Source organism: Crotalus tigris, unplaced genomic scaffold, assembly GCF_016545835.1.
Source record: "Crotalus tigris isolate CLP2741 ecotype Arizona unplaced genomic scaffold, ASM1654583v1 scf7180000017576.4783729, whole genome shotgun sequence".
Lineage (NCBI taxonomy): Eukaryota > Metazoa > Chordata > Lepidosauria > Squamata > Viperidae > Crotalus > Crotalus tigris.
Genome location: NW_024096487.1, coordinates 4283215 through 4427393, shown reverse-complemented (window position 1 = coordinate 4427393; position 144179 = coordinate 4283215). Strand labels below are relative to the sequence as shown.

The 144179-nt window shown below is 40.3% G+C and overlaps 3 protein-coding genes across 36 annotated transcripts; all 3 read right to left on the bottom strand.

The window, feature by feature from the left end:
• Window positions 1-14379: 14379 nt before the first annotated feature.
• Window positions 14380-49186, bottom strand: LOC120315267 (keratin, type II cytoskeletal 1-like). Of its 20 annotated transcripts, none has more exons than XM_039359434.1 (29): window positions 49080-49147; window positions 48900-48964; window positions 47778-47798; window positions 45438-45470; window positions 43349-43384; window positions 42321-42356; window positions 39199-39237; window positions 38106-38174; window positions 31730-31768; window positions 29829-29864; window positions 29026-29061; window positions 28412-28453; window positions 26680-26748; window positions 25119-25145; window positions 23816-23866; window positions 22153-22191; window positions 21389-21421; window positions 19542-19574; window positions 18310-18342; window positions 18004-18036; window positions 17747-17779; window positions 17099-17131; window positions 16912-16944; window positions 16663-16695; window positions 16012-16044; window positions 15826-15858; window positions 15585-15617; window positions 15466-15489; window positions 14380-14666 (listed from the first exon to the last, which is right to left on the bottom strand). In XM_039359434.1, exons 3-28 carry the CDS (start codon window positions 47778-47780, stop codon window positions 15466-15468), a joined length of 942 nt encoding a protein of 313 aa, XP_039215368.1. In that variant the 5' UTR covers window positions 47781-47798; window positions 48900-48964; window positions 49080-49147; the 3' UTR covers window positions 14380-14666. The 20 variants fall into 20 exon arrangements, with proteins under 20 accessions (XP_039215368.1, XP_039215402.1, XP_039215427.1 ...); XM_039359468.1 differs by lacking the exon at window positions 48900-48964 and adding an exon at window positions 42901-43048 and having other exon boundaries at window positions 49080-49131; XM_039359493.1 differs by lacking the exon at window positions 48900-48964 and adding an exon at window positions 42901-42959 and having other exon boundaries at window positions 49080-49123.
• Window positions 49187-60925: 11739 nt separating this feature from the next.
• On the bottom strand, window positions 60926-91121 carry LOC120315523 (acanthoscurrin-2-like). Of its 11 annotated transcripts, XM_039360002.1 has the most exons (21): window positions 90794-90874; window positions 89831-89878; window positions 87983-88027; window positions 85873-85920; window positions 83673-83717; window positions 81812-81856; window positions 79341-79388; window positions 75813-75857; window positions 74262-74294; window positions 73458-73490; window positions 72846-72878; window positions 71190-71222; window positions 68130-68159; window positions 67738-67761; window positions 66442-66474; window positions 65708-65737; window positions 64287-64319; window positions 63168-63200; window positions 62838-62864; window positions 61966-61998; window positions 60926-61210 (listed from the first exon to the last, which is right to left on the bottom strand). In XM_039360002.1, the coding sequence occupies exons 1-21, from the start codon at window positions 90857-90859 to the stop codon at window positions 61202-61204; spliced, it is 774 nt and encodes a 257-aa protein (XP_039215936.1). In that variant the 5' UTR covers window positions 90860-90874; the 3' UTR covers window positions 60926-61201. The 11 variants fall into 11 exon arrangements, with proteins under 11 accessions (XP_039215936.1, XP_039215961.1, XP_039215953.1 ...); XM_039360027.1 differs by lacking the exon at window positions 72846-72878 and having other exon boundaries at window positions 90794-91095; XM_039360019.1 differs by lacking the exon at window positions 63168-63200 and having other exon boundaries at window positions 90794-91087.
• An 85-nt stretch (window positions 91122-91206) lies between these two features.
• LOC120315366 (signal recognition particle 54 kDa protein-like) lies at window positions 91207-132228 on the bottom strand. 5 transcript variants are annotated; one of them, XM_039359637.1, is made up of 18 exons: window positions 132105-132211; window positions 129838-129870; window positions 128255-128293; window positions 124135-124167; window positions 120671-120706; window positions 116989-117024; window positions 115171-115209; window positions 113561-113629; window positions 112548-112586; window positions 111112-111147; window positions 109522-109557; window positions 108359-108394; window positions 107503-107559; window positions 100746-100784; window positions 100070-100099; window positions 99639-99651; window positions 98874-98896; window positions 91207-91326 (listed from the first exon to the last, which is right to left on the bottom strand). In XM_039359637.1, the coding sequence occupies exons 1-18, from the start codon at window positions 132162-132164 to the stop codon at window positions 91222-91224; spliced, it is 759 nt and encodes a 252-aa protein (XP_039215571.1). In that variant the 5' UTR covers window positions 132165-132211; the 3' UTR covers window positions 91207-91221. The 5 variants fall into 5 exon arrangements, with proteins under 5 accessions (XP_039215571.1, XP_039215535.1, XP_039215551.1 ...); XM_039359601.1 differs by lacking the exon at window positions 91207-91326 and adding an exon at window positions 93122-93262 and having other exon boundaries at window positions 98874-98915; window positions 99601-99651; window positions 132105-132212; XM_039359617.1 differs by lacking the exon at window positions 91207-91326 and adding an exon at window positions 93122-93262.
• Between the last annotated feature and the right edge of the window lie 11951 nt (window positions 132229-144179).

Below are 144179 nucleotides of genomic sequence, written 5' to 3'. Positions count from 1 at the left end.
CCTTTTTTCCCTGGGGCTGGAGCCATAAAGTGTGATCCCAGGTGAGAATTTGTCAAATATTTAGAGTCCTTTAAAGTTATATGAGTCTCTTGCAAACATATTAAATCATTGTTGTGCTGTTTCAAATAATGAAAAACTTTTTTTCCTTTTCTGCGGTGAATTCAAGCCATTAACATTCCAAGTCAGGAACTTTGCCATCTCCTCCGGCCTTAAGCCTTTGAAGCATACCCTGAAGATCCATTGTTGAAGATCTTTTGGGCCTTGCCCCTCCCACAGGCTCTGTGGCAACATTTTCTTCTATTTTTTCACTGATCTTCTGCTGCTGCTCTTTCTCTCTGTGCTTATACGCAGCTCGCGTGATCCTTTGTTCTTTGATCTCAAGATTCTGTACAGCAGGTTCAACTTGTTCTTTAACAATCAATGAAAAAGCACCTGTAGTTGCTAACTCTTCTTCCATTTTACTTGTTTGTGAAAATGAAGGTGAGCCGCCCTTCAGAACAGAGAAATAAAAATCTTTTGCCTTTGAAACTGTAGTTAATCTATAATGCGTTCCAGCATAATTCACTGCTATCCCAGTTGGAATTTCTCATCTAAACTGTATTTGGCGACATTTTAAATCATCAGACAGGAAAGTAAAGTCTTTTCTTCTTCTCAAAATTTTTGGGGGTATTTCTTTTAGAACTATAACATCTTGGGCTGCAATTTGAAACCTCTGTTTATAAAAAGCCTGTATGATTTCATTACAAATAAATCTTCTGGAAAAATAGATGACCACATCTCTAGGTAAATTTCTTTGTCTGGCAACCTGTGAATTAACTCTAAAAAATTTTTCTATCTCATTCCCAACTTCCTCCAATCTCCAGCCCAAATTAAAAGCAATAAGCCCCTTTAAATCTTCCTGTGAATTTTCTTTCAATCCCCTGATACGCAATGCAAACTCCATTTCTCTGTACTGTGAAACAGTTAATTCATCCTGTGTTGTTTCTAACTTATTTTCCACTTCTTCAACTCTTCTTTCCAGTCTTGCTGCATTTTCAGTCACTTCCTCCATTTTATCATCAATTCTCAAATATGCATAGCAAGACCTTGAAACGCGAACAATATATCTTCTCTTATTTCTCTATTTTTTTTCTCCAACAGTTCTTCCATAGCAGCTCTCTCTGAAGTCATCTTACAATCCAAAAGATCAGCTACCTCCTCTTTAATATCTAAAGCATTTTTTTTCAAAGCTTCTTGTAAGTCTTTAAGAGAAAGCCCATCTTCCCTTTCTAAGGAAGGTGGTAAAACAGCTGATTAATTGGCATCTCCAGAGGATCTTGGAGATTATCTAGATCCTTTCCAGTCAAGATTCAGGCTCAGGAAAAGAAACAGCAGATCTATGGTGAGAGCAGGATTGGGACAGTGCAACCATCCTTATTCTCCTTAACCTCTCGTCAGCCTTTAATAACATCAACCTTATTATCCTTTTGGGCCAGCCTCAGGGTTTAGGGCTCGGCAGCACAGTATTACACTGGCTTGGCTCCTTTCTCCAAGGCTGATCTGAATCAGTGCTGATAGGGAGTGAGAGGTCCAGCACACAACTGCTCCTTTGTGGCATGCCACAGAGCTCAGTACTCTCTCCACTCCTTTTAAACATCTATATAAAGCTGCTGGGGGAGGTTAGTTGCCACCATGGGTTGAGTGTTGATGGGTCATCAGTACGCTGATTATATTCAACTTTATATCTCCACACCGGGTGATCCAAGTGATGCTTGCACTGCCCTCTCACTGTGTCTTGAGGCTGTGGGGTCCTGGAGGGGGGAACAACTGGTTTTGGCTGAACCTTGGCATGACCAAATGGTTTTGGGTGCATGGAGCTTCAGTATCTGGGACTTCACTGGCTGCTGGTTACCTTCCTGTTGCAATGCAAGGAGTTGGTTATTACCTTTAAAACCCTGCATGGCATGGGTCCAGGTTACGACAATGCTGAACAACGTGACCTATGACCTATCCTCAAAGTTATAATAGTTGAACTGTGACTGGGATTTAGTTGCTTGGCAACTGGCTCACATTTCTCACGGCTGCCTAGCCAGCCTACAACAAGCAAAGTCAATGGGAGAAGCTTTGTTTAATGATTGTGATAAAAAAGTGAGTCACGAAACATATTGTGGTTGTGAGAATATGGAACGATATTGAAAAAGGAAAGAAAAAAAATCTCGCAAAAGATTTAATATATATGCATCTTTTTCGTCCCTATTTCTGCATATTGTATGAAAGAACAAATTCTATATCTGGACAATGAAGGAATTCATACATGTTACATTAAAGATGGTAGTGATGGTGTAGTTGGAGAAGTCATGAGTGATACGACAATAGTGATCTTTTGTTTCCTTTTTAGGGTGCTGGAGGTAGACTGGTAAGCAGCCTTTTTTTATTTTGTGCTATTCTGAATGCTCTTCCCTCTGAACAAGCACCCTTTTATCTTTCCCTACCTACACCAAAGTATATCTAAAGTACCCAGAGCATATTGTGGTTTTGAGAATATGGAACAATATTGAAAAGGGAAAGAAAAAAAATCTCTCAAAAGATTTAATGTATATGCATCTTTTTGGTCTCTATTACTGCATGCACGTTGTGTGAACAAACACATTCTATATCTGGACAGTGAAGGAATTCATACATGTTACACTAGTGATGGTGTGGTTAGAGAAGTCATGAATGTTATGAAAATAGTTATCTTTTTTCCCTTTTAGGACTTGGGCGGTGTTTTAAGTGCACTGGTAAGTAGCCTTTTTTTTATTTTGTGCTATTCTGAGTGCTCTTCCATCTGAACAAGCACCCCTTTTATCTTTTCCCACCTACACCAAAAGTATATCTAAAGTACCCAGAGCATGCTTCTACCTGAGGGACAAAGTTGCTAATATTCGTTCCCAGTTGGAAACACAAGCATGGTGCAGGTCCGTGTGAGATGCCCAGGGGAAGATCTTGCCCAGTTATCTGGGAGCAGTTTGATCCTGTTGGACCCAATGAAGTGGATAGGGTCTTTAATGCTACTAGTGCATCCACCTGTCAATTAGATCATTAACCCGCCTGGTTGTGAAAGCCGCCAAGATGATGACTGCCAGGTGGATTGAAGCAGAGATAAATTCTTCACTGCAGCAGGGGACATTTCTGGGGCCTTTTAAGGAGGCCCTGGTTCGCTCCCTTCTTAGAAAAACATCACTTGATCCCACCTGCCTGGATAATTTCCATCCAGTTTCCCATCTTCCCTTTCTAAGGAAGATGGTAAAAGAGCTGATTGATTGGCATCTCCAGAGGATCTTGGAGATTATCTAGATCCCTTCCAGTCAAGATTCAGGCCGAGGAAAAGAAATAGCAGATCTATGGAGAGAGCAGGATTGGGATAGTGCAACCATCCTTGTTCTCCTTAACCTCTCATCAGCCTTTAATAACATCAACCTTGGTATCCTTTTGGGCCAACCTCAGGGTTTGGGGCTGGGCAGCACAGTATTGCACTGGCTTGGCTCCTTTCTCCAAGGCTGATCCGAATCAGTGCTGATAGGGAGTGAGAGGTCCAGCACACAACTGCTCCTTTGTGGCATGCCACAGAGCTCAGTACTCTTTCCACTCCCTTTTAAGATCTACATAAAGCTGCTGGGTGAGGTCATTTGCCACCATGGGTTGAATGTTGATGGATCATCAGTACGCTGATTATATTCAACTTTATATCTCCACCCCTGGTGATCCAAGTGATGCTTCTGCTGCCCTCTCACTGTGCCTGGAGGTTGTGGGGTCCTGGAGGGGGGAACAACTGGTTTTGGCTGAACCTTCACATGACCAAATGGCTTTGGATGCATGGAGCTTCAATATCTGGGACTTCACTGGCTGCTGGTTTGCTTCCTGTTGAACAGTGCAAAAAGTTGGTTATTACCTTTAAAACCCTGCATGGCATGGGTCCAGGTTACGACAATGCTGAACAACGTGACCTATGACCTATCCTCAAAGTTATAATAGTTACACTGTGACTGGGATTTAGTTGCTTGGCAACTGGCTCACATTTATCACGGGTGCAGTGTCCCACAGTCGTGTGATCCTGACTTGCAATGTGCCCAGCCAGCATACAACAAGCAAAGCCAATGGGGAAGCTTTGCTTAATGATTGCGATAAAAAAGTGAGTAACAAAACATATTGTGGTTGTGAGAATATGGAACAATATTGGCCAAAGCCAAGTCCTGCAGCTGTTCTTCATATGTTTTAGTCTCCAGGCTTTTGACCATCTTAGTTGCTCTTCTCTGCATTTTTCCTAAAGTCTCAACATCTTTTTTGTAATGTAGAGACCAAAACTGGATGTAGTATTCCAGGAGTAGCAGAATCCAAATTTGGGGATTTATTTTGGAGTATTTCCTGCTTATTCGCGAGTGTGCTGGGTATGACTCAGATGTAGTGGCCATCCACTACAAAAAGCCCTGGATCACATACAATATTCAAATATACAATTGAAAGAACAGAAAGCATGAAATGAATCACAATAATAAGGTATGAGAGGGTCCACACAGAATAACAAAGTCAGGCAAAATCAGGATTTTATTTGTTATCTTTCTTGCAGAACTTACCTGAAGTACTTGGTAGCCTGACATCAGTAAGTCAATATTCATTTAACATCTCTAATTCCCTTGAAATCTTTTCGGTTATTCCTTTTGCATGTAAGCACAGCCACCCTCTTGAGACTCCCTCCTCTGAAGCATCGCCTGAAATTCCAGGAGTAATTCCAGTAGGGATGTGGTTATTGTTAGGAATATTTAAAGGATGCCCTGATGCCCCTTGTCTCCCCAGAGGACAGGATTGAACCTCATTTTCATACATCATAATTTCCATGCATCATACCATTTGACCATTTGCAATCATATCTCCTGTGGATTTCAAGACTCCTATTTGTTTTATAAAAGGCTGGATTTCACAAGGGCCTCATCCCCATTTCTTGGTATAATATACTAGCATTGATTACAGTAGCAATGTACAATAGCCTATTATTCTTGTTAATATTGCTCTATAGGCTTGTGGATAAGCTGATCTTCAAATAAACTCTCTCTTGAATTTTTAACCAAATTACCATAAAAACTGTGAAAATTGAATGATCAGCTGAAATGTTCTTAGTTTTCATTTTTACAATTCCCTATGGAGATTCTCAGTCATCCAGGACATGGTTGTCCCAAAGGTGCTTTTCCAAAAGGCAACTGACCTTTTTGTTTTTTTTCCTTGAAAACATTTCATTTCTCATCCAAGATGCTTATTCTGAACCGTATAGCTCTATGTAACCTCATATAGCTCTATGTAACCCTAACTAGAGAGCATGTATCAGTATGTTAGAATATCTGGCAGTTAATGGGTCAGTGGGAGGAGTTTCTAAGAGGCGTTGGGAGACTTCCTGGACACAAGCCAGAATGGAATGTCTTTGTCTGAAAGAAGCCTGGGCCATCAGATGTCACCCGATGAGCCTGAGCCGTTATAAAGATGGTATGGAAGAGAGCATCATCCCTTTACCTATGGACAAAAGTAGCAGAAGTAGCTAGCACAATATGAAGAAGTATTTTCCAGAAGTAGCGGCCACAGTATGTATGCAAGTGATCTTTCTGATTAAAATATATTTTTGTTATGAAACCATTTCTATTGAATTATCTATCTGACTTGATTTAAAAGAAGGCATTTTTAACTCAGAGCCTGAGCCATTATAAAGATGAAGACAGCATCATCCTTTTACTATTCTGACTCTGAGTTAAAAACACCTTCTTTTAAATCAAATCAAATAGATAACTCAATAGAAATGGTTTCAAAACAAAAAATATATTTTAATCAGAAAGATCACTTGCATACATACTGTGGCTGCTACTTCTGGAAAATACATCTTTTGTCCATTCCTATAGGTAAAGGGATGATGCTGTCTTCCAAACCATCTTTATAACGGCTCAGGCTCATCGGGTGACATCTGATGGCCCATGCTTCTTTCAGACAAAGGCATTCCAATCTGGCTTGTGTCCAGGAAGTTTCCCAATGCTCTTTAGAAACTCCTCCCACTGACCCATTAACTGCCAGATATTCTAACATACTGATACATGCTCTCTAGTTAGGGTTACATAGAGCTATACGAGGTTTCATAGAGCTATACGGTTCAGAATAAAGCTTTTTCAGTTCTAAGTGAGTGGTGGGAAATGGAAGGATTTATGTTCTTTGAGTCATCTAGTTATTAGCTCTCGGAGAATCATTGGGGTCACTTCGGGATTTACCTGTATCCCGAGAGCCACCTGAATCAGAGTGCAAATGGATGTGGAACTTTCTTGGGACTGATGAAAGAAGTGTGTTGTAAACAGGAAATAGTAGTGTCTAGCGGTTTGCTTCATGATTGTGATAAAAAACAATGCAGTCCACCATTTTTCCTCCCTTTTATTCTATTGGCTTTTGAAAGCCAATAGAATAGACTCTCTTGAATAGAGTCTAATACTATTGGCTTTCAAAAGCTAATAGGAATTGTCCAGGCTGTCTCTGCCCTGCTGAGCCCGCCAAAAGTCCCATTCTGCAAACGGTGCTGCACTATTTGAGTAGTCCTCGACTTAAGACCGGTAGGGGGTCGCGGCATTAAAAAGGTTGAGAACCACTGACTTAATTGGAAAGCTAATCAGGCAAAAGATTTTTATACTTCAGTTCTGGGGGCATGTTCATTTCCATCTATTAAGTTCAAGACTTTGGAAGAAATGAATGTAGAATTACAGTTTCAAGACTCTAAAATTGGGGAACCCCTGTCTAAGAGGTCTCAACACGTTCAGATTGAGGAGCAGGAGACAACTTGTGTAGCACAAAACTGCAAAGAAAAGCAGCAACAGAACAAGAGTAAGGAAAATTCACATCTAGTGGTTTCTGAATCTGTGGGAGAAGCAAGACTTATAAATCCTTTGGAGCAATCTTCAAGGATGGAATGGTTATCTGAGATGAAAAATGGAAAATTTCAGACTGAGGGGTTTCAAAGAGTTGAGAGGAAGGGGCAGAGGAAAATTTGTGCAACATATAATTGCAAAGAAAAAGACCAACAGAATAAGGATTTCAAGGAATCCCCACATGTACTGGCTTTTGAGTCGTTGGGAGACTCAGGAAATTTGGTACAGCTTTTGAGGGCAGATCCTAAAGCATTTGTTTCAAGATTTATAACGAAAATGGACAATCGAGACTGACAATAATAATATCAGTATGATAATGGATGGAAAATGAAAATGGACAATTGAGACTGACAAGGATTGGGTTTATTGTGGATGGAATTTGTTATTGTGTTTTTTGTGGGTGGAATTTGTTATTGGTGAAGATTTAAATGCTCACTGCTTATTGTGGATGGAATCTGTTACTGATAAGATTTAAATGAGTACAAAGGTGTTTTTTTTTAAGTTTTAGGTAATGATAAATTTGTGTTTTATGGGGAGCTTATAAAAATGATAATAATATCTATGACATTAGAAGGTTTGGAGTATATTACAATGTGTCCAGTGTTTGGGTGAGGATTCTAATGTTTAAAGTTTTAAGTAATGTTTAGATTTGTGTTTTTGATTGAGTATAACTTGTTTGTTTTAATGTTTTAAGTTTTAAGTATTGTTTAAATTTGTATTCTGGAGGGACTATAATTTGTTTAATTAAATGTATTTAGATTAGTTATAGATGCTCAAAGAAAGTAGTGCTTAAGATTGTGTTTTGGAAGGAATTTATATAGAATGATGGATAATATTACAAGTATGATTAGAAGAATTTTAGAGTATATTATAATGTGCTTAATGATTATTATCTTTTAGAAATAATCTATTTAATTTAAAGTACTTAGATTTGTTTAGGATTTATAGGTGTTAAGTTTCATATGTGCTTTAAGTTCTTTTTCTCTTTTTTTATTTTTGAAACATTCTGGACAAGCCTGTAATCAACTCTGGGAGGTTCAGGGGAGGGTTAGGGAGGTTTGGGGAGTTGGGGGAGGGTACAGGTGGGTGGGGGGGTTTGGGGAGGGGATTTATTCTGTAAAATGTTAAAAATTCTCAAAAAAAAAAGGGTGCCATTAAATGTCCAAAAGGGCTCCAATATGGCTAAAGCTTACAAAATGTCACAATCACAATGGATGATAAATAGGAGGTTGGAGTGAACCCTTTCAGAAGAATATAACTATGGGGATGTGACATCTTGCTTAAATTTGTTTTGCGTTATATTCCTTGCATGAGGACAGTCCTAGCATTACCAAAAACTAATGAACATAGACGTTCCATAAAAAAGCTCAGTAAATGAATTATCTAGGGCTTTTTAAAGCTACGATGATCATAAAAAAATCTCTAAGTAACAATAGGGTCATACCTATATTGGAAGTAGGATTAATTTTAGCCAAAGTGGTCATGGTCAAACCATGCCTTGGTGGCTATGAGATTCTCTAAAGTTGTATCACTTTACAGGGAGGCAGGATCTAGTAGTTCAGGCACCCCTCAGCAACTAACGGACCCAGACAGGTTTCAGAAGAAATGGGGGATTATAACTGTAAATCTGCATAGAGCTGCAGGCTTCTAGTTGCCACTTGGAAAAGGAAAGTGACTGGGGCTCTGGACAGGATTGCACCCATGTGACTCTCCTAATGCGTAGATCTCATTCTCAGCCCATGGTGAGTTAAGTGATGATGTGACCTCACTCTCAGAGCGCCTGCAGACTATTAAAGGTTGAATGGGGAGCAAGGGCCTGAACTGAAGCCCAACAGGACAGAATGGCGCTGGGCTGGTGTTCTTTGATCCATGCGGAATTCCCATGCCTGGTCTTAAATGCGATTGCACTGCCCCAAGCTGGTGCAATACATGTAGGTCTTTTAGTTTCTCTCACTCCATGTTGTATTACAAACATATTTTTATCTGAAGAATGAAGAAATTCTCATATAATATAATAATAATAATAATAATAATAATAAGTATAAGTATAAGCACCAATTCACTGCAAGAAACAAACCAACTAATGTACAGCACAGCTGCAGTTATAACTGAATACCTGGGATGCAAAATCAACAAAGAAGAAAAACAAACAAGCAGTGCACCATAAAAATGGAAGGTTAGACTAGAAAATAAGATCAGCAAGTTAAGATAACATGGAAGTAAGCTAGAACAGATGAAAGAAAAGAAGCTGAAGAACAAGAAGACCAAAGAATACCTAATCAAGAAATACCACTTAGAAACAAGGAAGATCAAGGAAGCACTGGAAATAATAAAGCAACAAATAACGGTTATTGCCAGGAAAATCAGTAGATATGAAGCTCGAATTGCAAACTATAGGCAGAACCTCCAATTTCAATCCAATCAGAAACATTTCTACCAATCCATCAATGGAGAAACTGCAATGAATCAGTCAGTACCTGACAAGGAAGAAACAGTGCAGTTCTGGAAGCAGATATGGGATAATCCAAAAAAATACAACAAGGATGCGGATTGGTTAAAAGAGGTGGATGCAAATAAAACAGAAGTTGAAATGAAAGAACTAGTAATAACAAGAAAAATGGTAGAAAAAAGAGCAAGGAAAATCAAAAATTGGTCAGCACCAGGTGAAGATGAACTGCATGGGTTTTGGTTGAAACATCTAACTGTTATACACCCACTCATTGCCAAGCAGTTCAACAATATACTACAAGGAGGAGAAATTGAAAAGTGGCTAACAACTGGGAAAACCTACCTAATAATGAAAAATCCAGCAAAAGGGGCAACATCAGGCAACTACAGGCCAATTACCTGCTTACCAACAACTTTCAAATTACTAACTGGTTTAGTAGCTGATGCAGTACAACAGCATCTAGCTGAAAACAATCTCTTTCGACCTGAGCAGAAAGGAAACCACCCCAATAGCAGAGGAACAAAAGATCAACTCCTAATAGAAAAAATGATCTTGGAAAACTGCAAGAAAAGGAAGACCAACCTGAATGTGGCATGGATTGACTACAAAAAGGCATTTGACTCTCTGCCACATGACTGGATAATCAAGTGCCTAGAAATAACAGAAGTCAGTAGAAACATCAGAAAATTTGTGCAAAGATCGATGGCACAATGGAAGACACAGTTGCAGATCAATGGTGAGAGACTGGGAGAGGTTAATATCAAGAGAGGAATATTTCAAGGAGATTCATTATCACCATTACTATTTGTTATTGCACTGTTTCCTCTGTCAACAATACTGAATAACTCAGGACATGGCTATCAAACATCAAAAACATCTGCCAGACTATCCCATCTCCTTTACATGGATGATCTGAAGCTGTATGGAAAAACATCATCTGAAATAGAATCGCTGCTCAACACTGTCCGTATATATAGCCAAGATATTGTAATGGAGTTTGGCTTGGACAAATGTGCCACACTTACTATCAAACAAGGAAAAATAGTGAAAACTGAAGGAATCTAGATGCCCCACGAAAATAACATTAAGAGTCTGGATGAGGAAGATTACTACAAATACTTGGGTATCCTTCAAGCTGACAACATCAAGCACACTGAAGTCAAGAAAAAGATTAGAAGTGAATACATCAAGAGAGTGAAGAAGATCTTAAAGTCCAAACTCAATGGAGGAAATACCATAAAGGCAATCAACACCTGGGCAATACCAGTCATTAGGTACACAACTGGAATAGTGGACTGGACTCAAGCAGAACTAAAAGCAATGGATAGGAAGACCAGAAAAATAATGACAATGAATCATGTCCTTCATCCACGCAGTGACATTGACAGACTTTATCTACCAAGGCAAATAGGTGGGCGTGGAATGCTACAAGTACATCAGATGGTTGAAGAAGAAAAAATGGCTTTGGAAGAATATCTGAAGAACAATGATGAAGATGAACTGAAATTAGTATATCAGGAAGGCTTACTGACTACTGGAGAGACCAAACTGGCCTACAAGAAAGACCAAATGAAGAACAGAATAGAGGTATGGGAAGAAAAAGTACTACATGGCCAATACATTAAAAAAAATAGCTGGGAAAGCAGATAATAACAAGACCTGGTAATGGCTAAGAGCAGGAAAATTGAAGAAAGAGACCGAGGGACTAATTCTGGCTGCACAAGACCAAACCTTAAGGACAAATGCATATAAAGTCAAAATTGAGAAGACAGCAACAGACAGTAAGTGTCGCCTATGCAAAGAAGCTGAAGAAACAGTGGATCACCTGATAGGCTGCTGCAAGAAGATCACCCAGACAGACTACAAGCAGTGGCATGACAAAGTAGCAACAATGGTGCATTGGAAGATCTGCAAAAAATATCATTTGCCTGTAAGCAAAAACTGGTGGGATCATAAAATAGAGAAAGTCATAGAAAATGATAAAATTAAACTGCTCTGGGACTTCAGAATTCAAACAGACAAGCACCTGCAACATAACACCCCAGACTTAACAATCGTCGATAAGAAAGACAAAAAAGTCTGGATAGTGGACGTGGCAGTGCCTGGAGACAGCAGAATAGACAAGAAAGAACTTGAGAAGATAACAAAATACAAAGACCTACAAATAGAAATAGAAAGACTGTGGTAAAAGCAAGCAAGGGTAGTACCAATAGTCATAGGCTTCTTGGGTGCAATCCCAAAACAACTGGAGCACCACTTGAACATGATTGGCATTGACAAATTCACTATTAGTCAATTGCAAAAGGTGGCCTTACTAGGAACTGCTTCCATCCTGCGACGATATCTGTAATACCATCAAACATCCACATCTGCCTATCCAGGTCCTGGGTAAGGATTCGATACGTAGACCAAATGCCAAATCCAGTGTGAACATCTGGCTGACTGTGAGATGATCCATAATAATAATAATAGTTGAAAGGGACCTTGGAGGTCATCTAGTCCAACCCCCTGCTCAGGCAGGAACCCTAGAGAATGATCAGTTGAGAATAGCTACATTGCCCACCAGCAGGCACTTCATCATCAGATTCATTTTATTTAGGATTCTTCAGAGATATCGTAGCTAGATATTATTCTTTTCTAGTCCCAGTTCATTCTGTTTCCTAAGGGGACATGGTCTAATCGAGTCTCCCTTGAAGAATATTTCTTCCAAAAGGAGAGGAATTTTATAGCTCCCTGATTGTTCTGTTTCTTATGCCCAAAGCCTGATATTTTTGATTCATCAGTTTTCTCCAAATGACTATGCAAGCATGATGTTCTTTCCATCAGATGCCTTTTCAAAGTTCTTTTTGGGGTTAAGTTACTTTGCAAACAAGAAGATAATTCCTTCAGAAACACTTCCAAGAGTAGCAAAGGTCCTTTTGATGCAAATCAATGTGGTGGCCTTAATTGATTGGGTCGATACGTGTGGTGGCCTTAATTGATTGAGTTGATAAGAGGCAACACAAAAGATTATATCTAATACTGACAACATCATCAAGATAAGGATGAGTGACCTACGAGTCCCATGGTGTGTATATAGCTGCTATAATCTTACCCAACAGAGCACATATAAAAGTTTCCAGAATGGCACTAAACCAGAATCTGAGAAAGTAGCAAAAGTTGCACATAGGTGTGGTGAAAAAAAAATGAGATAAACGGAAAGAAAATAACAGATATCAGGTCTTGCTGGACTCTAGTGGAGACATCTGATTAAGCACAAAGATGAATTTTAAAATGTATATTTTGGATAAAGTCTAACTTAGATGGTTAAAACATCTCCCTCCCCCCATTCTCCATCAGAATTGAGAAGTTTGTTTGTTTGTTTGTTTGTCATTTGGAGGCAAGCAAAGGCTCAGCCAATTTCACTGTATACATGTTATACTTTAATAACGAAGGTTTTATTATTAATTAACACTACCCCTACCCAGTGGTGGGATTCAAATATGTGAACAACTGGCTGTCTGTGTGGATGCCACTTCCAGAAGTCCATTCTGGTTCTGGGTAACAAAAAATTAGCCACTGGTTCTGCCAAAGTGGTGCAAACCGGCTGAATCCCACCACTGCCCTTCCCCCCCCCCCCCCCGGTGAGATCTGCTTCTACCTTCCTGCCTTTCTGAAAACCTGGTTCTGCCAGTTGGCCTGAGGCGCCAACGGGGAAATCCTACGTTGATGGTGGTTGATGGACTAATAACAGATCCCATCTCACTCCCTGCACACCTTGTTCCCTCCCTCCTTATCTTTTCACCATAACTTATAATTTTATTGCTATATGTATTTGTATTGTTTATTGCTTTCAATTTTGTAAGCTGCCCAGAGTTGCCTTGTGGCTAGATGGATGACAAATAAAGTGAACAAATCCCAAAGATGTTTTTTTCATAAGGCAACTGAACTTTCTTGTTTTTCTTTGATGATGTTTCGCTTTTCATCCAAGAAGCTTCTTCAGCTCTGACTGGACGGTTGGGGAATGGAAAGATGGAGACAAGGCCCCACACAACAATTTGTACTACTCAGGTGACCCTGAAGACACAGGTAAGCCTCCAAGTAGCTTTAACAATGTGCTAAAAGAATGCAAATGACCAGCTGTCTGCAAGAGTATAAATCACCAATCTGGCACTTTTTCTATCAATTACATGGACCAATATTTGAATTATATGGACAAGTATCCATATATTTTTACACGGTTGGCTGGCTCCCAATTCTGCAGGCTGATGTCCATAATCTGAAAGCTGCCAAGATTGAAAAACATAGGACTATATAGTATTATTATTGTTATTATTATTATTATTATTATTATTATTATTATTATTATTAATAATAATAATAATAATAATAATAATAATAGATCCTGGGTAAGGACTCGATAGGTAGACAAAATGCCAAATCCAGTCTGAACATCTGGCTGACTGTGTGATGATTAATAATAATAATAATAATAATAATAATAATAATAATAATAATAATAATAATAAAGTTGGAAGGGACCTTGGAGGTCATCAAGTCCAACCCCCTGCTCAGGCAGCTAACCCTATACTATTTTTGAAAAATGGCTGTCCAGTCTCTTCTTAAAAGCCTCCAGTGTTGGAGCATTCACAGCTTTTGGAGGCAGGTTGTTCCACTGATTAATTCTTCTAACTGTCAGGAAGTTTCTCCTTAGTTCTAGGTTGCTTCTCTCATTGATTAGTTTCCATCCGTTGCTTCTTGTCCTGCCTTCAGGTGCTTTGGAGAATAGCTTGACTCCCTCTTCTTTGTGGCAGCCCCTGAGATATTGGTACACTGCTATCATGTCCCCCTTCGTCCTTCTCTTCAATAAACTAGACATACCCAATTCCAGCAAGAATTGGGTATGTCTAGTTTAAGTAACAAGAGTGGAATTCATTCCAGACAGCACAGAAGTGGGAGACTTGTCATCTAACTTTAGCTATATTCTATGGCAGTATCTGCAACAACATCAGCATCAAAACTGTTCAGCAAATCAACCAAATGATGTTTGTGCAGTTGGAATTTTATTTGTTTTTATTTTCATAAAGTTTTTCCCGCACCAAGGAGAGCAACTATTCTTCTACAGGAAACAAATTAAAATCAAGCTGTATGCTATATCTACTGCCCCCATCACCACCAAGCACTGAGTAGGCTGGGTCATTGGATGTCCTTGAGCAGAACAATCTTGTTCATTTTGCAGAAATGGAAAATGCTGTTGGACCTTTCCAGCATATTCAGATACTTCTGCAATTTCCGTAATTTCCATCATTTTCCTTAATCAAGTTTCGGCCTCTCTTTTAGGTTGCAGGTCAAAATGAAGTGAGAGAAAGGAAAAGAATTAATCAATGAAACTTTTGAAAAAATAATTGCTGAGTAATTATAGGAATAGAGATGTATTGTGGTCACCAAGACTGATTAAAAAAAAAATCTGCCAGAACTTTTGAGACTAACAATTATGACTTAACTAGCACAATGCATTCATCTGTTAATTATTAAGTACTTATGATTCTTCTTTCAAGGAATTTGCATAATTAAGGAACTAATCTTTCCCTTCTCTTCCATATTTCATCTCAATGAATCTCATGATTCTCAAACCATTCCATTTATCTGATGATGTGAGTAATAGCTCATGAACATTTAAATAAAATTCTAGTTTCAGAAGCTGTTTCTGGAATGTTTCTTTGGACACCCTAGCTTCTTTGGGTTCCCCATGCTGGCTGGGGAATTCTGGGAGTTGAGGTCCACTCAGCTTAAGTTATCAAGTTTGAAAACATTGCAGCAGGTCAGGTGTGCTTTTCCAAGAAGTACTTTGTGAGATCAATAGGTGGTAGAAACAGAAATTATGTATACTGTGTGATGATGTCCTGACAGGCATGGCATCACATTCCCCATTATCCCTCTCCCCATGGACAGTCTTGCACCCACTTTGGAGGACACGCATGTCCCAAAGTCTCATGTTGGCTCTTAGAGTGATACTTTCTAATGGAGAAGAAAAGTGGGAAGGGTAGAGAATTTATGGTTTGGAATCTTCGAAATGATATCTTCATGTTAACCCTCCCCACAAACAACCCACTTTTTCTGTGCAGGGCTTACCTATCTTCTTGAGCTCTGTTTACCCTGGGAAAAAAGTACAAGAGGAAGAAGGATAAATGGGATACGTGTTTAAGAGGAAGAAGGATATTAAGCAATTGCAACAAATAAAAGCTACTTACCGAAATGCTACCTTCACCGGCACCATTCATACCCTAAAAAGAGAAACCAAAGGTAACCCTTCTACTCTGATATGATAACAGTTATTGGAAATGAGATTAAACATGGGCCAAAAGTTTTGGTCCTGCCTGCTAAGAATATGCTCTGGAGATTCTGCAGAGGCTTTTGGTGAAGGAGGTAAAAGGATAATTGTTCAGATGGAAGAAAAATATGAATGGCAGAAAATAAACAAGAACTACTTACTGGCATTGGACCTCCACCAGCACCATTCGTGCCCTAAAAAGGAAACCAAAGTGAAACAAAATGATAACACCCTGACTTCTACAACTGTGCCACCACATGACCTCTCATGACCTACAAATATTGCTCGTTCAGGTGGAGAAAGAATATAAGGAAAAGAGGAGCAGAAAATAAATAAAAGCTACTTACTGGCATTGGACCTCCACCAGTGCCATTCATACTCTAAAAGGGAATCAAAAATTAAATCTTGTACTTTGGTATGATAACATCCACAACTTCTGCAACTATGTCACCACTACATCCTCTGAATCTTGTACTTCCAGATTGCATGAGGGCAGTAGTGGGATTCAAATACCTTAACATCCGGTTCTCTGCATGGATGCAGGCCTGGAATGCCTCTGAAGCCTAGAACGGACTTCTGGAAGTGACAGCAATGCACTTCCTGTGGGCTGTTCTAGGCCTGGGAGGCGACCTCCAGGCCTCGGAGGCCTAGAACAGACTTCTGGAGGTGACATCAATGCACTTCCTGTGGGCTGTTCTAGGTCTGGGAGGCCTCCTCCAGGCCTCCCAAGCCTAGAACGGATTTCCAGAAGCAGCGTGGGTTCAGCCGGTTCTCTGAACTCAACACAATTTAGCTAACCGTTCTACTGAACGGGTGTGAACTGGCTGAATCCCACCACTGCATGAGGAACCACTTTTGCCTGAATATAACCAATGCATTTGGTTAGCTAAAGGATTTAACAAACAACGAGAACTGAGCAGTGAGCAAAGACTCCTCTCATTCAGATGGAAAACATATATGAAGAAAGGAATGATAAAATATAAGTAAAAGCTACTTACTGGCCTTGGACCTCCAGCAGGGTCATTATTGCCCTAAAAGGGAAACAGAAGGTAACCCTTCTACTCTGATATGATAAAAGTTATTGGAAATGAGGTTAACTATGGGCCAAATGCTTTGGTCCTGCCCGCTAGGAATCTGCTCTGGGGATTTGCAGAGGCTGTTGCTGAAGAAAGAAGAAGGCTTAAAAGGATAATTGTTCAGGTGAAAGGAAAAATATGAATGGCAGAAAATAAATAAGAACTACTTACCGGCATTGAACCTCCACCAGCGCCATTCATGCCCTAAAAGGGAAACAAAACAAAAGAAAATGATAATGCCATGTCTTCTCCAATTATGACATCACTTGGGTAGAAAGATAAAAAGCACACTTGTTGGGGTAGAAGGAGAATATGGCAAGAATTATGGAGTGGCGCAAAATAAACAGGAGATGCTTACCATCATTCCACCTCCAGCCGTGCCATTCATGGTCTGAAAGGGGAAGAAAAGGTAACCATTATAATCTGACAAGATATCATTCTGCCTAGAGAAGAAGCAGAAAAGGTGCTGATACTGAACACAAAATGAAGTTGGATTGTGCTAGGAGACACTCTTCTCTTATCAAAGCCGCTGAAGTTTGTTGGGTGCAACATTTGGCCAACCATGAGAACCCAGCAGTACTTCAGGACTTCCTTTACACATTGTACTTGTGGCATCTTCCTCACGATATACCACTATCTCATTCAGCTTCCCTTAACCCTCTATTTTGGCCACCTCCATCTCCTTCTACTCCATGTAAGTTAGAAGAATGAAAAGGTAGTCATGATTGTATACACAAATTTATTTGTGCATCAAGAACTTTACATTTCTTCCCATCCAAAGCAGAATCTTCACTCAGGATCTTCAGAAACTATTTTTAAGAGATCAGTTATTGGAAATGAGGTTAAACACAGGCTAAATATTTTGGCCCTGCCTCCTATGAATATGCTCTGACGACTCTGCAGAGGCTTTTGACGGAGGAGGAAAAAGGCCCTTAAAGGGATACTTGTTCAGCTGAACAAAATATATGAAGAAAGGAATGGTAAAATATAAATGAAAGATACTTACTGGCCTTGGACCTCCAGCAAGGCCATTATTGCCCTAAAATGGAAACAAAAGGTAACCCTTCTACTCTGATATGATAACAGGTATTGGAAATGAGGTTAACTGTGGGCCAAATGTTTTGGTCCTGCCTGCTATGAATATGCTCTGATGACTCTGCAGAGGCTTTTGGTCAGGGAGGAAGAAGGATAAAATGGGTGCTTGTTCAGGTGGAGAAAGAATATAAGGAAAAGAGGAGCAGAAAATAAATAAAAGCTACTTACTGGCATTGGACCTCCACCAGCACCATTCATGCCCTGAAAGGGAAACAAAAGGTAAATCTTATATTTTGGTATGATAACATCCATGACTTCTGCAACTATGTCACCACTACACCCTCTGCATCTTGTATTTCAATTCCAAATTGCATGCAGGACCACTTTTGTCTGAATGTAGCCAGTGCATTTGGTTGGCTAAAGGGTTTAACAAGCAATGACAGCTGAGCAGTGAGCAAAGACTTCCTTCTCTCATTCAGGTGTGAAAAAATATATGAAAAAATGAATGGTAAAATATAAATGAAAGATACTTACTGGCCTTCGACCCTCGGCAGGGCCATTATTGCCCTAAAAGGGAAACAGAAGGTAACCCTTCTACCCTGATATAACAATTATTGGAAATGAGGTTATTCTGTATGTGAATATTGGCCTCCTATTGACTGTTTAACCAAATCAAGGTCAACTTGCCAGCCGCAGTGACATATCAAGCTTAAACCTGGATAGTTTCATACATGTTGCATTGCTTTTAGTTGCTCTATGGATTACTATGTTGTGTGAATATGAGCTATTTAATCATATTTCATATATTATGAAAAGTCCAGAAAAATGGTTAGACCAGTACACAGAATAAGTATGTTGTATGTGCTCTGTAACACAGACTAGGTTACTAAAATAGACTTCTATTTTATTAAATATTTTGGATGTATTGAAAAATCTCCATTTCTGGATTCCACAAAAATCCAGGTGAAATAACTCTGAAGGAGTAGAAGAGGATATGTATCTATTGGGAAGAAGATCTGGATCCTGTACATCAGACACGACTATTAAGGAGATAAAAAATAAATCAGTAAAGGAAAAACTGTGGCGTTGCCATTCATCCATCTTTGAGAGGATTCTTGCTCATATTTACAACAAAATGAAGTCAGATTGTTTTAGGGACCATTTTTCTCTGAACAAAGCAATTGCATTTGCCTGGGTTCAAGAATCAGCAAGTAATAAGAATTCATCAGTGAGTAAGGAATTCCTTTGCACATTACACCTGGGAAATGCTCTTCATAGTAAGCTATTATCTGATTCAGCTTCATTTGAATCTCTCTCTTCCGTCACCTCCACTTTCTCTACATCCTTCTCCAAATAAATTAGATATTGAAAAGGTAGTTATAATTGTACATACAGATTTGTCTGTGCATTAAGATCTCCTCTATGTTATGTTCCATGCAGGGGATCAGTCCACAAGGGGTATCTTCACCCCAGCCTGGGTGCTGGATCTATTTTTAAGAGGTCGATATTCATTAAACCAGGCCAAATATTTTGGCCCAGCTTGCATGCTTATCCTCTGTGCACTGCACAGATGCTTTTGATCAAAAAGGAAGAAGGATAAATGGGTGTTTGTTTAGGTGGAAAAAGAATATGAAGAAAAGAGAAGGCAGAAAATAAATAGAAGCTACTGATCCCCTAAACTCCACTGAAGGTGATACCTAGCCTGGTAACGAAATGTTTGGAAACCAAGCTTTGAGAACGAACCTTCACCCTCAAAAGCTACTTACTTGCATTGGACCTCCACCGGCCCCATTGATGCCCTAAAAGGGAAACAAAAAGTAACCCTTCTCTTCTGATCTGATTACACCATGACTTCTATAACTATGCCATCACTGTCATCTTCCGAATCTCATATTTCAATTCCTTCAGTGTCCAGATTAAAAAAAAAATGTGTCTAATTTCACACAACAAAGCATGAAAGGAGACAAAAAAATTGTACACATGCATCATGTAGATCAGACATGACAGTTAAGGAGAGAAACAACCGCCAGACAAAAAGCTGTTCAGATACCTCTCCTCCATTCAAAATGAGTCCCTTGGGAAGATTAAGAAAACATCTTCCCGGCACATAACACAAAGTGAAGTGAAATTGCATAAGGGGCTTCTTTTCTCTGTAAAACAGATGCTGCATTGGGTTGGCTAAAGGATTTACCAAGCAATGAGATACCAGCAGTGAGTAAAAAGACTTCCATTGCTTACTCTGTCTTGGAAAGCTGCTTTCCAGTTCAGCTTCACCAGACCTTCTAGTAGCCAATTTTTTTCTTTCTATCATAATTTCTTCTACATGCTTTCCCATGGAGCTACTCAGTCAGGGAGAACCTTCATTCCAAGTTGGGTAATGGATCTATTGTTAACATGTCGGTTATTGGTAAGGAAGATAAAAACATGCCAAATGTTTTGGCCCGTCACTGCTGTAATTATTCACAGGACACTCTAGAGCTACTTTTGGTGTAGTGGGAAGAAAGATAGATAAACATAGATAGATAAAAAAGATAAAATACATGCTTGTTGAGCTGGAAGAAGAATATGGAAGAAAGAAATTGGGAAAAATAAACAAAAGCTACTTAGTGGCATTGCACCATACATGCCCTAAATAGGAAACAAAAACCATTTTCATCTGATACGATATCACCCATGATTTCTACAACTATGTCATTACTACCATCTTGTATATGAATTCTTCCATTCTCCAGATAAAAACAACTGTGTGCTCTTTCACAGAACCTGGAATGAAATGGTTCCAAAACACACAAATATATTAAAATATTCTGAGTGATTTTTTTCACTCCTGTTTTCTTCCACCTTCAAAAAAATCAAAATAGCCAGACAGAATTATCCTTGCATTGAATTTTTTTTGTTTAATATTTATTGATTAACACAAGAGTCCATTGCTAAGAAAACAGGACCTTTAACAGACAGAGAGTAAAAGGCTTTCCAAAATCTTGAACAACCTGATCACATTTCATATGTGAACTTGGGTACATGTCAGTTAAAATCCTACCAATTTTTGGTGAAGGAGGAAGAAGGATAAAATGGCTGCTTGTTCAGGAGGAGGAAGAATATGAAGAAGGGAGAAATAGAAAAGTAGTACTGCTAGCCAGTAGTACTGCTAGCCAGTATACTTGGCTAATAGGGCTGCGTACCACCTGCCACTCGTTAATGTACCACAAGTGGTATGCGTACCACTGGTTGAAAAGCCCTGAACTAGGTTACCAAACTATCATTTACTTTATTAAACATTTTAGGTCACTTCAAATATCTTACTTTTTGAGTTCCACAGATATAATAATGCACTTCTCATCACCTTTCATATTTCCCCACACGGATATCCAGAACTGATCTAATTCTCCCCCTTTGCGGCTCACTCCCCAGGGAGAATCTTCACTCCAACATTGCTGCTGAATCCATTTTTAGTCAATAGAAAAGAAGGTTAAAAACAGGCCAGATATTTTGACTCTCGCTCCTTTGAATGTTTCTGATGAAGTTTTTGGTAGGGAGACAAATGGAGTGCTAGCTCACATGGAAGAAGAATATGAAAGAAAAGAATGGTAGAAAAAAAATAAAAGTTACGTACTGTTATTCCACCTACATTAGCACCATTCGTGCCCTAAAAGGGAAGCAAAAGGAAACCATTTTAGTCTGTTTGATTGCATCCATGACTTCTCCAACCATGCCATCACTTCCATCTTCAGTATCTGGCAATAACAGAAGACATCAAGGAAATGGAAGGCATTAAATATATATTTAATGCTCCTGCCCTCTTGAACATCGTGCCCCACATGTTGAGAACTATATCCAGCCTTTTGCCCTTCTGAAAGAGCTTGAAAACCTGGCTGAGCTAATTAGCCTGGGGTGCCAATGAGGACATATCATACTGGAAGTGGATAGTGGACTGAGATAAGACTCCACTTCCATCTTCTTGCTCTGTTCCTAGACACCTTTGTTAATTAAAAGTCAATTTTAAGTTTAATATGTATTATTTTATTAAAAGCCATGGTGGCACAGTGGTTAGAATACAGTATTGCAGACTAACTCAGCATTCCGCTGCCAGGAATTCGATTCCGGCTGACTTAAGGTTGATTCAGCTTTCCATCCTTTCAAGGTGGTAAAATGATGAACCAGATTGTTGGGGGCAATATGCTGACTCTATAAACCGCTTAGAGAGAGCTTAAAAGCATTATGAAGTGGTATATAAGTCTAGGTGCTAATGCTATAATACTATTATTTTAATATTTAATGTTTTATCTTATTCTTTTTACTTGGTTTTAAGCTGCCTAGAGTCACCTCTTGGTGACATAGGTGGCATATAAGTTTAATACATAAATAATGTTGACTTACCCCCTGATTATTTGACCCTGTTCTGTGACCTCCTGAACTCTGCAAGAAGGAGGAAAAAAATCACCCTGGATAATGAATGTCTTTGTAATTATTTTGTCATATCTTCAGCACATGAGGAGGAGGTTATACAAATAAAATGCGAAGGGAGCTTTGACGGCTACAAAGGGTATATTTTCTTTTAATTTAATTGATTCCAATTAATTCACCATCCAAGCTCAATAATGAAACCAACAACTTTAAATGGAGTAGAAAAGAGAATAAAAGATGGGGAATTTACCCACATTCCATGAGCACCATTTATGCCCTTAAAGGGAAACAAAAGGGAACTGTTCTAATCTGATATGAAATCACTCCTGGTTTTTCCAACTGTGCCATATAGTATCTTATATATGATTTTTTTCAGATTAATTCTTCAGATAAAAATCCTATATTCTTTCTCACAACATGGATCTTTAAACCAATGCATTTCTGAGAGATCTTTTTTCAATATTCTTCCACATTCACAAAAAGACAATGTGTACAGAGAAAAAAAAACCTTGCACTGAATTCATGCCACAATACATAAATTTATTACTGAGGACAGGCAACATTTAATAGACAGAGCTCCGGGGTTAAATCTCTTTCCAGAACCTTCCACAATGCGATCACATTTCACACATGAATTTGAGTTCGCTTAGTTACTAACCAACTCAAGGGCAAGCCTACCAGCTGCACTGACACATCAGTCTTAAATGCGGATATTTTGCACTTGATTGGGTTTCTTCTAATTGCCCTATGGATTTTCTGTGACTGTGAATTATTTGATCTGGTTACAATTTAATATGTTGCATAAACTCCGGAGAGATGGTTAGACTAATAGCCAGAATAAGTGTCTTGCCTTGCTCTGTAAAATGAAAGAGGGTTCTTAAGGTAGACTTTTACTTTATTAAATATTTCAGATCATTTGAAAAAAAAATCCCTTTGGGGGGTTTTACAATACTTACAGGTGAAAGAAGCCCTGGAAAAGGAAGTGAGGGAATCTACTGCATCTGAATTCCATTGCATGCAAAAAGCACATCTTTGGGACCATATAGATCAGTCAAAAACATTAAGGACTGAAACAACAGTGGCTAAAAAAGAATCCTTTAAGAAGATTCAGAAACGTTTTCCTCTCACATGTCCCAAAATGTGTTCGGTTGCCTACAAGATTTAGCAGCCAATGAGAACCCAGCAGTCAGTAAGGACTTCCTTCACACATCATACCATGAAAAACTTCTGTCTGTTTAACTTTCATCAAGATCCTTTTCAATGTTATGTCAACTTCCACCTCCTTCTGCTTCATGTTAGAAAATTTTTTAAAAATAGGCATGGTTTTATGTACAAGTTCTCTGCCCATTGAGATCTCCTTTACATTATTTCTTAGCTTCCCTATCAAGCTTTCTCTCTTTCCAGGCCTTAAAATAGGTTTTTCCAATCACCCTAGCTTCCTACCTTCTCCAACATCATGTCTATGTTTCTCTACAAACATTACTAACTTTATCCGAATTCCTACTGGAATTCCTCCTGGAATATAGGGAGATGATTTGGGGGAGTGAGCCTCAAGAGGGTGGCTGTGGTTACATACACAAAAAATTTCAGAAAAGACTTCAAGGAAATAAGAGACATTAAATGCATACCGACTTACCCCTTGATTACTTGACTGTCTATTATTCCTTTTGCCAATCATTGAATTGTACTAAAAGGGGAATAACAAGTCAGCTTGGATTATGGATGCTTTTGAAACCTTGTTGTGATAGTTCATGTTTTGGGGGCTCTGTCTGGGCCTCTGCAGTTTGTTAAAATAAAATGGGGCCCCTTCTGAGAGCTAACTGTGGTTCAGAATGCAGTTGCATAAGAAGAAATTGGAACTTCTAATTATGTCACTGCTATGCAACCTGCATTCCAGCACTACTTGTATTATTAAAGAAAAACTAGGCGTTTTGAAATCCACAGTAGATATACAGAAATAGAGATTCAGTATAAAGAATTAGAAAGGACAACAGAAGCCTTCTTCTCCAACCCCCTGCTCAAGCAGGATATGCATAATTCTGTATTTATTTTTTTATTTTATTTTTGTCATGCTTATGTTGTGTATATTGGAGGTGGTGACCCTTTGAGAACTGTATGCGATGAAATTTCATTTTAAGGTAAGCCGATTGGTGTACATTCAAAGTGACAATAAAGTTATTATTCTATTCTGTTCAGATCCTGTATCATTCCAGACCAAATGTTTGTCCAATCACTTCTTGAAAACCTCCAGTGATGGAGCATCCACAACTTCTGGAGGCAAGTCATTTCTAATGACTAACTATTCTCACTGTCAGGAAATTTCTCCTTAAATCTAGGCTGGATCTATGTTTAATGATCTTCCACACATTACTTCTGGTCCTGCCTTCAGGATCTTTGAAGAATAGGTTGACCCCCCTCTACTCTGTGACAGCCCCTCAAATATAGGATGCCCTATGATTGCATATTAAATACTGTATGGTTGCATACGTTATGATATATTAAAATGAGATTCAGGTCTGTGTTCTGAGGAAACCTGAGAATACAAAAACAGTGACATGCATGTTGTGGTATCATCTCATAGATTGTGAAATTACTTCCTTGATAATTATGTATAACTCCCTTTCGGGGTCCCACAGACATTATAATGCACATCTCACCCTTTGTAATCTTCCCCACATGGATATTCACAGCTGAGATCTAATTTTCCCCCTTTGATACAGTCCACAGGGGGAATCTTCACCCCAATACAACTGCTGGATCTATTTTTAAGAGATCAGTTATTTGAAAGGAAAGTAAAAACATGTCAAATGCTTTGGCCTTGCCTGCTGTGATTATACTCTGTTGACTCTATGATATAAAAAGATCAAGAGAGATATTTGTTCAGATCAAAGAAGAATATGAAAGAAAGGAATAGCCAAAGTTGAACAAAAGCTACTTACCATTTGTTCAGCTTTTTTGAACACATTCTAAAATGGAAACAAAAGGATATCTTTATAATTATGTTGTGGCAATATATGCTATCAGCATTGTGAGGGTCAGGCCTGGGCCCTTGCAATTTCTTCTGGTCAATAGTGGACCCTCAAGGGTCACAAAGGGTGTTAATGTGAATGGAACAGACACAGCAGAACTATTGTCCAAAGAAATGGCTGCTTTCCAAATATTCTGCACATAAAACCACATAGCTCTCATCATGCCATAATTCCCATCTTCAATGTTATATATCCTTATCATATGGATGGAAGCAATGGATGGAAACTAATCAAAGAGAGAAGCAACCTAAAACTAAGGAGAAATTTCCTGACAGTTAGAACAATTAATCAGAGGAACAACCTGTCTCCGGAAGCAGTGAATGCTTTGTCTGAAATGGTATAGGGTTTCCTGCCTGAGTAGGGGTTAGACTAGATGACCTCCAAGGTCCCTTCCAACATTATTATTATTATTATTATTATTATTATTATTATTATTATTACTACTACTACTACTACTACTACTACTACTACTACTACTACTACTACTACTGATAATTATATTTCATTTCATTCCTTGGAGAGAAAATATGCCTTTCTTATCACAACAGAGAGTGATTGGGATCAAATAGACACACATTAATTAAGACTGTTCTGCAGGTCTATTACATAACTATTTTTTTCAAATCTGGCAACTTTTAAGAAGTACGGACTTCAAATTCCAGAACTCCCCAGCCAGCATGGTCTGAGTTGAGTTCTATGCATCTAAACCTAGTTTGAAGAACTAGTTTATCTAGTTTGAGAAACACTGCCCTAAATGGAAATCTTCATGGGAAGAGGACTTAAAGCATACCTACTTTATCCAGTCTGGCAGAATGGGCAGATATCTTTAAGAAAAGTCCAAATCTTTATAGAGCAGTGGTTCTCAACCTGTGGGTCGGGACCCCATTTGTGGTCAAATGACCATTTCACGGGAGTCGCCAAACAACACAGTCCGCCATTTTTTCCCCCCTTTTCCTTAGCTGTGCTACTCCCTTTTATTCTATTGGCTTTTGAAAGCCAATAGAATAGACTCTCTTGAATAGAGTTTAATTCTATTGGCTTTCAAAAGCCAATAGGAATTGTCCAGGCTGTCTCTGCCCTGCTGAGCCCGCCAAAAGTCCCATTCTGCAAACGGTGCTGCACCAGTTGAGTAGTCCTCGACTTACGACCGGTTGAGTAGTCCTCGACTTACGACCGGTTGGGGTCGCGGCATTAAAAAGGTTGAGAACCACTGTTATAGATTTTCTTGCCCTCTTCTTCTAAGCCCCAAAAGAGACCGGTGAAGCCAGAATCTTTCAAATTCTGACAATGGTCATAATGATGTCCTCCTAAAAAATATTCTCAAGAGCTTATAGTTTCCTGCTGAATTATTCCTGAAATGTCTGTAAATGCTTGGAGGGTTGAGAGTGAGTCTAAAGCGGATGACTTTGATTACATCTAAGAAGGATAACATAGAAAACAAAAGAAATGAGATAAGTGTGTATATACTTACAATAAGGTTAGTCACCCCTTTGCCAAATTCAGCATTCTGGATAATAGGTAACAATTTTTTTGCGAGGACCTGTAAGGAGCAAGAAAAACCATTATCCCCTTTATGAATTCCTGAATAACATCTATCATACCAATAGGAAATAATGCCTCTTGATTTTTCCAAGAGGAAAAAAAAACATTATCCTCTTTTATAGATTCCTTCATAACCATGTTGCACTATTCCTCTTCAAGGACAACAAAGTCAAGTTGGTTTTCCAAAACATATCCTGATAAAATAAATCCTTGGAAGGGAAATGAGGGAAGACACCTTACTAGCAAAACTAGTAAAGAGTATTTGAGCCAAGAATTTACCATTTTATAGAAGGAAAAAAAAAACACACACACAAGCAGGGAAAAGTAACTTTGGAGAAATCCTCCCCATCCAAAAAGTGTCCCTTGGGAAATCCAAAATACAGGTTTCTCCCTTTGCTACTCAGTACCCAGGAATACCACTACTCCAATTTGGGAGTTGGTGTTGTTGTAACATGTATAGAAGGTATTATAAGCTGCTTTAAAAAGGAAAATGAACAAGTGAAATGTCTATGGAGATTCTCAGTCATCCAGGCCATGGCTGCCCCAAAGGTGTTTTTTCACGAGGCAACTGGATTTTCTTGTTTTTCTTTGAAGACGTTTCACTTCTCATCCAAGAAGCTTCTTCAACTCTGACTGGATGCTCAGGAAGGATTTATATTCCTTGCAGACAGCTGGTCATTTGCATTCTTTTAGAGCAGGGGTCTTCAAACTCAGCCCTTTTATGACCCATGGACTTCAACTCCCAGAATTCCTCAGCCACCATGCCTGGCTGAGGAATTCTGGGAGTTGAAGTCCATGAGTCATCAAAGGTTCAAGTTTGAAGACCCATGTTTTAGAGAGTAGTTGTCAGAATCCAATTATATTTCATCTCTAGTTATCAATTATAAAAAACCCCATTTCTGCCTTCTATGGATTCTGCCATATGAGGAAGGGAAGGGGTGAACAAAGGGGTTTATGGCCCTCACTTCCTTTGGTATACTTCAAAGGAACTGGATGTGTGTATCACCAAAAGGACTAACCATAAGAATGGGGCTATTACTTTTCATGTAGTTCTCTTTGAAGTCTCCACCCAGCCGGCAGTAAGGAAAAGAGGGTGGGAGTGTAATGCCTGAGACTGTCATTGGAAGAGGGGGGTGATTGGGTGGGGCTACTGGGGAACCCCTTAAAACCTTGAATGGGAGAGCTTGGACCCCAAGTCCTGTCTAGAACGCCTGAAACCATTTTCTCTTAATAAAGGATGCCTGTTGGAAGAATTATTCCAAGAGTTCTGTCTTCTTAAGATGCAAAGTGGGGTGGGTCCTTACAGTAGTTGAGGCCACTTGGAGGCCACTCTGTGTTGAGGCCACTCTGTGTCCTCAGGATCACCTGGGTAGTGCAAATGGGTGTGAAGGCTTCTTGAACTGATCCAATCAAAACTGAAGAAACTTCTTGGATAAGAAGCAAAAAGTCTTGAAAGAAAAACAAGAAAATCCAGGTGCCTCTTGAAAAAGAACCTTTGGGACAAAAGGTGAAATGTTTTGGCCCAGCCTGCTCTCTTTCTGCTCTGGGGTCTCTGAAGATGCTTTCTGGGAGGTGTGGAATAACAAAAAGGATGTTTTATTGAATGCAGGAAGAATAGTACTAAAAGAAGGGGCAGAATATGAAAAAAAAAATCTACTTACCACTAGGTCACTAATCCTAGCTTTGCCTTGTTTACCCATATTCTACAAGGAAAACAAAAGTTATAATTTTTACTTTGAAATGATATCACATATGATTTTTGTAACTATACCATCTTTGATGTAAGTGCTATGGCAAATGACATGATGTCATAAAATGCATTGTAGTCTTCTCCATCAAGCTGGACCATGAGAGGTTTATAATGACACAAAAATGATATGCATGACATGATATCACCACAAACAAGTTGCAATTATCTACTTCATCTCTAGATGGGATCTCTAATCCCAACAACTGCTGGAAGACAGCACTGTGAATATGTCTTGGCTTGCCCCTATTTCTCATAGGCACACCCATGGCTGAGATCTGATCCCTGCCTCTGCTACTCATTCCTCAGGGGAAATATCACCACAATTTGGCAGTAGGAGTTTATTTAATGGATAAATTGTTTCTAAAAGGAAAGATGAAGCTGGTGAAATGTTTTTGCCTTGGCTGTATATTTATGCTCTGGGAAGATGCTTTCTGGCAGGGGTAGAATCACAAAAGGGATGTTTCATGCCGTGTAAGAACAATATCACTAAATGAAAAGGAAGAAGATGGAGAAAGAGCTACTTACAATCAATATCTGAATATCTTTTTCATTCAAAGCATTCTACAATGGAAAGAAGCACATCAAAGTCTATTCTGACATGAAGACATCCAGGACTTCTCTATCCATGCCATCACTATCACTTTGGGATATCATATACAAGAATTGCTACTTCCCTCCCCTTAGGAAACACACTTTTCTTATCTCAGCAGGGAGTGCTTAGTCTAAAAATCAAATCTGAATTAACAGTGTCCCAAGGCTTCTTTTTTTTCCTTTTTTTTTCTCTTTTCAGTTGTGTGAAATAGACTCGTGTATATTAACTATGCAAATTTGTGTCTCCACCTATATGTGCTCTACTTGATTTTGAATGTAGCCATGTCAAGAAAAAGGACTATTGAAAACCCACAATAGCATTTCATTTCCTCTTCCAACTGCTACAAGAATGTTAGCTCAGATTCAGAGCATCTGCTGGTCAGAAAAAGATCCCCCAAAGATTTAGACCATCCTGAACGCTAAAGCCCCCTTTTTAACACTTAACTCCCTCCCACCCATCTAAGTTTGGGGACTGTGGAAGACGGCCATACTTTTTAAAAATGAGACAACTATCATAGATTTGATCATCATACTTTTTAAAGAATGAGACAACTATCATAGCTTTCATCATATCATAACTATCCTCCTAAATATATAGCATGAGTATATCTCCCTGCTTTGTGTACAAATGCTAAATGTTGGTGCGGGTAGGGTAGAATCCAACAAGGGCTGTTTCATCAAATGCAAGAAAGATATTTCACATGGAAAAGAGAGAAGATGATCAAAAAGCTACTTACAATTACTTTTATCATGATTTCCTCCGACAGTTCCTTCTACAATGGAAACAAAGGGTATCATCTCTATTCTCTTATTAAAGTATATATGACTTTTCCAACCATGGTATCTCTACCATTTCATATATCATAAAAAATAATTCCTTCATTCTTCAGATGGTAAACATACATTATTCATTACAGCAGGAAATGATTTATAATCAAAAATACAAACATGAATTAATGGTATTCTGATGGTATAGCTTGCCCTTTTCTTTCTCTTTTCAATATTCTTCCATATGCAATGTCAACGTTGCTAACATTGGATGTTTTTGCTTTGACAACAGTTAGAGATGCAACCATTTTTTTCTTATGTTTTACTTTTAGAGTTAGATGATGCTAGGAGGGGGGAGGAATGTGCATGAGAGTTTAGATAGACATAATAATACTGGCCTTAGTGTGTGAACCAAGGTTAATGAAATAAGAGATGATAAGAATTGGCAGGCTGGAGAACTGGAGGCAAGGCCTGCATTTCAAACTAATTGGAGAATGTGATTTATGACTGTTAATTGGAGGAGGGAATTGGACTCATGGGAGGGGAATCCAGTTTTTGGCTTCGACTGTGTTAGTGCCGATGCTGTTACTCAAATAAAGATTCTTTAAGGTAAACAATGCCTCAAAGTTCTTTGAAAAGTTTCATTTGTCAGAACCATGACACGCACACAATAACAAGAAACACATAGAAACCTGAATCAAAAACAGTGGTGGGATTCAGCCTGTTCGCACCACTTCGGCAGAACCAGTAGCTAATTTTTTGTTGCCCAGGCCCAGCATCCACACAGAGAACCAGTTGTTCACCTATTTGAATCCCACCACTGATCAAAAAGCTTGCATTGGCTTTATGCATGAACACAAAAGAGGGTTTCAGAGAAAAGAGATAGCAATAGACTTATATACTTTTCCATAATGCTCTGCAGTACTCTCTAGGTGGTTTACAATCTCAGCATAATGCCTCCAACAATCTAGGTCCTCATTTTACCAACCTTGGAAGAATAAAAGGCTAAGTCAACCCTGAGCCCCATCAGGATTGAACTCCAGGCTATGGGCAGAGTTTGCCTGCAATACTGCATTCTAAGCACTGCACCATCAGAGCTCTTTAGATCCTTTAATAGATATGCCTCTTGAAGTTGAAGCTCTTCTAAGAATATGCACTACATGTCTTCATTTCATATGTGAACCTAGATTTATCCTAGTTATCTCACAACCATTAGGGACTGAAACTACCACTAGAGCAGTGTTTGTCAATTGCATCTATTTTTCTCATGCATATCTTATATTTATCTCATGCTGCTACCTTATATCAGTAAATGGTAGGAAATTCAATCTATTATAAAAAAATAGGGATGAGATTGCAAATGGCACACTGTAAGAAAATAAGGGTCCATCTTGTAATACATCATGAAGTAGGTGCCTCGACAACTTATGATGATACAAAAATGAAGATATATGTGCCGTGATGTCAACACACAAAGGTCGCAAGTAGCTACTTGCTGACACCACTCACAACAACTGCAGCCATGACATCATCTTGCACACATGATCACTTGTCCCTTTTCCACAGAGGGCTATCCATGTGAGAAATCAAAATCTTTTTCTTTAGCCGGGGAGGGGGGACATCTGTCCAATTTAGCTGGTGGGTTTTTGTTTCTGTTCTGAAGGGGTCAATTGGTTGCTTTAAGCTACTTAAAAAGCAAATGTAAAAATAAATCAAATGTTTTTATCCTATTTTCTGGGTTTGTATTTTCTGAGCTCTGGAGATGCTTTAAGTGTTGGGTGAAGAAAAAAAATAAAAACAGAGGTGCCTGTTCAAATGCAAGAATAATATTAAAGAAAGAAATGGAAGTAAATAAATCAAACTTACTTACTACCAAATCATTCAGAGGACCATCTTTGATGAAGGTTTTCTACAAAGGAAATGAAGGAGATCAGTTCTATTCAGACAAGATAAAAATCACTAAATATAACTATACCATAACAGATATCATCAATACCATATCAATTTCTTCTATATCTTTCACTCTCCAAATAGGAACTATGCCTTTCTAATCACAAATGGGAGCGATAAAGCCTAAAAGACCACATGAATTAATAGCATTCTAAGACTTTATTGTTGTTATTGTGAGCAAAGACTTTATATATATATATATATATATATATATATATATATATGAACATATATGTTTTCTGAGGTTTTCGCGGGTGTTTGTATATAGGTCTTTGGTTGTTCGGGTTTTCTCCCGCGTAAAATTGGAAGTGTCTTGGCAACGTTTCAACGAAGTCCCATTCGTCATCTTCAGGCTGGTGTTTTCAGCTTCGTGCTTTGAGCAGCAATGTGTGGTCTTAACTGTTTCTTCCTTTTAACTGCCAGTGGGGGTATGAACTGATTGGGTGGGAGCTTGGCTGTGTTCTGATTGGGTGGAGGTGTGTTCTGATTGGTTAGGGGCTTGGCTGTGCTCTGATTAGCTGGGGGGTTGGCTGTGCTCTGATTGGCTGGGGGGTTGGCTGTGCTCTGATTGGCTGGGGGAGTGTTCTGTTTGGTTATGCTCAGGTTAGTCTGAGTTGCAGGGAGGTTTAAGATTTTGGGCTGCCTTGCTATTTTTTGGCTTCGCGTTCGTGGTCGTGCCTCATCTTCATGGAGGGTGTCAGTTTGCTTCATGTATGGATTGGAGGGGTTTAAAGTGGCTAAGGATGCAACTGTAGTCTGGCTTCTGGTTTGTGGTCGTGCCTCATCATCGGTGTGGCTTTGGGTTTGCTTTTTGCGTGGATGTGTGGTGGTGACATCCTGTGTGGTTTTTGTGAGTGTGGGTCTGGTATCATTTTTTCTGTTAGGGAGTCGTTTGTCAATAAGGACGGGTTTCCAAATGGCTGGTAGGCGGGAGGTATCATCTCGCTTGTTCATGCTGTGTGGACATTTTTCTAACTCGATGGCTTCTCTGATTATTCTGTTATTAAAATGTTCACTTTTGGCAATGATTCTGGTATTTTTAAAGTCAATTTTATGTCCTGTGGGTTTAAGGTGTTGGACCAGGGAAGATTTTGGTTCCTCTTTTTTGACTGAGTTCTTATGTTCTTCAATGCGTGCACTTATTCTTCTGTTGGTTTGTCCGATGTATGTGTTGGGACAAGCAGTGCATGGGATTTCATATACTCCTTGATTTTCTAACTCAATTTTATCTTTGGGGTTTCTAAGGATGGTGGATATTTTTCTGTTTGTGCAGAATGCTGTTTTGATGTTGTGTTTATGGAGGATCTTACTGATTCTGTCTGTGGTGCCTTTTATGTATGGGAGGAGGGCTTTGCCATTTTCTTGTTCTTTGTCTTGGATTTTAGTGGGATTTTTTGGATTAGGTTTGTAATCTTATTTCTTTGGAATCCATTGGATGTTAGTACATTGGTAAGAGTGTGTAGTTCGGTTTTTAGGTGTTGTTCGTCAGCTAAGTGTTTTGTTCTGGAGATGAGTGTCTTGGCTACGGAGTTGATCTGTGCTGGGTGGTGGTGTGAGAGAGCGTGCAGATAGCGGTTTGTGTGTGTTTTCTTCTGGTAGATGGTGTGTCCTAGGGAGCCATTGGATTTCTTGTAGACTAAGACATCCAGGAAGGGAAGTTGGTTGTTAGCTTCTGTTTCCATGGTGAACTGTATTTTGGGGTGTAGGCTGTTGAGGTGTGTGAGGAAGTTGTCCAGTTTTTCTTTCCCATGTGGCCAGATTATGAAGGTGTCGTCTACGTATCTGAGCCAGAGTTTGGGTTTGTGATCCGATTTTTCTAGAGCTTGGGTTTCAAAGTGTTCCATGTAGAGGTTTGGCAATGACAGGTGAGAGGGGTGATCCCATGGGTGCTCCTTCTGTTTGTTTGTATTTTTGTCCATTATAGATGAAGTATGTGTTGGATAGGCAGTGGTTGGTCAGATCTAAGATGTGTTTGGGGGGGTTATATTTGTTTTGGATAGCTGTCAAGGCTTCTTTGATAGGCACTTGGGTGAAGAGGGATATGACATCGAAGCTCACGAGTAGGTCGCTGGGCTGTAAGTTTTGTTTCTTTATGATCTCTATAAACTGGAATGAGTTTTTTACGTGTGAGGTGATGGATTCTGCATAGGGCTGTAGTTGTTTGGCGAGAAATTTGGCTAGGTTTTGTAGAGGTGAGCCTATGGAGCTGACTATAGGTCTGAGTGGGGTTCCTTCTTTGTGTATCTTGGGGAGACCATAGAGTTTGGGGCATCTGGATGATTTCTCTCTGGGAATGATTCTTTGCTGGATCTCTTCGCTAATGGGGGAGGCTTTTATTTTGGATCTGGTGGTTTTTTCCAGGTAGGTGGTGGGATCTGTATTTAGGGGTTTGTATGTGGAGTCTTGGAGTAGGTTGGTTAATTTGGTTTGGTAGTCAGATGTGTTCATAACCACCGTGGCGTTGCCCTTGTCTGCTGGTAGGATTATTATGCTGGTGTCTTCTTTCAGGTTACGTAGTGCTGTCTGTTCCTCTTTGGGTAAGTTGTTTTTGGGTGGCTTGCTGGTGCAGAGGATGTTGGTGATTTTGAGTCTGATTCTGTTTCTGTTCGAAACAGAAACCTTCAGCTGGTGCTGAAATCTTCAGCACCAGCCTGAAGATGACGAATGAGACCTCGTCGAAATGTCGCCAAGACACTTCCAATTTTACATGGGAGAAAACCCGAATAACCAAAGACCTACATATATATATATATATATATATATATATATATATATATATATATATATATATATATTATATATATATTGTCCAAATAATAATGATCACCAAGAGAGTATCTATTAAAAATAGAATTTAATCCACCGAGCTTTCGTCAAACACATTTGACATCATCAGGGTTAAAAGGCAAACGCCGGGGAAAGGTCTTATATACAGTTGTTTAATGTCTGTTTCCGGCTCCTGGAGCGTGTCATAGGCCCCAGCTGATCGAGTTGAATCTCAAGCATATGCCCCACATCAGTATCTATCCTCTTTACATTGCTAGTTTGCGTTCTGTCATGCGTTACTCCGTCAGTTGTTTCAGGGTTGGGGATCAAGATCTTTTTGCCTTCCCTGCTCATAACCCCTCCACCATCCCACACACAACTTCCCTTTGGGAGCGGGGGTGGGCAATTATTTACACTGCTTTCAATATCTCTGCAAGCCCCAAGGCTGCTTTGATCTTGTTTATCTATCTCTCGGAGTTGTGACGCAGGCTCATAGTCCCCGCCCATACTATTCCTCCTCCCCTCCTTCTTCCCGTGGGTTCTCCTAAGCGGTCTGCTGTTCATTTCCACGCTCTCTCTCTTACGCACAGTCAGAATGTTTCCTGCTGTTGTCCCATTGTCATTGCCTCGTTGTTCCATCCATTGTCGATGAGCACCATTGCCGCTCATCCCCAATTCTCCGTTCCCACTCCGTACGGTGCTCTTCCCCTTTAATTGCAGTCTCTGTTTCATCCCATAACTTTGTGTTGAGAGTATCGGAAGGTGGTGCATTCTTCTGCTCGACTGCGACCGAGTTGTCATAATGTGCCTGGTAATATCCTCAAAGGGGGATTCGTCCTCGTTCTCATCGTCTTTGTTGGACCTAGTTGTGTTCCGTTTTTCTTCCGGTTCCTCAGGCTTCACTCCATCTCCATTCCGTCTCAACGGTAATCCGCTCCCTACGGATCGTGGCAAACTCAGCTGCAGTTGTCTGCTAGAGTTAGTCTGTTGTTGATCCGGGAGGGGGGAGCTGTCAATGGAGACTCCATTGATGTGATTACGTAGGGAGGGGGGCCGGGCGGTATTCTCTTGGTTATAAGTTTTTTGGTTGGGTCCCCTCCACACATTAGCACGGTTACCGGCACTCCATATTTTCAGAGCTTGGTGCGCTGTGCACAAATCTACATGCCGATTGATGGATTCCGTTCCTGAAAACCATGCCTCTTTCAATAGGCGACCTCTTTTTGTCATATCGTTGGCCAAGATTTGGGCATTCTCAAAATCAAAGCAGTGATCATGTTCTGCTAAGTGATCGTGTTCTGCTAAGCGGCACAGTATGGTATCAGGACCTCGAAATGGACAACAAAGAGAGGAACCCCGGACACGAACCGTACGAGTGTCGCTGCCGTACATTAGTAACGTGTCAGAAGCCACAGCCAGGCTCCTGGCACCCCACAACATACAGGTAGCTCATAAACCTACCCAGACCTTACGAGCTAAAGTGATGCGCCCCAAGGACCAGCTCCCCACCGCCGAGAGATCAGCCATAGTTTATAGAATCAATTGCACAGACTGCCAGAGGAATTATGTAGGCGAGACCTCGAAAAGACTTAAGACTCGTCTACATGAACACAGGTTAGCCATTAGACGAGGTGAACAACATTCGCAGATTTGGGCCCATGTAGCAGAACACGATCACTGCTTTGATTTTGAGAATGCCCAAATCTTGGCCAACGATATGACAAAAAGAGGTCGCCTATTGAAAGAGGCATGGTTTTCAGGAACGGAATCCATCAATCGGCGTGTAGATTTGTGCACAGCGCACCAAGCTCTGAAAATATGGAGTGCCGGTAACCGTGCTAATGTGTGGAGGGGACCCAACCAAAAAACTTATAACCAAGAGAATACCGCCCGGCCCCCCTCCCTACGTAATCACATCAATGGAGTCTCCATTGACAGCTCCCCCCTCCCGGATCAACAACAGACTAACTCTAGCAGACAACTGCAGCTGAGTTTGCCACGATCCGTAGGGAGCGGATTACCGTTGAGACGGAATGGAGATGGAGTGAAGCCTGAGGACCCGGAAGAAAAACGGAACACAACTAGGTCCAACAAAGACGATGAGAACGAGGACGAATCCCCCTTTGAGGATATTACCAGGCACATTATGACAACTCGGTCGCAGTCGAGCAGAAGAATGCACCACCTTCCGATACTCTCAACACAAAGTTATGGGATGAAACAGAGACTGCAATTAAAGGGGAAGAGCACCGTACGGAGTGGGAATGGAGAATTGGGGATGAGCGGCAATGGTGCTCATCGACAATGGATGGAACAACGAGGCAATGACAATGGGACAACAGCAGGAAGCATTCTGACTGTGCGTAAGAGAGAGAGCGTGGAAATGAACAGCAGACCGCTTAGGAGAACCCACGGGAAGAAGGAGGGGAGGAGGAATAGTATGGGCGGGGACTATGAGCCTGCGTCACAACTCCGAGAGATAGATAAACAAGATCAAAGCAGCCTTGGGGCTTGCAGAGATATTGAAAGCAGTGTAAATAATTGCCCACCCCCGCTCCCAAAGGGAAGTTGTGTGTGGGATGGTGGAGGGGTTATGAGCAGGGAAGGCAAAAAGATCTTGATCCCCAACCCTGAAACAACTGACGGAGTAACGCATGACAGAACGCAAACTAGCAATGTAAAGAGGATAGATGCTGATGTGGGGCGTATGCTAGAGATTCAACTCGATCAGCTGGGGCCTATGACACGCTCCAGGAGCCGGAAACAGACATTAAACAACTGTATATAAGACCTTTCCCCGGCGTTTGCCTTTTAACCCTGACGATGTCAAATGTGTTTGACGAAAGCTCGGTGGATTAAATTCTATTTTTAATAGATACTCTCTTGGTGATCATTATTATTTGGACAATATGAATATTCCCAGGAGTCGCATTTTTGTTTTTATTTCTAATATATATATATATATATATATATATATATATATATATATATATATATATATATATATATATATATATATAATAATATGTGATCACCAGGAGAGTTTAAGTAAGAAAAATCAGGGCTAAAAAGCCAGTTTAACAAGAATGACTTAAATAGGTTTGGCTGACACCTGCACCTGCACCTGCACCTGGCTCCTAGACACCCTCGTATCCCCTCCCCTTTGGTGATATTTACTCTCATCACATCCTTCTTTCTGCTACGGGTCTCAGGGGCGTTCAATTCAATGCTAATCCTCATTCCGTTAGGGCTCCAGAGGTCTTCTAAAGGATTCCTGACATCTTTTAAGCCTAAGCCACCAAGATCTGTGAAGCCAGACTGTTTCAAATTCTGGCAATAGTTAAATTGATGCCCTCCCTTAAATATTTAAATATTCCCAAGAATTTATAGCTTCCTGCTGGAATAGTTTCTGAAAGGTGCAGAAATCTTTTGGGAGAATGAGGCTCAAGAGGGCTGCTGTGATCACATCTAAACAGGATAACATAGAAGATATAGAGGAAATGAGTGAACTTAAGAGTGTATATACTCACAATCAGTGAACATCCTGCTTTGCCACCATTAATTCCCTTAATAATTTCTAATATGGCAGGTATTATTACCTATAAGAAAGGAGAAAAAAATCATCTTTTTTATAGATTTCTTCTTAACCATGTTGTTCCAATGCAAGATAAAAGCATCTACCTTGCCTGGGCCACTGTAGCCCATTAAAATAAACTGGTAAATCCTTGAGGACCACACAGGCTATTGATGTGAATGGCCTTACAACACCAGAGTAGGTAGGCAAAGCCATATGGATCATTTGAAACTAGAAAGGTAAAAAAAAAAAAAAGCCATGACAGGGATTCCAGGTATGCTACTATATTGTCAGATTTAGTAGCAGATTCTTGAAGCCTTCATTACTCCTTTTTAAGAAAACAAAGTGAAGACTCTCTTTCTCACCCATTCTACTTGCCCAGAGCTGAACAACCATTTTCTTCTCCTTCTTCCTTCTCAAGGCCAGAGCTGAATTTCTCTACAAGCTATATCACAACCTGAATACTAAAACTTTCTCTTTACTACTCAGGCTTCAATTTGAGTGCAATTTTTACCTAGCCTATTCTAGCACTGATCATGTTACCTAGTTAGGATAATGAAACATTTGCAAGAAAATAAGCAAGTTCATAGAGCACCAAGGACCTTTCATTTGTGTCAAGTGCTAGGGGAACCAGGAGATTTAGGCAGTTCAAAGGAGTATAAAGATTTATTGCAAGCTTAAGCTCTCTACAAAAATCTGACCAACTAACAGTAAAAGGAAATACACAGGAGATAACAGAGGCATTCAAGACAGACTGGATTTAGATGTCTTGCAGGCACACAGAGACTCACAACTTATGATGTGTTTGACCCCTCGCCTGGGCTCAGCCTGGTCATTTGGTCCTCATATTTGAGTTGAAACCATTTAGCATTTTGCAGAGAAAAAAAAAACATGGGACCCTTCTCATGGCAAACATTGTCCTGGAGATAGTTCCCAAAGGATCTTGACCACACATACAACAAAATGAAATGAGTTGGGGTTAGTGAGTGGAATTACATGCAAGAATATTTCACAAGGAAAGAAAAGAGAATGAACAAAGAGATACTTACTATGAATTCTTCATCTTTACACTCCTCTTCTATACAATCCTGCATATAAAACAAAAGGTATTACATCTATTCTAACATGATTTCATTTCTCTAACTTAAATTCTGCAGAATAAGATGTGCACCTATATAGACAGTTAGGCCACTATTACCATCTTTTTTTAAAATATACATTTTACTGTTTTTTTTTAATTTTAACATCAAAGTGCTCAGGAAAACACTGTGATGAAAGGGTAATCAATCATAACAAAACAAGTCATATATATATATATATATATATATATATATATATATATATATATATATATAACTAAAATTAATACCTTAAAAAAATTCCCCCCCTCTATTTCCTCACATGATATAACAAATTTAGTTTAATCTATTTCTTCTTGAAATTCAATCAATCCACAAAATCATCCCTACTATTACATCTACATAAATCACTCCTGCTTTTAAGCTCCACTAATTTCAATTAAAATATTCCAATTGATCTTAAACAAACATATTAATAAAATTTTGGGTATCCCTTCTACAACACACATAATATTCCAAGAATAACATTCTAATATTTTCACATATATTCCATCTCTTAATTTAATACATCATTAATTAATACCCTTTCTTCTCTTATCATAGATCTCTCTAATTCTTCTGCTATTACAAAATAGTTTTCTATATAAACAGAGTAAAAAAAAACAAAAAAAGAATTATTTTGACCTGTTAAGTAAAATTTAACTCTCAACCAAATTAACTATCATATCTAAGATAAACATATTATTACACCAATTATTATCTTACTGCTTTCATTTACTCAATTAGATTGTCCAATCAGTCCAAATTTCTAAAGCCTTTTTGACCCCATAATTAAAATTTTAAATCACATTTTTAAATCTAACTCTAGCTTTTTTTCTATACCAAGCTGATTTCCATAATGTCGCTTCTATGTCATCAAATCTCAGTATTTGAGTAGTAATGTTTATCAACAAATCGATCTGATCAAAATTCTCTTCCCTTTCTTCCAGTATGATATATGCAATATAGTCCATTTTATTCCATATTATAATTTCAGCTTGCTTATCCAGGTTGTCATAACTTTCAATCGATCGTGTCTGGCTGTCAATTCCTGTTAATTTTGGCAATGGGAGAACTTCACTTATAGTCATTTTTTGATCTTCAAAGTTTTCCATTTGTACATAGACTTGTGAAATATCCTTCTCTGTAGTAGTTAGTTGATTTATAGAGTAGTTATTTAAGGTCTCAATCTGGGATTTTGGGTCCAGAATTTTCTAAAGTTCAATTGATCAGTGAGTTCTTCCATCTCAGATTGTGTACACTGTTGCATATAAGCTTCTTCTTGGCCTGTAGATTGGTCTTTTGAAATTTGGGGCTCAGCTTGTGATTCTAGAAGATGGTCTTTAGTTTTTCTCCATAACTTCATCTCCTCTGTCATTTCCAATATCAGCTCATAATCCAGTCCAGAATTCAACTGATCAGTAACTTCTTCTTCCATCTCAGATTGTGTATACTGTTGCATATAGGCTTCTTCTTGGCCTTTAGGTTGATCTTTTAAAGTTTGAGGCTCAGCTTGTGGTTCTGCAAAATAACCTTTAGTTTTTCTCCATAACTTCATCTCCTCTGTCATTTCCAATATTTTTTCCAATATCAGCTCATAGTCAAGCTGTGGGTAAAAGTCTTCTATTTCCATAGTAAAAGATTATTTTAAAGTTTTTGTGGAAACTATATTTATTAAGAGTCCATATACATCTGCCTCCACAATTTGTAGATCACAAACACAACCCACAGCTGTTTCCAACCCTTTATCTTTTCTTCTTATTAATTCCTGAAATAGTGTTCTCCAAACACTATTTTTGCCACAAGATGTCCTCAGTAAGCTATAAAAAGCTTTTTCTTTGCATGTTAAAAGCCTTTATCTCATTAAGAATGACAACAAAAGAGACAGAAAAAAGCAAATATCTTCAGTAAAGTAAAATAATGCTCTAAATTAGGAATCTTTCCAGGGATGCCCAATATCCAAAAAGTTCAAAATATAATAAGTGCTATTTTATAGTTTTGTTTAAAGTATTATTATTATTATTTTTCCTCCAAACAGACAGAAGCTGCTTTCTTAAAACAGGGAAGTCATCCAAAAAGCAAGCTCTTTGCAGGAAAAATAGTTCATAATGGAGAGAGGGAGGAAAGGTCGCACCCGGATTCACCACAGTGGTTCTTTATGCTTAGATGATTTTCTGACTTCAGCTGGCACAGCGAAGTGATCGGCCATTTTACTACCGAACTTCTTCTCTATCAGCCCTACGGAGTTAGGGGGAGCCGCCGCTCCACTGTTGCCGCAAAAGCCTCCTCAACGGTGGTCGCTCCAACAAGGCGATTTAAGACACACATAAGGGTCTACCATACTACCATCTTTGATATCATATATGTCAATTGCTTCATTCTATAGGTGAGATGCACTCATTTCTTATTAGAATACATTCTGATTGGCTGTAAAAGATACCTATGAATGAACTGTGCTCAGAAACTCTTTGTGTCATTCTCTTTTCAATATTCTTTCATCTTCAAAGAATGGAAATCTGCACAGAGAATCAAGTGGAATAATGCTTGTATTGAATTTCTGTCTCAAAAATGCTTGTTGACAAAAGAAAGCAGTTAATAGAAAGTTCAAGTGGGGTCCAGGCTGTTTGGGAACCTGGCATTAAATCACTACCTTCCATATTTGTAGTCCTTGACTTATAACTGATCACTAAGCGACTATTGGAGGTTATGATGGACCTCACTGGGTGTATGTTTTCAATCGTTCCAAAAATCCCTCTTTCTGCCTGGTAAAACAAACTCTGGAAAAGGAGATGAGGAAATATACCATCTTACCAACAAAATTATGTTTGGACTACACAGATGACACCCCCCATTAAGGGACAGAAATTACAGGGAGAGAAAGAAATTGTTCAGGACACTCTTCCCCAGTGCAAAACTTTCTTATATCCAATTCTGAAAAAGTGTTGTCCACACATACAACCAAATAAAGTGGGTTTGGGTTTAGGGTCAATGACATAGGCATGTTTTATTGCAAGCAAGAAGTAACTGCACAAGATGAAGAAAGATCTACTTACCATTAATCTGTCAAGTTTCTTGACTTCCAAAGTATTCTATAAAGAAAACAAGCACATCAAATTGTATTCCAATAGAAGGTATCCAGGACCTTTCTATCCATGTCATCACTACCAGCTTAGATACCATACACATGAATTGCTGTTTTCTTCCACTTAGGAAACCCACATTTCTTATCCTAACAGGAGTGGTTACATTACAAAATAGAATTTAATTAACTATGTTCTGAGCCTTTCCCCCCTCATTCTCATTTCAAAGTTCTTTCATATTCATGGAAGTATAAAATGGATAGAGAAACCTAAGGGATCATAGTTGTATCCTATTCATCAACCTACAAAATGATTGCTTAGAAAAGATAAATTTTACCAGACATGGCACTTGGGAGATAATGCTCTTTTGAGAACACTGTCCATATTTTGTATAGAAATGTAGATTCACTTCAATTACACACCTATACACAAAAGACATCCCTATGATGGAATATTGTGGGGCTTTTTTTAATCTACTTCACCTAGCCCCTCACTCTTCTATCTCCTCAGCCTCTTCCTCCTCCAAGTAAGTTCCAATCTGAAATAGACTCACTGTTAAATATGCAGATTTGTGTTCCCAACTATATGTGCTCTACTTGATTTTGAATGTAGCTGTATGAAGAAAAGGGAATATTGAAATCCCACAATAGCAACTCATTTCCTCTTCCAACTGTTACAAGAATGTCAATTCAGAGCATTTTCTGGTCAGAAAAAAAAAAGATTCAAAATTTTTTTTAGGCCAACCTAAAATCCTTATTTAAGTATTCAATACACCCCACCCCTCAAAGTTTGGGAATTGGTGACGATGAGTAATATTTTCATAGGTTTAATCATAAAACAAGATAGCTCTCCTCATAAATATACAACCTGGGTATATCTCCATATATATAATTGCTAAATTGAAGGATGGGTTGGTTAGAATCTCATGCTTGCATGCTTCATGGCATGCAAGAAAGACATTTCACAAGGAAAAGAGGAAAGATGATCAAAGAGCTACTTACCATTAATTGTGCTAGACCTTCTTCACTAATTGCATTCTACAAGGGAAAGAGAAGGTATCATCTCTACAGTAGTGGCCAAACTTGTGGAAACCTTTTGGGAAAAGTCTATTTTTGAGGTTTGATGGCTAATAACACCACTTTTTTTTGGAGTAGTACCATAAAGTTATATATCAATGGAAAGATAATTTAACCAAGAATGTAATGCAACAAAGTTTGTTCAACTATTTGTACTGTAGTCTATGAAAAGTTATCGCCAAATAACCAGAAAAAGGAAGCACAGCTTGCTTAGGCTGATATCAGGTAGCTTTCCTTCATCTGATTGTAGCCAATGAGCATGAGTGTTTAGAGAGCCAATAGGTGCCATCTTGTTTTGGCAATGAGCCAATCAGATCACAGTAGGATTCAGTTATTGATGTCATGTATTGAAGCTGAACTCAAATACTTTGGCCACTTAATGAGAAGGAAGGACTCACTGGAGAAGGGCCTAACACTGGGAAAGATGGAGGGCAATAGAAGAAGGGGACGACAGAGAATGAGGTGGCTGGATGGAGTCACTGAAGCAGTAGGCGTGAGCTTAAATGGACTCCAGAAGATGGTTGAGGACAGGAAGGCCTGGAAGAACATTGTCCATGGGGTCGCGATGGGTCGGACATGACTTCGCAATTAACAACAACAACAATTGAAGCTGAGAGGAGGACATTTGTCAGTGTGTTGTGTGATCGCTATCAAGTTGGTTGGGTTTTTTTTGTGTGTTCTTTCATTTAGTGAGCTTGTAGGCATAATAAAATTAAAGTAATGGTGCAAAGAGTTGACAGGTCGCCCAGAAAGCGATGTAAAATAGTATTATTAAGTGAACAAGGCTACAGTTCTAAAGAAATTAGAAGAAAAAATGGTGGAAACTTAACCAAAGGTGGCATTTCTACTGTACACTTTTCCCATAAGGCCACTACTGTATTCTCATATGAGAACATGTGTCATGTCTCCAACCATGCCATCTCTGCCATTTTGTATATGATATAAATGAATTTCTTCCTTCTTCAGATAGGACCAGTCTTGTCTCTTGGGGATAAAACTCTTCTGTAAATATGCACAATGTGCCTTCATTTCATGTGTGAGCCAAGATTCATGCTATCCAAACTGTGCTTTTCCAAAAAGCATCTCCATTTTCTTGGTAAACGTTTTCAAGGAAAAAACCCCAAGAAAGTCCAGTTCCTTTTTGGAAAAGCATCTTTGAGGCAACCATGACCTGGATGTTAAGAATCTCCATAAACATTTAGATTCATGCTAGCTATCCCACCAGATCAATAAAAGTCCCGACAGCTGCACAACATCCCAACTTTGAATAGTTTTAATGTGGGTTAGATTTTTATACATTGCTTTGTGGTTTACTGAGTTGGGAGAGCACAGATTATTTCATCATTTTAGCATTTAATTATTACACAAACTACAGAAAGAAGATGGAATTAGTAGCCAGACCAAATGCTTTGTGTGATCTCAGTAGTACTAAGTAGCTAACTAAATAACCTTGAGAAAGACTTTGATATAATAAAATATTTTGGATCATCCAAAAAAATCTCTCCTGTCTTTGCAAATATATTCCAATAAAATAAACCTTGAAATAGGAGGTGAGGAAATCCATTTATCAGCAAAATTGCATCTGATGAAGGGAATATTAGATGGGTCACAACCATCAGGAACAGAAATTACCACTAGACCAATGTTTCTCAATCTCTCAACTTTAAAATATGTGGCCTTTAACTCCAGAATTCCCCAGGGTAGCATGCTTTAAGATGTATGAACACCAATAACTTCCCTTTGTTGGCTAGGGAATTCTGGGGATTGAAGACCACCCATCTTAAAGTTGCAGAGGTGAAGGGACACTTCATTAGAGAAAGGAAAATGCTCCATAGGCTCTCCATGAAAGAGCTAAAATTCATGGCAGAATCTACAAATTGCTGTTTTATGAGTATGTGTAAAAACAAGAATCCATGGATTTGATGATGGTTGCTTTTTACCCTTCAGGAAATTGAATAATCAAGGATTGAGATTATGCAAGGAAAGAGCATAAGATAAAAAAGGAATTACTTACCATAATTCTTTCCAACATTCTATCGTCGTCGTTCTATAAGGGAAATAAGAATGATCAGCTTTATCCTCACATGATAACATAATATGACTGCTCTAACTGTTCCATCACTAGTTAGTACACATGTGGATGGCTGCATTCTCCAAATAGAAAACACATATTTCTTACTACAAGAGGGAGTAACAGGGCTAAAAAAAACAAATATGATTTAATAGTGTTCTGATATCTTTTTATCTATTCTTTTTCCTTTCAATATTCTTCCACATTAGTACAACCTCAATATGCATAAGGATAGCTGAGGATTTAGGATACCTGAGACCTCTTTACTGTAACAGTTCTATCACTGCCAACCTAAATATTATATTCATGCATTGCTGCTTTCAGAAAATACATATTCATTGTCACAACAGGGAGTGTTAAGGCCCCCCCCAAAAATATTAACTGTTCTGAGACTTTTTCTTTTTTTCACTTATTTTTCTTTCTTCTTCTTTTTTATAGTTTTATCATATTGTAAAATTCTAATTAATACTTTCATTAGTTTAATTTAAATTAAATTATTAAATTTAAATTAAATTATGTTATTAGTTTAAAAAAGAGATGATATAGGAATTTAAATATCAGAAAGAAAGAAAGAAAGAAAGAAAGAAAGAAAGAAAGAAAGAAAGAAAGAAGGAAGGAAGGAAGGAAGGAAGGAAGGAAGGAAGGTTAAATTTTATTCTCTCCTATATCTTATATATTTTATTATTATTTATGTATATGTTGCCTTAATTATTTTTATGTATAACTCAAGGCAATGAACGTGTACAATGCTGCTTGTTCCTCCTATTTTCTCCACACAACAACCCTGTGAGGTAGATTAAGTTGAGAGAAGGTGACTGGCCCAAAGTCACCTAGAACTCACAGTCTCCTGGGTTCTAGCCTGGTGCCTTAACCCCAAGACCAAACTGGCCTTATACTCCATACCTCCCATCAGATTGCTCTTTAGGAAAACACAATCTGTTACAAAAGTCTGGGAATCTTCCACAGAGAATACAACAACTGCAGGATGACATTATCATGTACATATCATTATATGGTGGAAGGGCTGAGAAGGTACACAGAATTTGTCGAGATTTGGAAAACTTAAGAGAAAATGTACTTGTTGCAAAATTACCAATGGAGTTACAAGATATGCTAAAACTTCAAAGACAACAATTATCACAGTAATATCCTTGGTCTACTTTTTAGAGTCATAACTGAAGAATGATGAATTAGACTTCAGTGGAACTGAAGCACTATTTCAATGGCAACCCTATGACACACCTGTCAAAGGTGACATGTCATGTTGTTTTGAGTGACACGCCAGCATTCACCACTATGCAATCACAACAAAACAATGAAACAATAACAATGAAAGGACACCCCATTCTTGCAGGATATTTGGAGGCTGTGGTGGCCACGCAAGAATGGGGTGTACTCCCACATGACCACCGGGCCCACCAGAAATTATACAAGGGAGTTGTGTTATTGCGTGACCTTCAGCACCTCAAAAATTCACACGAGAACAAGGCCAGCTTTCCAGTGGTTTTCAGAGGCTTCAGGGGCTGAGGAAGAACATTCTATGAAACTGTTTTAAGAATGAAAGCTTCGTGTGACTTTTATGTCTGAGAGAGGATTAGAACTTACATTTTCACTCGATTTGGCAAAGTGAATTCCATCCCAACCCAAACTATTTCTCCGTCTCAGAATTCTGTTGAGCAACAATACCCTAGATCAATGGTGGTGAACCTATGGCACGGGTGCCAGAGGTGGCACTCGGAGCCCTCTCTGTGGGCACATGTGCCATTGCGCCAGCCTCACCTTCCCCTGTGACCCACTCCTCTCCAGCAGCCCCCCTGAAGGAGAGTCACCCCTGAGTGTGGCCCACACGGAGCAGCACAGTCAAAGACATGGCAGCCAGGCAGTATAGACAAGACTCTGCCCTCACACCCCATTGCACACAGTTGATGCTGCAGGGCGCAGGCAGAGGGCATCGCACCCTAGCACTATTGGGCTCCCTGGGCAATCTGTGGCAGGCCTTGGAGACAGTGAGTTACCCTTTGGGCAGGTGGGGTGGGGGATGGGGAGGCGGAGCGGGGGTGGGGCAGGGGATGGAGTGGGGGCAGGGCCAGTTTTGGGGCACTCGGTCTCTAAAAGGTTTGCCATCACTGCCCTAGACGAAGCCCTTGCTGACTCTTCTGCACTGGGTGATTTATACCTACTTTTTTTTTCTGAAACTAGATATACTGTAGCTCTGAGCTCTTTTTGGAGAAAAGGGGGCATATGCATTTTCCCCAAAGGGGGGGACAGTGTTATGCTACTTACCATATACTTTGCATTATTACCCTGAAAAGAAAACAAGAAAACATCCTTATTTTTGCCTCTCAGATGTGCAGTTTCTGATTACTGGTTTTCTTGTAGTCATTTGTAAAACAGAGAGAAATTACACCACCAGCAAGATGAGGAGAAGGAACATGCAGATACATGTGTACATTTTAGAAATACAGTCATTATTTTTGCTAAAAGAGAAAACGAAGTAGATTTGAATATAGGAGGAACGTTCTGGATTTACATGCTTGCTGTCTCTCAAACTGATATCTAGGGCAACTTCAAAGTTCCCTTCTTCCTTCTCAAAATATGCCTGCAACAGAAAACCCTTGTGATAGAAATCTTGTAAATACTAGATCTAAAGGAATGGAAATCAAACAAAGAGACAGTATATTGTATGCTCATAAGTCAGTATGACTTCATTCAGACATGGCTAGGTCCAAAAATGAAGACATTTAATCTGATGTGTCCCTTGTGATATACTATTGATGATAAGAGACATTTCTACCTCTGTTTCAATCCACTGGGATTGAGACACACCTCAGGAACCTGATTTGGAATTGGGTCCGGCATTGGGACTGAGTAAGCAATCACTAGTGCCTATAACCCAACAGAGGCGTCATCCAAGGTTTCTTTACCTCATTCCTTCTCTTTCTTCCTGTTTTCTCCAGTACAAATTGAGAAAATGCTACATCTTGTTCCTATTACCACCTATGTTAGTCAGAGTCCACTACATCTTCCAGTACTGCAGCCCTTCTTCCAAGTATTCCTTGTGTTGATATATCCAAGTAAAAAAAATAATTACTGTAAAGATTTTTGGGTAGCCAATAAGCCTTGACACAAATGTAAATTAATGATCAAATATTAAGGTTCCTTAGATGTTTATAGGTAATATAATATGATATGCAGCTTAGGTGCTAATGAATTTGTGAATTTTGCTCTCTCCCATACTCTACCCCAAACTCTTCCCATATCTTACACAGTTACTAATATATTTTCAACCAAAAGTATTTTCAGCCTTCTATATTGATCCAATTCAGAAGTTCAACAAAAGGTTATCTCTGATTCCAATACTAAGTTGAACAGTGAAAAAGCTAACGCAGAAAGCAGAATGCCAACCTGAATTCAGAACTACGGATACAGATGAATTTCTGATGATTAAAAGATGATTCGAAGCTCTCTGCCTGATTTTTGAATCCATTCATAAAGAAATGTGTAATTAAAGCATGTAGAGAAGCTCATTTCATCTGCAGGCACCCCAGCTGAAAGGCTCATTCAACCCACAAAATTTAGTCTTACATGTTGTGCAGAAAGCGTAAAAGTCAAAGCAAAGATTAAAAGAAGATGCATCTTGTTGCTCTTCAGCTCTTCTGGTCCTTGGTGTTCTTCTAAGTGACTTTACTCAGCTCCACTGCCAAATTTTAATATCTTAATCCCCAGGCCTCATTGCCCAAATCCAATGCCTCTATTGTTACTTGATTTACATGGAAATGTGAGGCTTCTGTTGCATCATGCACAATTGTTCCATCATCCGAGTTCAAATTGAAGCTAAAAGGCAGAGGTTGTGTAAAGTTCTAACATCACAGAAGAAGGACTCAAAGGGGCTTCTTTCTATAAGGACTATCAGACGTGAGTGGCATAAATCCAGAGGACCACTTAAATGGCAGCACAAATTTGGAATTGCTCCAGTGATTGTCCAAGCTTGAAGCCAGATTTAGTACTCTAATACTTTATAGCAGGCATACGTTTGGAATCTTTTTGCTGGTGGCAACTTAAACCATCCTAAGCATTCCAGTGCTTGGTATTGCAATAGAAGGTGTGAATGTCTTCAAATATTATCTGGCTCTCTATATCTGAAAAGTCCCAAATAGAATTAAGCTAATTGTATAGTCCTCCATCAGATGCCTTTTTTTATAATTCTTCAATAAAGATATTTCAAAGATAATCCCTTCTGAAACACTTCCAAGAGTAGCAAGGGTCCTTTTGATGGAAAACAACCTGGTGGCCTTAATTTATTGGTTTGATAAATTGCAAGGAAGCAAAAATATACTTACAACACCATCAAGATAAAGATGAGGAGCCTACAAATTCCATGATATATTATAACTGCTAACAGAGCACACACAGTTCCCCAAATGACACCAAACCAGAATCTGAGACAGTACCAAAAGTTGCATATAGGTCTGGCAAAGAAAAAACCTGGATTAAAAGGAAGGAAAAGAACAGTCTTGCACACCTCTTTATTACACTGGAACTGACAAGATGTAGTTATTGCACTCAAACTTGTGCCCTCTCTTTCTGACACCAGAAAATCCAAACCCATCAAAGCCCAAAGTTCCCACATCAGTATTATCAGCAACACCAGAATCCACTCACTCCTTAGATTTCATACTACAATGTAATTCAGATAAGGGGAGTGTGTAAATTTTGGAGGTCTAGAAGCTTTCTTGATAATTGAAAGGCTCTCTTATCTATCAGTGACCTGAACTCACATGATGGTGAGGGTGACCATATCTGATGGCCTTTACTTATCAAAAGTCTTTTATTCAACTGCTTCCTCTTTTGACAATAAGGCCATTGGTTTGGACTCACTGAAGCATGCTAGATGAAGTGGAAATGACTTACAAAAACAACATCATCAAGAGAACTAAGAGCAAAGAGTGGAAGAGAGACAAGTTGTTCTGCCCATTGCTTGCTTGTTTTTTTTTTTTTTTATGATGATAGTTGAACAACTCCTGCGAAGAGGGGATCTATTAGGGTGTTGAGGTACCTAAATGGAGAATATTTGTACCCAGGGTTGAAATGAGGAGTCCTTGATGCTCTCTGAGCTTGCTTGTTTTCTTGCAGACATTTCATTAGCCTAACTAGGTAACATCTTCAGGGCTAGTGATGACTAGCTCTGATGATGTTACCTAGTTAGGGCAATAAAACATCTGCAAGAAAACAAGCAAGCTCAGAGAGCACCAAGGACCTCTAAGGGTTTTGAGCTGTTGAGCTTAGGTTATTTAGTAGGATTGTGCCAAACCTTTAAGAAGTGGCCCATTTTGAGGCAGATTCACATGAGGAAGTCCTTCAAAGGTTCTTCAGAAAGCAATGGGCATAGCCTTCTCTGATTCTAAAAAAAATGGCGTGTGCCTCGTAGTATAAATAACCAAATGAGGCATCTACCTGTGTGCAGAAACCACTCCTGGCCATTAATTATTGGAAGAATCAAGAAGTGCTTCTCTGCTAGAACTGGTGGATGAAATCCCAGGATGGCTGGAACTGCCTTCAAGAGACAAATTGCAAATTGACAATTGCAACAAGTATTGCAATCCCAAAAAGGGAATCCATTAGCCACTTTGTTTTCATATAATAGAAGCATAAGCCACTAATCCTTATCTGTCATGCAATTATTCTCCCAGATAATAATAATAATAATAATAATAATAATAATAATAATAATCAGTGAGGCACTACCTTGACGTGGTTGTGGGGCTTGTGTACTCTGAGGAAGATGAGAGCTATGCCAGAGGTTCAACCATACTGGACAGGTCTCATCAGAGGAGTCAGACAAAGAGTGTCTCTCCCATAAAAAATATGGTGAGACGTAAATTTCAGAATGCCATACCGGCTCGGACGTCGCCCGGGTTAACAAGGTCCGCGCTAGATATTGGAGTTCCTGGATATCTGGTGAAAAATGGGTTACAGGACTCAGGACTGTTGGCTGAGCAACCAGGGCCAGCAGCTGCAGAACTACTGGAAGAAAAGGTGTTTACCCGTCGCAGATACACAGTGATGGAAAACAAAGAAATAATGATCTGTTACTACAGATCAAGTCCAACAAGAAGAGGATATCTAAAACGAATGCACCAGTTCTGGAAAGAACAACATCCAGAATCAGAAATAACAGAACAGAGACTAGCAGATCAACGCCGATTTATAACACGAAATAAAGTATTTACAGAAACAGAATTGGATGAACTGCAAAGGTTTACCCAGGGCAAAGAAATCAAAGCCTTACAAGAAGTAATTCAGAATGTAGAGGCAAACCAGGGGGAGTTGGCCGTGAAAGAATCCAGTAGAGATATACAACTGTTCTCATTTGGAAACCAGGCACCTCTTCCTCAGGAAGAACAAAACCCTCTAACTAAAGAAATAAAAGAATTGAAACAAAGAATAACTGAGCATCTAGAACAGCACAAAAACAACAGAATAAGGCTACCTGCATTGAAGCTTGTTCCAAAGAAACAGCTAGCACAAGCATTAAAAGATGCAAATACTGCAATAGCAAGTATAAGCACCAATTCACTGCAAGAAACAAACCAACTAATGTACAGCACAGCTGCAGTTATAACTGAATACCTGGGATGCAAAATCAACAAAGAAGAAAAACAAACAAACAGTGCACCAGAAAAATGGAAGGTTAGACTAGAAAATAAGATCAGCAAGTTAAGATCACATGCAAGCAAGCTAGAACAGATGAAAGAAAAGAAGCTGAAGAACAAGAAGACCAAAGAATACCTAATCAAGAAATACCACTTAGAAACAAGGAAGATCAAGGAAGCACTGGAAATAATAAAGCAACAAATAACAGCTATAGCCAGGAAAATCAGTAGATATGAAGCTCGAATTGCAAACTATAGGCAGAACCTCCAATTTCAATCCAATCAGAAACGTTTCTACCAATCCATCAATGGAGAAACTGCAAGGAATCAGTCAGTACCTGACAAGGAAGAAACAGTGCAGTTCTGGAAGCAGATATGGGATAACCCAAAGAAATACAACAAGGATGCGGCTTGGTTAAAAGAGGTGGATGCAAATAAAACAGAAGTTGAAATGAAAGAACTAGTAATAACAACAAAAATGGTAGAAAAAAGAGCAAAGAAAATCAAAAATTGGTCAGCACCAGGTGAAGATGAACTGCATGGGTTTTGGTTGAAACATCTAACTGTTATACACCCACTCATTGCCAAACAGTTCAACAATATACTACAAGGAGGAGAAATTGAAAAGTGGCTAACAACTGGGAAAACCTACCTAATAATGAAAAATCCAGCAAAAGGGGCAACACCAGGTAACTACAGGCCAATTACCTGCTTACCAACAACTTTCAAATTACTAACTGGTGTGGTAGCTGATGCAGTACAACAGCATCTAGTTGAAAACAATCTCTTTCCACCTGAGCAGAAAGGAAACCGCCCCAATAGCAGAGGAACAAAAGATCAACTCCTAATAGACAAAATGATCTTGGAAAACTGCAAGAGAAGGAAGACCAACCTGAATGTGGCATGGATTGACTACAAAAAGGCATTTGACTCTCTGCCACATGATTGGATAATAAAGTGCCTAGAAATAACAGGAGTCAGTAGAAACATCAGAAAATTTGTGCAAAGATCGATGGCACAATGGAAGACACAGTTGCAGATCAATGGTGAGAGCTGGGAGAGGTTAATATCAAGAGAGGAATATTTCAAGGAGATTCATTATCACCATTACTATTTGTTATTGCACTGTTTCCTCTGTCAACAATACTGAATAACTCAGGACATGGCTATCAAACATCAAAAACATCTGCTAGACTATCCCACCTCCTTTACATGGATGATCTGAAGCTGTATGGAAAAACATCATCTGAAATAGAATCGCTGCTCAACACTGTCCGTATATATAGCCAAGATATTGTAATGGAGTTTGGCTTGGACAAATGTGCCACACTTACTATCAAACAAGGAAAAATAGTGAAAACTGAAGGAATCAAGATGCCCCACGAAAATAACATTAAGAGTCTGGATGAGGAAGAATACTACAAATACTTGGGTATCCTTCAAGCTGACAACATCAAGCACACTGAAGTCAAGAAAAAGATTAGAGGTGAATACATCAAGAGAGTGAAGAAGATCTTAAAGTCCAAACTCAATGGAGGAAATACCATAAAGGCAATCAACACCTGGGCAATCCCAGTCATTAGGTACACAGCTGGAATAGTGGACTGGACTCAAGCAGAACTAAAAGCAATGGATAGGCAGACCAGAAAAATAATGACAATGAATCATGCCCTTCATCCACGCAGTGACATTGATAGACTTTATCTACCAAGGCAAATAGGTGGGCGTGGAATGCTACAAGTACATCAGATGGTTGAAGAAGAAAAAATGGCTTTGGAAGAATATCTGAAGAACAATGATGAAGATGCACTGAAATTAGTATATCAGGAAGGCTTACTAACTACTGGAGAGACCAAACTGGCCTACAAGAAAGACCAAATGAAGAACAGAATAGAGGCATGGGAAGACAAAGCACTACATGGCCAATATTAAAAAAATAGCTGGGAAAGCAGATAATAATAAAACCTGGCAATGGCTAAGAGCAGGAAAATTGAAGAAAGAGACCGAGGGACTAATTCTGGCTGCACAAGACCAAGCCTTAAGGACAAATGCATACAAAGTCAAAATTGAGAAGACAGCAACAGACAGTAAGTGCCGCCTATGCAAAGAAGCTGAAGAAACAGTGGACCACTTGGTAAGCTGTTGCAAGAAGATTGCACAGACTGATTACAAGCAGCGGCATGACAAAGTAGCAACAATGGTGCATTGGAAGATCTGCAAAAAATATCATTTGCCTGTAAGCAAAAACTGGTGGGATCATAAAATAGAGAAAGTCATAGAAAATGATAAAATTAAACTGCTCTGGGACTTCAGAATTCAAACAGACAAGCACCTGCAACATAACACCCCAGACTTAACAATTGTCGATAAGAAAGACAAAAAAGTCTGGATAGTGGACGTGGCAGTGCCTGGAGACAGCAGAATAGAAGAGAAAGAACTGGAGAAGATAACAAAATACAAAGACCTACAAATAGAAATAGAAAGACTGTGGCAAAAGCAAGCAAGGGTAGTACCAATAGTCATAGGCTCCTTGGGTGCAATCCCAAAACAACTGGAGCACCACTTGAACACCATTGGCATTGACAAATTCGCTATTAGTCAATTGCAAAAGGCGGCCTTATTAGGAACTGCTTCCATCCTGCGACGATATCTGTAATACCATCAAACATCCACATCTGCCTATCCCAGGTCCTGGGTAAGGACTCGATAGGTAGACAAAATGCCAAATCCAGTCTGAACATCTGGCTGACTGTGCGATGATCCATAATAATAATAAATAATAATAATAATAATAAAAATAAATAATAATCATAATAAAATAATAAAAAATAAAAAAGTTGGAAGGGATCTTGGAGGTTATCAAGTCCAAACCCCTGCTCAGGCATGAAACCCTATACCATTTCAGACAAATGGCTGTCCAATCTCTTCTTAAAGACTTCCAGTGTTGGAGCATTCGCAGCTTCCGGAGGCAAGTTGTTCCACTGGTTAATTGTCGTCGCTTTCAGGAAATTTCTCCTTAGTTCTAGATCAGGGGTGTCAATCTGCCGGCCCATGGGCCAGACGTGTCACATGGAAGCTGCGCCCACCCCATTGCTGGCAATGGCAAAACCAGCCCGATATGTTGCGCGATGTCACGTGACATCGTGAGTTTGACATGCCAGTTCTAGGTTTCTTCTCTCTTTGGTTAGTTTCCATCCTTTGCTTCTTGTCCTGTCTTCAGGTGCTGTGGAGAATAGCTTGATTCTGATCTTATTAGGATGATGTTTCTGGGGGATTTCAATATTAATCTCCTATCTCTCCTCTTCCTCCCATGTTTCCCTCCTCCCTTTTTTAAAAACGAGAGGACTAGTAGTTCCTCCTACCAGATTAAGTTTTAACTATGCTTTAAAACTAAGTGCTTTTCTCTATAATAAAAGGTGTTCACTGCAGCTTTAAACAGAATTACAGTTTACTTCTTTTCAGTGTCCAGACTATAAATTCTTCTCAATTCCCTGTCTATCTCCTTGTCGGAATTAATGGGATCAGATTTGATCAGGGCAGTGATGTGTTCAGAGTCCTAATAATTTTGGGATTGTAGCATTTATTGCAAACCTCTTTCTGGACATTTTCAAATGCATAATGTCATTCCATCCAGTTCTACCTGTGTGGGGTGGGGTGTGCCTTGAGATTGGTTTTTCCTTCCTCTCTCCTGCTTTCTTTCTCTTTTTGTCTGAGGGAATGGCTTCCTTTACTATTTTCATGTTATTTTTGCTGCCTACAATTACACAGAATGCGCTTGGCCGGGGCACGGTTGACAGTTCCTTTCCCAAGAGGGGTCCTTCACATTTATCATGCCTCTTCCTTGGGGGCTTTGTTATGAAATTGTGGCTGAAATTGGTCATTCCAGAGTGTTTCATCTCAGGTTCCTTTTCTTCTTTATAAGTTGTCTCTATTTTCAGCACTCGGGTATGATGCAAAGTTTTTTGACATAGTCTTCGGAACGCAGGAAGTCTGATCCTGAAACTGAAAAAAGAGCCGAGGGGGCGCAGCAGTTAGAGTGCAGTACTGCAGGCCACTTTAGCTGACTGTGTTCAGCAGGTCAGCGGTTCAAATCTCACCGGCTCAAGGTTGACTCAGCCTTCCATCCTTCCGGGGTAGGTAAAATGAGGACCCAGATTGTTGGGGGCAATGTATATATATATATATACATTGCTTACTGGTGTATACCGCTTAGAGAGTGCTTGCACTTAAAGCGGTATATAAGTCTCATAAATAAATAAATAAATAAATAAATAAAACAAATTCCTGATTTCTGGAGATGCTTGGAAGGACTCTTGTTATTAGCCAATCTCCATCTTTCAAAAGCACCACGAATCTCCGCCCCCCACCCTCTGCCTTGCCACGAATCTATGGTGTCCCACCAAGGGGCTCCCTGCAAGAGTGTGGAATATCTGGAAGGCAGCAGCTTGCCGGGACCCACTGAATCGCTCCTCTGGTTTGCTTTCTCTGGTCCTGAGTGCTGCCCTCATCCCAGCCACCCCACTCCCATTGACCAGAATAGAAGTGGCAGCGACACTGGCCACTGCCCCACCCAGTTCATAGTGTTGTTGGTATGGTTGCCACCATTTTCCTATCACTTGTAGCCCACTCTTAGCTCACATTTTGTGGGCGAGTCATTCCTCCTTGCCAGTGGTGGGATTCAGCCAGTTTGCACCACTTTGGCAGAACCGGTAGCTAATTTTTCGTTGCCCAGGTCCAGAATGGACTTTCAGAAGCGGCATCCACACAGAGAACCAGTTGTTCACATCTTTGAATCCCACCACTCCTTCCTCCCTCCCTCCCTCCCTCCCTCCCTCCTTCTTTCCTTCCTTCCTTCCTTCCTTCCTTCCTTCCTTCCTTCCTTCCTTCCTTCCTTCCTTCCTTCCTTCCTTCCTTCCTATGGTGGGATTCAGCCAGTTCACACCACTTCTGCAGAACTGTTTGGTAATTTTTTGTTGCCCGGGTCCAGAATGAACTTCCAGAAGCGGCATCTACACAGAGAACCAGTTGTTCACATATTTGAATCCCACCACTGCCCCTTGCAGGCACACAAAGCGCAGCAGGTCATATCATTCTGCTTCTTGCCAGGGGAAAAAAACAGGTTTGCACACACACACACACACACACACACACACACAAAACCTTTACTGTTTTCCCCCTTCAGGAAGCTGAGCCAGCAGGACTGCATCCAACAGAAAAGTAGAGTCTCACACTTCAGTGCATGGATTGGCTGCTGGGACGTGTGGCTACTTGTCCCACACTGCAAATTGGCTGGGGACAAGTTTCCCTCAGCAAATTACCTGGGACAAGGGAGCAGGATATGAGTGCTGGTGGACCATTGGCAGGGGCCAGCTGAGCATGAATATGCCTAGTGGGTTGGCTGCAGCGGGGGGGGGGGGGAGTCATGGGGTAAAGAGGGCATTGTCATGTGGCCAGGGCTAATTGTCCTAGACCTAGGGGTTAGACTAGAAGACCTCCGAGATCACTTCCATGATCTCTGTGTTGAATGTTGCAGGTTTTTATCACATTGTAAATGAATGAAAGGAACAGCGTTTAAATTTGCTTCAATGTTTCCAAAATACATGGTCTGCTTCCAACACAAGACGTAAAGACTACCCATGACCAAAAATAAACCATGGGACTTTTTGTGTGTGTGTAATATCCTTTTATGTCTATGGAGATTCTCAGCCATCCAGGTCTTAGTTATCCCAAAGATGCTTTTTCAAACAGCAACTGGATTTGTTTGTTTTTCTTTGAAGCTTCTTGGATATAAATCCTTCCATCCCCCACCATCCAGTCAGAGCTGAAGAAGCTTCTTGGATGAGAAGCGAAACATCTTCAAAGAAAAGCAAGAAAGTCCAGATGCCTTGTGAAAAAGTATATTTGGGATATCCTTTTATGATCAAGGTGCTGGAGGTTGAGACATTTTGTGTTTGCATTTCTGAATGTGGGAATTTGATCTGAGCAATGACTGTTTTATAGCTCTAGTGGAAATTTATTTGCAGAAAATATATGTTGTGAGCAACTAACTAGATACATCTTTTATTGAAAATTTTTAAGTTTTACAAAACAATTCCCTTCCCCAAACCCTCCCAACCCTCCTCTACCCTCCCCCGACCTTCCCAGAGCTGAATACAGGCTTAATTAAAAAAAAATTAAAAAAAAATCTTAAAACACATATAAACCATAAGCAAATCTAAATACATTAATTAAACAAATTATAAAATTAACAACAATATATAAAAAGAAAATACAAGAAGGAAGGAAAAAATAAACAGAAAAAGAAAAAATAAAAAAAATAAAAAAAATTAAAAAATGTCTATAAAATATCTTCAATTTTAAATATAAGTTATTCAAAAACTAAATAATATTTTTTTATATCCAACTTATATTGTATAAAATCTATCCATTTTTTCCATACCAGGAAATACTTCTCTTGCGGTTGATCTTTCAAGAAAGCCGAAATCTTTGCCATTTCCGCCAAATAAGAAACTTTAAGAAACCACTCTTGCAAAGTAGGCAAAGATTCCTTCTTCCAACATTGCCCTACTAACAACCTAGCCGTAGATACATCTTATCAGGAGGAGTATGCAAGTGTCCATGCTCTGTGCACGTCTGCTAGTGAACAAAAGCAGAGGGAAATGACCCAGATGAACAATATCTAGACTAAGAGTAGGCAAGGTGATGAAGAAAGGGGTGCAAAGTTAAATCCTTATTTGGTATCTTTACCTTACTTAACCCTTGTGGTCAGAAGGTCATGAGGTCTTAAAGAATCACCTCCATGGGATGTGGATGTCTAACACAGTGTTTTTCAGCCTTAGCAACTTTAAGACATGTGGACTTCAACTCCCAGAATTCCCTAGCCACCATCCTGGCTGCGGAATTCTGGGAATTGAAGTCCAGAGGTCTTAAAATTGCTGAGGTTGAGAAACATTGGTGTAATATAACCATAATATATGCTCACCTTATACAGTACCTGTTCACCATATTCTTTAGTGTTAGCAACCCAATTTCTAAACAGCAGGAACTCCTTATGGATTTTTGGGTAAGTCTTCAGATGCTGAAAAGTGCATCTTATGAAAAGAGTAGCTTAGTGTTACTACTGTATGCAAAGATGGAAAATCTGACGGCAACATCTTATTAATTACAAAGGTGAATTTTAAAATGTACAATTTAAATGGTTTCCCCTTAGAACTGACTGAGAGATGTTTTTTGTTTTAAAAAAAGATGAGACATAACTGTTCATCTCTATTTTTAATTACTTATTTCAGAATAGACTGTTATTTTGTTGAGAACATCTGAATGAGGAAAAATGACTTCATTTGCTTACAGAATTTAATCACAATATATCCATTTCTTTCCCCACTTTTTAATAATTCAATTTTTGCCATTTTTAAAAATCAATATGTTTGTTTTATTTGTTCATGGTTTGCTTAGTTTGCAGCTACTCAGAAGTGATTTGGCCTGTGTTCAGTAGCACTTAAATGTCTATAGAATAGAATAGAATAGAATAGAATAGAATAGAATAGAATAGGAGCTGGAATGGAATGGAAATGGAACAGAACAGAATAGAATAGAATGTAGAATAGATTGGAATATAGAATAGAATGCAGAATAGAATGGAACAGAACAGAACAGAACAGAACAGAACAGAAAGGAATAGGAATAGGAATAGAATGGAATAGAACAAAGAATAAAATGGAATCAAATGGAATAGGAATGGAATGGAAGAATAGAATAGAATAGAATAGAATAGAATAGAATAGAATAGAATAGAATAGGAGCTGGAATGGAATGGAATGGAATGGAAACGGAACAGAACAGAATAGAATAGAATGTAGAATAGATTGGAATATAGAATAGAATGCAGAATAGAATGGAACAGAACAGAAAGGAATAGGAATAGAATGGAATAGAACAAAGAATAAAATAGAATCAAATGGAATAGGAATGGAATGGAATGGAAGAATAGAATAGAATAGAATAGAATAGAATAGAATAGAATAGAATAGAATAGAAAATATGGAATGGAATGGAATGGAATGGAATGGAATAGAATAGAATAGAATAGAATAGAATAGAATAGAATAGAATAGAATAGAATAGAATAGAATAGAACTGGAAGGGACCTTGGAGGTCTTCTAGTCCAACCTCCTGCTCAGCCAGGAAACCTTATACCATTCCACACAAATGATATATACATTAAAGTACATATCACCATATATCGTATTATAAAGGATCCATTGGGCACAACACCATTCATTATAGTTTCTTTATGCTTGGGTTAACTAATGGATTATTCCCTGCAGTTTTCTTGGAAACATTTTAGGAAGAGGCTAGCTGTTGTCTTTTTCTAGGGCTGAGAAGAGTGACTAGCCCAAGTTTACTCAGCTGCCTTCATGATCAGACAAGAGTAGAATTCATAATCTTCTGGTTTCTAGTCTACTATCCTAAACAACTATACCAATCTGATAATTTTTCTTTCATAGGGACAAATATCTGAACTATATTGACAACTATCTTCAAATATTTAAGTATTGCTGGTTGGGGAATTCTATGAGTCCATGCATCTCGAAGCTGCCAAGGTTGAGAAACATGAACTATATAGTTGTGCAGGTAACAAGAGTGAATCCATCCCAAATCAAAAGTGGGAGACTTTTCATCTAACTTTAGTTGTATTCTAAGGCAGTATTTAGGATCACAATCTGCAACAACACCAGCATCACAACTGTTCTTCATAAATACACATCAAACAAGTGATGTTTGTGCAATTGGGATTTATTTCTTTTTATTTTCACAAAGGTTTTTTTCCACACCAAGGACAACAAACTATTCTATTACAGGAAACAAATTAAAATCAAGCTATATCTAGTGCCCCCATCACCATCAAGCGCTGAGTAGGCTGGATCATTGGATGTCCTTGAGCAGAACAGTCTGGTTCATTTTGCAGGTACATGGAAAGCTGTTGGACCTTTGCCAGCATATTCATTTATTTCCATAATTTCTGTAATTTCCGTCATTTTCCTTATTTGAGTATCAGCCTCTCTTTTGTGTTTCAGGTAGAAATGAAATGAGAGAAGGGGAAAGAATTATTAAATGAAACTTTGGAAAAGACCATTGTCTTATAGGAGAACTGTGCTGTGGTCACCAATGTAGGAAGACAGCAACCCTCCCCCCCCCAAGTTAAACATTTCTTTGTTTGGCAATTGCTGCTTAACAAATTTGGCTGGTCAAATTATTATATGCAGGTTTTGTTTTTAAAATTTATTCAGTTTTCTGACAATTTTTTTAGGAGTTGGCTTAAAGAATGTGAGCTCACCAGAAAACAGGTGGACAACTGGTGGCCTTCCAGATATGGAACGCTCATCAACCTCTAAGAATATGGCCAGTAAGCAGGAAGAGAGATTGCATCTAAGATATTTGGAAAGTATTTTTATTACACTAATGGTCCCATTCTGGGAGGACAAGAAAAGCCAGGTTGGGGAAAGATTATCCTGAAGAAATTTCATTGATGTGGTTGCCAAGAGTTGATATAAATTTTATGGCACATATGAATGAATGAATGAATGAATGAATGAATGAATGAATCTGCTTATTTTTAATGGTGGCAGAAGATCTATTGTGAAGATTTAAAAGCCATGTTATTTAGACCTGCTCAGGGGTTCAGAACCCAAGAGACCTGAGCAAAAGGTGGCCCACAGATGCTTTTGGTGAAGGAGCAAGAAGGATAAAATGGGTGCATGTTCAGGTGGAAGAAGGATAGAGAAAGGAATGGCAGAAAATAAATAAAAGCTATTTACCATCTCTCCTTCTCCATCGGCGTCATTCATGCCCTAAAAGGGAAACAATTTTTTTTCTTTCTAATCTGATATGATAACACCTGTGACTTCTCCAGCTATGCCATCACTATTACCACCTTCCATATACCATATATCAGTTCCTTCAGTGTCCAGATTAAAAAAATATGTCTAAATTTGCACAACATGGAGTGAAACGAGCCAAAACGCTGCACATATAAATCAGTCATGATCATTAAAGAAAGAAACAACTAGAGAAAAAGCTGCTGTATGCAAATGGCTCCCTTCCTTGAGAGGATTCAGAAAAGGCCTTCCGAGCACATGTCAGAAAATGAAGTGGGATTGCAGCAGGAACCACTTTTCTCTGAATACAGCCGCTAGCTGCATTTTGTTGGCTAAAGGATTTTCAAAACAATGAGAACCGAGCAGTGACTAAAGACTTCCTTTCCCTGGTATACCTGGGATGTCTTCATTATGGAAAACTGCTTTGCAATTCAGCTTCACTAGACCCTCTCTCTCACACAACCTCCTCCACATCCTTGTACTCCAAGTTAGAAAATGAAAAGATAGTCACGGTTGAATTTGTGAATATGCTCTGGGATCTCTGGAGATAGTTTGGGGCAGGGGTAGGCAACCTTGGCTCTTTTATGACTCGTGGACTTCAACTCCCAGAATTCCTGAGCCAGCCATGCTGAGGGGAAAGGGAGAGGTTGCCATGCTGGCTCAGGAATTCTGGGAGTTGAAGTCCATGAGTCATAAAAGAACCAAAGTTGTCTACCCCTGGTTTGGGGGAAGGAAGAAGAAGAATACATCTTCAGGTGGAAAAAGAATAGGATGAAAGGAATGGAAGAAAATTAAAAAAAAAAGAATCTTACCTGCATTCCACCACCGCCATGCATGCCCTAAAAGGAAAACAAAATGTAACTATTCTACTCTGATATGATAAAACCATGACTTCTCCATGCAATTGGCTCAGTCCACAAGAAAAACCTTCACCCCACCTTTGCTGATGGATCTATTTCAAGAGGTCAGTTATTGGAAATAAAGAGTAAAAATGGGTCAGTATTTTGACCCTGCCTGCTGTGAATACGTTCTATGCACAACGAAGATCCTTTCTGTGAGGGAGGAAGAAGGATGAAAGGGATACTTGTTCAGGTGGAAGAAGAATATTCAGGAATGGCAGCAAATAAATAGAAGCTACTTACCCACGTTCCGCTTCCACCACCGCCATGCATGCCCTAAAAGGAAAGCAAACATTAACCCTTCTACTCTGATATGAGAACAACCACGGCTTCTCCGATTAAGCCATCACTACCATCTTCCATATCTTGTATATAAATTCCTTCAGTTCCAGATTAAAAAAAATATGTCTAATTTCAGAAATATGGAGTGAAAGGATCCAAAAGATACACGTGTACATAAGTCATGATCTTTCAGGAGAAAAACAACCATAGAGAAAAACTGTGATTGTCCCCTCCTCTGTGTAAAAGTAATCACTTAAGAGGATTCAGAAAAGGCCTTCCGAGTACATACAACAAAATTGTATTTACTAGTTTGTCTTTCTATCAAGATGTAAAAAAGAGGTTGAGACTCTAGAAAGAGTACAGAGAAGAGCAACAAAGATGATTAGGGGACTGGAGGCTAAAACATAAGGAACGGTTGCTGTAATTGGGTATGTCTAGTTTAAGGAAGAGAAGGACGAGGGGGGACATGACAGCAGAGTATCAATATCTCAGGGGTTGCCACAAAGAAGAGGCAGTCAAGCTATTATCCAAAGCACATACCACAAAATTTAAAGACCACTTTTCTCTGAATACACCAGCTGCATTTGGTTGGGTAAAAGCTGCCTTTGACTACAGGAGATAGCCAGGGATGAGAAAGTGGGAGTGAAGACTTCCTTTCTCTAGTATACCTGGGACATCCTCATTTTGGAAAGATGCTTTCTGAGTCATCTTCACTAAGCTCCTCTCTCTTCTGCCCCTCCCTCTCCTCCCCCTCCTTCTTCTCCAAGTCAGTTAGAAAATGAAAAGATTGTCACCATTGTATATACAGATTTTTCTGTCCATCAGGGTCTCCAATATATGATTTTCCATGCAGCTCCTCAGTCTCCAGATGGAATAGTAGTTTGGGGATCTATTTTTAACACTCAGTTATTAGAAAGGAAGGTTAAAAAAAAAAAAGACCGAACGTTTTGGCTCCTCCTGTTGTGAATATGCTCTGGGGTCTCTGGAGATGTTTGGGGGGAAGAAGGATATAGAGGTAGATCTTCAGAGGAAAAAGAATATGACAAAAGAATTAGAAGAAAATAAACTAAAGCTACTTACCGGCATTCCATCTCCACCACCGCCATTCGCGGCCTAAAAGGAAATCAAAAGGTAGATGTTCTACTCTGATATAAGAACGCTATGACTTCTCCAAACATGCCATCATACCATCATTAGTGTCTCATATATGAATTCCTTCAGGCAAAATATTATGCGTTGTTTGACACAACATGGAGTGAAAGGGCCCAAAAAGTTGTATGTGTACTTTTTTTTTAGATTTATAGATTAGTACTTAAATTGATTACTGAAAAAACAGGACAATTAATATACATAGATTTTGGTATTAAAGTTTTCCCAGGAACCTTGCACAATGTGATTACTTTGAATATATGAACTTGTGTAAACATCAGTTATCTAATCAAGTCAAGGACAAGATTACCCGCTGCTTTGACACAACACCCTAAATGTGAATAGGTCATTATTGTTATTCCATGGGTTGTTAACTTGTGTGAATGTGAGCTACTTCTTCTGCTTAGCGTTTAATATATTAAGGAACTTGCAGAAAGACAGTTAGACTAATAGCCAGAATAATTGTGTTTTATGTGTTCTGTAACGTGAAATAACTCACTAGGTTACAAAGATAGACATTTATTTTATTAAATATTTTGGCTGTCTTGAAAAACCAGCCTTTCTGGATTGTGCAAAATTTCTAGGCGAAATAAACTCTGAAAAAGGAAGTGAGGAAATCCATTTTACAAGCAAAACTGTTTTGGATGGGAAGAACATTTAGATCATGGAGATGAGTCATGAGCATTAAGGAGAAAAACCACCAATTGGAACAAAACTGTGCATTGGACCTTCTTTTAGGTATAAGGGTCCCTTGGGGCAGGGGTCTCTCAGCCAGCTTTGCTGAGAATTCTGGGACTCGAAGTCCCAAGTCTTAAAGTTGCCAAGGTTGAGGACCCCTGCCTTTGGGGATTCAGAAGAGGTCTTCCTCACACTTAGAAACAAAGGAAGTCAGATTGTGTTAGGGCTATATTTCTATGAATAAAGCCAAACTATTTCATTGGGTATAAGGTTTAGCAACCAACAAGAACCCAGTAGTGAGTAAGGGCTTGCTTTGCCTATTATACACGGGACATTCTGATCATGGGAGGCAACTTATCGTCATTCCACCTCCTGGCATGGTCTAAAAGGGGAACAAAAGGTAAGTGTTCAGCTCTGATATAATAACACCCCTGACTTCTTCAACTACGCCATCAGTACAATCTTTGGTGTCTCTATATGAATTCCTTTATTCTACAGATAAAACATAAATGTACTTTAATACAACCTTGCACATTCAGACAATGAAAATATCAATTCCTGCTGAGATTACCTTCTGAGAATTGAAGTAAGCACAACAACAAAGCGGGGTACTTGTTTAGCTGGAAGAAGAATATGAAGAAAGGGATGGCCGAAAATAAATAAAAGCTACTTACCATCCCTCCACGTCCGTTCCCCTGCGTGCCCTAAAAGGGAAACAAATGGGAACCGTTCCAAATGGATATAATAACACCCACGTCTTGTCCGACCGTGTCTTGTCCAATCAGGCCTTCAATGCCACCTTCCATATCTTGTCTATGAATTCATGCAGTGTCGTGATTAAAAAGAAATACATCTCATTTCACATAATGTGGAGTGAAAGGAGCTAAGAAGACGCATATATTCATTCTGTTGTTCAGCCATGCCATAAAGGAAGAAAGTTCCACTAGAGAAAGAGCTATGCTTTGCTCCTTGCTGCAGAAAGAAGAATTCCTTGAGATGATTCAGAAAAGGTTTTCTGAGTTCATAGCACAAAATGAATTGGGATGGCTTTATGGCTCTCTTTTCTCTGAACAAGACAGCTGCATTTGTCTGGCTAAAGGATTTAGCAAGCAATGTGAATCCAACAGAGAGAAGAGATTTCTTTTGCCTGGTATATCTGGGACAGCCTTAGTATCTCTCTCCCTGTCCCTCTCTCTCTCTCTTTCCTCCCCCCTCCCTCTCCCCCCCTCTCTCTTTCCTCTGCCCCCCCTCTCTTTTTCTCTCTCTCTCTCCCCTCCTGCTGTGATTATTCCCCTGGCACTCTTGAAATGCTTTTGTTGAAAGAGGGGAAAGGATATAAGAGACACTTCTTCAGATGGAAGAAGAATATGAAGAAAGGAACGGCAGCAAATAAATAGAAGCTACTTACCCATGTTCCGCTTCCACCACCGCCATGCATGCCCTAAAAGGAAAGCAAACATTAACCCTTCTACTCTGATATGAGAACAACCACGGCTTCTCCGATTAAGCCATCACTACCATCTTCCATATCTTGTATATAAATTCCTTCAGTTCCAGATTAAAAACGATGTCTAATTTCAGAAATATGGAGTGAAAGGACCCAAAAGACACACGTGTACATAAGTCATGATCTTTCAGGAGAAAAACAACCATAGAGAAAAACTGTGCATTGTCCCCTCCTCTGTGTAAAAAAGATCACTTAAGAGGGTTCAGAAAAAGCTTTCCGAGCACATACAACAAAATTGTATATACTAGTTTGTCTCTCCATCAAGATGTAAAAAAGATGTTGAGACTCTAGAAAGAGTACAGAGAAGAGCAAGAAAGATGATTAGGGGACTGGAGGCTAAAGCATATAAGGAATGGCTGCTGGAATTGGGTATGTCTAGTCTGATGAAGAGAAGGACAAGGGGAGACATGATAGCAGTGTTCCAATATCTCAGGGGCTGCCCCAAAGAAGAGGGAGTCAAGCTATTCTCCAAAGTGCCAGAAGGCAGGACAAGAAGCAACAGATGGAAACTAACCAAGGAGAGAAGCAACCTAGAACTAAGGAGAAACTTCCTGACAGAACAATTAACCAGTGGAACAACCTGCCTCCAGAAGCGGTGAATGCTCCAACACTGGAAGTTTTTAAGAAGAGACTGGACAGCCATTTGTCCAAAATGGTATAGGGTTTCCTGCCTGAGCAGGGGGTTGGACTAGATGACCTCCAAGGTCCCTTCCAACTTTATTATTATTATTATTATTATTATTATTATTATTATTACTACTACTACTACTACTACTACTACTACTACTACTACTACTATTATTATTATTATTATTATTATTATCTCCTCTACATGTTGTCTCATGCAGCTGCTCGGTCTACAGAGGGAGCCTTCTCTCTCTCTCTCTCTCTCTCTCTCTCTCTCTCTCTCACACACACACACACACACACACACACTCATGCACACACACACACACACACACACACACACACACACACACACACACCACTTGCATGAGGGATTTATTTTTAATTGCCATATATTGGAAAGGGAGGTACAAGCAAGCCAAGTGTTTTTGCTCCGCCTACTGTGATTATTCTCCTGACACTCTTGAGATGCTTTTGTTGAAGGAGGGGAAAGGATATAAGAGACACTTCTTCAGATGGAAGAAGAATATGAAAGAAAGGAACGGCAGCAAATAAATAGAAGCTACTTACTGTCATTCCACCTCCGGGCATGGGCTAAAAGGGGAACAAGAGGTATATGTTCAACTCTGATATAATTACACCTTGACTTCTTCAACTACGCCATCATCACAATCTTTGGTGTCTCCTATAGGAATTCCTTTATTCTACAGATAAAAAATATATGTACTTTCACACAACCCAGAGTGAAAGCAGCGAAAAATGCAAAGATATGTTAAACTGCTCTGAGAGATATTTTCTTTCCTCTTTTCACTATTCTTACACATTCACACAATGAAAATATCAATTCTTGCTGAGATTATCCTGGAGAATTGAAGTAAGCACAACAACAAAGTGGGGTACTTGTTTAGGTTGAAGAAGAATATGAAGAAAGGTATGGCCAAAAATAAATAAAAGCTACTTACCATCATTCCACCTCCCTGCCCCTGTGTGCCCTAAACGGGAAACAAATGAGTGAAAGCAGACAAAAAGGCAGAGATATGTTAAACTGCTCTGAGAGATATTTTCCTTCCTCTTTTCAATATTCTTTCACATTCACATAATGAAAATATCAACACAGAAACATGTTTGCATTGAATTTTTGTTTGTATTAGATTTATAGACTAACAGAGAAGTTGGTTGTCAAGAAAATAGAATCTTTAATAGGCATAATTGTTCAGTTTAAAGCTCTTCCAGAAAACTTCCAGAATGTAATCACATCTTACATATGAACCTGTGATCATGTTAGCTGTCTAACCAGGTCAAGGACAAGCCTACCCGCTTTTTTGACACAACACCCTAAATGTGCATAGTGTACATTTTCCTTATTCTTCTTTTGTAAATTGTCCTATGGAGAAGTATGCCAAAGATGTTGAGACTCTAGAAAGAGTACAGAGAAGAGCAAGAAAGATGATTAGGGGACTGGAGGCTAAAACATATAAGGAACGGTTGCTAGAATTGGGTATGTCTAGTTTAACGAAGAGAAGGACAAGGGGGGACATGATAGCAGTATTCCAATATCTCAGGGGCTGCCATAAAGAAGAGGGAATTAAGCTATTTTCCAAAGCACCTGAAGGCAGGACAAGAAGCAACGGGTGGAAATTAATCAAGGAGAGAAGCAACCTAGAACTAAGGAGAAATTTCCTGAAAGTGAGGACAATTAATCAGTGGAACAGCCTGCCTCCAGAAGCAGTAAATGCTCCAACACTGGAAGTTTTTAAGAAGAGACTGGACAGCCATTTGTCCGAAATGGTGTAGGGTTTCCTGCCTGAGCAGGGGGTTGGACTAGATGACTTCCAAGGTCTCTTCCAACTTTACTACTATTATTAATACTATTTGAACGTGTGCTGTCTGCTTACCATTTAATATATTACAAAACCTACAGAAAGATGGTTAGGCTAACAGCCAGAAAAGCTTTGTTACATATGCTTTCTAACACTACATAGTAGACTAGGTTACCATGATTTTTTACCTTATTAAATACCTATTGAAAAAAATATTGCTTTCTGAATTCCACAAAATTTACAGTTGCAATAAATTGCCAGAAAAGGAAATCCATCTTAAAAGCAAAATTAAGTGTTAGGAAGAACATTTCAATCCTGTAGATCAGTCAACGCCAGTAGAGAGAAAAATAAATGCATTTGCCACTCATCTGTGAGAAAATGGTGGCTTGAGAGGATTCAGAAAAGGCTTTCCTCACGTTTACCAAAAAATGAAGTTGGATTGTTAGGGGGCCGCTTTTTTCCTGAACACAGAAACTGTATTTGATTGGGTAAAAGATTTAGCAAGCTAAGAGAACTGAAGAGTGAGTGAAGATTTCTTTTACACATTATACCTTGGACATCTTCATCATGGAGAGATGCTTTCCAATTCATCTTCACTAGACCATTTCTTTCATCTGACCTCTACTTCCACTTACTTCGTATAATTCAGAAGGAAAGGAAGGTAAAAGTGGGCCAAACGTTTTGGCCTTTCCTGCTGAGATTATACTATGGAGAATTGAAGTAAGCACAACAATCAAATGAATGCTTGTTTAGGTGGAAGAAGAGTATGAAGAAAGGGATGGCCAAAAATAAATCAAAGCTATTTGCCACCATTCCATCTTCAGAGTTGCCCTAAAAGGGAAACAAACGGGAACCGTTCTAACTGAATATGATAACACCCATGTCTTCTTCAGCTGTGCCATCACTATCACCTTCCATATTTCGAAAATGAATTCATTCAGTGTCCAGATTAAAAAAAAAAAAACCTAATTTCACATAACATGGAGTGAAAGGATCAAAAAAGATACATATATTCATTGTGTTGATCAACCATGCCATAAAGAAAGAAACCACTAGAGAAAAAGTTGTGCATTGTCCTCTCGGGCATGAAAAAATAATAATACTTTGAGAAGATTCGAAAAAGGTCTTCCATGCACATAACACAAAATCAAGTTGGGTTGCTTTATGGGTCTCTTTTCTCTGAACAAGACAGCTACATTTGGCTGGCTAAAGAGTTTAGCAGGCAATGAGAAACCAGGAGACTTCCTTTGACTAGTATATATCCTCAACCTGGAAAGGTATTTCCCATTTCAGCTTTACTACAGCCTCTCTCTTATGCCACCTCCATATCCACCACTTCCTTCTATTCCAGGTAAGTTAGGAAATGAAAAGATGGTCATGGTTGTAGATATCAGTTTGTCTCTTCATCAAGATCTCCTCTGCATCTCCTCAGCAGAGGAGATCTTGATGAAGAGACAAACTGATATGTACAACCAGGACCATCTTTCTCATGCAATTTTTCAGGGAGTCTCCACCCCCACTTGGCTGAGGGATCTATTTTCAATTGTCAGATATTGGAAAGGAAGGTAGAAACAGACCAAATATTTTGTGATTATTCTCTGGGCACTGTTGAGATGCTTTTGGTGAAGGGGAGAAATGTATAGAAGTACTTCTTCACAGGGGAGAAGAATGTGAAGAAAGGAATGGCAGAGAATAAATAAAAGCTACTTATCGCCATTCCACCACTGGGCATGCCCTAAAAGGGAAACAAAAGATAACTATTTTATTCTTCTATAATGTCACCCATGATTTTTTCCAACTATGCTATCACTAACATCTTTAGTGTCCCACATAGGCCAAATGTTTTGGCTCTGCCTTCTGTGATTTTTCTCCAGGCACCCTTGAGACGTGTTTCATGAAGGAGAGAAAAAGATATGAGAAGGACTTTTTCAGATGAAAGAAAAATATGAAAAAAAAACAATGGCAGAAAATAAACAAAAGTTATTTACTGTCATTCCACCTCCTTGCATGCCCTAAAAGGGAAACAAAATGTAATTGTTCTACTCTAATAAGACCCATGACTTTGGCGCTATTTGTTGTAGTTATTCTCTGGGAATCTGGAGATGCTTTAACGTGTGAGGAATAAGGATAGAAGGGGTGCAGGTTCAGCTGGAAAAAGAATATGAAGAAAGGAATAGCAAGTAATAAACAAAAGCTACTAACCATGCTTCCATGTCTATCACCTCCATACGTGCCCTACAAAGGAAACAAAATGTAACCATTTTAATTTGATATGTTATCCCCCATGAATTCTCCAATTATGCCATCATTATGATCTTTGGTGTCTTGTACATGAATTCCGCCATTCTCCAGATAAAAAAAATATGGGTCTTTTAACACAACATGAAAGAATCCAAAATGACACACCTGTGGTAAACCGTTCTGAGAGACTTTTTCTTTTCCTAATTTCAGTATTCTTCCACATTCACACAGTCAAAACATCCACACCAAAATATGCTTGAATTGAATTTTTGCTTGTATTAGAATTGTAGTTTAAGGCATGAGTTGATTACTGGGTTGACTAATAAACATAGCTCTAAGGATTAAAGATCCATGTGAGTGGAGATGCACACATGCCCCGGCCCACCACTTGCATGGCTTGGTTCCAAGTAGGCCACAGCCCATTATTGGGCCACGGACCAGGGATTGGGAACCCCTGCTATAAACCAGCTGTGACCATTAGGAATTGAAACCAACAATAGAGACAAAATTGTGTATTTGCCAGACATCTATATATAAAGGATTACTTGAGAGGATTCAAAAAAGATTTTCCTCATGCTTACTAAAAAATTATGCCAGTTTGTGTTAGGGCCCACTTTTGTCTGAACAAAGCAGTTGCTTTTGGTTGGGTACACGAGTAAGGAAACAATGAGAACCCAGCAGTGAGTAAGGGCATCCTTTGTGTTTTATATTTGGGACATCTTCATAATGGTAAGCTTCACTAGAGGCTTGATCTTCTGCCACCTCAATCTCTTCCGCCTCCTTCTACTCCAAGTTGGAAAATGAAATGATAGTCAGAGCTCTATATACAGATTTGCCGGTCCATCTAGATCTGCTCAACATAGAACTGCTCTGTACACAGGGAAATAGTAACTCAACCTGACTGTTGGATCTATTTTAAAGGGGTCAGTTATTGGAAATGGGATTGCTTTATGGACCTCATCTCTTAACAAAGCAGCTGCATTTGTTTGGCTACAGGATTTAGCAAGCTATGAGAAACCATAGTGAGTAAAGACTTACTTTGCCTAGTATAACTGGAACATTCTCATCCTGCAAAGCTATGTGGGAAGTCAGCCCCCCAGAGAAGGAACTATTAAAAGGGCAGGAAAATATATTTCCTCAAAGGATCTTAAGGAGGCAGAAAGGCATGCCCAGTTTTTCTTGATAGCCCCAGGTCTCCCTCCCCCAAGCAGAAACCAGCTCTGTAGAAATGCAGATGGAGGCCCCAGCTAGAAGATCAAGATGACAAAGACACCTAAAATCTACATACCCCACCCAAACTCTAAGACAGGACATAATAGGATTCACACAGAGATACCAAAGGGCACACTCAGATTCAGGTCAAAGTTCACGCACAGGAAGCAAATCCAAACAAAAGGCTCCAGAGGGTATAAAAACCCACTCCCCACATGTGCTCAGCCCCTTTTCTCTCTCTCTCTCTTTTCTGCCAGAGCCATCTTTCTGTCTGGTTCTCCTCTTCAATAAACTACAACCTTCTTTCTAAAGCAGTCGCCATGTTGTTTATCCCCAGCTTGGACTGAACCATGATGAAGACTTTTCTTCCAACAGAATAGCAAATAATAAACAAAAGCTACTAACCATACTTCCATGTCTACCACCTCCATACGTGCCCTACAAGGGAAACAAAATGTAACCATTTTAATTTGATATGCTATCCCCCATGAATTCTCCAATTATGCCATCATTACGATCTTTGGCATCTTGTACATGAATTCCGCCATTCTCCAGATAAAAAATATGGGTTTTTTAACACAACATGCAATGAAAGAATCCAAAATGACACTTGTGGTAAACCATTCTGAGAGACTTTTTCTTTTCCTAATTTCAGTATTCTTCCACATTCACACAATCAAAACATCCACACCAAAATATGCTTGAATTGAATTTTTGCTTGTATTAGAATTGTAGTTTAAGGCATGAGTTGACTAATAAACATAGTTGATTAGTTTATTAGTCAACATGAGTTGACTAATAAACATAGCTCTAAGGATTAAAGATCCATGTGAGTGGAGATGATCACATGCCCTGGCCCACCACTTGCATGGCTTGGTTCCAAGTAGGCCACAGCCCATTATTGGGCCACGGACCAGGGATTGGGAACCCCTGCTATAAACAAGCTGTGACCATTAGGGATTGAAACCAACAATGGAGACAAAACAAAATAGCAAATAATAAACAAAAGCTACTAACCATACTTCCATGTCTATCACCTCCATACGTGCCCTACAAGGGAAACAAAATGTAACCATTTTAATTTGGTATTAGAATTATAGTTCAAGGCATGAGTTGATTACTGGGTTGACTAATAAACATAGCTCTAAGGATTAAAGATCCACGTGAGTGGAGCTGCACACATGCCCCGGCTCACCACTTGCATGGCTTGATTCCAAGTAGGCACCTTTTTTGGATGGAACCTTGTAGGTTAGGCAAGGCGGGTTGTATGACGTGTGTGAGTTCCAGCACCTTTTTTCTTTCTTTACAAAAAAAGCACTGATCTTGTAGATCACTAATGAACATTGAGAAAAGTGACAACTAGAGAAAAAAAAATGACAACCCAGTAGTAAGGACTTCCTTTGGGTATTATACCTGGTCATGGAAAGCTGCTATCCAATTCAGCTTCACTAGACTCTCTCTTTTCCCACTTCTACCTCCTCCACCATCTTCTATTCCAGGTAAGTTACAAAATGAAAAGATGGTCATGTTTGTATATACAGATTGTCTGTCCATAAAGATGTCCTCTACATTGATTCCCAGGCAGCTCTTTAGTCCACAAGGGGGATATTCCTCCACCTTGCCTGCTGGAATTATTTGTTTAAGAGATCAGTTATTGTAAATGAGGATAAAAATGGGCCAAATATTTTGGCCCTACCTTCTATGATTATACTCTGGGTACTCTGGAGCTTCTTTTGGTGAAGCAGGATAAGGGAGGCATTTGTTTAGATGGGTGACAGATATGAAGAAGAGAATGGCAGAAAATTAATAAAAGCAACTTGCCATATTTCCATTTCCAGCACCATTATTCATATACTAAAACAGAAGCAAAAGATAATTGTTTTATTCTGATATAATAACCTCTAGCAGTGCCATGCATACCCTAAAAGGGGAATACAAATTTTTAATCTGATATGATACCATCCTTGACTTCTGTTACTAAGCCATCACTACAATTATTTGTATCTCATATATCCGTTCCTTCAGGGTCCAGATTAAGAAATAGTGTCACAGTTCTGGGACACAGTAATTTGATATGTTATCCCCCATGAATTCTCCAATTATGCCATCATTACGATCTTTGATGTCTTGAATATGAATTCCGTCATTCTCCAGACAAAAAATATGGGTTGTTTAACACAACATGAAATGAAAGAATCAAAAATGATTCACCTGTGGTAAAGTGTTCTAAGAGACTTTTTCTTTCTTCATTTTAGTATTCTTTCACATTCACACAATCCACATAGAAATATGCTTGCACTGAATTTTGCTTGTATTAAATTTATAGACTAAGGCATGAGTTGGTTACTGAGTTGATTAATATACATAGTTCTTGGTATTAAAGTCTTCCATGAATCATCCACAATGTGATCAAATTTGGACTTGGGGACATATTATCTAACTAAGTCAAGGAAAAGCTTGCCCATAGGTTTCACACAACCCCCCAAATCTGAATATTTTTCATTTTCCCTGGGTTTTTTTTAATTGTTCTATGGATCATCACCTTGTGTGAGTGTGAGCTATTTGATGTGCTTGCTATTCAATATATTATGGAAACTGCAGAAATGTGGTTAGATTAATAGCCAGAGTAGCTGTGTTGTGTGTACTGTGTAACATGGTGATAAACTAAGTTTGCAAGATAGACTTTTATTTTAAAGTACGGTAATAATGGTTGTATATACAGATTTATCTGTCCATCAGCATTTTCCAAACATGATTTTCCATGGAGGTATTTAACAAGCTGGTCTCTGAATCCCAGAGAAGAATCTCATCTAATTTCTAGTAGATTTTCATCTCAATTTCAGATCTGTAGTAATAAGAAAAAGACTCCAAAGGGACCTAGGCCATCTTATGTCCTAATGCATATCCTCATATAGACATCATACTATGGCAATTGTGGAATTCAAGAAAAAATATTATTTTGGAGAGTCACAAGAAATATTCAAACTGAAATGGGATGATGTCAAAAAATGAGTTGCAAGCATTGATATGCTGAATAGCTTGAAAACCTGATTGGGTTTACTCCTCCCTCTCTGTGATCATCTAATCAATGTGGGGGGGGGGGTCACTCTTACTTTTTTTTCCAAGCCCTCTGTTTCCAATGTTTAAAACATGATTTTCCAACCATCCTCAATGGCTAACTTCTCCAAGGTTATGTCTCTCTACAAACCCATCTTATACACCTTGCTCACAATATTGAAGATCCTATAGGAATTGCTCCTGGAATATGAGAAGATGCTTATGGGAAGTGTTAAAAGGGTAGCTGTGTTTATGTACACAGAGAATATCAGAGAAGATAAGGAAATGAAAGACATTAAATACATATCGACTTACCCTCGGTCTATTTGGCCTTCTACCTTGCTTTCTGTTCCTTGAATTCTTCAAGAAGAAGAAAAAAGACATCCTGGATTATAGATGTTTTTGAAATTCTGTTGTGACAATTACTGCTTCTATGGGTCATACCTGGTCTCTGCAGTTCATTCAGGTGAAATGAGGTTCTTTCAGGCCCACGGAGGGTATTAATTTGATTTGATCTGATTTGATTAATTATGTTACCAGCTAACTCCAACAATGAAACCAACAACATAAAACATTGTACAATATTTACAAGAGAGTAAAATATGTGAAACGTGAGACATGACCAAAGCAGTTAAAGCCATGCCAACCTCTAGGGGAAAAAAAACACAGACATCAGGGAGAAATATGTGTTATTTTACAGAAAATGGAGTGAAAGGAGCTAAAAAGATGCATATTTGCATAATGTAGATCAGTCATGACTATTTAAGAGAGAAATAACCAGTAGGAGAAAAGCTGTGAATTGGCCCCTCTTCTAGGCAATAAAGTTCACTCAGGGGGTTCTGAAAAGACCTTCCTCACACTTATCACAAAATGAAGTGGAATTGTGCCAGAGACCATTTTTCTCTGGACAAAGCAGCTGTGAGGGTGAAAGTTTGTTCTCCAAGCTTAAGGGTTGGTTTCCCAACACTTTGTTACTAGACTAGTGCAATGGTGGATTCAAATACCTGAACATCCGATTCTCTGTGTGGATGCAGGCCTGGGCCCCCAAGACCTACAATGGACTTCCAGAAATGACATCTCTGCATTTCCTATGGGCTGTTCTAGGCCTGGGAGGCCTCCTCCAGGCCTCTGAGGCCTAGAACAGACTTCCAGAAGTGACATCTGTGCCCTGTTCTAGGCCTGGGAGACCTCCACCAGGCCTAGAATAGACTTCTGGAAGTGACATCCACGCACTTCCGGTGGGCTGTTCTAGCCTGGGAGACCTCCTACAGGCCTCCGAGGCCTAGAATGGGCTTCCAGAATCAGCATGGGTTCAGCCGGTTCTCTGAACTCAACAAAATGTAGCTACCGGTTCTACCGAACCGATGCAAACCGGCTGAATCCTACCACTGGGCTAGTGTCAAGTGAGGGTCTTGTGATGGGCCAGGTGGGAGTCATCAGATAGAGGCTTGTGATGGGGAGGTACTTCAGGTGAGGGTTATTTGAGGGTGTGAATTATCAGTGGGTCAGGAGTGAGTCATCAGTCAGAGGCTGGTAATGGGTCTTGTGATGGGGAGATTATATTTATTTATTTATTTATTTATTTATTTATTTATGAGACTTATATACCGCTTTAAGTGCAAGCACGCTCTATTTATTTATTTATTTATTTATGGGACTTATATACCGCTTTAAATGCAAGCACTCTCTAAGCGATGTACACCACTAAGCAATGTATATATATTTACATTTCCCCCAACAATCTGGGTCCTCATTTTACCTACCTCGGAAGGATGGAAGGCTGAGTCAACCTTGAGCCGGTGAAATTTGAACCGCTGATCTGCTGAACAGAGTCAGCTAAAGTGGCCTGCAGTACTGCACTCTAACTGCTGCGCCACCTCGGCTCTATCAGGTTAGGGTCATTGGAAGTTGACTCACACCTAGTCCATCACAAGACCCTCACTTGACACTCCCACTCCTGATGCCCTTATATAAATAGATCGCTGCCACAGACATCCACTAAGCACTGCTGAAGATGTTACCTAGCCTGGTAACAAAATGTCTGGAAACCAAACATTCACACAGTCAAAATATCCATGCAGAATATTGACATACTGAATTTTGATTTTTTGCTTCTATTAGATTTATAAATTAACAAGTAAGTTAGCTGTTGAGAACAGAGGACTTTTAATAGGACTTTTAACAGGAACCTTGCACAATGTTATTGTATTTCATATATGAATGTGGGTGCATGTTAATTATCAAACCAAGTCAAGGACAAGCCTACAAGCTATATTGATACATTAACATTAAACCAGGATAGTTTTATATTGGGTGGGTTTCTTTTTTGGATTACTATTTTGTGTGAATGTGAGCTATTTGACTTCTTACCATTTAATACATTATGGAAAATGTCAAAATATGGTTAGACTAATAGCCAGAATAATTGTGTTGCATTGCTCTATAGCATGTCTAGATTACTATTTTCTTTACTAAATATTTCAGATCAATTTAAAAAATGCTTTCTTTAGGTTGGACAAAATGATCGAGTGAAATAAAGTCTTGAAAAGGAAGTTTCAAATCCATCGCATTAGAAAGCCATTGCATACAAAATCGAATCTGATGGGAAGATCTTTTGAGCCATGGACATTGGTGTTGACTATTAAGAATAGTAATCAGTAGAGAAAGGCTATGCATTGGCTCCTTCTTTAGGCAAAAATGTCCCTTGAACGAATTCAGAAAAACCATTCCTCCTATCTTTCCAAAATGAATTACGGGGCATATTTCCCTGAAGACAAAATCTTCATTTGGTTGGTTACATGATTTAGCAAGCAACGAGAACACAGCAGTCAGTAAAGGATAGCTTAGACATCCTTATTATGGAAAGCTGTTTTCCAATTCACTTTCTTCTTGTGCCTCTCTCCCATGCCTCCTCAAATTCTACCTCCTTCTACTCAAAGTAAGTTAGAAAATGGAAAGGGTTAGGGTTGCAGATATACAGTACATTTCTCTGTCCATCAAGAACTCCTTTACATGATTTTCTGTGCAATTATCGAAAGCAAACTGATCTTTGAAATACCAGAGAAGAGTCTTATGTCTTCCTCTGCTTGTTGTTTTTACAAATTTCTACTCAAATTCAGGACCCAGAAGTGACATAGGACGTCGTCTGTCCTAATGCAAGTCTTCATATTGAAATCATGCTGTGTTAATAATGGAATTCCTCTGAGGGAAACAGAGAAATCTGGAGATCCACGGGGGAAATTCACAGAGCCAATAGCAGGATGGGGGAAAATGAGCTACAATATTTGGTATTCTCCAAAGAGCTTGAAAACCTGACTGGGTTTTCCACTCCATCTCTGTGAAACTCTAGTGGATGCAGTAAAAATCTTAGCTTCTCTCTCCTGCTTTCTGTTTCCAGGACTTAAAACCTTTTCCCCTCTCTGCTTCAAGGTTGCCTCCATGATTCTCAACAAATTCATCCTTTAAGCCAAGGCTCTTCAAACTTGCCCCTTTTATGCAGTGGTGGGATTCAGCCAGATCGCACCACTTCGGCGACTAATTTTTTGTTGCCCAGGCCCAGAATGGACTTCCGGAAGCAGCATCAACACAGAGAACTGGTTGTTCACATATTTGAATCCCACCACTTCTTTTATGACTTGTGGGCTTCAACTCCCAGAATTCCTCAGCCAGCATGCCTGACTGCGGAATTCTGGGAGTTGCACAAGTCATAAAAGGGCCAAGTTTGAAGACCTCTGGTTTAAGCATCCCTAAGGTTTTTGAAATTTTTACTGGAATTTTTTCCTAGAAAACAGAAACAGAAAAGACTTCATGGAAATGGGAGACATTAAATGCATATTAACTTACCCCTTGTTTACTTGACCGTTTGCCACTTCTGTTGTCAGCACCCCCTCTCTACAAGAGAGCAAAAAAAAAAAAAAAAAGTCAAACTGGATTATAGATACCCGTATAAGTATTTTGTCATGTTTTTAGTTTGTGAGTTGGACATGCTTGAGCCACTGCAGTTTATAGAAATCAAAATGGGAATATTTAAAATTTGCAAAGGGTATTATTGTATTGTATTTTAATTTAATTTATTCAGTTTAGACATCACCCAACCCCAACAATGAAATGAACAACATTAAAAAAGAGTACAATAAGAGAATAAAAGATGAGGAAAACATGACATAGCCAAAATCAGTTAAGCTATGCCAGGGGTAGGCAACCTTGGCTCTTTTATGACTTGTGGACTTCAACTCCCAGAATTCCTGAGCCAGCATGGCTCAGCTTGGAAACCTCTCCTTTTCCCCTCAGCATGGCTGGCTCAGGAATTCTGGGAGTTGAAGTCCACTAGTTATAAAAGAGCCAAGGTTGCCTACCCCTGAGCCATGCCAAACGTTAGAAATATCCAACATCAAGGAAGCTTTAGGGCAAGTCTATTATCTAAGGTTGCTGCTGCTTTCCAAAAATTCACCACTGACAGTACCTGACAATCTATTCTAAAGGAGAAACAGAAGGAATCAGTTCCAATCAGTACCATATATGGTAATTATCACTAACTATAATTATACAGTCACTGCCATCTTCAATATTGTATACAAATGTCATATGTATCTTTCATTTCCCTTTCTTTTGACAACATAGACTGACAAGTCCCCCAAAGTGACATGTAAATAATATCATGTGTTTCAGGTGACAGTTGTGGCACAGATTCATTTTGTTCACCAACTGTGCCTTTTCCTCAACCACAATCTCCTTTAGACAGTCACTAAGTACCTGGTCACCCCAGGTCTTGAATACTTGAATGCTTATAACAGTTCATAGAGTGGCCGTCCAAATTTACAGTGGCACTGAAAAAACTGACACGATCATTTTTCACACTTAGGACCTTTGTGGCATCCCCATGGTCATGTGATCAAAATTCAGATGCTTGGCAACTGGGTTCATACTTATGACCGTTGCTGTGTCCTGAGGGTCATGTGATCACCTTTTGCACCTTTTTGGGGTTGAGCCTCCAAAGAATGGCTGTGGTTACATAAAGGAAATGAGAGACATTAAATCCATGTAGACTTCCTGCAAGCATACTAAAAAGTGCACCACCTGGTTGACCATTCTGCAAGCAGGAGAAAACAAGATCATCCTGGATTATGGATGCTTTTGAAGCTAGGTTGTCGCAGTTCATGTTTTTGACATGTGTGTGAACCTGAGCCTCTATATAATCCCCAAAAGGTCCTCTACTATAGTTTAATCAAATAAAATGGGGTGGTCCAAAATGCAGTGGCATAAGCAGAAATGGGAACTTCTAATTATATCCATGTGTCATCAATGCTCTGCAACCCATATCAAGAACTTCCTGAATTATTAAAAAAAAACATGAAATGCACAGAAGATATGATTACAAAGGGTACGATGTATGAAAATGGGTCAATTATTGGAAAGAGAGTTAAAAATAGGCCAGGTATTTTGGTTCTGCCCACTATGATTATGCCTTGGGGATTCTGGATTTGGTTTTGGTATTGGGTGATCCATATGATCACTACCATCTTCACATCTCGTATTTGACTTTCTTCATTCTCCTGTTAACTAACTTGTGTTCTTTAATACAACATTGGGGACCAAACAGATGCATGTGTATTAAGCTGTTTTGAGAGGGTTTTTTTCCTCGCTATAAATTCATCCTTTCAACATTCCTTACTTTCAAGAGAAGCTTTGGGGGGGCAGTGGTGGGATTCAGCCAGTTCGCACCAGTTCAGCAGAATTGGTAGCTATTTTTTTGTTGCCTGGGCCCAGAAAGGACTTCCGGAAGTGGCATCCACACAGAGAACTGGTTGTCCACATATCTGAATCCCACCACTTGGGGAGTGTTGCATTTCAAGAAGATGGCTGTGGTTGTGTACACAAGAAATAACAGAAAATGTAATGCAAATGAGAGGCATTAAATGCAGGGTGCATGGTGCAGGGCTTTGGTACACCAAGTAGCTAGAAAACCTAACTAGGTTTTGTCCTCCCTCCCTCCCTGTGATCATCTACTGAATGAGGCAAGAATACCTCTTACCTTCTCTATCATACTTTTTCTGCTTTCAGGTCTTAAAAACTGTTTTTGCAAAAATTCCTCTCTGCCTGATTTCTCCAAGGTCAGGTTCATGGCTCTCTACAAATTCATCCCTTCAACATTCCTTACAATATCCAAATGCCTATTAGAATTGATCCAGGATTTTCAGGAGATGCGGGGGGGGGGCGGGGGCGAGAGAGTTGAATCTCAAGAGGATGGCTGTGGTTTTGTACACAAGAAATAACAGAATATTTAATGCAAATGAGAGGCATGAGATGCGACTTACTCCAAGCATATTCATAAGTCCACCTCCTCCACCACCACCACCACCCTGCAAGAAGAAAAAAATAAGTCATGCTGGATTATGGATGCCAGATAAGGAGCATGGACATCCTGATCGTGTAAATACAAGGACATGCAAGCTGTGGTATCATTGCATAAATTGTGAAATTACTTCCTTGAGGATACATTTCACCATATCTCGGTAGATATCACCATCCACAATTGATCTCTTGCCCTCTTCCCCACATGGACATGTGTGGTGAGGTCCAACCCCTCCACTTTGCTGCTCAGTCCACAGAGGGAATCTTCACCCCAATTTGGCTGTGGCATCTATTATTAAGGGGTCAGTTATTTGAAAGAAAAATAAAAACCAAAAACTTTAGCGCATGCTCCTGTAATTATGCCCTTGTGACTCTGGAGATATTTTTGGTGTTAGGAGGAAGAAATATCAAAGAGGTGCTTGTTCAGACCAAGGAAGAACTTGAAAGAAACAAACGGCAGAATCTAAAAAAAAGCTACTTATGAACAATCCACCAGCACCACCAAAAAAGCTCTAAAAAGGAAACAAAAGGTAACTGTTCTACTCTGATAATACCCCAGATCTCAACATCCATGTGATCACTACCACCTTCCTATCTCGTATCGTCACAAAACGAGAACTCCCTGTATGCACTGAGGTATACTGTGGCATTGAATTCATGCTGATATTGGATGAATGTATTGACATATAAGTTTGTTGCTGAGATGGAGGACCTTCAATTGACTGTACCTGGGATTAAAGCCCTTTCAGGAATGTTATATGATGTGATCACATGTCATAGGTGAACATGAGTTCATGATAATTATTGAAGCAAGTGAAGGAAAAGCCTTCCTACCAAATTTGCACAACGTCCTATTCTTCAACAGTTTTCATCCAGGGGTTACTTTTCTCTGAACACAGCAGCTGCATTTGTTTAGCTACAGGATTTGACAGGCAATAAGAAACCAGCCATCGGCAAGGACTTTCTACACACATTATTCCTGGGACATCCTGATAACGGAGAGCTGCTTTCTAATCCATTTTCACATAGTCCCTCCCTCCTATGTCTCCTCCAGCTTCAGGTAGCTTAGAAAATTGAAAGGTAGTTATGGTTGCAGAAACAGATTCCTCTGTCCATCGAGATCTCTCTTACATGATTTCTTGTGCAGCTACAGGAAGAAACCCAATCTCTGAAATTCCAGAGAAGAATATCATGACCTCTTTTAATTTCTAATAAATGTTTAGCTCAAAGTCAGATTTTTACTGGTCAGAAAAAAAAACCCACCAAAACCACCTAGGCTTCCCTAATGCATATCTTCATAGAGACCTGCATAGTAGGGCAATAATGGAATCCCCTTGTGGGAAATGAGGAAGACATTATAAGTTTGCAGATCCATAGATAACTGTACATTCACCGGTCAAATGGCATGATGAGTGAAATATGGTGCAGGGCTTTGGTACACCAAGTAGCTAGAAAACCTGACTAGGTTTTCTCCTCCCTCCCTCCCTCCCTTCCTCCCTCCCTGTGGTCCTCTACTGAGTGAGGCAAGAATACCTCTTAGCTTCTCTCTCATGCTTTTTCTGCTTTCAGGTCTTAAAACTTGTTTCTGCAAAAATTCCTCTCTGCCTGATTTCTCCAAGGTGAGGTTCATGGCTCTCTACAAATTCATCCCTTCAACATTCCTTACAATATCCAAATTCCTAGTAGAATTAATCCAGGATTTTCAAGAGATGCACGGGGGGGGGGGGATGAGAGAGTTGACTCTCAAGAGGATGGCTGTGGTTTTGTACAGAAGTAACAGAAAATGTAATGCAAATGAGAGGCATTAGATGTGTGTTGACTTACTCCAAGCATATTCATAAGTCCACCTCCTCCACCACCACCACTACCCTGCAAGAAGAAAAAAATAAGTCATGCTGGATTATGGATGCCAGATAAGGAGCATGGACATCCTGATCATGTAAATTCAAGGACATGCAAGCTGTGGTATCATTGCATAAATTGTGAAATTACTTCCTGAGGACAATTCACCATATCTCAGTAGATATCACCATCCACATTTGATCTCTTCCCCTCTTCCCCACATGGACATATGTGGTGAGGTCCAACACCTCCACTTTGCTGCTCAGTCTACAGAGGGAATCTTCACCCCAATTAGGCTGTGGCATCTATTGTTAAGGGGTCAATTTGAAAGAAAAATAAAAACCAAAAACTTTAGCTTATGCTCCTGTAATTATGCCCTCCTGACTCTGGAGATACTTTTGGTGTTAGGAGGAAGAAGGATCAAAGAGGTGCTTGTTCAGACCAAGGAAGAACTTGAAAGAAACAAACGGCAGAATCTAAAAAAAAAGCTACTTATGAACAATCCACCAGCACCACCAAGAAAGCTCTAAAAGGGAAACAAAAGGTAACTGTTCTACTCTGATAATACCCCAGATTTCAGCATCCATGTGATCACTACCACCGTCCTATCTCGTATCATCACAAAATGAGAACTCCCTATATGCACTGAGATATACTGTGACATTGAATTTATGCTGATATTGGATGAATGTATTGACACATAAATTGATTGCTGAGATAGGAAGATCAAGGAAGAACAAGGAAGCACTGGAAATAATAAAGCAACAAATAACAGCTAGTCAATTGCAAAAGGCGGCCTTATTAGGAACTGCTTCCATCCTGCAACGATATCTGTAATACCATCAAATATCCACATCTGCCTATCCCAGGTCCTGGGTAAGGACTCGATAGGTAGACAAAATGCCAAATCCAGTCTGAACATCTGGCTGAATGTGCGATGATCCATAATAATAATGCAGTTATAACAGAATACCTGGGATGCAAAATCAACAAAGAAGAAAAACAAACAAACAGTGCACCAGAAAAATGGAAGGTTAGACTAGAAAATAAGATCAGCAAGTTAAGATCACATGTAAGCAAGCTAGAACAGATGAAAGAAAAGAAGCTGAAGAACAAGAAGACCAAAGAATACCTAATCAGGAAATACAACTTAGAAACAAGGAAGATCAAGGAAGCACTGGAAATAATAAAGCAACAAATAACAGCTAGTCAATTGCAAAAGGCGGCCTTACTAGGAACTCCTTCCACCCTGCAACGATATCTGTAATACCATCAAATATCCACATCTGCCTATCCCAGGTCCTGGGTAAAGACTTGATAGGTAGACAAAATGCCAAATCCATCTGGCTGACTGTGCGATGATCCATAATAATAATAATGATAAAGTTGGAAAGGATCTTGGAGGTCATCTAGTCCAGCCCCCTGCTCAGGCAGGAAACCCTATACCATTTCAGACAAATGGCTGTCCAGACTCTTCTTAAAAACTTCCAGTATTGGAGCATTCACCGCTTCTGGAGGCAGGTTGTTCCACTGGTTAATTGTTCTAACTATCAGGAAGTTTCTCCTTAGTTCTAGGTTGCTTCTATCTTTGGTTAGTTTCCATCCATTGCTTCTTGTCCTGCCTTCAGGTGTTTTGGAGAATAGCTTGGCTCCCTCTTCTTTTGGGTAGCCCCTGAGATATTGGAACACTGCTATCATGTCCCCCCTAGTCCTTCTCTTCCTTAAACTAGACATACCCAGTTCCAGCAACTTTTCCTTATATGTTTTAGCCTCCTGTCCCCTAATCATCTTTGTTGCTCTTCTCTGTACTCTTTTTAGAGTCTCAACATCTTTTTTACATTGTGGTGACAAAAGCTGGATGCAGTATTCCAAGTGTGGCCTTACCAAGGCATTGTAGAGTGGTAGTAATACATCACGTGATCTTGATTCTATCCCTCTGTTAATGCAACCTAGCACTTTGTTGGCTTTTTTGGCAGCTGCAGCACACGGCTGGCTCCTATTTAGGTGATTGTCTACTAGGATTCCGAGATCCCTCTCACAGTTACTACTATTGAGCAAGGTACCCCCTATACTATAACTGTGCATTTCATTTTTCTTGCCTAAATGTAGAACCTTACTTTTTTCACCATTGAATTTCATTTTGTTAGATAGTGTGTATTTTGTTAGATGCGTATTGACTTACTCCAAGCATACTCAGAAGTCCAGCACCTCCTCCTCCACCACCAGCACGCTGCAAGAAGAAGAAAATAAGTCATGCTGGATTATGGATGCCAGATAAGGACCACAAACATCCTGATCATGTAAATAAAAGGACATGCAGGCTGTGGTATTATTGCACAAATTGTGAAATTATATCCTTGATGGCACAATTCACCATATCTCAGTAGATATCACCATCCACATTTGATCTCTTGCCCTCTTCCCCATATGGATATCTGTGGTGAGGTCCAACCCCCCCCCCTTTTTGCTGCTCAGTCCACAGGGGGAATCTTCACCCCAATTTGAAGCAAGTGAAGGAAAAGCCTTCCTACCAAATTTACACAACGTCCTATTCTTCAACAATTTTCATCCAGGGGTTACATTTCTCTGAACACAGCAGCTGCATTCGGTTGGCTACACTAGGGCTTTTCAACCTTTTCACCCATTGTACCACTTTTAGGATAGGGCAATATCTGAGTATCACCAGTTGCCTAGCAAGGTGTCAAAAACATGATGACCCAAAAAAAAAACAGGGAAAAACTGATAAACTACAAGTAGTCCTCGACATACAACAGTTCGCTTAGTGACTGTTCAAAGTTACAATAGCACTGAAAAAAGGGCCCCCCAAGGTACAGCCAAGCAAGACACCTGCCTGTCCACCTGGTGGCCCTCTTCCTCCTGTCTGAGGTTTTCATTGTTGTGAGCATTTCTGTTGAGAATGGCAGCAGGGGTGGGGTGGAGGGGTGTTTGGTTTTTATTCCCCCCCATCTGCTGGGTGGTTGCAGCAGATTTTGGTCACTTAATTTAATTGTTCTCAGTGGAACAACCTGCCTTCAGAAGCAGTAAACGCTCCAACACTGGAAGTTTTTAAGAAGAGACTGGACAGCCATTTGTCCAAAATGGTGCAGGGTTTCCTGCCTGAGCAGGGGGTTGGACTAGATGACCTCCAAGGTCCCTTCCAACTTTACTACTATTATTATTACTTCACATGACCCTGGGACACTGTGACCTTCATAAATATGAATCAGTTGCCAAGCATCTGAATGTAAATCACAAGACCCTGGAGAGGCTACAACATTCCAGTTGATGGGTGCTTCTCCTGGCCTCAGCAGAGGCGCTAGGATCAGTGCTGAACTCCAGCTGGAGCCTGGCACTGATCCTGGCACTTCCACTGAGCCCTGACAGCCGTGCAGTTCCAGCCATCTCTCGCTCAGGCTTTTGCAGTGCTGCCACTGGTTCAGCTCATTCCACTCCCCTACTACCAGTTTTCTAGGATGGTTGCATACCACCTGCCAGGTGCCAATGTACAACAGGTGGTACCAATACCAGTGGTTGAAAAGCCCTGGCTTAGAAAATTAAAAGGTAGTTATGGTTGCAGAAACAGATGCCTCTGTCCATTGAGATCTCCCTTATATGATTTCCTGGGCAGCTACAGGAAGAAACCCAATCTCTGAAATCCCAGAGAAGAATGTCATGACATCTTTTAATTTCGAATAAATGTTTAGCTCAAAGTCAGATTTTTACTGGTCAGAAAAAAAAAACACCCAAACCACCTAGGCTTCACCAATGCATATCTTCATATAGACCTGCATAGTAGGGCAATAATGGAATCTCCTTGTGGGAAATGAGGAAGACATTATAGGTTTGCAGATCCATAGATAACTGTAAAATCACCGGTCAAACGGCATGATGAGTGAAATATGGTGCAGGACTTTGGTACACCAAGTAGCTCTAAAACCTGACTAGGTTTTCTCCTCCCTCCCTCCCTCCCTGTGGTCCTCTACTGAGTGAGGCAAGAATACCTCTTAGCTTCTCTCTCATGCTTTTTCTGCTTTCAGGTCTTAAAACCTGTTTCTGCAAAAATTCCTCTCTGCCTGATTTCTCCAAGGTCAGGTTCATGGCTCTCTATAAATTCAACCCTTCAACATTCCTTACAATATCCAAATTCCTAGTAGAATTGGTCCAGGATTTTCAAGAGATGCGGGGTGTGTGTGTGAGAGACGTGACTCTCAAGAGGATGGCTGTGGTTTTGTACACAAGAAATAACAGAAAATGTAATGCAAATGAGAGGCATTAGATGTGTGTTGACTTACTCCAAGCCTATTCATAAGTCCACCTCTTCCTCCACCACCACCACCCTGCAAGAAGAAAAAAATAAGTCATGCTGGATTATGGATGCCAGATAAGGAGCATGAACATCCTGATCATGTAAATGCAAGGGCATGCAACCTGTGGTATCATTGCATAAATTGTGAAATTACTTCCTCAAGGACACAATTCACCATATGTCAGTAGATATCACCATCCATATTTGATCTCTTGCCCTCTTCCCCAAATGGACATGTGTGGTGAGGTTCAACAACTCCACTTTGCTGCTCAGTCCACAGGGGGAATCTTCACCCCAATTTGGCTGCGGCACCTATTATTAAGGGGTCACTTATTTGAAAGAAAAATAAAAACGAAATGTTTTAGCGCAGGCTCCTGTAATTATGCCCTTGTGACTCTGGAGATACTTTTGGTGTTAGGAGGAAGAAGGATCAAAGAGGTGCTTCTTCAGACCAACAAAGAACTTGAAAGAAAGGAAGGGCAGAATCTAAAAAAAAAGCTACTTATGGACAATCTATGGGCACCAATGAAGCTCTAAAAAGGGAAACAAAAGGTAACTGTTCTACTCTGATAATGCCCCAGATCTCAGCATCCATGTGATCACTACCACCTCCATATCTCGTATCATCACAAAACGAGAACTCCCTGTATGCTCTGAGATATACTGTGGCATTGAATTTATTCTGATATTGGATGAATGTATTGACACATAAGTGGGTTGCTGAGATGGAGGACCTCCAATTGACTGTACCTGGGGTTAAAGCCCTTTCAGGGATGTTACATGATGTGATCACATATCATAGGTGAACATGAGTTCATGATAGTTATTGAAGCAAGTGAAGGAAAAACCTTCCTACCAAATTTACACAACGTCCTATTCTTCAACAGTTTTCATCCAGGGGTTACATTTCTCTGAACACAGCAGCTGCATTTGGTTGGCTACAGGATTTGACAGGCAATAAGAAACCAGCCATCGGCAAGGACTTTCTACACACATTATTCCTGGGACATCCTGATAACAGAGAGCTGCTTTCTAATCCATTTTCACATAGTCCCTCCCTCCTATGTCTCCTCCAGCTTCAGGTAGCTTAGAAAATTGAAAGGTAGTTATGGTTGCAGAAACAGATTCCTCTGTCCATCGAGATCTCTCTTACATGATTTCTTGTGCAGCTACAGGAAGAAACCCAATCTCTGAAATCCCAGAGAAGAATATCATGACCTCTTTTAATTTCTAATAAATGTTTAGCTCAAAGTCAGATTTTTACTGGTCAGAAAAAAAAACCCACCAAAACCACCTAGGCTTCCCTAATGCATATCTTCATAGAGACCTGCATAGTAGGGCAATAATGGAATCCCCTTGTGGGAAATGAGGAAGACATTATAAGTTTGCAGATCCATAGATAACTGTACATTCACCGGTCAAACGGCATGTTGAGTGAAATATGGTTCAGGGCTTTGGTACGCCAAGTAGCTCTAAAACCTGACTAGGTTTTCTCCTCCCTCCCTCCCTCCCTCCCTGTGGTCCTCTACTGAGTGAGGCAAGAATACCTCTTAGCTTCTCTCTCATACTTTTTCTGCTTTCAGGTCTTAAAACCTGTTTTTGCAAAAATTCCACTCTGCCTGATTTCTCACAGGTCAGGTTCATGGCTCTCTACAAATTCATCCCTTCAACATTCCTTAAATATTCAAATTCCTAGTAGAATTGATCTGGGATTTTCAGGAGATGTGGGGGGGGGGCAGAGAGTTTAATCTCAAGAGGATGGTTGTGATTTTGTACACAAGACGTAACAGAAAATATAATGCAAATGAGGGGCATTAGATACATGTTGACTTACTCCAAGCATATTCATAAGTCCACCTGCTCCACCACCACCACCACCACTCTGCAAGAAGAAGAAAAAAGTCATGCTGGATTATGGATGCCAGATAAGGAGCATGGACATCCTGATCATGTAAATACAAGGACATGCAAGCTGTGGAATCATTGCATAAATTGTGAAATTACTTCCTGAGGACAATTCACCATATCTCCATATTGAAAAGCTTTGGCTTAGAAAACTAAAAGGTAGTTATGGTTGCAGAAACAGATTCCTCTGTCCATTGAGATCTCCCTTATATGATTTCCTGGGCAGCTACAGGAAGAAACCCAATCTCTGAAATCCCAGAGAAGAATGGCATGACCTCTTTTAATTTCTAATAAATGTTTAGCTCAAAGTCAGATTTTTACTGGTCAGAAAAAAAAAACACCAAAACCACCTAGGCTTCACCAGTGCATATCTTCATATAGACCTGCATAGTAGGGCAATAATGGAATCCCCTTGTGGGAAATGAGGAAGACATTTTAAGTTTGCAGATTCATAGATAACTGTACATTCACCGGTCAAATGGCATGATGGGTAAAAATATAGTGCAGGGCTTTGGTACACCAAGTATCTAGAAAACCTGACTAGGTTTTCTCCTCCCTCCCTCCCTCCATCCCTGTGGTCCTCTACTGAGTGAGGCAAGAATACCTCTTAGCTTCTCTCTCATACTTTTTCTGCTTTCAGGTCTTAAAACCTGTTTTTGCAAAAATTCCTCTCTGCCTGATTTCTCCAAGGTCAAGTTCATGGCTCTCTACAAATTCATCCCTTCAACATTCCTTACAATATCCAAATTCCTAGTAGAATTGATCCGGGATTTCAGGAGATGTGGGGGGGGGGACAGAGAGTTGAATCTCAAGAGGATGGTTGTGGTTTTGTACACAAGAAATAACAGAAAATGTAATGCAAATGAGAGGTATTAGATACGTGTTGACTTACTCCAAGCATATTCATAAGTCCACCTGCTCCACCACCACCACCCTGCAAGAAGAAGAAAAAAGTCATGCTGGATTATGGATGCCAGATAAGGAGAATGATCATGTAAAGACAAGGACATGCAAGCTGTGGTATCATTGCATAAATTGTGAAATTACTTCCTGAGGACAATTCACCATGTCTCGGTAGATATCACCATCCACATTTGATCTCTTCCCCTCTTCCCCACATGGACATATGTGGTGAGGTCCAACACCTCCACTTTCCTGCTCAGTCCACAGGGGGAATCTTCACCCCAATTTGGATGCGGCATCTATTATTAAGGGGCCACTTATTTGAAAGAAAAATAAAAACCAAATGATTTAGCGCAGGCTCTTGTAATTATGCCCTTGTGACTCTGGAGATACTTTTGGTGTTAGGAGGAAGAAAGATCAAAGAGGTGCTTGTTCAGACCAAGGAAGAACTTGAAAGAAACAACCTGCAGAATCTAAAAAAAATCTACTTATGAACAATCCACCAGCACCACCAAGAAAGCTCTAACAGGGAAACAAAAGGTAACTGTTCTACTCTGATAATACCCCAGATTTCAGCATCCATGTGATCACTACCACCTTCCTATCTCGTATCGTCACAAAATGAAAACTCCCTGTATGCACTGAGATATACTGTGGCATTGAATTTATGCTGATATTGGATGAGTGTATTGACACATAAGTTTATTGATGAGATGGAGGACCTTCAATTGACTGTACCTGGAGTTAAAGCCCTTTCAGAAATGTTACATGATGTGATCACATGTTATAGGCGAATATGAGTTCATGTTAGTTTTTGAAGCAAGTGAAGGAAAAGCCTTCCTACCAAATTTATACAACATCCTATTCTTCAACAATTTTCATCCAGGGGTTACATTTCTCTGAACACAGCAGCTGCATTCGGTTGGCTACACTAGGGCTTTTCAACCTTTTCACCCATTGTACCACTTTTAGGATATGGCAATATCTGAGTATCACCAGTTGCCTAGCAAGGTGTCAAAAACATGATGACCAAAAGAAAAAAAACAAGGAAAAAAGTGATAAAGTACAGGTAGTCCTCGACTTACAACAGTTCGCTTAGTGAATGTTCAAAGTTACAATAGCACTGAAAAAAGGGCCCCCCAAGGTACAGCCAAGCAAGACACCTGCCTACCCACCTGGTGGCGCTCTTCCTCCTGTTTGAGGTTTTCATTGTTGTGAGCATTTCTGTTGAGAATGGTAGCAGGGATGGGGTGGAGGGGTGTTTGGTTTTTATTCCCCCCCCCATCTGCTGGGTGGTTGCAGCAGGTTTTGGTGACTTCACATGACCCTGGGATACTGTGACCATCATAAATATGAATCAGTTGCCAAGCATCTGAATGTAAATCACAAGACCCTGGAGATGCTACAACATTCCAGTTGATGGGTGCTTCTTCTGGACTCAGCAGAGGCGCTAGCATCAGCACTGAGCTCCAGCTGGAGCCTGGCACAGATCCTGGTGTTTCCACTGAGCCCTGACAGCCCTGCAGCTCCAGCCATCTCTTGCTCAAGCTTGTGCGGTGCTGCCACCGGTTCCCTCCGCTGCTACCACTTTTCTAGGATGATTGCATACCACCTGCCAGGTGCCAATGTACCACAGGTGGTACCTGTACCACTCGTTGAAAAGCTTTGGCTTAGAAAACTAAAAGGTAGTTATGGTTGCAGAAACAGATGCCTCTGTCCATTGAGATCTCCCTTATATGATTTCCTGGGCAGCTACAGGAAGAAACCCAATCTCTGAAATCTCAGAGAAGAATGGCATGACCTCTTTTAATTTCAAATAAATGTTTAGCTCAAAGTCAGATTTTTACTGGTCAGAAAAAAAAACACCAAAACCACCTAGGCTTCCCTAATGCATATCTTCATATAGACCTGCATAGTAAGGCAATAATGGAATCCCCTTGTGGGAAATGAGGAAGACATTTTAAGTTTGCAGATCCATAGATAACTGTACATTCACCGGTCAAACGGCATGATGGGTGAAAATATAGTGCAGGGCTTTGGTACACCAAGTAGCTAGAAAACCTGACTAGGTTTTCTCCTCCCTCCCTCCCTCCATCCCTGTGGTCCTCTACTGAGTGAGGCAAGAATACCTCTTAGCTTCTCTCTCATGCTTTTTCTGCTTTCAGGTCTTAAAACCTGTTTCTGCAAAAATTCCTCTCTGCCTGATTTCTCCAAGGTCAGGTTCATGGCTCTCTATAAATTCAACCCTTCAACATTCCTTACAATATCCAAATTCCTAGTAGAATTGATCCGGGATTTCAGGAGATGTGGGGGGGGGGCAGAGAGTTGAATCTCAAGAGGATGGTTGTGGTTTTGTACACAAGAAGTAACAGAAAATGTAATGCAAATGAGAGGTATTAGATACATGTTGACTTACTCCAAGCATATTCATAAGTCCACCTGCTCCACCACCACCACCCTGCAAGAAGAAGAAAAAAGTCATGCTGGATTATGGATGCCAGATAAGGAGAATGATCATGTAAAGACAAGGACATGCAAGCAGTGGTATCATTGCATAAATTGTGAAATTACTTCCTGAGGACAATTCACCATGTCTCGGTAGATATCACCATCCACATTTGATCTCTTCCCCTCTTCCCCACATGGACATATGTGGTGAGGTCCAACACCTCCACTTTCCTGCTCAGTCCATAGGGGGAATCTTCACCCCAATTTGGATGCGGCATCTATTATTAAGGGGTCACTTATTTGAAAGAAAAATAAAAACCAAATGCTTTAGCGCAGGCTCTTGTAATTATGCCCTTGTGACTCTGGAGATACTTTTGGTGTTAGGAGGAAGAAAGATCAAAGAGGTGCTTGTTCAGACCAAGGAAGAACTTGAAAGAAACAACCTGCAGAATCTAAAAAAAGCTACTTATGAACAATCCACCAGCACCACAAAGAAAGCTCTAAAAGGGAAACAAAAGGTAACTGTTCTACTCTGATAATACCCCAGATTTCAGCATCCATGTGATCACTACCACCTTCCTATCTCGTATCGTCACAAAATGAGAACTCCCTGTATGCACTGAGATATACTGTGGCATTGATTTTATGCTGATATTGGATGAGTGTATTGACACATAAGTTTATTGATGAGATGGAGGACCTTCAATTGACTGTACCTGGAGTTAAAGCCCTTTCAGAAATGTTACATGATGTGATCACATGTTATAGGCGAACATGAGTTCATGTTAGTTTTTGAAGCAAGTGAAAGGAAAACCTTCCTACCAAATTTACACAACATCCTATTCTTCAACAATTTTCATCCAGGGGTTACATTTCTCTGAACACAGCAGCTGCATTCGGTTGGCTACACTAGGGCTTTTCAACCTTTTCGCCCATTGTACCACTTTTGTTGTTGTTGTTAATTGCGAAATCGTGTCCGACCCATCACGACCCCATGGACAACGTTCCTCCAGGTCTTCCTGTCCTCTACCATCTTCTGGAGTCCATTTAAATTCACACCTACTGCCTCAGTGACTCCATCCAGCCATCTCATTCTCTGTCATCCCCTTCTTCTATTGCCCTCAATCTTTCCCAGCATTAGGCTCTTCTCCAGTGAATCCTTCCTTCTCATTAGGTGGCCAAAGTACTTGAGTTTCAACTTCAGGATCTGGCCTTCTAAAGAGCAGTCGGGGTTGATCTCTTCTAGGACTGACCGGTTTGAACGCCTTGCAGTCCAAGGGACTCGCAGGAGTCTTCTCCAGCACCATAGTTCAAAGGCCTCAATTCTTTTGCGCTCAGCCTTTCTTATGGTCCAACTTTCACAGCCATACATTGCAACTGGGAAAACCATGGCCTGGACTATGCGCACTTTTGTTGGCAGGGTGATGTCCTGCTTTTTAGAATGCTGTCTAGATTTGCCATAGCTTTCCTCCCCAGGAGCAAGCGTCTTTTAATTTCTTGGCTGCAGTCCCCATCTGAGGTGATCTTGGAGCCCAGAAAAATAAAATCTGTCACTACCTCCATTTCTTCCCCATCTATTTGCCAGGAATTGAGAGGGCCGGATGCCATGATTTTGGTTTTCTTAATGTTGAGTTTCAAGCCAACTTTTGCACTCTCCTTCTTCACCCGCATCAAGAGGCTCTTTAGTTCCTCTTCACTTTCTGCCATTAGAGTGGTATCATCTGCATATCTTAGGTTGTTGATATTTCTCCCGGCAATCTTAATTCCAACTTTTGATTCATCTAGCCCTGCCTTTCTCATGATGTGCTCTGCATATAAGTTAAATAGGCAGGGCGACAGTATACAGCCTTGCCGGACTCCTTTTCCAATTTTGAACCAATCAGTGGTTCCGTGTCCAGTTCTCACTGTTGCTTCTTGACCCGCATATAGGTTTCTCAAGAGACAAATGAGATGGTCTGGTACTCCCATCTCTTTAAGAACTTGCCACAATTTGTTGTGATCCACACAATCAAAGGTTTTTGCATAGTCAATGAAGCAGAAGTAGATGTTTTTCTGGAACTCCCTAGCTTTCTCCATGATCCAGCGTATGTTGGCAATTTGATCTCTAGTTCCTCTGCCTCTTCGAAATCCTGCCTGTACTTCTGGAAGTTCTCGATCCACATACTGCTGGAGTCTAGCTTGTAGGATTTTAAGCATAACTTTACTAGCATGTGAAATGAGTGCAATGGTGTGATAGTTTGAACATTCTTTGGCATTGCCTTTCTTTGGAATTGGAATGTAAACTGACCTTTTCCAATCCTGTGGCCACTGTTGAGTTTTCCAAATTTGCTGGCAAATTGAGTGTAGCACTTTTACTGCATGTCTTTTAAGATTTTGAATAGCTCAGCTGGAATACTGTCACCTCCACTAGCTTTGTTGTTGCTCAGATTTTCTAAGGCCCATTTCACTTCACATTCTAGGATGTCTGGTTCGAGGTCAATGACCATCTCATTGTGGTTATCTGGGATGTTAAGCTCATTCTTGTATAGTTCTTCTGTGTAGTTTTGCCATCTCTTCTTAATCTCTTCTGCCTCTGTTAGGTCTCTGCCATTTTGGTCCTTTATCATGCCCATCTTTGCATGAAACGTTCCCTTCATATCTCCAATTTTCTTGAAGAGATCTCTGGTCCTCCCTATTCTGTTGTTTTCTTCTATTTCTTTGCACTGTTCATTTAAGAAGGCATTCTTATCTCTTCTAGCTACTCTCTGGAATTCTGCATTCAATTGGGTGTATCTTTCTCTTTCTCCTTTGCCTTTCGCTTCCCTTCTTTCCTCAGCTATTTGCAAAGCTTCCTCAGACAGCCATTTTGCTTTCTTGCATTTCTTTTTCTTTGGGATGGTTTTAGTTGCTACCTCTTGTACAATGTTGCGAACTTCCATCCATAGTTCTTCAGGCACTCTGTCTATCAGATCCAGTTCCTTAAATCTATTTGTCACTGTATATTCATTAGGAATATGATTTAGTTCATACCTGAGTGGCCTAGTGCTTTTCCCTACTTTTTTCAATTTAAGCCTAAATTTTGCAACGAGAAGCTCATGATCTGAGCCACAGTCAGCTCCTGGTCTTGTTTTTACTGACTGTATAGAGCTTCTCCATCTTTGGCTGCAGAGCACATAGTCAATCTGATTTCTATGTTGACCGTCTGGTGATGTCCATGTGTAGAGCCGTCTCTTGGGTTGTTGGAAAAGAGTGTTTGTTATGACCATCGTATTCTCTTGACAAAATTCTATTAGCCTGTGCCCTGCTTCATTTTGTACTCCAAGGCCAAACTTGCCTGTTATTCCGGTTATCTTTTGGCTTCCTACCTTAGCATTCCAATCCCCCATGATGATAAGGACATCATTTTTTGGTGTTAATTCTATAAGGTGCTGTAGGGCTTCATAGAACCGGTCAATTTCATCCTCTTCAGCACCAGTGGTTGGGGCATAGATTTGGACTACTGTGATATTGAATGGTTTGCCTTGGACTCGAATTGAGATCATTCTGTCATTTTGAGGATTGTATCCCAGTATTGCTTTTCCTATTCTTTTAGTGACTATGAAGGCTACTCCATTTCTTCTGAGGGATTCTTGCCCACAGTAGTATACCTGATGGTCATCTGAGTTAAATTCACCCATTCCTGTCCATTTTAGTTCGCTGATTCCTAAGATGTCGATGTTCAGTCTTGTCATCTCTTTTTTGACTACGTCTAGCTTGCCTTGATTCATGGATCTTACATTCCAGGTTCCTATGGAGAAAAAATCTTTACAGCATCGGACTTTCCTTTCACCACCAGATATATCCACAGCTGAGCGTCCTTTCGGCTTTGGCCCAGTCGCTTCATTCTTTCTGGCGCTACTAGTACTAGCCCTCTGCTCTTCCCCAGTAGCATATTGGACACCTTCCGACCTGAGGGGCTCATCTTCCAGCGTCATATCTTTTTCCTTTTAGTACTGTCCATGGGGTTTTCATGGCAAAGATACTGGAGTGGTTTGCCATTTCCTTCTCCAGTGGATCACATTTTGTCAGAACTCTCTGCTATAACCTGTCCGTCTTGGGTGGCCCTGCACGGCATAGCTTATAGCTTCATTGAGTTACACAAGCCCAATCGCCACGACAAGGCAGTAATCCATAAAGGGGGTACCACTTTTAGGATATGGCAATATCTGAGTATCACCAGTTGCCTAGCAAGGTGTCAAAAACATGATGACCAAAAGAAAAAAAACAAGGAAAAAAGTGATAAAGTACAGGTAGTCCTCGACTTACAACAGTTCGTTTAGTGAATGTTCAAAGTTACAATAGCACTGAAAAAAGGCCCCCCCAAGGCACAGCCAAGCAATAGCCCTGCCTGCCCACCTGGTGGCGCTCTTCCTTCTGTTTGAGGTTTTCATTGTTGTGAGCATTTCTGTTGAGAATGGCAGCAGGGATGGGGTGGAGGGGTGTTTGGTTTTTATTCCCCCCCCATCTGCTGGGTGGTTGCAGCAGGTTTTGGTGACTTCACATGACCCTGGGATACTGTGACCATCATAAATATGAATCAGTTGCCAAGCATCTGAATGTAAATCACAAGACCCTGGAGATGCTACAACATTCCAGTTGATGGGTGCTTCTTCTGGACTCAGCAGAGGCGCTAGCATCAGCACTGAGCTCCAGCTGGAGTCTGGCACAGATCCTGGTGCTTCCGCTGAGCCCTGACAGCCCTGCAGCTCCAGCCATCTCTTGCTCAGGCTTGTGCGGTGCTGCCACCGGTTCCCTCCCCTGCTACCACTTTTCTAGGATGATTGCATACCATGTGCCAGGTGCCAATGTACCACAGGTGGTACCTGTACCACTGATTGAAAAGCTTTGGCTTAGAAAACTAAAAGGTAGTTATGGTTGCAGAAACAGATTCCTCTGTCCATCGAGATCTCCCTTATGTGATTTCCTGGGCAGCTACAGGAAGAAACCCAATCTCTGAAATCCCAGAGAAGAATGTCATGACCTCTTTTAATTTCTAATAAATGTTTAGCTCAAAGTCAGATTTTTACTGGTCAGAAAAAAAAACACCAAAACCACCTAGATTTCCCTAATGCATATCTTCATATAGACCTGCATAGTAGGTCAATAATGGAATCCCCTTGTAGGAAATGAGGAAGACATTATAGGTTTGCAGATCCATAGATAACTGTACATTCAGGTCAAACGGCATGATGAGTGAACATATGGTGCAGGGCTTTGGTACACCAAGTAGCTCTAAAACCTGACTAGGTTTTCTCCTCCCTCCCTCCCTCCCTCCCTCCCTCCCTGTGGTCCTCTACTGAGTGAGGCAAGAATACCTCTTAGCTTCTCTCTCATGCTTTTTCTGCTTTCAGGTCTTAAAACCTGTTTTTGCAAAAATTCCTCTCTGCCTGATTTCTCCAAGGTCAAGTTCATGGCTCTCTACAAATTCATCCCTTCAACATTCCTTACAATATCCAAATTCCTAGTAGAATTGATCCGAGATTTTCAGGAGATGTGGGGGGGGGGCAGAGAGTTGAATCTCAAGAGGATGGTTGTGGTTTTGTACACAAGTAGTAACAGAAAATGTAATGCAAATCAGAGGCATTAGATACGTGTTGACTTACTCCAAGCATATTCATAAGTCCACCTGCTCCACCACCACCACCCTGCAAGAAGAAGAAAAAAGTCATGCTGGATTATGGATGCCAGATAAGGAGCATGGACATCCTGATCATGTAAATACAAGGACATGCAAGCTGTGGTATCATTGCATAAATTGTGAAATTTCTTCCTGAGGACAATTCACCATGTCTCGGTAGATATCACCATCCACATTTGATCTCTTCCCCTCTTCCCCACATGGACATATGTGGTGAGGTCCAACACCTCCACTTTCCTGCTCAGTCCACAGGGAAAATCTTCACCCCAATTTGGCTGTGGTATCTATTATTAAGGGGTCACTTATTTGAAAGAAAAATAAAAACCAAATGCTTTAGCGCATGCTCCTGTAATTATGCCCTGGTGACTCTGGAGATACTTTTGGTGTTAGGAGGAAGAAAGATCAAAGAGGTGCTTGTTCAGACTAAGGAAGAACATGAAAGAAACATGTGATCACTACCACTTTACTCTGCCTGATTTCTCCAAGGTCAAGTTCATGGCTCTCTACGAATTCATCCCTTCAACATTCCTTACAATATCCAAATTCCTAGTAGAATTGATCCAGGATTTTCAGGAGATGCGGGGAGGCGGGGGTGAGAAAGTTGACTCTCAAGAGGATGGCTGTGGTTTTGTACACAAGAAGTAAAAGAAAATGTAATGCAAATGAGAGGCATTAGATGCGTGTTGACTTACTCCAAGCATACTGAGAAGTCCACCTCCTCCTCCTCCACCACCACCACTTTTCTGCAAGAAGAAGAAAACAAGTCATGCAGGATTATGGATGCCAGATAAGGATCAGGAACATCCTGATGATGTAAATACAAGAACACGCAGGCTGTGGAATCATTGCATAAATTGTTAAATTACTTCCTCGAGGAAACAATTCACCATATCTCAGTAGATATCAATATCCCCCCAACTTTGCTGCTCAATCCACAGGGGGAATCTTCACTCCAATACGGCTGCTACATCTATTACTAAGGGGTCACTTATTTGAAAGAAAAATAAAAACCAAATGCTTTATCTCAGGTCCTGTAATTATGCCCTTGTGACTCTGGAGATAGTTTTGGTGTTAGGAGGAAGAAAGACAAAGAGGTGCTTGTTGAGACCAAGGAAGAACATGAAAGAAACAAAAGGCAGAATCTAAAAAAATGCTACTTACAAACAATCCACCACCATCACCAAGAAAGCTCTAAAAGGGAAACAAAAGGTAACTGTTTACTCTGATAATACCCCAGATTTCTGCATCCATGTGATCACTACCACCTTCCTATCTCGTATTGTCACAAAACGAGAACTCTCTGTATGCACTGAGATATACTGTGGCATTGAATTTATGCTGATATTGGATGTGTGTATTGACACATAAGTTGATTGCTGAGATAGAAGACCTTTAATTGACTGTACTTGGGGTTAAAGCCCTTTCAGGAATGTTACATGATGTGATTACATGTCATAGGTGAACATGAGTTCATGTTAGTTATTGAAGCAAGTGAAGGAAAAGCCTTCCTACCAAATTTACACAACGTCCTATTCTTCAACAGTTTTCATCCAGGGGTTACTTTTCTCTGAACACAGCAGCTGCATTCGGTTGGCTACAGGATTTCATAAGCAATAAGAAACCAGCCATCAGCAAGGACTTTCTACACCACCACCAAATTCATCCCTTCAACATTCCTTACAATATCCAAATTCCTAGCAGAATTGATCCAGGATTTTCAGGAGATGGAGGGGGGGGGCGAGAGAGTTGAATCTCAAGAGGATGGTTGTGGTTTTGTACACAAGAAGTAACAGAAAATGTAATGCAAATGAGGGGCATTAGATACGTCTTGACTTACTCCAAGCATATTCATAAGTCCACCTGCTCCACCACCACCCTGCAAGAAGAAGAAAAAAGTCATGCTGGATTATGGATGCCAGATAAGGAGCATGGACATCCTGATCATGTAAATACAAGGACATGCAAGCTGTGGTATCATTGCATAAATTGTGAAATTTCTTCCTGAGGACAATTCACCATGTCTCGGTAGATATCACCATCCACATTTGATCTCTTGCCCTCTTTCCCACATGGACATGTGTGGTGAGGTCCAACCTCTCCATTTTGCTGCTCAGTCCATTTTGGGGAACCTTCACCCCAATTTGGCTGCGGCATCTATTATTAAGGGGTCAGTTATTTGAAAGAAAAATAAAAACCAAATGCTTTAGCACAGTGGTTCTCAACCTTTTTATACGGCGACCCCTGGTCACACGGTCACCCATGCGCAGTGCGCATGCGTGGTGCCACCCCATGCGTGGTGCGCATGCGTGGCACCGCCCCCATGCGCAGCGCGCATGAGCGGCGGCACCCCCTGAAGGGGAAAAATGGCGGATCACATTGTTTGGCGACCCCTGTAAAATGGTCACGACCCATAGGTTGAGAACCGCTGCTTTAGCGCAAGCTTCTGTAATTATGCCCTCGTGAATCTGGAGATACTTTTGGTGTTAGGAGGAAGAAAGATCAAAGAGATGCTTGTTCAGACCCATGAAGAACTTGAAAGAAACAAACAGCAGAATCTAAAAAAAAGCTACTTATGTGTTCTGTTCTCGATGAAAAGGCATTGAGATGAGGCAGTAGTAACAACAGTCTTCTCTTTATTCAATCTCCAACAGAACCGAAAACAAAATGGCGTGGATTCCTTTTATACCCCTTTGCAGGGACAGTGTCAGCCAATCAATGCAATGTATTTCTCCCACCTTACACATGTGCAATAGGCTGGAGACAGCCTGTCTGGTCCCGGGCATCCATGTGGTCTGCCCAGGCCTCTCTGCAGCTTCCTGCACCTGCTGAGTTATTCAGCAGGCCCAGGACATAACACCTCTCCCCTCTTATTTCAAAACATAGTACTTAATATTTTACAATACTACAATTCTAATACCTTGTCAATCCTTTATCCACAACACAGTAACACCTACTATTTCACATCTCTATAAATTGAGCACTTGTTCTTTTCAGCATGTTCTGATTTCTAAGTACCCTTAAACCTGCCCACCTCCTGACAGGAATCTTACATACTCCTGTAAGTGTTTGGGTGGACCTCTGGCTCGCTCTGACCTTCTTGGAGCGGTTCTGATTGCCTGGTCCGCAAGCTCGCCTTCCAGGCTCGTCAGACCAGGACTTTGATGCCCCCTAGATTCAGACGACCCTTCATCATGCTGACTGATCAGATCCTGTAAACCCAGACCAGAGTTCCTTAGTGGGGAGGAATTCCCCAAGTCCACAATGGACCCCTCTTGGGAGCACTGTAACGTGAGCCCAAGACCAGTAGATGGAATGGCCTGAGCAGCTGGTTGCAAGCAATGTCCCATGGAGCCGGTGCCGGTGCCAGAGTCAGGAGCCACCTCATTGGCAAAACCCCCTACTGGTGTATGTGAAGTTCCGCTTTTGCAGAGAGACTGCGGTCCATGATCATAATCGTGGTCCCCCTCCCCACCGAGGGCAGAGTCAGGAGCGGAAGTGTGGCTGGGAAGCCTCCAGCGCAGTTGGTCGATGTGTTGATGTAACACACGACCATCATCCAAGGTCACTTTGTATGACAGCGGCCCAGTGACTTTGCAGACCACTGCTGTCACCCAGAAATGTGCAGGTCCATAGTTCCTTGTCCAGACCAGATCGCTCACCTGTAGTCTCCTAGGTGCCCACAGCTGTGATACCTGTGAAGCTACCTGGTCTGGGTGCAACCTGTCCAGTTTTGTAATGACTCTACTACCCCAGCGGAGTTCACCTGTTTTTTTCCAGTGGCTATGCAAGGTGTGGTGCGGTGGCAAAGAAGAAAGTCAGCTAACCTGTGATGCCAGCTTCCGTGAGTGACCCTCTTTAATGCATCTTTGTTTTTGCGCACCATACACTCAGCTTGACCGTTGAACTCTGGATGCAATGGTGCAGATGTGGCATGATGGATCATGTTGGCCTGTAGAAAAGCCTGAAACTCAGAAGAAGTGAATTCAGGTCTGGTGTCGGAAACAAGGACATCTGGAAGCCCATGAGAGGTGAAGATCCCCCTCAACACCTGGATGGCAGCAGTTGTGGAGGAGACTGGAACGATCTCTCGCCACTTGGAATGGCTGTCCATGAGGAGAAGGAAGAATTGCCCCTGAAAGGGGCCAGCGTAGTCGATATGAACCCTCGACCAAGGGGCATGTGTCTCCTCCCACCTATGTACAGGAGCCTGAGGCATTTCAGGCCTGGACTGTTGGCAAATGGTGCACCCGTGGACCTGGGCCTCAATCTCTTTATCGAGCCCAGGCTACCAAAGATGGCTGTGCGCAAGCACCTTCATTCAGACTATTCCCGGATGTCCCTCATGCAGAGAGAGCAAGACTCTAGTCCTCAATGAGGCTGGGATCACTACCCTGCTACCCCATAGGATACACCCCTTGATGGTGGCAGCTTGAAAAGGAAGACACAGAGTACTATATAACATGGAACAAGTGGTATGACTGGTTTGAGACTAGAAATAATAGAGGAGAATAAATATGGAAAGGTCAAAAGTGAAAATATGTGTATAATAATGTATAATGATAATAATATGAATTATTCTTAGTAAGAAGTAGAATATGAAGGAAGAAAAATGTAAATAAGAAACAACGGGGCAATAAGGACAAATATTCTAAAGAAGAATAAGGGGGAAAATGTAAATAATAGAAGATTATCGTTACGTAATTGCTGTTAAAAAAAGGGGGAGGAGTATATACTGTGTGTGTATGTGTGTTATGTTTTGCTTTGTTTTGTTTTGTTGGTTAAAAATAAAATAAAATAAATAAATAAAAAAAGAAGGTGGCAGCTTGTGTTTCCTCTTCCAGAAACTCTGGAACTCTGTGCCAGGACACGTGTCAGGCCATCCTAACAGCACCCATGTTAACACACGTGTTACCGTGTGATCAGTGGCTGTTTCTGCAGACACATCCCTAGCATTGAGGGGAGACTCAGGCAAATCCTGAATGGACAGTATCTCGTTATTGGAGCAGGATGAGACTCTACTAGCTGTAGAGGTAGTCTGCTGAAGCCTTCTGCATGGCCCATTTCTTTGCCTGGTTTATGAACCAGTGAGTAGTCAAATGCAGAAAGGAAAATTGACCATCTCAGCATTCTAGGAGAGATTATGTATGGGATTTGCTTGTTGGTTGTAAACAACCCCAGCAATGGCTTATGATCTGTGAAGACCGTGAACTGGTGACCATATAAAAAGTCATGGAACTTGTTTATGCCCGCTACTATGGCCAAGGCTTCTCTGTCAATCTGCGCGTAATTATGCTCAGCAGATGAGAGAGTCCTAGAATAGTAGCTACTTGTGTCCCATCCGCCTTGAGGTGACTTAACACAGCCCCAGTTCCATAAGGGGATGCATCACAGGCTATGCACACAGGCAGTTGCTCATTGAAATGCGCTAGAACTGCATTTGAAGAAAGCAAGGCCTTGACCTCTGCAAAACTCCTTTCATGGACTTTTGTCCACAGCCATGGAGCCTGTTTGTCCAAGAGCTGGTGTAACGGCTCAGCCACTGCAGCCTTGTTAGGGAGGAATGAATGGTAAAAGTTTAATAGGCCCAGAAAAGCCTGTAATTCGCTCTTTGACTTGGGATTTGGGGCCTGCTGAATTGCCTTGAGCTTAGATTCAGCAGGATGGATGCCTTCAGTATCAATACAGAACCCCAGAAACTCTGTACAAGTTTACTCCAATTTTACATTTGTCTTGCTTTAGCTTCAGCCCTGCTTGGCGGAAATGCAGCAAGACGGCCCTAAGCCTCTCAGCAAGATTTTTGGATGATTCCCCAGCGATGAGGACATCATCAAAGTAAGGGCAAACTCCTAGAATATTGCGGAGCATTCGCTCCATCATGCTTTGGAAAATGCCAGGGGCTACGTTAACCCCAAACTGCAGCCTTTTAACCTTAAACACTGCCCGGTGCATTACAATTGTTTGGGCCTCTGCCTCATCAACTGGTAGTTGTTGATAGGCTTGAGCCAAGTCAAGCTTGGCAAAGACTTGGCCTCCTTTGAGGGATGCCAAAATGTGGCTCACCACAGAAACCGGATACGAATGCTGCTACAATGCTTTGTTAAGTGGACACTTGTAGTCTGCACAAATGTGGACTTCTCCATTGGCCTTCAGTGGCATAACTATGGGAGTTTCCCATGGACTACTGTCTACGGATTCAAGAATATCCTGCTGAAGCAGCTTGTCCAGCTCTGCATTGATCTTGCTCTTCAGTGTGAAGAGCACCTGATGGGGCTTAATCCTAATGGGGGTGGCGGATGGGTCTAACCGTAAAGCAATGGGAGACCCCTTGTACGATCCAAGTTCTGGACTGAACACATCAGCAAACTCCTTGCAAACTGCTGCAAGGCCTTTGTTTGCAAGCTGTGAAGTCCGGCCACTTGAATCCCAAGGGCCTCAAACCAATCGAGTCCAATAAGACTCGGGCGGTCAGCCCCAACCAGAACTACATCCAACAACCCCTCAAAGTTCCTATGCTGCACCTTGAGCGTGGCGTCCCCCTTCACGCTGACTCAGGAATTCTAGAAGTCAGTAAGAATTAAATTTGACGGCCTGAGTTTGACTCACTGGCCGCTTCTACAACAAATTTTCTTGAAAGTGTCCTGAGATATGATCGATAAAGCGGATCCTGAGTCCAACTCCATCGAAAGGGGAACCCCCTGCAACTTGACGTTAATGTGAAGCTTCTTTCTTAGCGGCCTATGGGCCCCAGTTTTAAAGATGCTTCTACGGGATGCAGAAAAACCCACCCTATTCTGGCTGGGGACCCTGGTACCTTTCTGAAGCAATTCTTCCGAAGACCAGTCCTTCTAGCGATCTAAACAAATGGTGGCTATGTGGTCTTGCCTGTCACATGTCTGGCAAATGGCGGAGCGGAAACAGCAATTGGAGCGCTTGTGGCGTCCTCCACATCTGAAACACTGAGGGAATGAAGTTGCCTTGTTGTTTCGCTCCTGGGGCCTTATTTCTGCTGGCTGCTGCAATCGGTCAACCTCCATCTCTGCATCCCATTCGGATACCTCTCAAGCAACCTCTTGGTGGAGTAAACTCGAAGTTGGAGGGTTCTTGGCGAGTTGCAAGGCCTTCACAGCTCTGCCCGCTGCTTCATCTGCTGAAATCTTTCTCAGGGCGTCCTGGAAGGAAACATCTTCCTTTGCGAAGATCTTCTGTTGCAGTTCACGACTTCTCAGTCTACAAACTAAACAATCCCAAAGTCTTTCTTCCAGGTCGTTGAATTCGCATGGCCTAGTTGCTTGTCGCAATGCAGCAATAAAGTCCGCAGCAGACTCTCCAGGATGCTGGTCCCTCTGCTTGAATGCATGTCGCCACGCAATCACCAAAAGCTTCGGTTCAAAGTGTTCTCGCAACATCCTCTTCAGCTCAGAATAAGCAATGGATTCAAGTGGTGCTAGGGTGACCAGATTCTCAGCAATATCGAAAGTTTCTTGCTCACAGACACACAGTAGCATAGCAGCTTTAAGACCATCCTCCCGAACTTGGTTTACCCGAAGGTAGTTCTCTACCCAGGCCACGTAAGAATTCCAACGTTTCAGATGAGCTGTGTCGAACTCCGACAGACAGCCCAGCTTGGACATCAGTACTTCCCAGCGGCCTTGTCAATGCCTCATGCTGCAAGGCTTGAGAAGGGGTCCCTTTCTGCCGAGCTCTCCTCCAGGGTTCTCGTACTGGCAGGCAGAGTTGCACTCTTCAGATGCCGAACTTTCCAGTGCTTCAGGCCTTCTGTGGTGAGTCAGCCTATCTTCTTTTCATTGTTTCCCTTGCAGCACATCCCACCTTCATCACCAATGTTCTGTTCTCGATGAAGAGGCATTGAGACGAGGCAGGAGTAATAACAGTCTTCTCTTTATTCAATCTCCAACAGAACCAAAAACAAAATGGCATGGATTCCTTTTATACCCCTTTGCAGGGACAGTGTCAGCCAATCAATGCAATGTATTTCTCCCGCCTTATGCATGCGCAATAGGCTGGAGACAGCCTGTCTGGTCCCAGGCATCCACGTGGTCTGCCCAGGCCTCTCTGCAGCTTCCTGAACCTGCTGAGTCACTCAGTAGGCCCAGGACATAACATAGGAACAATCCATGGGCACGAGCAAAGCTCTAAAAGGGAAACAAAAGGCAACTATTCTACTCTAAATAATACCTCAGATCTCAGCATCCATGTGATCACTACCACCTCCATATCTCATATCGTCATAAAATGAGAACTCCCTGTATGCACTGAGATATACTGTGGCATTGAATTTATGCTGATATTGGATGTGTGTATTGACACATAAGTTGATTGTTGAGTTAGAAGACCTTTAATTGACTGTACCTGGAGTTAAAGCCCTTTCAGGAATGTGATTACGATGTGATTACATGTCATAGGTGAACATGAGTTCATGTTAGTTTTTGAAGCAAGTGAAGGAAAAGCCTTCCTACCAAATTTACACAACATCCTACTCTTCAGCAGTTTTCATCCAGGGGTTACTTTTCTCTGAACACAGCAGCATAGAAAACAAAGAAGAAATGAGAGAAGGTATGTGTGTATTTACTTACTATTAGTTTTCCCAGCCCACATTTCCTGATAGTAGGTAATAGTTTTAGTCCTTGTTGCTATAAAGAAAAAGAAAAAAAAATATCCTCTTTATGGATTCCTTTATAAATTATGCTAATGCATGATCGAAGCATCTGTGTGGGTCTTGCCTGAGCCACTGCAGTCCCCTAAAATAAAATAGTGAGTCCTTGAAAATCACAGCAGATATTGATATGAATGGCCTCATATCACCAGAATAGATATATAAAGCCACATCAACACTTCGAGATAGGCAAAGTCAAGAAAAATCATGTTAGGGATTCTAGGAAAACCACTATTATGTGGTTGGGCATATTAACAGAATCTTCAAAGCCTATCCAAAAGCTCACTATTCCTTTTCAAGGATAACAGAGTCAAGCTGGTTTTCCAAAATATACAGTATTCTGATAAAATTAATTATGAAAAGGGAAATGAGGAAAGACACTTTACTAGCAAACCTGGAACTGGCAGAAAGACCATTTGAGCCAACAATTTACCATTTTGCAGAGAGAAAAACCACAAGCATGGAAAAGTAACTTTGGAGAAGATCCAAAAAGCATCCCTTGGGGACAGCCCAAAAGAGAGGTTTCTCCCTTTGCCACTTGATACTCAGGGGTACCATCACTTCAGTGGGGGAGTTGATGTTGTTTTAAGGGATATAGAAGTTTTTTTAAAGGGAAAGCGAACAGGTCAAATATTTTGGCCCTGCCTGCTCTGTTTCTGCTCTGGGGGTCTCTGAAAAAGCTTTCTGGGAGGTGCAGAATAACAAAAGGGATGTTTATTGCATGGAAGAAGATTATTACTCAAAGAAATAATAGAATATGAACAAAATCTACTTACAATTAAATCCCCCCCATTAGGACCTTTACCCATATTCTGTAAGGGAAACAAAAAGGTATAACTTTTAGTTTGAAATGACGTCAGACATGATTTCTCTAACTGTGCCATCACTACCATCTCTGATGTCATGCATGTAAATTGCTTCATTCTACAGATGAGATACACACTTTTCTTATCAGAACAGGAACTGACAGCCAAAAAGGCATGCATGGATGAATTATGTTCTGAAACACTTTGTTACATTCTCTTCTCAATTTTGTTACACTTTCACACAACCAAAATCTGCACAGAGAATAATGCTTGCATTGAATTTCTGTCTAAAAAGATAAGACACTTGCCGACAAAAGAGGGGTGTTAATAGGAAAGGCAAATGGGGTTCAAGTGAATAAGGGTTTTCTTCGCACAATACACCTAAGACATGCCTGTCATCGAACCAGAATGCATGATTGAAAAATGGGTGTCCTGATGATCTCAGTGGTATACAACTGCAAACAGAATAGTTGACAGAATGGTGCAGTTCTGTGCCGTGCCAAATCAAGTTGGACCATGAGCAAGTCAGGATGATGTAAAAGTGATTCACATCTTCATACATATTACCAGATGAGCTTCTACTGAGAGAACCAAGTGTAAAAATGCCGGCCTTGAGAAACCACAGAGGATACTATGGTAAAGGTAATGGTGTGTTCATACTGTATGTTTTGTAGTATTCTGTTCCTGCAAGGCAGATCATCAGAGACTTCTGATGACAATGAAATCATGATATTCATAGTCATATCATCACAAAAAAGCTGCAAGTATCTACTTACATCTCAACAAGGGGATGCAAATCCCAGTGACTGCAGGATGACAACCTCATACGCATGTTGTGATTTGCCCCTATTTCCAACAGGAACACCCCTGGATGAGACCTTTGCTACTTGTTCCCTAAGGATAACATCACCCCAATTTGGCAATTTGGTATGCTTTTTCAAACAAATAGATAAATTGTTTCAGAAAGGAAAGGTGAAGCAGGTGAAATGTTTTGGCCTTGCCTGTTTTGTTTATGCTCTGGGGACTCTGGAGATGTTTTCTGGAAGGTGTAGAATCGCAAAAGGGATGCTTCGTTGAATGCAAGAAGAATATCACTCAACACAAAGTCAGAAAATGAAGTAAGAGTTACTCACCAGTAACATTTTCATTTCATCTTCATTCAAACAATTCTGCAATGGAAAGAAACACATCAGATTTTACTCTGACATGAAGACACCCAGGATCTCTCTATCCATGCCACCTCTACCATTTTAACATATCATACTATATACATGAATTGCTGCTTCCCCCTCCTCCCCACAGTTCTACTGTTATAATCATTTTTGCCTTGCAGCCCCCCCCCAAACTAGGGGCGTTAAGCAGGCTCAAGTCGCTATTGCGATACATTACAAATTCAAATTTCTTTCTTTTTCTTTTTTTTTTTTTTGTTGACAAAGAGTTAAAGAGATAAATGGGAGACTAGGATGGCCATTTCAAGCTCATTTTGCTCTCATCAGCTCATCATTAAACTCCAGGGGAGGAGAGTTGGTAGCCTGGAGGTTAATACAACTGCCTATCATGCAGGCTGCCCAGGTTCGAATCTCATAAAGGAGATATATACACATATATACACACATACATACATACATACATATATATATATTTTCTGAGGTTTTCGCGGGTGTTTGTATGTAGGTCTTTGGTTATTCGGGTTTTCTCCCACATAAAATTGGAAGTGTCTTGGCGACGTTTCGACAAAGTCTCATTCATCATCTTCAGGCTGGTGTTTTCAGCTTCGTGCTCCTAGAAGCAAATTGCCTGAAGATGATGAATGAGACTTCGTCGAAACGTCACCAAGACACCTCCAATTTTACATGGGAGAAAACCCAAATAACCAAAGACCTATATATATATATATATATATATATATATATATATAATATATATATATATGTAGGTCTTTGGTTGTTCGGGTTTTCTCCCACGTAAAATTGGAGCTGTCTTGGTGACGTTTCGACGAAGTCGCCAAGACACTTCCAATTTTACGCGGGAGAAAACCCGAACAACATACAAAAGACCTCAGAAAACATATATATATATATATATATATATATATATATATATATATATATATATATATATATATATATATATACTGCTGAAGTTTTTCAAAAATACATGAATACTGTATTCTAACAGCTTCACGTGACCCCTCTCTCTTCTCCTCATCTGCCTCTTCCTCCTCCTCCCCCAACTAAGCTCAAATGTGAAATAGACTTATGTATATTAACTATACAGATTTGTGTCTCCACCTATATGTCCTCTACTTGATTTTTAATGTAGCCATGTCTAGAAAAAGGACTATTGAAATCTCATAATAGCATTTCATTTCCTCTTCCAACTGCTACAAGAATATCAGCTCAGATTCAGAGCATTTGCTGGTCAAAAAAAGATCCCCCAAAGATTTAGGCCTTCCTGAATGCTAAAGCCCTCTTTTTAACACTCAACCCACTCCTGCCCATCAAAGTTTGGGGACTGTTGGACTCAAATAATTTTTAAAGAATGAGATAACCATCACAGCTTTCATCATAAAACACAATCACTATCTTCCTAAATATATAACATGGGTATATCCCATTGCTTTGAATAGGAATATTGAATTTTGATTGGGGAGGGTTAGAATCCAGAAAGGGCTTCTTCGTCCCCTGCAAGAAAAGAGAGAAGATAATCAAAAAGTTACTTACCATCATTTTTATTATATCTTCATCACTCAATCCCTTCTGCAATGGAAACAAAGGGTGTGAGCTCTATTCTCACATGACAACATACATGAATTCTCCAACTGTGCTATCTCTGCCATTTTATGTATTATAAAAATGAATCCCTTTATTCCTCCCTCAGATAGAAAACATATATTACTTATTACAGCAGGAAGTGATTTGGGACCAAAAAGACATATATAAATTAATAGTACTCTGAGGCCAGAGTACTATTAATTTATATATGTCTTCTGTCTCTTTTCAATATTCTTCCACAACCAGAAGGTGCACAGAGAAACCTAAATCAAAATGGTTGTATAGAATTTATGCGTGAACACAAAAGTGGGTTTCAGAGAGATCTTTTAATATACTTATCTTTTGGTGTTAAAGGTCTTCAGGGAATATGCACTGCAGGCCTTCATTTCATATGTGAACCTGGATTGATGCTTGTTACTTAACCATGTCAATAAAAACCCTAGCAGTTGTATTGACATAATATACTGTGGGAAGTCAGCCCTCCTCCGAGAGAAGGAAATATTAAAATGCAGAAAATTATATTTCCTCAAAGGATTTTAAAGAGGCAGAAAAGCATGGCCAGTTTTTCTTAATAGCCCCAAGTCTCCCTCCCCCAAGCAGAAATCAGCTCTGTAGAAATGCAGATGTGATAATCCATTCAGGAAGGTTGGAGGTCAAAGTACATGACACAGGAAATACAAAGCCTCAAACAGGAACAGGAAACAACCTCAAGAGCCCCAGAGGATATAAAAACCCACTCCCTGCATGTGCTGTCTCTCTTTTCTTCCAGAGTCATCTTTCTGTCTGGCTCTCCTTTTCAATAAACTGCAACCTTCTTTCTAAAGCAGTCACCATGTTGTTTATTCCTGGCTTGGACTGAACCATGATGAAGACTTTTCCTTCTACACTACTGAATTATATCAGTAAATAATAGGAAATTCGGTCCTTTGTTAAAAAAAACCCATAGGAACAAGATTGCAAATGGTGTGCTACGTAAAGTCAAACAGGCATTCACAACTCATAATGATGCAAAAGTAATAACGGGTGTGCCATGATAACATCACACAAAGGCCACAACTACTTGCTAACACCATTCACAATTGCACACATGATCACTTGTCCCTCTTCCACAGAGGGCCATTCATGTCAGAGATCAAAATCTTTTTCTTTAGTATTCAGCCGGGGGGGGGGGGGACTTCTGTCCAATTTAGCTGGTGGCTTTTTGTTTCTGTTTTGTTTCTGCTTAAAAAGCAAATGTAAAAACAAGTCAAATGTTTTCATCCTATTTTCTGGGTTTGTGTTTTCTGGCAGATGCTTTTAGTGTTGGGTGAAGAAAAATAAAAAAGAAGTGCTTGTTCAAATACAAGGAGAATATTGAAGAAAGTAAATAAATCAAAGCTACTTACTAGTATTTGAGCCATAGGACCCTCTGGGGCAAATTCTCTCTGTAAAGGAAACGAAGGTCAGTTCTATTCTAGCAAGATAAATATCACTAAATATAACTATACCATCACAGATATCTTCCATGCTGTATATCAATTTCATGTATATTTTTCATTCAAATAGAATAGAGCTGGAAGGGACCTTGGAGGTCTTCTAGTCCAGCCCCTTGCTCAAGCAGGAGAACCTGTACCATCTCAGACAAATGACTGTCCTGTCTCTTCTTAAAAACCTCCAGTGATGGAGCACCCACGATTTCTGAAGGCAAGCTGTCCCACTTGTTAATTGTGCTCATTGTTAGGAAGTTTCTCCTTAATTCCAGGTTGCTTCTCTCTTTGGTCAGTTTCCAACCATTGTTTGTTGTCCTGCCCTCTGGTGCTTTGGAGAATAATTTGAAACCCTCCCCCCCGCTTCTTTGTGGCAGCCCCTCAAATACTGGAATACTGCTATCATGTCTACCCTATTTCTTTTTTTTCTTTATACTAGCCAAACCCAAGTCCTGCAGCCATTCTTTATATGTTTTAGTCTCCAGGCCTTTGATTGTCTTGGTTGCTCTTCTCTGAACTGTTTCCAAGGAAAAGAGTAGGAATTGTGCCTTTGTAATCACAAACTGAATGATAGCCTAAAAGACCACATATTAATAGTATTCTGAGACTGGTTATTATTGTAAGCAAGGAGTTTCTGTGATCATTTTTCTTAAAAGGCCTATTATTCTACAGCTCTTCTAAAGGTTTCCTCTTTTAAGCCTTTCTCCTAAGCCACAGGGAAAACCTGTGAAGCCAGAATTCTTCAAACTCTGCCAATAGCCAAAATGACTCCCTCCTTTAAATGTTCCCAAGAGATTAGAGCATCTTGCTGGGATCGTTCCTGAAATGTCTGTGGATCCTTTGAAGGGAGTGAAGCTCAAAAGGACTACCTTAAGAAGGGTAACATAGAAGACAAAGAGTACAAGAGAGAACCTAAGTGTGTATGTACTTACAATCAATGCACACATCGTTGTTCCATTATTAATTCCTTTAGTAGCATTTAACACAGAAGGTATTACACCCTATAAGGAAAGAGAAAAATCATTATTCTCTTTTAGGGATCCTTCGTAACCACATGGCGCCAGGGTATGACGTAAGCATCCGCGTGAGCCTTGCTTGGGCCACTGCAGTCTATTAACATAAACTGGTGAGTCCATGAGGGCCCTGGAGACTATTGGTGTGAATGGCCTCACATCCCCAAAGATGGATTTAGTAGAAGAAGCTTGAAATCCCATCCAAAGCTTTCATTACATCCTTTAAAGGACAAGGATAAAAAAGTCAAGCTTGGTATGCCTAACATTTCCCCTGGGGATAGTTTACAAAGTGTCTTGATCACACATACAACAAAATGAAATGAGTTAAGGTTAGGAGAATAGAATAGAATAGAATAGAATAGAATAGAATAGAATAGAATAGAATAGAATAGAATAGAATAGAATAGAATAAGGAATAAGGAATAGATAATAGGGAATAGGGAATTAGACTAGAATAGAATAGAATTAGATAGATAATGAATAGAATAGAATAGAATAGAATAGAATAGAATAGAATAGAATAGAATAGAATAGAATAGAATAGAATAGAATAGGGAATAAGGAATAAGGAATAGATAATAGGGAATAGGGAATTAGAATAGAATAGAATAGAATAGAATAGAGTAGAGTAGAATAGAATAGAATAGAATAGAATAGAATAGAATAGAATAGAATAGAATAGAATAGAATAGAATAGAATAGAATAGAATAGAATAGAATTAGATAATGAATAGAATAGAATAGAATAGAATAGAATAGAATAGAATAGAATAGAATAGAATAGAATAGAATAGAATAATGAATAAGGAATAAGGAATAGATAATAGGGAATAGGGAATTAGAATAGAATAGAATAGAATAGAATAGAATAGAATAGAATAGAATTAGATAATGAATAGAATAGAATAGAATAGAATAGAATAGAATAGAATAGAATTAGATAGATAATGAACAGAATAGAATAGAATAGAATAGAATAGAATAGAATAGAATAGAATAGAATAGAATAGAATAGAATAGAATAGAATAGAATAAGGAATAGGAATAGATAATAGGGAATAGGGAATAGGGAATAGGGAATAGGGAATAGGGAATTAGAATAGAATAGAATAGAATAGAATAGAATAGAATAGGGAATAAGGAATAGATAATAGGGAATAGGGAATTAGAATAGAATAGAATAGAATAGAATAGAATAGAATAGAATAGAATAGAATAGAATAGAATAGGATAGGATAGGATAGGATAGGATAGGATAGGATAGAATAGAATAGAATAGAATAGAATAGAATAGAATAGAATAGAATAGAATAGAACTTTATTGTCACTTTGAACATACACTAATCGGCATACATTAAAATGCAATTTCATTGCATACAGCTCTCAAAGCGTATACACTACATAAATATGACAAAAATAAATAAATAAATACAGAATTATGCATGTAACCACATATATTGTGTGACACAGAGAAACAACAGTATATATTTCATAAGGAAAGAACCCAGGATGAGCAAAGAGGCACTTACCATGAGTTCCTCTGATATACCCGGCTTGTCCATGCAGTTCTGCAGGGGAAGCAAAAAGTATTATTTCTATTCTGACATGACATCAAATATGACTTCTGGAACCAGGTTCTGCTGCATAAGATGGGCAGCTAGCCATACCATTGCTAACATCTCTGCTATCTTATATGTGGATTGCATATTTCAATCAGAACACAGGTGGAAGGGACCTTGGAGACCTTCTTGTTTAACCCCCTGCTCAAGCAGGAGACCCTATACCATTTCAGATAGGTAGCTGTCCAGTGATGAAGCACCTACAACTTCCAAAAGCAAGCTGTTCCATTGGTTAATTCTCCTCACTGTTAGAAGTTTCTCCTTAATTCCAGGTTACTCCTCTCCTTGATTAGTTTCCATCCATTGTTTCTTGTCTTGCCTTCTAGTGCTTTGGAAAATACATTGACCCCCTCTTCTTTGTGGCAGCCCCTCAAATACTGGAATGATGTCAGAATCCAATTATATTTCATCTCTAGTTATCGACTATGGAAAACCCCATTTCTGCCTCTCTGGATTTTGTCATACGATGAAGGGGAAGGGTGTGTGTGAACAAAGGGGTTTTATGGCCCTCACTTCCTTCAGTACGACTTCAAAGGGATTGAATGTGGATACCACCAAAAGGACTAAATCATAACAATGGGGCCATCAGCTTTCATCTACTCCTCTCTGAAGTCTCCCTTCCACCGGCAGTGAGGAAAAAGGGGGTGGAAATGGAATGCCTGGGGTTGTCGCTGGAAAGACGGTGGTGTGGGCTGGGGCTGCTGGGGACCCCTTAAAACCTTGAACCGTAGGGCTTGGGCCCCAGGTCCTGTCTAGAACACCTGCAACCATTTTCTCTTAATAAAGGATGCCTGTTGGAAGAAATATTCCAAGAGTTCTGTCTTCTTAAGATGCAAAATGGGGTGGGGCCTTACAAATACTGCTAATCCTTCTTTTCTCTAGACTGGCCATACCCAAATCCTGCAACCCTTCTTCATATGTTTTAGTCTCCAGGTCTTTAATCATCTTAGTTGCTTTTCTTTGCATGTTTTCCAAAGTCTCAACATTTTTTTCTAATGTGGTGACCAAAACTGGATGCAGTATTCCAGGTGTGGTATAGATGAGATATATACATTTCTTATCAGAATAGGGACTGACAGGGCAAAAAGGGCACACATGGGTGCTTTGTGTTCTGAAACACTATTACGTTCTCTTTTCAATATACTTCTGCTTTCATACCACAGATATCTGCCCAGAGAATCCAATGGGATAATATTCGCATTAAAATTCTGTCTCTAAAGATAAGTTGCTTTTTGACAAAAAATGGCTGTTAATAGAAAGGTCAGTTGAGGTTCAAGCTGTTCAAGAACCTGACATTAAATCTCTATATTCCATATTTGTAATCCTTGAGTTATGACTGGTCATGTAGTGACTATTCAATGTTACAAAGGACCTCTCTGTTTTGGATCATTTGAACAATTCCTCTTTCTAGCTTCCACAGTACTACCTGGTAAAACAGACTCTGGAAAAGGAGATGAAATACACCATCTTACCAACAAAACTGCTTTTGGACCTTACAGATGACTCTGACCAATAAGGGATAGAAATTCCAGGGAGAGAAAGAACTTGTCCAGGACACTCTTTCCCACTGCAAACTATTCCTTAGAGGCAGTTTTGAAAAGACCTTATCCACATATGCAACCAAATAAAATGTGTTTTGGTTTGGGTTTATAACACAGGGATGCTTCATTGCAGGCAAGAATTATATTACTCAAAGTAAAGATGTCAGATGAAGAAAGAGCTACTTGCCATTAATATCTCTATTTCTTCCTCCTTCAAATGCATCTATAAAGAAAACAAGAATGTCAAATTCTATTCTAATGGAAGTTACCAGAACCTTTCTATCCATACCATCATTATCATCTTAGATATCATGTACCACACATGAATTGCTGCTTTAGGAAATTTCGTATTACAACAGGGATTGCTTAGTCTAAAAAACAATTTTGAATTAACAGTATTCTGAGGTTTCTTTTTTGTTTTCTTTTTCTTTTCAATGTTCTTCCACCTTCATGGAAGTATAATATGCATTGAGAATCCCAGGGAATAATGGTTGTACCCTATTCATCAGTATATAAGATGATAGCTTAGAAAGCGGTAGCTTTACTGGGGGGATAACAGCTTTTGAGAATATTGCCCTATATGTCTACATTTAAAATCTATAGGTGTATTTAATACACCTATAGAAGTAAGAAATCATTATGATGGAATGTTGTTGTTTTTATTCTACTTCACCTAACCCTCTTTTCTTCTATCTCCTTTGTCGCTTCCTCCTTCAAATATTCATTATGAAATATGCAGATTTGTGTTTCCACATATGTACTCTGTTACCTTAGTGTAGCATGTGAGAAAAAAGGGATATTGGAATCCCACAATAGCATCTCATTTCAGTAATTCTGTAGCATTCTGTAAATGCTACAGGAGTTTCAGCTCAAATTCAGAGCATTTTCTTGACAGTTAAAAGTCCAAAAAGTATTTAGGCCATCCTGAATCCTAAACCCCTTATTTAAGTACTGAATACATCCCCATTCACCCCTCCCAAACTTGGGAATGGCTGGGGGCAGCAATTATTTAAGAATGAGTATCATAGCTTTAATCATAAAACAAGATAACTGTTCTCCAAAATATATAAGCTGGGTATATTTCAGTATATATAACTGTTAAATTGGGGAGTGGGGTGTGTTTGTTAGAATACCAAAAGGGCTGCACAGTTGTATGTAAGAAAGATACATAGAGGAAAAGATGGTTATTCTGGAACGTATGTAACCCTAACTAGAGACCAGGTATCAGTATGTTAGAATATCTGGCAGTTATTGGGTTAAATGGTAGGTATGTTGATGGGTCAGTGGGAGGAGTCCCAAAAGGTAATTGGGAGACTTCCTGGACACAAGCCAGAGGGGAATCCTTTGTTTCCAACATGTGACGCTTAGCAGGAAGAGAAGAGGGGAAAATTCAATATCAATTTACCTGTGGAATAACCAATATTGCAAACATACTTCTGGATGCATCTCTACATAAAAGTGAGTTATTGTTTAGAATTCCCAGAATAAAGCAATATTTCTGTTTATTCTTCTGAGTTATCTATCTGTTTGGATTGGATGGAAAGCAGTCTGTTCAGTTTGGAACAGAATAGTAAATTGATAAGATTAATTCTCCTCTGATCTCCTGCAACAGTTTGAAGGCAGAAAAGTAAATTTTTTAGCTTTTCTCTACATCAGCCCTTAAGGAAGTAAAGTAAAGATTCTCTTGCAAGTAAATGAATGCTCAGAGTTCATATCAGCTTTGTGAAGACACACACCGTTTCAGAAGTGTGATTTAGATGCATTGTCTTGTTAATTCGCTGAGATCTCAGCAAGGAATCATTGCTAGCCAACGTTCTAAAGCAAGGGTTATATAGGGCCTGGCGTTTGGATGTTTCTGCTATCTATCTCTGGAAAAGTTTAGCCTTATTCAAGAGAGGAAAGCTTTTGTGTACTTCTACAGCTCTGCTCTCTCTGTGGCTTTTCACACTTGAAAGGATCAAAGGAATTCCAAGCAGCAGTCTCCTTCTCCCTTCCCCCACCGAGGCAAAACTTGAGAAAGTTTTGAGAAGTCTTGAGAAAATGAGGGAAGGTTGCAAAAGATTGTCTGTGAACTCAACTCAGTATGCCTGTAAAACGAGGGAGCCAGTAAGCCTTGAAGAGTTTTGATGTTAGCACATGGATTCAACTAGCTTGTTTTGGGATGCTTTGATATGTGTGGAGTCTGATCCCTTTTTAAACGAACAGAGCAGGCTGGAAAAGTTCCTCGGCTAGAAAATCCAAACCTTAGCAAATTTCTGTGGCCTTTGTTTGATGCTCAGAAAGGACAAGTCCCCCTTTCTTTCTGGCCCCATCAGGCAATAAAGCCATTTGTTGCCTTAGCAACCAAGCCTAAGGCCATCATTAAGGAGAGCAATAAAAGGCAATCAACCTCTTCACTCAGCCACCCTTTGGAATTTCAACAATGCCAATTGGAGATGGTGTTCAGAGGTCCCAATAACATCACAGTAGCACCCCCTAGTGGATAATTTGCTTTCTTTAAGTAACCTTCTTGTATTTTACATGCAAGATTACAACATCTTGACAGTTAAATTCAGCACATAAGCTAAGACCATCCCCCAGAGGGAAAGAAGGTACTTCACTGCACGCATCACTACGCAGAGTGAATCTGTTAGTTAAAGTGCAAGCCCTAGAGGGCACAGAGTGAACTTACCAAAAGTACTCACTCACTCAAGCTGAAGACCAAGTTGTTCCAGTTTGAGAGAAGTTAGCAGAAGAAAGCGAGGCCAATTGTCCTTGCTTATTATCACAAGCTGATGACCCAGTGTTCCAGTCTGCAACTTAACGGTCGCCAGGTGGGAGTTTGTACCTCTACAGCAGTGGTTCTCAACCTGTGGGTCGGGACCCCATTGGGGGTCGGACGACCATTTCACAGGGGTCGCCAAACAACGCAGTCTGCCATTTTTTCCCCCCTTTTCCTTAGCTGTGCTACTCCTTTTATTCTATTGGCTTTCAAAAGCCAATAGCAATTGTCCAGGCTGTCTCTGCCCTGCTGAGCCCACCAAAAGTCCCATTCTGCAAACGGTGCTGCACCAGTTGAGGAGTCCTCGACTTACAACCGGTTGAGTAGTCCTCGACTTACGACCGGTTGGGGGGTCGCGGCATTAAAAAGGTTGAGAACCACTGCTCTACATTCTCTCAGTGGCCACTAGCAGTAACGTGGTAATAGGAAGAATTTGGCTGGCCTTTCTTCAGACGCCCCCTAGTTGTTAAAGGAGGAACTACATGAAAGCCTTTAATCACACCCATAGCCAGCCCTCTAGTGGACAAAGGGTGAACCATGAAAAAAGAGCACCCTGGTAGCTGACTCACAGCAAGAGACTCTCTAGTGGACAAAGGGTGAACCTCGAAGGAAGAGCACCCTGGTAGCTGGCCCGCAGCAAGTGACCCCTAGTGGTGAAGGGGGTGAACTGCAAAAGGAGAATGCACCCAGCGACTCCTCCACCCACAGACAGCACCTCTGAAGCTGATCTACAAGTAGCGACCCCTAGTGGTCAAAGAGAGAAGTTCTTCAAATTCACTTCAAAATAGCTGAGAAGAACACTGAACCTACCCTAGCCATGGCAGAGTGTCCCACTGGTCTAGCAGAAAGGGTTCAACCAACCAGCCTAGTTGAGATACACCAACCAGCCGGCCAAGGGAAATGTTGCCAACAGCCAACCTTGACCTGCACACAGAGGCTGAAGCTCAAGCCTCAACAAAGCCAAAAATGTCTCAGGGTCAATACGATCTAAGACAACAAAGAAAGCCCACAGCAGCAATGCACTCACATCTGACGGAATATCTGTTTGGATTGGACGGAAAGCAGTCTGTTCAGTTTGGAACAGAATAATGGTCAAAGGGCTACTTACCATTAATGCTTCTAAACCTTCACTACCAAGCATATCCTACAATGGAAAGAAAGAAAGAAAGAAAGAAAGAAAGAAAGAAAGAAAGAAAGAAAGAAAGAAAGAAAGAAAGAAAGAAAGAAAGAAAGAAAGAAAGAATACCGGTATTATCTCTATTCTCATATGAGAACATACTATATATCATTTCTCTAACCATTTCTGCCATGTCATCTACAAGAAAAATGAATTCCGTCTTCAGATTAGAAAAGATTGGTCCTTTAATAGACATGCCTCTTGGATGAAATCTCTTCTGGGAATATGCAGCAAATGTCTCCATTTCATATGTGAACTGATGCTGGTGAATTCATGCTAATATGTTACTTGCCAATAAAAATCCTAACAGCTGCATTGGCACAACATTCCAGACTTAGATACTCAGTTAAATTATTATACATCGTTTTGTGGTTTACTGAGTTGGGAGAGCACAGATTATTTCATCATTTTAGCATTTAATGTATTACATAAACTACAGAAGAAGGATTGAATTAGTAGCCAGGATATGTGCTTTGCATGACCACTAAGTTGCTAACTAAGTAAACTTGAGGAAGACTTTGACTTCATGAAATATTTTGGGTCCTTTGAAAAATCTCTGTTTCTGGGCTTGGAAACATGTCCCAATAAAATAAGCCCTGGAAAAGGAGGTGAGGAAATCTATCTTACCAGGAAAATAGCATCTGATGCAATGAGTATTTATTTTATTTATTAAATTTGTCTCTCCACAAGGAGATGAGTCACAGATATGGACAGAACTATCACTAGACCATTGCTTCTCAACCCCAGCAACTTTAAGCTATCTAGATTTCAACTTCCAGAACTACCCAGCATGCTTCCTTCCTTCCAATAACTTTCTTTGGTTGGTTGGAGAGATCTGGGAGTTGAAATTCACATCTTTTTTTTTAATTGAAAATTTTTATTTTTTAAGATACAAACATTATAAAAATACAATAAAATTTTAAAGTAAAATAAATTCATAAGCAACCATTGTCTATACTACCTTTACCCCCCCCCCGTTTACCCTCCCTCCCACCCCCAACCCCCCTCCCTTCACTTCCCAGAGCAGAATACAGGGTTAATAATAACAAAATTTATAATAACAAAAAAAGAAAAGAAAAAAAAGAAAAGAAAAAAAATCATAATTAACCTTTAACTCCATAACCTATAAAACAATTTTCTATTTAATATTCATTCATAAAATAAATGAAACTTTTTAATTCCATACTTTTTCTGAATATAATCTATCCATCTTCTCCATACAATAATATATCTCTCTTGTGTATGATCCTTTAAATAAACAGAAATTTTTGCCATTTCTGCAAAACTAGATACTTTAAATATCCATTCTTCTAAAGTAGGCAAAGAAACTTTCTTCCAGTATAAACCTACTAATAACCTTGTTGCAGTTATTAAATTCAACATCAAAGTAGTTTCTTTTTCATTTAAGTCAACGAAAATACCAAGTAAAAAAAATTGAGGAGTAAACTTTATCTTTCTTCTAAAAATCTTTTGAATGTCATTCGAAATTCACACATCTTAAACTTGCTGAGGTCGGGAAACACTTCACTGGAGAAAGAAAAACAGTCCATAGGACTCTTCCTCTTTGCCAAAAGGTTCAAAACAACTTTGCTAATGCACTGCAATAGCATTTAGGCTTATACACCACCCAATAGTGCTTTACAGCACTCTCTGGGCAGTTTATAATATAATAATTATTTGCATATTGCACCAAACAATCTCAGTCCACATTTTACTGAACTCAGAATTATGGAAGTCTGAGTCAATCTTAAGCCCACTCAGGACTGAACTCCAGGCTATGGGCAGAGTTGCCTGCAATAGTGCCCTTTAACCACTGCTCCGCCAGTGTATTTAGCTAGGACTCTGTATTTTCTGAACATAGTAGCTGCATTTTGTTAATTGCAGGATTTAGTAAGTTCTGTGAACCGAGCAGTGTATAAAGATTTCCTTTACCTAATATCCCTAGGACATACTTATCACTGGGAAACTACTTTCAATTCAGCTTCACCTACCTGTCCTCTAATTCTATCTGTTTTGCCTCTTTCCTCCTCATCTATATATTACTAAAACATTTGTGTCTGTTTGTCTGTAACCTTCAATTGGGCAACATTGGCAACAATTATTGAACCAAAGTCATTCAAATGGGCTAGCTCAGGGGTAGTCAACCTTGACTCTTTTATGACTCGTGGACTTCAACTCCCAGAATTCCTGAGCTGGCTCAGGAATTCTGGGAGTTGAAGTCCACGAGTCATAAAAGAGCCAAGGTTGACTACCCCTGGGCTAGCTTATGGACTGCTGGGACTCATGACTCCCATGGGAATGAAATTTGGGGAAGTTGTGGCCTCCACACCTTCCAACTACTTCTCAGAAAACCATAGATTGTATGGTGCAAAGGAAGAGGGGATGGGCCTATTCCTGCCTTCATTCCCACCTCCCTCTGGCCTCTGCACCCTTACGGGCTAGAGGCCATTGGCTGCTTTGGAACCAAGGCTGACGTTTGAAATATCTTAATGGTGAGATGGAACTGGCTAGGGGTATCCAGCAGTCAACAGATGAGCCCTCCTCCTTCCTGGAAGAAGGGGGCCCTTGAAACCTGCTGGAATAAGGGATGCGGGTGCGAGTCTCCTTGTAGTCTTTAGCTCCCTTTGTGGTATTTTTCTGGAGTGAAGTTTAATATTTTTTATTTAAAAATGAAAGAGTTAAATTTCATGGCAGAATCTATGAACTGATGTTTTGTGAGTATGTGTAGAAATAAGAATCCTTAGGTAGACTAGACTAGACTAGACTAGACTAGAATACAGTACCCTACTCTACTCTACTCTACTCTACTCTACTCTACTCTACTCTACTAAACTAAACTATACTATACTATACAATAGAGCTGGAAGGGACCTTGGAGGTCAGTTCTTTTCTGGCAAGATAAATATCACTAAATATAACTATACCATCACAGATATCTTCCATACTGTATATCAGTTTCATGTATATTTTTCATTTGAATAGAGCTGGAAGAGACCTTGGAGGTCTTCTAGTCCAGCCCCCCGCTCAAGCAGGAGAACCTATACTATCTCAGACAAGTGACTGTCCATCTCTGCTTAAAACTCCAGTGATGGAGCGCCCACGATTTCTGGAGGCAAGCTGTCCCACTGGTTAATTGTTCTAACTGTCAGGAAGTTTCTCCTTAATTCCAAATTGCTTCTCTCCTTGATCAGTTTCCAATCATTGTTTCTTGTTTTGCCCTCTGGTGCTTTGGAGAATAGTTTGACACCTTTGTGGCAGCCCCTCAAATACTGGAATACTGTTATCATGTCACCCCTATTTCTTCTTTTCTTTAGACTAGCTAAACTCAAGTCCTGAAAGATCAAGGGCTGAGATTGCCTAAGGAAAAAGCATGAAATAAACAAAGAACTACTAACCATAATTTTTCCCATTTTGTCTTCACCGCCTTTCTACAAGGGAAAAAGAAGGTATCAGTTTCATCCTCATTTGGAAAACTTAATAGAATATGATCCCGTTGCAAAATTACCAATGGAGTTACAAGATCTACTAAACTTTCAAAGGCAACAATCATTAAGTAATATCCTTGCTCTATTTTTGACTGCCATAACTGAAGAATGATGAATTAGAGCAGTGGTTCTCAACCTTCCTAATGCCGTGACCCTTTAATACAATTCCTCATGTTGTGGTGACCCCCAACCCCCCATCCAGCTGGCCAGGGGGTATCAAAAACTTGACCAAAAAAAAAAAAAAGGAAAAAATGGGAAAGTACAGGTAGTCCTCAACTTACAACAATTTGCTTAGTGACTGTTTGAAGTTACAACAGCACTGAAAAAGCGAATTATAATCATTTTTCACACTTATGATTGTTGCAGCATCCCCAGGGTCATGTGATTTACATTCGGATGCTTGACAACTGATTCATACTTATGACATTCACAGTGTCCCAGGGTCACGTGATCAATGGCCAGGGGGCATGGCCAGCAGCTCACTCAGGTTGCACAGTACCTGTGGGGGGGACTCTGTGGGTCTCTGGGATGGGACGGGGGTGGGTGCCTGCCTTCCTTCCCTCCCTTCTCTCCCATTGTCCCTTCCTTCCTTCTTTTCTTCCTTTCTTTCACCTCCCTCTTAGTCTCTTCCTCCTTCCCTCCCTCTCTCCCATTGTCCCTTCCTTCTTTCTTTCCTTCACCTCCTTCTTAGTCTCTTCCTCCTTCCCTCCCTCTCTCCCATTGTCCCTTCCTTCTTTCTTTCCTTCACCTCCTTCTTAGTCTCTTCCTCCTTCCCTCCCTCTCTCCCATTGTCCCTTCCTTCTTTCTTTCCTTCACCTCCTTCTTAGTCTCTTCCTCCTTCCCTCCCTCTCTCCCATTGTCCCTTCCTTTTTTCCTTCCTTTCCTTCACCTCCTTCTTAATCTCTTCCTCCTTCCCTTCCTCTTTCCCATTGTCCCTTCCTTTTTTCCTTCCTTTCCTTCACCTCCTTCTTAATCTCTTCCTCCTTCCCTCCCTCTTTCCCATTGTCCCTTCCTTCTTTCTTTCCTTCACCTCCATCTTAGTCTCTTCCTCCTTCCCTCCCTCTCTCCCATTGTCCCTTCCTTCTTTCCTTCCTTTCCTTCACCTCCTTCTTAATCTCTTCCTCCTTCCCTCCCTCTCCCATCTTATCTCTTCCTTTCCTTCCCTCCCTCTTTCCCATTGCCTTTCTCTTCACCTCACCTTCTTAGTCTCTTCCTCCTTCCCTCCCTCTTTCCCATTGTCCCTTCCTTTTTCTTTCCTTCACCTCCATCTTAGTCTCTTCCTCCTCCCTTCCTCTTTCCCATTGTCCCTTCCTTCTTTCCTTTCCTTCCTTCATCTTTAACCTCCTCTTAGTCTCTTCCTCCTTCCCTTCCTCTTTCCCATTGTCCCTTCCTTTTTTCCTTCCTTTCCTTCACCTCCTTCTTAATCTCTTCCTCCTTCCCTCCCTCTTTCCCATTGTCCCTTCCTTCTTTCTTTCCTTCACCTCCTTCTTAGTCTCTTCCTCCTTCCCTCCCTCTCTCCCATTGTCCCTTCCTTTTTTCCTTCCTTTCCTTCACCTCCTTCTTAATCTCTTCCTCCTTCCCTTCCTCTTTCCCATTGTCCCTTCCTTTTTTCCTTCCTTTCCTTCACCTCCTTCTTAATCTCTTCCTCCTTCCCTCCCTCTTTCCCATTGTCCCTTCCTTCTTTCTTTCCTTCACCTCCTTCTTAGTCTCTTCCTCCTTCCCTCCCTCTTTCCCATTGTCCCTTCCTTCTTTCTTTCCTTCACCTCCATCTTAGTCTCTTCCTCCTTCCCTTCCTCTTTCCCATTGTCCCTTCCTTTTTTCCTTCCTTTCCTTCACCTCCTTCTTAATCTCTTCCTCCTTCCCTTCCTCTTTCCCATTGTCCCTTCCTTCTTTCTTTCCTTCACCTCCTTCTTAGTCTCTTCCTCCTTCCCTCCCTCTCTCCCATTGTCCCTTCCTTTTTTCCTTCCTTTCCTTCACCTCCTTCTTAATCTCTTCCTCCTTCCCTTCCTCTTTCCCATTGTCCCTTCCTTCTTTCCTTCCTTTCCTTCCCCTCCCTCTTAGTTCCTTCCTTCTTTCCTTCCTTCCTGTGTTTTTCGATGGTCTTAGGCGATCCCTGTGAAAGGCTTGTGTGACCCCCAAAAGGGTTGCAACCCACAGGTTGAGAACCGCTGAATTAGAGTTTAACGGAGCTGAAGCACCATTTCAGTGATGGCAAACTTACGACACACATGTCAAAGGAGACCTGCACAAAGTTTTGGGTGACAACATCTGATAAAATATTTTCAAAAACATGCCTGATTCTTGCAGGGTTTTTGGAGGCTGTGGTGGTGGCCCCGCAAGAATAGTGTATGGTTTCACATGGCCTTCAGATCGACCAGAAATCACATTAGAGAGTCATGCTTTTGCAAGGCCTCCAGGGCCTCAAAAAATCATGCAAGAACAGGGACAGTTTTCCAGTGGTTTTTCAGAGGCTGCAGAGGCTGAGGAAGAGTATTATCTAAGCAGGCCTTGTGCATCCTGGAGCATCCTCAGGAAGCCTTGGGAAAAGGCATGAGGTGGCCTTTGGGGTGGTGATGGTGGTGCCAGGCCTCTACTTCAGGCCAGTCTCTGAGTGCCAGTATTCATGATAGCCCAGATGTGTCTGTGGGGAGAGAGGGAAGATTCAGAATTGTTTCTTTTTTGTTCAGGGCAGCGAGTGACATGCCAGCAGAATCAAGGTGGGCATTTTCTAAATTTTTGACAGGCGCAGCCAAAACGCTTGGCATCGTCTCTTCAGTTGGGCTGTCATGCTCCTATGCACTGCTCGCAACATGAAAGGGGGAGATTAGTGACCAGGACCCAAGGGACAGTATCAATATACAGATGGCCCCTCTGTCTCTGGTCACTTGTAGGCCTATGAATGAAGGATTACAAAAGGACACAAAGAAACATGCAATGTCCTAAACCCACCCAAGAACATCTGGCATCTTGGGACAACACCCACAACACCCAAGACTGAACATATGGTCTTGGGGAAACTCCCTTGAGAGAACATACTAGCTACTTCTGCTTTTCTTATCTATAGTGTCCCAGCCTTAAAGGGTGAAGACTTAATCTTATGTGTGCCAGCCTAGCTGGGTGAATTGCTTATGTAACCAAAGTGACTATAAAAATAAGCTTTCTTTGTTATTTGGGTCTTTTGGGTCTTTTGTACAGAAGCCCATCTCTATTGAGCTGAATAAACACGAAAACGTGAAGGCAACTTCTAGTTTCCTGTATTTCTTTAACCAGCAAAACCTCAGAACCTGCATATCAGTGCCAGGCCTCTACTTCAGTCCAGCTTCCAAGTGCCAGTATTCATGGTAGCCCAGATGTGTCTGTGGGGAGGGAGGGTTTTTCAGAATTGTTTATTTTTGGTTCAGGGCAGCGAGTGACATGCCAGCAGAATAAAGATGAGCATTTTTTTAAATTTTTGACAGGCGCAGCCCAAAACACTTGCCATCCCTGGACTATTTGCTACTACAGAAGCGCACTTTCCTAATCCAAAAAGAAAAAAAAAACCTAAACAAACAGGGAGGGATCCCAGTGATGGGGGGGGAGGGAAATCTCATCATTAAGACTGACTGTTATTCTATTTCATTTTTATTTTAGCTCCTAAATCAAACCTTCCTGGGTTTGCCCCTGTTCTGGTCACCAACCAAAGTTATCTGAGATGTTCTGTTGATTCTCCCTCAGCAGTCTTGGTTGCATGATAGCTGCCCCATTATCCATCTCTGCTCACCTTCCCTGCTTTGGCAAAGGGAATTGCATCCCACTAAAACTATTTCTGCTTCTCAGGATTCTCAGGCAGATGCCCACTTCATGGACCACCGGTTGAGCAATAATATCATGGAGGAACTTCTTGCAGACTATTCTGGACTGGGGGATTAATACCAATTTATGCCTCTGGAACTAGATGTGACGGTAAGCTCTTTTTGGAGAAAAGGCAACATACACATTCTCCCAAAGGGGAAAAAAAAAAAGGACAGCCGGCATGATGTAACTCACTTACATTAGTCTCTGTGTCATTATTCTTCTTGTTATCATTATCCTGACCAAAAGAAAGAAAGAAAACATCATTACTCTTGCATCTCAGACATGCAGCTTATGGTTACTGGTTTTTTTTTTCCTTGAGCCATTTGCCCATTTGCAAAAAGGAGAGAATTACACCATCAAAATAAGGAGGAGAAACAAAACACCTAGTGTCAGAATCCAATTATATTTCATTTCTATCTACCTACTCTGATCAATTCTTACTCTGTTCTGGATTATGTCATACTACAAAAAGGGAGGATGGTAAGCATGGGGGGGGTTATGGCTCTCACTTCCTTCATTAAACTACAAAGTGACCGTTTGTGGATTCTCATCGAGAGAACTAACCATAACTATGTAGCCATCACCTTTCATCTCATTCCCCTTTGCTGGCAGTTAGGAAAAGGGGGTGGGAAATCCAATGCCTGGGGTCTAGGAAACAGAGGCTGAGTGATCATGCCAATGGAGCGGATGACGGATTGAATTGCCAGGAAGAACTGTGGGGTGGGGTCTGCTTGGGAACACTTTAAAACATTGAATGGTGGGAGAGGATTCCCCAGATCCTGTCTAGCATGCCTACAATCAGCTTCTCTTAATAAAGATCCCTATTGGAAGAGACATTTCAAGAGTTCTGTCTTCTTAAGATGTAAAATTGAGGTGGGTCCTTACACCTAGGTGATTTTATGCCTAACAGAGGACAATAACTTACTCTTACAGCTGACTTAATTGCAAACCATAAAGGAGACAAAATCCATACAACGGTAGACAGATTTCTAGTGCTGATCATCATTTTGTTTCTTTTTTAATCTTGATTCTTAATCCAAATATTCCAGCAGTGGCTCCAGCTTGGACTCCAACATCTGAGATGTTCCGTTTATTCTCCCTCAGCACCCTTGGCTGAAGAATAGCTACCCCATCATCTGTCTCTGTTCTCCTCTCCTGATCTGGCAAAGAGAAATGTGTCCCATAACAAGTATCTCAGAATTCTCAGGCAGATGTTATCTTCATGGTTCCCCTCTTTTTATCAACATTACATAGAGCAGTGGTTCTCAATTTTTTTAATGCCGCGACCCCCAACCGGTCGTAAGTCGAGGACTACTCAACCGGTCGTAAGTCGAGGACTACTCAACTGGTGCAGCACCATTTGCAGAATGGGTCTTTTGGCGGGCTCAGCAGGGCAGAGACAGCCTGGACAATTCCTATTGGCTTTTGAAAACCAATAGAATTAAACTCTATTCAAGAGAGTCTATTCTATTGGCTTTCAAAAGCCAATAGAATAAAAGGGAGTAGGACAGCTAAGGAAAAGGGGGGGGGGAAATGGTGGATTGCGTTGTTTGGCAACCCTCATGAAATGGTCGTTCGACCCCAAATGGGGTCCCGACCCACAGGTTGAGAACCACTGACATAGAGGAATATATTACAGATTATTCTGGACTGGATAAATTACTCTGACTCTTTTCTCTGAATCTAAATCAGACTGTGTGCTCTTTTGTAGAGGAAATGGAGCATATACAGTCCACCAAAGGGGGGAAACATCAGGCTATCTAGCATGATGTAGCTTACCATAGACTCTACATCAGCATTATCCTTGTTATCCTGAACAGAAAATAAGAAAATTTCCTTATTATTCCATCTCATGTATGCAGTTTCAGATTACTAGCTTTCTTGTAGTCATTTGCCCATTTACAAAACAAATTACACCATTAGCATGATGAGAAGAAGGAAGATGATGCAATAAATTTCACGTAGCGTAGATATGCACATTTTAGAAATATAGTAATTTTTTTTTTGCTAAAAAGAAAAATGCGATAGAAGGAATATATGGGATTTATTTGCTGGCTCTCTCTCTCTCAGACAGATATCTCAGGCAACTTCAAGTTTCCCTTCTTTCTTCTTAAAATATGCCTGCCACATAAAATCTTTCTGATACAAAAATCTTGTAAATATTGGATCGAAAGAAATGGAAACCATACAAAGGGATAAGTGTGTTGTATGCCTGTAACTTGGCATGCCTTCACTCAGACATGGTCTGACCTAAAAATGCAGAAGACATTTAATACTGTTATGTCCCTTGTGAAATAATGATCATCAGAACAGATATTCCTATCTCTGCTTCAATCCAGTGAGATTTATAAACACCTCAGGAACCTGACACTGACTTGGATTTGGGTCAGGCACTGGAACTATGAAAAGTTAGGCAATCCCTAGTGCCCATGATCCAGCAAAGGGGTTATCCAGGGCTTCTTCACCTCATTCCTTCTCCTTCTTCCTGTTTTCTCCAGTATGGATTCTTCATCTCCTTTGACCAACATCTACATGCAGTTACATATTGTTATAGAATATAGATAATCTTTAATTTATGACTCCAGTTAGAATTTAAGGGATGTAGTCCTTAAACAAGTCATCCCATGGCCAGACCAATTTTATGACCGTTTTATTGCAGTCATTAAATGAAGCTTCCCCCATTTACTTTGTTTCTCAAAAGGTAGCTGGGAAGGTTGCAAATCATGATTATATGACTCAGGATGCTGCAACTGTCGTAAATGCGAGATGGTTGCCAAGTACCCAAATTGAATCAGATGACCACAGATATGGTGCGGTGACCGTAACTTTGAGCATGGATGGTAAGTCATTCTTTAAAGCGTTGTTGTAGCTTCTAATCATTGTTATACAAATGATCATAAATGGAGGATTTCCTATATACATATGTCAAACATATGTCAAGACATCATAGGTGGCTGGAATATTCCTCTCCTTCTCTAACTTAAGATTTCTCTTTTCCATTGAAGATCAGCATCTTATTAGCCAGAAATCAATGAAATCTAACCTAACTCTTTCCTTCCTCAAAGTCTCATTCAGCTTTTTTTCTTTTTTAAAAAATGGGCCCGACCAATTAAATTTGTATCAGAAGCACTGGGGAAAGTGGTAGCTATTGAGAAATTGCTACATCCTATTCCTACCACCGACTCCCACAATACTGCAGCTCTTCTTCCAAGCATTGCCTCAAAGTTTTTGTTGATGTAACTGAGCGCATATACAGATAATATAACCACACATGATATGCAGCTTAGGAGACAATGAACCTGTGGATTTTGCTCTATCCCTTATCCATATTTATGCTCTATAGGGGATGCAGCAGCTATGTGGTTGAGATGCTGAGTTTTAGACCATTAAAGGTCTATAGTTCAGCAGTCTGAGACTTGAGAGCCATGAGACATAACTTGTCCCAGCTCCTGCCAACCTAGCAGTTCAAAAGTATGTAAATGCAAGTAGATAAATAGGTACCACATGTAAGCATGTAGGAAGGTAATAGCATTCCATGCTTTGCCGTATGCTCTGTGCTGCAGTATAAAGTCATGTTGGTCACAACACTGACTCTATGGTTTAAGAAAAAGAGATGAGCATCGCCCCCTAACCAGCAGAGTACAACTTGTAGGGACACCTTTACCTTATTTTTATTCATGTCAAAGTCTTCCTATACCTCGCATAGTTAAAAATTCTTTTCAATTAAATAAATTTTCAGCCTTCTGTATTGGTCCAACTCAGCAGGTCCAACAAGAGGTTCCACAAGAGGTTACCGCTTACTCTTGTGCTTATGTGAATGCTGAGAAAGGTAATAGGATACCAACATGAATTCAGAATGTCTGATACACTTGAATTCCTGATGGTTAAAATACTAAGTACTCAAAGCTCTCTGCCCAAATTTTTAATCCCTTCATGAAGAAATGTGTGAATTAAAGCATGGGGACAAGCTCAACAAAATGCTTACTCACTTCATCTGCAGGAACCCCAGCCAAAAGGCTATTGCAAGCCACAAAAATTAGCCTTACCGTCTGTGTAGAAAGTGTAAAAGTCAACACAAAGATTAAAAGGAGGCGCATGTTGCTCATCAACTCTCCTGGTCCTTGCTGCTCTTCTAAGTGACCTTATTCAGCTCCACTGCCACGTTTTAATATCTTAATCTGCAAGCTTCATTATGCAAACCCAATGCCTCTATTGTTGCATGATTTACAAGGAAGTATTGAGCTTCCATTGCATCATGCACAATTATTCCACTATCCATGTTCAAATCAAAGCTAAAAGGCAGAGGTTGTGTCTCTGCCCACAGTAAAGGTCTAACATAATGGAAGAAGTACTCAAACTGTTTTTCTAAGAAGTACCAGAGATGAGCTGCATAGATCCAGATAATCACTTAATTGGCAGCATAGATTTGGAATTGGTCCAGGGATTATTCAATGTTAAAGCCAGATCTGATACTCTTCCATTTTATGGCATACATTTCTTTGGGATCTTCTTTCTGATGGCAACATAAGCGGGGAATCCTCTCCCATCTGGCTAGAAACCTCTACTAGGAATTGAATCCATGCAGGATTGCATTTTACATGACTAAATATTGTGCATTTTAGGAGCAATTCTGGTACTGGTGCTTAGTACTGTGATAGCATCTGGCTCCCTGCATCTGAAAAGTCCCAAATAGGATGAAGCTCATCATATAGTCTTTGTAGTAGTTGCAGTAATTGAAAATACCATGCAGAATACGCATTGTCTTAAAATAGAGAAATCCTCCTCAGTCTTGGATGTAGAAGTCATCTAAAATGCATACATATGGGCAGTGGTGGGGTTCAAATATGGGAACAACCAGTTCTCTGTGTGGATGCTGGTTCTGGAAGTCCGTTCTGGGCCTGGGCAACCAAAAATTAGCTACTGGCTCTGCCGAACTGGTGCAAACTGGCTGAATCCCACTACTGCATATGGGCCATGACTTAATGTAATATTTGTATTTTTTTGCTCTGAGACGTTAAGGGAAGAGGGACTGTATCTACTATTCTGATAAACAGTGAGAAGAATTTCACCTACTTCAGCTCAACTGCTTTCAGGAACTTAGCATTTTCCATAGTGAAGAATCCATGGTTGAACTGTAAGGTTCTTGACCTTCTTTGAGCCTGCTTTTCTTCTTGTAGATGTTTCATCACATTCTAACCCTATTACTCTATCTTCTGTTATTCTGTGCTCTAAGATAGTTCACCCAGATCCCAACCCAAAAACCTAATTAGGAGAACTTCAACAATGCAACCTACACCCTGAGCTTCTTGTATCTGTTACCCTCAGCAAAGGGCAGTTTGTTAGAAAGCTTTGGGTATGCAATTATTTTTTGGGAATTAAAGCACAAAAGACAATATTAATTGTCAGAATGTTAATTTGCTAATATGGACAGGTGCCTGGATCACCATACCCTTATTTCTCTAATTCTGCCATACCTTTTCCTATGGGGACAAGGTCTAATCCAGGCTCCCCTTCAGAAAAAAAAATTCTTCCAAAAGATAAGGACTTTCACAGCTCCCTATTTGTGCTTTGTTTCTTGTGCCAATACCTTAGTTTTGATTCATCAGTATTTCCAAAAGGCTTTATGTAAGCATGATGCTCTTTCCATCATATGTCTTCTTTAATAGTTCTTTAACAGAGGTTAGGTCACTTTTGCAAACAAGAAGATAATTCCTATTGAAACACTTCCAAGAGTAGCAAAAGTCCTTTTCGTGGAAATCTTTGTGGTGGCCTTAATTGATTGGTTTGATAAAAGGTAAGGAGACGACACAAAAGAGTGTCTAGTTCTGACAACACCATCAAGATAAAGGTGAGTGGCCTTAAGAGTCCCATGATGTGTTTATAGATGCTATAATCTTTTCCAGCAGAACATGGCATTAAACCAGAATTTGAAAAAAGAAACAAAAGGTACACTGGATAAATGGAAGAAAAGAACAAGTTTCAGTCTTGTTGCACCTTTTTAAAATGTATTACTTTAGAATTTAGATGATGTATTCATCGTACGCAACCTGCTTTCACTTGTGGCATCTCTGACAACAGCAAATGCAAACCCATCAAAGCCCAAAGTACCCACATCATTATTATCAGCAATACCAACACCTTCTCACTCCTCCAAATTCCATATTACAATATAATTTAGAAAAGAGCAACGTGTAAATTTTGCAGGTCTAGAAGCTTTCTTGATTGTTGAAAGGCTCCCTTATCTAGTGGTGACCTGAACTGGCATGATGGTGAAGGTGACCATATCTGATGGCCTTTACTTATCAAGCAGTCTTTTATTCAACCACTTCCTGCTTTGACAACAGGGCCAGGTTTGAAGTCACTGAAGCATGCCAGATGAATTACACATGACTTACAAAACCAATAGCATCAAGACAACTTCATATTTGGAAGAGCAAAGAATTGGAGAGAAACAAGTTGTTCCATCCATTGTTTTTTTTTGGGGGGGGGGTTGGTTTTGTGCTAGCATTTGGACATTCGGTAAGAGAGCACCCATCCTTTTAGTGTGTTGGGCTTACATATTAAGTTGGACTGTGCCAAAGCTTTCAAGAGGATTTCATTTTGAGGTCCGTTCATGTGGGGAAATCTTTCAAAGTGTCTTCAGAGAGCAATGGGCACATTCTTCTCTAAAAAATTATGACACGTGACATGTATCAATAGCAAAAAAAAAAAAAAAAATAGGTTTCTACCTGTGTGCAGAAATAACTTCTGGCCCTTGCCATCATTTATTGGAAGAATCAAGAAATGCTTTTCTGCTAGAATTGCTGGATAAAATCCCAGGATGGTGGAAACTGTATTCCAAAGACAAATTGTGACATCTCTGTGTTTCAACCAAGTCAACCTTATTATGGGTGAAACACGTGGTTCAAGTGAAATTGTGCCCCCCACATACACTCTTCTTTACTGGCTTGATAATGAAATGAAAAACTACTTAGCTAAGGTTTGACTTAAATTAATAAATGGCATTTGATTCAATTCAACATCAGCTTTCTACATAATGGCACAAGCAATCTTGAAATCATCTCTGTTTATTTTTTCATTCCATTTTTCTTGTCTTCGTCTTTGAATCAGGTGCTGACCTCATTTCAGTACCAATGTAATTGCCATGTCTTCCCACTATTTCCAGATGTGAACGTTGCTCATATTTACAGATAGTGGGGGTGGCAAGGATGGAGGAATGTCTGGTTGGTCTCCAGATACCCCAGATCAGCCTTTGCAGCAGAAGTATAAAGTTACGGCAAAGATATTTGGAAAATGCAATGCTTAGCAAAATTGCTAAAATATTCTCTGTTACTCCTTTCCCTACAATCTTTTTCTTTGGGAATCTGTTACAATAGAAAAGGGGCATACAGTTTAAATGCACAAATACCATTCCACGCACAATTGTTCAAATGGCACTTTTTTATTTTTGTTAAACTCATTGCAAATTTTGATTTTGAGGAATCCACACTTAGTGGTACAAGATCTGTTTTAAGCACTGAAAACAAATGAGTAAGCTTAAAATGAAAATGAATAGTATAGCCTTTTTTTTTAGGCTTCTCCTTCCCTTTCTTTTTGTCCTTCCCCTATTTTTCCTCTTTCACCATTTGGTTAATTATCATGAGGTCAAGGCCAAAATGAAGGTAAACATTCTGGACTTCTAATATTTGCATGCCACATCCAGCACACACAAGACCAAGATCTGAAGAACCATCTTACTACAGGGTAAATCTGGATGGTTTTCTATTCTAGTAGCTTGCCATGTCAGTGTTGGTGGGGCTAGTCTTGGAGATTCTTTGATTAAACTGTTTACTATTATAAAACCCTAGTAAGACCACACCTAGAATACGGCAACCAATTTTGGACATCATATTACAAAAAACATGTTGACACTTTGGAAAAAATTCAGAGAAGAGCAACTAAGATGATCAAAGGCCAGGAGACTAAAACATATGAAGAACAGCTGTAGGACTTGGGTTTGCTAGTCTAAAGAAAGAAAAAACAGGGTCGACATGATAGCAATATTCCAGTATTTGAGGGGCTGCCATGAAGAAGAGGGCGTCAAACTATTCTCCAAAGCACCAGAGGGCAGGACAAGAAACAATGGTTGGAAACTGAACAAAGAGAGAAGCAACTTGGAATTAAGGAGAAATTTCCTAAGAGTGAGGACAATTAACCAGAGGAACAGTTTGCCTTCAGAAATCATGGGTGCTCCATCACTGGAGGACTTTAAGAAGAGATTAGACAGTCACTTGTCTGAAATGGTATAGGGTCTCCTGCTTGAGCAGGGGGCTGGGCTAGAAGATCTCCATGGTCCCTTCCGGCTATATTCTATTCAAACTATTAGCTGTTTGCAAGTTCCTTGATTGGGATATTGTTTACTTCTTGATTGTTAGTCTGATATTAATCCAGGTGTTAATCTATGCTCATCTGGGTGTTGATTACTACTGATGAGATGTTTTGGTCTTTCGATTCCCCTTTTGGCTTGTTGATTGTCTCTTTTGCACAGTATGTTAGGTCTGGATTATGTCTATGTGTCTATTGGTGACTAATTTCTTAGTGCCAAGCTTCTAGGAATTGTCTAGCATATTTGGACTTGGCTTGGTCTAGGATGATCAGGAGATAACTAGGGTGTGGATGAATGTGTATCTGACCAAGTCTCACTTATCCTCACTATGAAGGTCACCAGTGTTTCTCAACCCTAGCAGCTTTCAGATGTATAACACACCTGAAATTTGCCAACTGGTTGAGAAACACCAGTTTATACATTTTGTTGGTAAGGAGAGTGGAATCCAACCTACACCAGCACAGAAATGGGATACCTTTCATTTAGGTTTTAGTTATATTCTATGGCAGTATTTAGGACCACAGTTTGCAATAATATCAGCATCAAAATTGTTCTTCATACATTTACATCACACAAGTGATGGTTGTTCAATTAAGATTTATTTATTTTTATTTTCAAAAAGCGTTTCCCACACCAAGGACAGCAAACCATTAAAATCAGGCCCCGTATTGTATCTACCACCACCATCACCTTCAAGCACTGAATAGGCTGGGTCATTGGATGTCCTTGAGCAGAACAATCTTGTTCATTTTGCAGAAATGGAGAATGCTGTTGGATCTTTTCAGCATATTCAGATATATCAGTATTTTCAGTATTTTTTGTAATTTCGGTCATTTCTGTAATTTTCATCATTTCCGTCATTTCCATCATTTTGTCATTTCCATCATTTTCCATTATTCCAGTTTCGGCCTCACTTTTATGTTTCAGGACAAAATGAAATGAGAAAAGGGGAAATAATTTCTAAATGAAACTTCTGAAAAGATCATTGCTGGAGTGATTACAGGAATAGAGCTGTACTGTGATCACCAAGATTCCCAAAAGGTTTGCAAGAACCCTTTTGAGATTAACAATTATGATTTAACCAGCATAATGGATTCTTAATACATTGCATCTGTTAATTAATAAGCACTTGAAATTTTATTTCCATGAAATCACATTTGCATAATTAAGGAATGAATCTTCTCCTTTTCTTCCTTGCTTCATCTCAATAAATCCCAAAACTCTCAATCCATACATCAGAAAATATGAGTTGCAACTCATGAACATTTAAATAAAATGTCTAGTTTCAGAGCTGTAGCTGGAATGTTTCTTTGGGCTTCCTAGTACATCCCTGAAGGTACCAGTCAGTCAATTTATCATTTGGAATTTTAGAAATGATATCTTTGTTTCAACCTCTCAAACAACCAATTTTTCCCTGTGGAGGACTTACCTGTCTTCTTGAACCCTGCTTGCCCTGGGAAAAAAGCACACACCTGTAAGTTCTTTGTTGCTTTTCATTCCTTGTAAATAAAAAGCACATTATCTTGCTGTTTGGAAAAGGGTCATGTTGTGTCCAGAGCCTGCAAATGCAGGCTCGGGACATTGCAAGGTTCCCGGGCAATTGCAAAAGCTGCCCAGGACCAGACTGAGTGGCGCCGGCCTAATGCACATGCGCAAGGTACAAAAAATGCCTATAGATGTTGCCATTTTGTCCGGGGATTTGGGATGTATAAAAGGAGGCCTGTGTGCCTTTGCTCGTTGTTGGAGTTTTGACTAAATGCACAATAAAGAGCGTCTTCTTCATTCGCCATCGCATCAGAAATGCGTCTTCTTCATTCGCCATCGCTCCCAGGACTTAACAGGTCACACAAAAGCTTGGGGGAGGGTTGGGGTGGGTTGGGAGGGTTTGGGGAAGGGAACTTTTTTGTAAAAATTTAAAAATTTTCAATAAAAAAAGAGCTTGCTTTGCAGAATATGGTCAAGCAGGTAAGTAATACTTTCAGCAGTTGCATTTTCACGATGTGCTAGCTTTAGCTAGCAAACATTCACTTTGGTTTGATTCTGTGTAGGTTAGTGAGCTGCCCACATCTAGCCCATTTAGTTAATAGTGTATCTTATTCATTCAGTATACTGTGTAAACACAGAAAACGAGTTCCTTCATAAGACAAGGCAGACAAGATAAATTTTCCTGTGTTTGGCAATTGCTGCCTTAAAAATCTGGCTGATCTAATTATTATATCCAGTGTTTATTTTTAAAGTCTACCCAGTCTTCTTACAAGGTTGATGGGGTAGCTTGCAGAATATGAGCTCACCACAGAGCAGGTGAGAATCGGCAGCATAGATGGAACTGTAACTCTCATCAGCCTTTTCTGTGTGGGAAGCTATTAGGGACCATCAAGAATCCCTCCCTCAGGACAGATAAAAGAGCAGAAAAACCCATCAACCAGGGACCAGGTTAGTTGCAGGCAGAGAATCAGTGGACAAGCCCACAGGAAGTTGCAAGTCCAAAGACAGTCAGCAGAGAAGTGGCTGCTACTGGGGAGGAAGTGAGCAGGTGCACAGGGTTGTGGATTGTGAGAGAGATATGGGGTTGAGCGAAAGGGGCTATGTGAAAAGGGAAGGGTGTGGAGTCCTTGCAAGAGAGACTTCATGAGTTAGAGAGGGTGCAAGGTGAATTGGGAATGTTTGGAGGGTGAATCAGTGGTGGGATTCAAATATGTGAAGAACCGGTTCTCTGTGTGGATGCCACTTCTGGAGGTCCGTTCTGTTGCCTGGGCAACAAAAAAATTAGCTACCGGTTCTGCCAAAGTGGTGCGAAATGGCTGAATCCCACCATTGGGGTGAACCAAAGATGCTTTTTCTCCATGAAACTAATCATCAGCATAGATTAGTGCTATGTCAATGATTTCTAACTTGTGTAATGTAATTTGGCCCTGCATGCTGTGTTTACGCTCTTGGGACTCTGGCGATGTTATTGGTATTGAGGGAAGGAAAATAAAAGGGGTGCTGCTTCATATGACGGAAGAATATGAAAGAAAGGAAAGACAGAGGATTTTTTTTTTTTTAAAAAGTTACTTATGTTCATTCCATGACCGTCACCCCCATTTATTCCCTGAAAAGGAAACAAAAGATAGTGTCCTGAAAATCTCCTTCACTAGACACTCCCAATTACACCAATATCATCTTATCCATCTTCTTCTACTCCAAGTAAGTTAGAAAATGAAAGTATTGTCATGGTACAGATTTCTTTCCCCATTAAGATCTCCTTTAAGTGATTTCCCGTGCAGCTGTTGCCAGGGGGAATTTTCACTCCAGCTCGGCTGAGTATGGAAGAAAGGAATCGCAGAAACAACGTAACTTACCATCATTCCACAATGGCTAGAGTCATTCATGCCCTTAAATGGAAAAAGAAAGAAAAAGTTCCACTCTGATAGGATAACCTCCTTGACTTCTCAAACCACACCATCAGTAACATACAGGTATAGTATAGGTGGTACCTTGCTCAATAGTAGTAACTATGAGAGGGACCTTGGAGTCCTAGCGGACAATCACTTAAATATAAGCCAGCCGTGTGCTGCAGCTGCCAAAAAAGCCAACACAGTGCTCGGCTGCATTAACAGAGGGATAGAATCAAGATCACATGAAGTATTAATCCCACTTTACGATGCCTTGGTAAGGCCACACTTGGAATACTGCATCCACTTTTGGTCACCATGATGTAAAAAAGATGCTGAGACTCTAGAAAGAGTACAGAGAAGAGCAACAAAGATGATTAGGGGACTGGAGGCTAAAGCATATAAGGAAAGGCTGCTGGAATTGTGTGTATCCAGTTTAATGAAGAGAAGGACGAGGGGGGACATGATAGCAGTGTTCCAATATCTCAGGGGCTGCCACAAAGAAGAGGGAGTCAAGCTATTTTCCGAAACGCCTGAAGGCAGGACAAGAAGCAACGGATGGAAACTAATCAAGGAGAGAAGCAACCTAGAACTAAGGAGAAACTTCCTGACAGAACAATTAATCAGTGGAACAACCTGCCTCCAGAAGTTGTGGGTGCTCCAACACTGGAGGCTTTTAAAAAGAGGTTGGACAACCAGTTGTCTGAAATGGTATAGGATTTTCTGCCTGAGCAGTGGGTTGGACTAGATGACCTCCAAGATCCCTTTCAACTACTACTACTATTACTACTACTACTACTACTACTACTACTACTACTACTACTATTATCTTTTGTATCATATGAGAATTTCTTCATTCTTCAGATAAAAATATGTTTGTAATACAACATGGAGTGAGAGAAACTAAAAGACCTACCATGTATTGCACCAGCCTGGGGCAGTGCAATCCCATTTAAGACCAGGCATGGGAATTCCGCATGGATCAAAGAACACCAGCCCAGCGCCATTCTGTCCTGTTGGGCTTCAATTCAGCCCCTTGCTCCCCATTCAACCTTTAATAGTCTGCAGGCGCTCTGAGAAAGAGGTCACATCATCACTTAACTCACCATGGACTGAGAATGAGATCTACGCATTAGGAGAATCACATGGGTGCAATCCTATCCAGAGCCCCAGTCACTTTCCTTTTCCAAGTGGCAACTAGGAGCCTGCCAGCTCTATGCAGATTTACAGTTATAATCCCCCATTTCTTCTGAAACCTGTCTGGGTCCGTTAGTTGCTGAGGGGTGCCTGAACTACTAGATCCTGCCTCCCTGTGAAGGGATACAACTTTAGAAAATCTCATAGCCACCAAGGCATGGTTTGACCATGACCACTTTGGCTAAAATTAATCCTACTTCCAATATAGGTATGACCCTATTGTTACTTAGAGATTTTTTATGATCATCGTAACTTTAAAAAGCCCTAGATAATTCATTTACTGAGCTTTTTTATGGAAAGTCTATGTTCATTAGTTTTTGGTAATGCTAGAACTGTCCTCAAACGATGAATATAATGCAAAACAAATTTAAGCAAGATGTCACACCCCCATAGTTATATTCTTCTGAAAGGGTTCACTCCAACCTCCTATTTATCATCCATTGTGATTGTGACATTTTGTAAGCTTTAGCCATATTGGAGGCATTGCCCTCAACAGCCTTTTTTGGACATTTAATGGCACCCTTATTAGCTTTCCAATTAAGTCAATGGTTCTCAACCTTTTTAATGCCGAGACCCCCACCGGTGTAAGTCGAGGATTACTCAACCAGTCGTAAGTCGAGGACTACTCAACTGGTGCAGCACTGTTTGCAGAATGGGACTTTTGGCGGGCTCAGCAGGGCGGAGACAGCCTGGACAATTCCTATTGGCTTTTGAAAGCCAATAGAATTAGACTCTATTCAAGAGAGTCTATTCTATTGGTTTTCAAAAGCCAATAGAATAAAAGGGAGTAGCACAGCTAAGGAAAAGGGGGAAAAATGGTGGACTGCGTTGTTTGGCGACCCCCGTGAAATGGTCGTTCGACCCCAAATGGGGTCCCGACCCACAGGTTGAGAACCACTGAATTAAGTGATAGTGGCTTGATAGAAACTTTAAGCTATAGGCTACTCTGCTCTGCCCCTCCCCGTGGACTCTTAGTTGATCTTGAAAACATTTTTGAACAGGGAGCGTTATTTCCACTTACCTTTACTTATTTTGGACAAGGTCTCAAACATATCTTCCCAAGTCACCAAGTTTTGTGCTATCAACTATACAAAATGCCACATTATTAAGTCTGGTTACTAATTTACTTAAAAGTAAAGATTTATCCCGTCCCATTCTAGAGGGCAGTGCTCCTCTCCATTTCCTAGCCGAGGGAGTGAGTGTTGTCTGAAGACACTTCCATGGTCATGGAGCCAGCATGACCATATGCCAAGGTGCCCAGAACGCTGTAGTACCTGTTTATCTACTCTCGTGTGCATGCTTTTGAGCTGCTAGATTGGCAAGAGCTGGCAGCAGATCTCGAACCCAGCCTCTCAGTTTTCCAGCTGACAAACTCAGGGTCTTTAACCTCTGAGTCATTGTGCCCTGCACTAATTTACTTAGCATTTCTTATCATATTATTTTATTCTGTATTATTTTATTATATCTGTTTTTAAATATTTTGACCCTATTTGTTTTCTTCTTTTATACATAGAAATATGGGAAATATCTACTGTTAGATTTATTTTTTGTATCTGGCCTTATGACAATAATAAACTGATTTGATTTTATTCCCCTCTCAATCTATTTATTTATTGTCCAATTTATATGGCTCCCATCTCACCAAACTAGCCACCCTGGTGGTGTACAACAAAGCTAAAACAGTCAACACATATCTAAACCCATTATCATTATTAATTGTTAAAAACAGAGAATACAATAAATACACTATACAAGCAAAGCAAGAACTAAGCATTAGCAGATGAAGGGATGCCAATAATTCTTAACTAATTCAATTATCAGGTGGATGCTGCCACCATTTCATTCTTTCCTGCAATCCTTCTAACTATGTGGTAAAATGTATTTATAGACAAATTATCAAATCTCACTTACCCATTCCCTATGAGGATCACTTTGTCTACACCAATGTTTCTCAAACATGGTAGCTTTCAGATAGGAAACACTCCTGAATTTGCCAAACTGGTTTTGTAGGTGACTGCAGTGAAATCCTTCCCAAACCAGCACAGAAATGACTTTTCATGTAACTTCAATTACATTCTGTGGCAGGACCACAATTTGCAACAATATCAGCATCAAAATTGTTCTTCATGCTTGCACATCAAACCAAGTGATGCTTGTGCAATTAAGATTTATTTATTTTTATTTTCACAAAGCTTTTCCCACATCAAGAACAGCAAACCAGTAAAATCAAGCCCTATATTGTATCTACTGCCACCGTGACCATCGAGTGCTGAATAAGCTGGATCATGGGTCGGCAACCTGCGGCTCCAGAGCCGCATGTGGCTCTTTGATCCTTCTCCTGTGGCTCCAGCCTCCTCCGCCACTTGCAGAGAGACAGAGACAGAGAGAGGCACTTGTGCTTCCCTCCCCCCCCTCTCTCTTTCTGTCTCTGTGTGTGTGTATAAAAAAGAGAATGGCCTCACACTGTTCTTGGACAAGCTGACAAGCTTATTGGGTGGGGCTTCTGCCTTTGCTGTGTTTGTGCAGGAAGCAGGAAGCAGCAGAAAGAAAGCAACTCTCTCTCTCTCTCTCTCTCTCTCTCTCTCTCTCTCACACACACACACACACACACACACACACACACACACACACATATATACTGAGTGGGGGAAGAGGACTGGCAGACCAACGACAGGAGAGAGCCAGCCCAATAAGAATGTGTGTCAGCTTGTCTGAGAACAGCGTGAAGCCAGCTTGCCAGGTGAACAGAACGGAGAGAGGGGGAGAGGGGGGAGAGAGAAAAGAGAGAGAGAGAGAGAGAGAAGGAGAGAGAGGGAGAGGGAAAGAGAGGGAGAGAGAGAGAGAGAGAGGGAGGGAGGGAGAGAGAGAGAAAGAGGGAGAAAGAAAAAGTGGGAGGGAGGGAGAGAAAGAGGGAGAGAGAAGGGAGAGAGGGAGAGGGAGAGGGAGAGAAAGAGCCAGAGAGGGAGTGAAAGAGAGAGAGGAGGGGAGAGAGGGGAGAGAGAGAGAGAGAGAGAGAGAGAGAGAGTCCCCTCTTTCCAGTGTACATGCATGCACGAACATGTTTTGCAGTTCCCACTGTTTTCTTTTCTGTGGGAAATGGGTCCAAGTGGCTCTTTGAGTGTTTAAGGTTGCTGACCCCTGAGCTGGGTCATTGGATGTCCTTGAGCAGAAGAGTCTTGTTCATT

Coding starts and splice junctions, on each gene's coding strand:
- LOC120315267 (XM_039359334.1), bottom strand. CDS start 49,130: ATGCATCTTCTTTTAATCTTTGCTTTGACTTTTACGCTTTCTGCACAA. Junction 43,385..45,437: donor GAATGTTGGAAAGAATTATG/GTAAGTAATTCC, acceptor TTTCCCTTGTAG/AATGCAATTAGTGAAGAAGG. Junction 29,062..29,828: donor AAATCATGATAAAAGTAATT/GTAAGTAGCTTT, acceptor TTTCCATTGTAG/AATGCTTTGAATGAAAAAGA.
- LOC120315523 (XM_039360002.1), bottom strand. CDS start 90,859: ATGACTTTTTTCTTCTTCTTGCAGGGTGGTGGTGGTGGAGCAGGTGGA. Junction 89,879..90,793: donor GACTTATGAATATGCTTGGA/GTAAGTCAACAC, acceptor TTCTTCTTGCAG/AGTGGTGGTGGTGGTGGTGG. Junction 83,718..85,872: donor GACTTCTGAGTATGCTTGGA/GTAAGTCAATAC, acceptor TTCTTCTTGCAG/GGTAGTGGTGGTGGTGGAGG.
- LOC120315366 (XM_039359601.1), bottom strand. CDS start 132,164: ATGAGCAACATGCGCCTCCTTTTAATCTTTGTGTTGACTTTTACACTT. Junction 111,148..112,547: donor GTCCTATGGCTCAAATACTA/GTAAGTAGCTTT, acceptor TTTCCATTGCAG/AAGGGATTGAGTGATGAAGA. Junction 107,560..108,358: donor CTAATGGGGGGGATTTAATT/GTAAGTAGATTT, acceptor TTTTCTTTATAG/CAACAAGGACTAAAACTATT.